This window comes from Nomascus leucogenys, chromosome 7b (assembly GCF_006542625.1).
Source record: "Nomascus leucogenys isolate Asia chromosome 7b, Asia_NLE_v1, whole genome shotgun sequence".
Taxonomy (NCBI): domain Eukaryota; kingdom Metazoa; phylum Chordata; class Mammalia; order Primates; family Hylobatidae; genus Nomascus; species Nomascus leucogenys.
In genome coordinates this window covers 49027364-49129573 of record NC_044387.1, presented here as the reverse complement: position 1 = coordinate 49129573, position 102210 = coordinate 49027364, and the positions used below count along the sequence as shown (strand labels likewise).

At 52.6% G+C, this 102210-nt stretch overlaps 4 protein-coding genes across 12 annotated transcripts; 2 read left to right on the top strand and 2 right to left on the bottom strand.

Moving 5' to 3' along the window:
• Positions 1-3133: 3133 nt before the first annotated feature.
• GUCD1 (guanylyl cyclase domain containing 1) lies at positions 3134-18886 on the bottom strand. 4 transcript variants are annotated; one of them, XM_030815929.1, is made up of 6 exons: positions 18587-18886; positions 11274-11358; positions 10281-10446; positions 9287-9378; positions 6550-6791; positions 3134-5806 (listed from the first exon to the last, which is right to left on the bottom strand). In XM_030815929.1, exons 1-6 carry the CDS (start codon positions 18774-18776, stop codon positions 5715-5717), a joined length of 867 nt encoding a protein of 288 aa, XP_030671789.1. In that variant the 5' UTR covers positions 18777-18886; the 3' UTR covers positions 3134-5714. The 4 variants fall into 4 exon arrangements, with proteins under 4 accessions (XP_030671789.1, XP_012363500.1, XP_030671788.1 ...); XM_012508046.2 differs by having other exon boundaries at positions 6550-6662; positions 18587-18844; XM_030815928.1 differs by lacking the exon at positions 18587-18886 and adding an exon at positions 17921-18276.
• Positions 18808-36301, top strand: SNRPD3 (small nuclear ribonucleoprotein D3 polypeptide). Of its 2 annotated transcripts, none has more exons than XM_012508068.2 (4): positions 18808-19023; positions 20577-20720; positions 32194-32386; positions 36035-36283. In XM_012508068.2, exons 2-4 carry the CDS (start codon positions 20595-20597, stop codon positions 36094-36096), a joined length of 381 nt encoding a protein of 126 aa, XP_012363522.1. In that variant the 5' UTR covers positions 18808-19023; positions 20577-20594; the 3' UTR covers positions 36097-36283. The 2 variants fall into 2 exon arrangements, with proteins under 2 accessions (XP_012363522.1, XP_030671802.1); XM_030815942.1 differs by lacking the exon at positions 18808-19023 and adding an exon at positions 19037-19180 and having other exon boundaries at positions 36035-36301.
• An 11009-nt stretch (positions 36302-47310) lies between these two features.
• On the top strand, positions 47311-92808 carry GGT1 (gamma-glutamyltransferase 1). 3 transcript variants are annotated; one of them, XM_030815937.1, is made up of 16 exons: positions 47311-48219; positions 71593-71662; positions 73601-73669; positions 73886-74167; positions 74711-74881; positions 77741-77871; positions 78006-78092; positions 83228-83424; positions 83817-83970; positions 86321-86470; positions 86997-87133; positions 91236-91423; positions 91656-91783; positions 91885-91997; positions 92079-92192; positions 92496-92808. In XM_030815937.1, the coding sequence occupies exons 5-16, from the start codon at positions 74718-74720 to the stop codon at positions 92640-92642; spliced, it is 1710 nt and encodes a 569-aa protein (XP_030671797.1). In that variant the 5' UTR covers positions 47311-48219; positions 71593-71662; positions 73601-73669; positions 73886-74167; positions 74711-74717; the 3' UTR covers positions 92643-92808. The 3 variants fall into 3 exon arrangements, with proteins under 3 accessions (XP_030671797.1, XP_030671796.1, XP_030671795.1); XM_030815936.1 differs by lacking the exons at positions 47311-48219; positions 71593-71662; positions 73601-73669; ... (4 more) ...; positions 83228-83424; positions 83817-83970 and having other exon boundaries at positions 91214-91423; XM_030815935.1 differs by lacking the exons at positions 47311-48219; positions 71593-71662; positions 73601-73669; ... (4 more) ...; positions 83228-83424; positions 83817-83970 and having other exon boundaries at positions 91214-91423; positions 91885-92192.
• Positions 50031-57454, bottom strand: LRRC75B (leucine rich repeat containing 75B). Of its 3 annotated transcripts, XM_030815932.1 has the most exons (5): positions 56608-57113; positions 54214-54342; positions 53074-53788; positions 52615-52730; positions 50031-50811 (listed from the first exon to the last, which is right to left on the bottom strand). In XM_030815932.1, the coding sequence occupies exons 3-5, from the start codon at positions 53161-53163 to the stop codon at positions 50286-50288; spliced, it is 732 nt and encodes a 243-aa protein (XP_030671792.1). In that variant the 5' UTR covers positions 53164-53788; positions 54214-54342; positions 56608-57113; the 3' UTR covers positions 50031-50285. The 3 variants fall into 3 exon arrangements, with proteins under 3 accessions (XP_030671792.1, XP_030671791.1, XP_030671790.1); XM_030815931.1 differs by lacking the exons at positions 53074-53788; positions 56608-57113 and adding an exon at positions 57249-57454; XM_030815930.1 differs by lacking the exon at positions 53074-53788.
• Positions 92809-102210: the final 9402 nt, after the last annotated feature.

Here is a 102210-nt window from a genome sequence, read left to right as displayed (position 1 = left end):
TGAACCTGAGAGGCAGAGGTTGCAGTGAGCCGAGATTGCACCACTGTACTCCAGCCCAGGTGACAGAGCGAGACTGCATCTCAAAAAAAAAAAAAAAAAAACCAAACAAACAAACAAAAACTTGTGAATCAGCAGTTGTATTCCAAGAAATGGAATTTTGTCAGGGATTGTCAGTCCCTGCTGCTGGTAGAGATGTGGTAACACTATGATCAGAATCTCCAACACTCGGGCTGTTGACTTGCCATCCAAGAGGACGTCATCTGTATGGTGAAAATTTTGGACATCAGAGGGCAGAAGGACTGAGTTAAACCCTGACTCACCCACGGCGGGTAAATGGCAGGGGAGCTTATCCCACTGGCATTGACTAAGAGAACCCCCTTTGGCACTTCAGGGCTGGAAGGAGAAGCACCAGTTCCTACCACAGATTCAGGTATAGATGCAACAAAACCAAGACTTCGAATTGTCCCAAAGGGCCCTACAGCACTTGGATTTTTCTCTCTGCACTGTGAAACTTGCCCAAACCCTGTCAGTTGAATTTGGAAACTCCCTTTCCCCCATGAGACCAGGTGGGATGGTGGCTTATGCACCCATATCCAAGAGACATACAAGTTTCAAGGCACTTTTGTCCCCAGTGTACCTTAGCATACTCAGGTGTTCACGGCTTTTGTTCCCCCTTGAGGACAGGGAGACCTCATCCCTATCCGTCATCGTTTCTCCTTAAAGCAGCTGAGGTTGAGGTAGAGAATAAGTGAGGGACCAGGGATTGTGGGCAAGAGACTTGTGGGCATGAGACTGGTTCTGTGCCATTAAATGAGGGCACATTTACTTCTAGGTTCAAAGAGTGTGGCAGCAATTTGTGGCTCAAACAAATGAGTTTCCAATATTTTCAGCCCACCCACAGCCCTGTATCAAGTGGCAAGGCCATCATTACTATTTATTTCAGCTTTGGGGATCCCTTGACTCCATAGCCACATTGCTTTCTGGTTGAGGCCCCAGGGATTTTGTTCTTCGCTGACTCAGACTAGACGTAAAGCCAGAGTGCCAGCATTTTCTTGCACTGATTCTCCATCCAGAGGGATTGGAAGCCAGGGGACACCTGCACTTACAGAAACCTGTAATAAGAGGGGAATCCTAAGTTTAAATAACATGAAGCCTTTTTTTAAAAAAAGTTTTTTTTTTTTTTTTTTTTTTTTTTTAATGAGAAGGTCTCACTCTGTCACCTAGGCTGGAGTGCAGTGGTTTAATCATGGCTTACTGCAGCCTTGACCTCCTGGGCTCAAGCATCTTCACAACTCAGCTTCCCGAGTAGCTGGGACCACAGGTGTGCACCACCATGCCTGGCTAATTTTTTGTATTTTTGGTGGAGATGAGCTTTCACCATGTTGCCCAGACTAGTCTCAAACTCCTGAGCTCAAGTGATCTGCTTGCCTTGGCCTTCCAAGGTTGGGATTACAGGTGTTAGTCACTGTGCCTGGCCATTTTTTGTTTGAGACAGGGTCTTGCCCTGTTGCCCAGGCTGGAGTACAGTAGCACGATCACAGCTCACAGCAGCCTTGACCTCCTGGGCTCAGGAGGTCCTGTCACCTCAGCTTCCTGAAGAGCTGGGACCACAGGCACATGCCACCATGCTCGGCTAATTTTTTGTATTTTTTGTAGAGACAGGGTTTTGCCATGCTGCCCAGGCTAGTCTCAAACTCCTGGGCTCAAATGATCCACCTACCTCAGCCTCTCAAAGTGCTAGGATTACAGGCATGAGCCACTGTGCCTGGCCCCACACAAGTCTTGGACTTCTAGCCTCAAGTGATCCTCCAGCCTTTGCCTCCCAAAGTACTGGGATTACCGGCATGAACCACTACACCTGGTCACCTGAAGCTTTTCTACTGGGCAGTACATCTTGCTCCTTCCACCATTCCTTGTAGGAGAGAGTGTCTCCTGAATCCTGGGTGACATCAAAGGATTCAAATTCTGCCTCCCCTTTATTATTATTATTTTTTTGAGACAGAGTTTCGCTCTTGTTGCCCAGGCTGGAGTGCAATGATGTGATCTCAGCTCACCACAACCTCCGCCTCCCGGGTTCAAGCAATTCTCCTGCCTCAGCCTCCTGAGTAGCTGGGATTACAGGCATGCGCCACCATGCCCGGCTAATTTTGTATTTTTAGTAGAGATAGGGTTTCTCCATGTTGGTCAGGCTGGTCGCGAACTCCCAACCTCAGGTGATCTGCCCGCCTTGGCCTCCCAAAGTGCTGGGATTACAGGCATGAGCCACCATGCCCGGCCTTCTGCCTCCCCTTTAATGATTACTTTTAGTTCTGAAAAGTACAGGAAAGCTGCTGAAACAGGTATTGTTTCAGCCTACTATCCATTCACTCACATTTATTGAATATCTACTAGGTGTCAGATACTGGGGCTATAGCAGTGGAGACAGACAAGATGATGTGTTTGAGGGAGGATGGGAAGGAACAGAAGTGCTTCTTTAAAAGTGATGACATTGGCCAGGCACAGTGGCTCATGCCTGTAATCCCAGCACTCTGGGAGACTGAGGAAGGCAGATCACTTGAGGTTGGGAGTTTGAGAGCAGCCTGGCCAACATCATGGTAAAACCTGTGTCTACTAAGAATATAAAAACTAGCCGGGCGTGGTCGTGTGTGCCTGTAATCCCAGCTACTCAGGAGACTGAGGCAGGAGAATTGCTTCAACCCAGGAGGTGAAGGTTGGAGTGAGCTGAGATCTCGCTACTGCACTCTTGGTCTGTCTACCTCAACGCCAACTCTGCATACTCTGAGCAGCCAGTTCCACCCAGCACTCACCATCCCACCCACTTTCGTCTCTCCTGCTTCAACATCTCCTTCATTCTGTTGTGTCTCCTGTAGTTGCATTTGTTGCAGTTCACTTGAGCTGAGCCCCAAGGCCCTTCTACCTCTAGTACTGCATGTCCAGGACAGGCACAAGCATCCAGGCCTGAACAGGATGGATATGGCCCTAGAAAACAGAAAACAGGATTCCAGTCCCAGCTAAACTGGGTATGGCAAGACAAGGACCTAGGTTCCCATGTGCTCATGCTGAGAACTTGGGAAGAGACAGGAATTCTGCAGATCAACACAGCTTCACAAAGGCCAGCCAGGGGCTACCACCATTTTGCAGTGAGAATGTTTATTGAGAATGGCTCATTACAAACAAAATATATATAAAATCTCTGCAATGCAAAAGATCCCTTTCATCCCCGTGGCTAGAATGAACAAAGCCCACTGTCCCACATGGCTTCAGGTGCTGTGCTGGTCCCCAGCATGTGGACAGGCTGGGCAGCTGTGGGTGTCATGTGCTGTGGGCAAAAGTCCCTGATGTCCAGGCTCTCTCTCTGGCCCCATTTTCATGACTTGTGCAAGAATGCAACACAGTGTGTCTTACATCCTGCCTCTGTGACCCTCCCTAGGCAGATGGGTCTTGAGAACGGGCAGCTTTCTCATTCATCTTTCAGGCAGGTGACCTTTAACTTGTGGCATGCCCTGAGAAGCCATCCTCTGGGACCAGAGACTGAGTGTTTCTAAACATTTTGGATGGACTGAGGTGCTGTTACCACCCTCCATGAAGGCCACTCCCTAGTGACAGCCCTAACAGCATGTGCACTGTCTGAATCACATCCCACCATCCTGAAAACTTCATTTCCTCCCACTGGTTTCCTTCATATAGCTATTCCAACCATTTTACCAGAACACCACCTGAAGATGCTCACACCCCACAGCTGCTGTGCATGGGTACTCCTGGGCCACCTGGCATTAAGGCAATGGAGATGAGACCAGTCTAGAGCCAACACCGGTCTCTGAAACCCAGAAGGGCTGCCCAGCTAACAGCACCTCCCTCTTGGCCAAAGGCTTTGTCTAGGGTTGAGAAGCAATTTGGCTGGGTGGTCTGACTGCCCTCCTAAACAGAGCCCACCTCTGCCCCCAGAGTCATCTGTGCTCCAAAGCAATGGGCAGGGGCACAGCTGCCACCATGCTATGCCTTGGGCACTGGAAGAGCAGGACCCAGGAGTGCAGGGATGGTATCACTATTGCCCCTTTGAAAATGACCCATTTCCCACTTTGGGAGGCCGAGGCAGGTGGATCACCTGAGCTCAGGAGTTCGAGACCAGCCTGGCCAACATGGCGAAACCCGGTCTCTACTAAAAATACAAAAAAATTAGCCGGGCATGGTGGCACGCACCTGTAGTCCCAGCTACTGGGGGGCTGACGCAGGAGGATCGCTTGAACCCAGGAGGCGGAGGTTGCAGTAAGCCAAGATCGTGCCACTGTACTCCAGCCTGGGCAATAGTGAGTCTCCGTTTCAAAAAAAAAAAAAAGATCCATTTCCTTTAGTTTTTTAGGTGCAGACTGGGGTTCAAGACCCAGCTCCACCACTGTCCTGGGCAGACTCCCCAGACTGGGCCAGCTGCCTTGTCAGCTGCCTCGTCTGAGAGGTGAAGGGGCAGGTACTTAAACTGCTGGCCAAGTCCCTTCCTCTGAAAAAGAACTTGAGCTGGCTAACTGCCCTGTGAGAGGTGTTAGTGGTTCCAAAGTACCTTCACTCTTGCTATCACTGTTTTACTTGAAGGTGATTATCCCTCAAAAATGAAAACAAATCTCAAAGAAACAACCCCTGACCCCAACCCCTGCCAAAAAAAGAGGAAGGAAAGAGCTCTATGCTACTTGCTGTGTTGTAAGATCCTGGGCAGGAACCCCTCTTCTCCGTCAAGATAGACGAGACCCAGTATCCTGTGCAACCTGGTGTGAAGACCAGGTTGAGTGGGCAGCTGCAGGCTGCCCCCGCCCGTTGCTTTGGAACACGGGCCTTAGCAGCCAACCTTAAAGGACTAGGGGCTCACCACACTCAGAGGGCAGACCCTGCTGTCAGGATTTAGGCTGGTGTCAGGAGGAGTCCTGGGTGCAGGGATCCCTCTGGGGCTAGGGCAGCTGTTTACTCCCAGAGCACACACTGCTGCCAGCCACAAGGCCTACCAGTGGGATCTAGGCCCAGGCCACACCCCCGAGAGCCCTCCATCTGACAGAGCTGGAGGACCTGGAGGGCTGTGGGGGGTTTAAGAGTCTCCAGCGGCCAGGGCTCTGCATGGCAGGGCAGCTGTGAGGTGTGTCTATGCTGGGTGGCAGGGGCCAGACGCCCTGTAATGAGCCACTGAAACTTGGGCCCATGGGTAGGCAGGAGGTGGTGGTGTCAACCACTGAGCACAGGGGCATATGCAGCACTTCCAGGAGAGAGGGGCCTGGAGGGGTCCTCAGCCCTGGGGTATTGGGGTCAGCTATGCTGTCTCTAGACACACACATACTGTCCTGACAAGTGGCATCTGTCAAGCAACTTCTCTCTCCAGGCTCAGTCCTGCGGTCTGTGGGGAGACCATTGCCATGGATCTGGCTCAAAGGCAACAAGCGCACTGTTGGGACTGGACTTCCTGTGGGCACAGCTGGAGTCAAGGCTTGGGGTCTTGGGGTATGCTTCCAGGAGCCAGCAGGTGCTTGGGGTGAGCAACATGACAACACATGGCACTGGCAGACAAAGCAGCTGTGCCACAGTCTCCCAGAGTTCCTGGGGCTCTGCCAGATGGGCTGAGGCTGCAGTTCCACATTCCAACCCCAGCAGCCCCAGGCCTGGGCCAGGGCATCCTGAGTGGGCCCGGCTGGGGTGGGGATGGGGTCCGAGGGCCTAGGCACACCAGGCTCCTGCTGTCAGCTGTCCAAGTAAACAAAGAGGATGTCCTCATCTGTGCCATAGCTGGTTCTGGCCTCCTCAAAGTTACTGATGCTGGTGCTGCACATTCCTGCTGGGGGTGGGGAAGGCAGAACGGGGTCAGTGAGTTGTGAGAGAGCACCTACCCCACAAACACAGTGCCCAGGGGAGCTGGGTGAGGTCTGTGTCCCATCCGTATGGCCATTCCTCTCAAGTCCTCCACCCCCAGGAAGCTCTCCTTGCCCATCCTGGTCTTCATGAGCTTTCTCTGACTCCTCCCCAATAGAACAGTTGGAGAAAGGCCCAGAGAGGGGAAGAAACGTGCTCCAGGCCACACAGACGGGGTAAGTCTATGTGATCAGGGTGTCTGTCCAGGGGCTGTCTATGTGAATCCAGCCTATGAGCGTCAGGACAGCCCTTCCCTGTGCCCGGAGGACAGTAGGCAGGCCAGGATGGGTCTAGAGCAGGGGCTGGGTCTGACCGGGCTTTTCTTTCTGAGGAATGTGCTGGCCATCCTGGGGGTTGGGGGAGGGGTGCAGCCTGGGCAGCATGAAAGGGTAAGGCAGGGACCTGGGCAGTGGCGTGGGGCCTGTGGTGTGGGAGGGAGAGGTGGTCAGAGTGTAGAGGAGGCTGGCACAGTTTGCAGCAGGTTTGCCTGCATGGCCTGAGGGGTGGCCCCAGTGACAAGAGTCCAGGAGGAGCAGGGGCTTTGGGGAAAAGGTAGGGAGGGAGGCCCTGGCCACACTAGATTGAATGGGTGGGAATCATGGGCACTGGGCATACAGAACAGTGAATGTAGACCACTCTGCCTCACCCACCCCACCCACCACTCACGGTCAGCATAGGCTGGGTTGTTGTAGAAGATGCAGCCAGTGGCCCGGTTGTAGCCACGCAGCACGATGAAGTGGCCCTGGTAGTCAGGAGTGCGGCAGAAGCAGCGGTGGCCACTGGGGGTGAAGCAGCAGTACTTGACAGGGCTGGAGCACAGGTCACAGTGCAGCACCCCCGAATTCACCAGCACAATGGCCACGTGGCCCTGAGCCAGGTGCGCCTGGATGTCCTTTATACTCACTGTGCTGTGGGCAGGAGGGGGGTCAGCTGGTGCTGCTGGGCCCCCATTCCCCATCCCTCAACTGGATCCCTGCTTGTGCCTGTTTCTCTGTTATAAAGCTTGGGGATCGACTCCTTTTCCCTTTGCCCTGAACTCCCTGCTCTGTCACTGTGGCCCAGGCTCAGCCTAGAGCCAAGCAGGAGACTGGTGCGGGGTGTGTGTGTGTGTGTGTGTCTGAATGTGCACAAAGATGAGCTGGCCCTGTCAGGCCCTTCACAGGGAGAGCGATTCAGCTCCAGGTGGGTCCAGTCAAGGGCCACTAGAGCAGCACACAGAAACCATCCTCCTACTGCACCCCAGCCTGGTTAGTGAATTCTTTTTGCCCAGCCCTGTCTCTCCTCTACCCTAAATCATGTGTGGTTTACATTGAAAACTGCCAGCCCAATCTAATCCCCCAAATCTGAGCCAAGCGTGGCTCAGACACTTTCAAAACCAAATGCTTCCCTGAAAGAGTTATTTTACTTTTTTTCTAAGGCTCCTGGTGGCAGAAGGGGCTGCCCAGGAAGGGCTGGGCCACATTGCTTCCAGGAGAGCTCCAGTTCAGCAATGACATCTGCCTGGAGCCTCCCTCACCAGCAGAAGGCGCTGCCCCATCCTGTGCCTTCCACTAGGCAGCAAATCCAAATGAAAACCTAGAGCAGGGCTGGGCACAGTGGCTCACGCCTGTAATCCCAGTGCTTTGGGAGGCCAAAGTGGAAGCATCCCTTGAGCCTAGGAATTAGAGACCAGCCTGGGCAACATAGCAGTACCCCGTCTCTACAAAAACATTTAAAAATTTACCAGGCGTGGGGCGTGGTGGTACAAGATTGTGGTTCTAGCTACTCGGGAGACTGAGGCAAGAAGATCACTTAAGCCTGGGGCTGTAGCAGTGAGCTATATTGCAATATTGCACCACAGCACTACAGCCTGTATGACAGAGTAAGACCCTGTCTCTTAAAAAAAAAAAGAAAAGAAAACACCCAGAGGGACAGAGGGCAGATGGGGCTGTGGGCAGGGGGAGCTCTAGGCCAGGGGCTCCTGCATCTTTGCTGGAGGGGCTGCTCACCCACTTGGGGCCTTCCTTAGGAGTGGCAGCATCAGTACCACGTGGCCTGGCCCAGCCTCAGCTGAGTCACGTGGCAGTTTGGATTGCTGCCTTGGCCAAAGAAACATGCCATTTTTCCATTTGGTCTTTGAAACAAAATAGCTGGCTGAGTTCCCAGAGGCAGTGCACAGGAGTGGGATTTCAGCTATAGGGAAAAAGCAGGGGCTTGGCTGGAAGGAAAAGCTACAGGCTTCAAGGGATACCAAGCATGAGTTCAGATCATGGCATGGCCAAGATGCTGGGGGTGCCTTTGGGTGTCTCTCATCCTCAGTTTCCTCCCCCGAGAAACAGAGACAGCAACAGCTTTCCCACTGAAGGAGACAGCACCTGTTGAGGGCTGCTAAATAAACATTTGCTGCCTTTCCTTCCAACATGTGCCCATGTGGTCATAGTATGAATGGAGATCCCACCCCCCCATATTCTTTCTTTCTTTTTTTTTTCTGAGACAGTGTCTTGCTCTCTTGCCCAGGCTGGAGTGCAGTGGCACGATCTCGGCTCACTGCAAGCTCTGCCTCCCGGGTTCACGCCATTCTCCTGCCTCAGCCTCCCGAGTAGCTGGGACTACAGGCGCCTGCCACCACGCCCAGCTAATTTTTTGTATTTTTAGTAGAGACGAGGTTTCACCGTGTTAGCCAGGATGGTCTCGATCTCCTGACCTTGTGATCTGCCCACCTCAGCCTCCCAAAGTGCTGGGATTACAGGCATGAGCCACCGCACCCAGCCCCCAACCCCCCATTTTCTAAATCACCTATCATGTGATTATAGTACATCAATAATGAAAATATAAATCTGCAAAGAAAGGGAAAATCTGAGAAGAGCCTGTCCAGGACCTAGAGGCAGCAGGTCTGAGCCCCACTACCATGTAGCCCAGAAAAGAATGTGACCCACATCTGGGCAAACTGCACCCAGGGTCTTCCAGAATCCAGCCCCAATGCATACAGATGAGAAGGGGAGGCCCTTGTAAGGTCACAGCAGCCATTACACACTGGGTCCTCCCTGCTCCCCATCCCTTGTCAATCACTGCACCAGCACATTCCTCTTAGGCCATCGCCCTTTCATTAGGGGTCCTGTGTTCTGTCCCATGCTGTCTTTCTGCAAGCAACCCAAGGGCTAGGTGCAATCTCTCTCACTCACCTATCCCTCCAGCACCTGCTCAGGATCCACTCCTGGTCAGAGCCTGGGTCATGTAGCCCCAGTGATCTCCATAAACCAAGGCTCAAGGGGGCAAGTCAGTGCCCACAGCCACCCGGGTAGCCAGTTCTGCCTGGCTCCAGAGTCCCAGCATTTCCTGAACACCATCCCGAGGCCTCCCAACTGCAGATCTGTGGGTGAGCAGGCGTGAGAGGAAGGGCAGGTAGGAAGGTTGGGGGGCTCACCATTTCTCCACCAGCACCTTGCAGGCCTTGGCTTGTGCAAACAGCTGATTCACCCGGGTCTCTTCTGTGTCAAAGTGCTTCCTGTAGAAGGACTGAACAGAGAAGAGGGGGCTGGAGTGGCCACCACCCAGGCTGCCTTCACTCCATTTAGATGAAGGAACTAAAGAGCATGTTACAGAGGCAGAGACAGCAGGATGGCAGAGGAGCCCCACCTGCCAGGGCAGACAGTACATGCAGCAAGCCCAATCAGAAAGCTGTCTGTCCTAAGCAGGAGCAGGGAAGCAGGAACACCCAGAGGCATGAGGATGATGCTTGAGAGAGGGGTGGGCAGCTGGGTTCAGGTCAGCTCTCTGGGGAGGATCGATCACCCTTGGGCTTGTACACTCTGCCAGGCATAAGCAGGAGCCCATAGCGAATAAGCAAGGAAGATGAGGCTGAGCCACCTGGGACAGTTCAGCTACAGCTTGGCTTAGCTAGGTGTGGTCCATGGAACACACTTTGCTGGCATGGCTATGTTGGCATTATTTTTCAAAAGGTAAAAAAAAGAAAAGATGGTATTTTGGTTTTCTTCTAGACTACCAATTATACAGCTTAAAAACTGGCTCTCCTGGTGAAAGGTAAAAAAATGTGCAAATGATGGCTGGATGAGGTCAGTGATGTTCTCAGAGGCCCTGGGCCTGCCTTGTGCTGAGGACAGTAGGAAAGAACATAGGAAGTGGCCTCTGCACATTCTGAGGGCTGTAGAAGGCAGGCAGACAGGAGCCAGGACTTAGTACTCAGATCCTCTGGGCAGGCCAGACTGCAAGGGCACCTGCTCTGACTGGCTCCCAAATCCTGCCTATAGCCTCTCTGCTGCTGCTCCCTGGTCTCTGCACACCTGGGTATCTACCTGGGTGTCTAGCCCTTGACTGCTCCCTCTTCCAACTACTGGAACCAGGTGGCCTTATACCTCTGTGTGGCCCCACATGGGAAGGCCTGGTGGCTGGTCGCTCACCTGGTTCTTGTAGCCCTTGTCGACGCCCAGGGTCTGGGTACAGAAGCGGTGCCTCACGCCAAAGTGGTGCATCAGGTAGGCCAGGTCGATGGTCCAGATGCTCCTGGTCAGCTGCAGCTCCTGCAGGGCTCTCTCAAACTCACTGTCGTCCAGCTGGCCCAGGTACCTGCAGGCAGATGCGCTGGGGAGCTCAGCTTGCTCTTGAGGGTCAACTGGTCCGAGTCACTCTCCACCCACTGGCCCAAGAGCCCCGTCACAGGCCCCATTCCCCAGAAGTCTCCCTCCTTCATCATGAGACCCTAGGTCCTGCCCACACACTGCCCAGGCTGCCTGGGGCACCGTCCTGGCTCCAGAGTTGCAGGCCTGGACTCTGCTTCTCACATCTCTCCTGTCTTGGGGTCTGTGACCTTGGGCAAGTTGTTGTCTTCTCTGGCCTCTCTTTAGCTTCATCTCTAAGATGAGGTCCCTGATCACATCAGTGGTTTTCAAAGTTTTAGGCACAGAACCCTTGTTGAATTTTATCTTGCTGGGATTTCCAGGATGTAAAACAGATGAAGATGCAGCTGCCCTGGGGTTCCAGGAAGCCAAATGAAAAACTCTTGTACAAGGTGATGGCTACAGTTCCTCTTGGATCTCACTGTCCAGGTTTCTGTGATATTCACACAGCCTCAGCTTAACGGTCAGCACCCCATTCTCCCAGGAGCCAGAGGCTGGGGGGTGGAGGGCCTCCTGTCCCAGTCACAGAACTGCCTTGTAGGACAGGCCTGGGCAGCTGGGACTTCCTGGCCACCCCAAGCCCCCAGGCATTACTATCATGGAGACCTGGAAGGCCTGGTCCACCCCTTGCTTGCTTTTGCAGATGGGACTAGGACCAGGTAGAAGCTTGGCCTCCTGCAAGCCCCAACCAAAGACAGCTACATGGACAATGGATCCCACCCAGGTCTCTCCCAAGCCAGAGCAGAAGATGTAGATGGGGAGCGGCTGCCCACTCACCGCAGCACCATCCTGGAGCAGGCCAGGCCACAGTCCCAGTGGTAGAGCTGCTGGATGATGGGCACAGGCAGCTGTACAAAGTCCCCTGTGCAGAAACAGAGGGAGGTCACAGACCCTCAGCGCAGAGCCCACCACTGCCACCCTCATGGGAGCCAGTGTCACTGCCTCCTGCCTAGACCCTGCAGGGCTGCTCAGGGACTTTCCCACAATCCTTCAGGAATCCCCTCAAATCCAGGCTCCTACAATAGCAGTGATCTCCCCAAAACACCGGCCAGAGCAGGTCAGCCCAACTGAAAATCCTCCAGTGAGCTGGGTCCCACATTCCTTGAGACAACACCTCCGGCCGGGCGCGGTGGCTCAAGCCTGTAATCCCAGCACTTTGGGAGGCTGAGGCGGGCGGATCACGAGGTCAGGAGATCGAGACCATCCTGGCTAATGCGGTGAAACCCCGTCTCTACTAAAAATACAAAAAAAAAAAATTAGCCGGGCGTGTTGGCGGGCACCTATAGTCCCAGCTACTCGGAGAGGCTGAGGCAGAAGAATGGCGTGAACCCGGGAGGCGGAGCTTGCAGCGAGCCCAGATCGCGCCACTGCACTCCAGCCTGGGGGACAGAGCAAGACTCCGTCTCAAAAAAAAAAAAAAAAAAAAAAAAAAAGACAACACCTCCATGGCTGCTGCCCTAGCACCTTCTGCACCCTTGCCTTTGCTTGTCATAATCCCTCACACCCCGGGGGTCTTTGCACACCTGGTTCCTCTGCCTGGATATACTTGGCTTCCCAGGTGCCTGAGCTAACTCCTGCCCTTGGATGTTACTTCTCCAGTGTTGCCCCTCTCAGGCCCAGTGACCCACACGTGCACTCACTGCCCACCATGCCTACTCAAAGCCCTTCTTTTGGTGGGAGCTCTGAGGAGGAGGGACAGGGTCTTTTTCTTTTTTTTCAACGGGGTCTCACTCTGTCGCCCAGGCTGGAGTGCAATGGCATGATCTCGGCTCACTGCAACCTCCACCTCCCAGGTGGCAAGTAATTCTCCTGCCTCAGCCACCCAAGTAGCCTGTAGTCCACAGGCATGCGCCACCATGCCCAGCTAATTATCGTAATGTTAGTAGAGATGGGGTTTCACCATGTTGTCCGTGGCTGGTCTCGAACTCCTGACCTCAGGTGATCCACCTCAGCCTCCCAAAGTGCTGGGATTACAGGCGTGAGCCATCCCGCCTGGTCAGCAGGGGCTGTCTTGTTTCCTGCTTTCATTCCGGGGCTGGCACATGGGAGGCACTCAGCAGATAATTTATCTGAGTTCATGAGGCCCCTGGAGGTTTGCTTGACTCCAAAGACCCCAGGACCACCAGGGTGTGAGACCACGGCCAGGAGAAGGGAACTGTCACGTAAACTATGCGGCATATGGAATATTCTTGTGAGCTCCATCCCCCACCAACCCCGGGCGACCTCGCGGTCTGTCTTTGCCAGGCTGTGAGGTGGAGCAGAAAGGGCCTGACCTAGCGTTCCAGTCCCAACTGTGCCACTGCTGGCTGGCTGTGGGCTGGGCAGCTGACTTCCTCTTGCTGGAATGAGTCTGGCCATCCCTAAACAGGGGGACTTTGGACTGATTCAGTCATTCAGTCAACAAATATTTCCCAAAAGCCTAGTTAAGTGCCTGGCGTGTGTACTGGAGATACAGCAGTGAGTGACACAAAGTCACTCTCCTGGTGGATAGCAAAAATAAGCAAACATAGCAAAATAGAGGCCTAGGCTGGGGGAAACGGTGGGGGTGTGCCTTAGAGGGGATGGGGGAACAGCATGTGCTAAGGCCCTGAGGTGGGGCAAATGGGCATGTGGCATGCAGGACCCTCCTCCGTAGCCACCTCATGAACCTGGACAAAGTTCAGAGTCTAAAGAGGAAGAGACTTATCTCTGCTGTTACTCACTCATGACACTCATTCAGCACGTGAACACTCAGCCCACACTGTTTCCCCATCTGGCAGGTCTCTCCTGGACTGTGTGACCAGCTCTGTGTAGTGCCACCCCAGGAGCCCTCCTGCTGTGCCAGCCCCAGTTCCCCTCACTTCCCTGTGTGCACCATCTAAGACGGCCACTCACTAGTCCTGGGATCTGTCCTGGCCTTTCCAACCTACCAGCCTTTGAATCCCAAGTTCCTCCCTTCCTATGTCTGACCTTCCCCAGCCTTCAAGGCCTGGCTCAGAGGCCACCATTTCCAGGGCCTTCCCTGATCACAGACTGGCTACACCCTTTCACTCATCTGTACTTCTCCAGGCTTGAGTTCACACTTTGCCTCCTAGGATGCGGCCCTTGCATTGAGCTTGTCTGTGCCCTCCTGTGTTGCTTATATGTTCCCAGGAGGCAGGGACCTATCACTGCTCCTGGTGTCTTTCTACTCCATGTGCAGCAGGGCCCATGGAAGGCACAATGGCATAAGCAAAGCAGGCCACCTGCTAGCTGAGTTGCCTGGCCTCTCTGTGCCTGCTTCTTCCTCTGTGAAATGGACTACCAGATGCCAGCCTGCAGGATGATGTGAACACTAAGGACAAGAACATCTATAAAGCCCTTTGCAGGTGCTAATAATGTGAACCTGCCCCCAGCTGGGGCCCGGTATGCTAAGCCCAGGCTGGACTCAGGCCTCATTCTCTTCCTTCCTCTTAACCCAGATGCCTCCAAAAGATACCCAGGCCGTTCACTCAAGGCGCTCACATGTTCCCCTGCTATCACTGCCAAGGATTCAGTGGCACTGACCCCTGCCTGTCCCTGCCCCAAATTCCACGCCCAGCACCTCTCCCACCTCTACATACAGCAGCTGTAGGGATTCCCATTCAGTTTCCCACTGCTCTTGGAATAAGGTTCTCACCCCTTACCGGGGCCCTGCCTAACCTGGCCCACCAGCCTCATCTTGGCCACCCTCACCTGTGGTCTAGTTAACCTGTGAACTCATCAAGGCTTCATTCTACCCCAAGGCGTCTGCATGTGAGGATCCCTCTGTCTGAAACTCTCTCCCGGCTGTTCTCAAGGTTGTGTCCCTTCTAGTCATTCAGGTTCCAGCTCAAAATCTCTTCTTAGAAGTTTTTCTGACTAAGCCTTTGAGAAACGAGGGGACTCTCCTTCACAGCATCCTGTTCGTTTCCTTCACAGTGCTTGGCAAAAGTAACAATAGCATCAAGCCACTCTCTCTCTAAACGGCAAGCTTCCTGAAGGCAGGTGCTATGGTATCCTCTCCAAAATTTATGTTGAAACTTAATGTCCATTGTGGTGGTATGAAGAGATGGGTGCGGAAGATATCCACAACCAAAAATATAAATAAATAAATAAATAAATAAGAAGTGTGGCCTTTTGGGAAGTCAGGAGGGCTCTGCCCTCATCAGTGAACTAGTGCCTTATAAAATGGCTGGAGGAAACTAGCATAGGCCATTTTTTTTGCCCTTCTGTTCTTCTGTCATGTAAAAGCATGGTGTTCATGCCCTTTCTGTTCCTTCCACCATATGAGGACACGTAGGTGGCACCATTTACAAGGAACAGGCCTTTACCAGACACAGAACCTACCAGCCAGCGCCTTGATCTTGGACCTCAGAGTCTCCAGAACTGTGAAGAATTAAATTTCTAGAGCTGGGCACAGTGGCACACACCTGTAATCCCAACTACTCACGAGGCCAAGGCAAGAGGAGCCAAGGAGTTTGAGACCAGTTTGAGCAAAATAGTGAGACCTCCATCTCCAAAAAAGAAAAAAAGAAATTTCTATTGTTTCTAAATTACCCAGTCCCAGGTATTTTGTTATAGAAGCACAAATGAACTGAGACAGCAGGAAACTTGCTGATCTTGTTCACTGTTATTCTCAGTTGCTGGTGTTGAATGTTTAGTAGTAGCTCAATAAATATTTGCTGGAAGAAATAAACTTTTTTAGGCCGGGCACAATGGCTCACACCTGTAACCCAAGCACTTTGGGAGGCCAAGGCAAGCGGATCACTTGAGGTCAGAAGTTTGAGACCAGCCTGGCCAACATGGTGAAACCCTGTCTCTACTAAAAATACAAACATTAGCCGGGCAGAGGCCAGAGCCTCTTATCCCAGCTACTCGGGAGGCTGAGGCAGGAGAATCGCTTGAACCTGGGAGGCGGAGGTTGCAGTGAACCAAGATTACGCCACTGCACTCCAGCCTGGGCGACAGAGTGAGACTCCATCTCAAAAAAAAAAGAAAAGAAAAAAATGAACTTTTTTCTTTTGAAACAGGGTTTTACTCTGTCACCCAGGCTGGAGTGCAGTGTTATGACCAGAGCTCACTGCAGCCCTGAACTCCCAGGTTCAAGGGATCCTCTGACCTTAGCCTCCCGAGTAGCTGGAACTATGGGCACACTGGCTACCACACCCAGATAATTTTTAAAATTTTTTTGTAGAGATGGGGTCCCATTATGCTGCCCAGGTTGGTCTCAAACTCCTAGGCTCAAGCAATCCTCCTGCCTTGGCCTCCCAAAGTGCTGGGATTACAGGGGTGAGCTACTGTGCCATGCCAGAGGAAATGAACTTACTAAGCCCTCACTGTTTGCTAGGCTCTGGGGACACAAAGGTAACTAAAGACCCACCCAAGCCCTGACCCCTAGGGACTCATAAAGAGCTGAGCAGTGGGAGAGCTCTATGCAGGATGTTGTGCTGTCACGGTGAATGCCTGCCTGTTCAAGAACCCCTCACAGCACCCACACACTGCCTTTTTGTTTTTCTCTACTCATACTGTTTCCTCCCCAGCTTTTGCTCTCGCACATCCCTTAGTCTAGGAGTTTCCAATGGGTTTCCCTGGGCCACACTGGAAGAATTGTCTTGGGCCACACATAAACTACACTATCACTAATGATAGCTGATGAGCTAAAAAAAAAAAAAAAAAAAAAATGCAGAAAAAAAATCTCATAATGTTTTAAGACAGTGTATGAATTTGTGTTGGGCTGCATTCAAAGCCGTCCTGGGTTACAAGCAGTGGGCTGGACAAGCTTTCCTTAGTCTGAAATGTTAATGTTGTCTCCATGCTCTAATCCCTCTCACTCTCAGGGACCCTTAATACGGAGTCCTTAAAGAGGCATCTGCTTTGCCCTATTGCACAGAATGAGAATTCTTCAGTGGTAGATGGGGATGAGGTTGCATTTGCCTCCTTCCAACCCTCAGCCCAGAGTAGGCACTTAGATATGCTTGGGGAATGGAAGGCGTTTTCCAAAAAGACTTCATACCTTGAGATGCCCAGGCCTACTTGTCACTTCACTGCTCTGCACCCCTCCTCTCCCAGGCTTCCAGACTACAGCCCTCTGTGTGAGGCTCCCTCCTTACTCTGTGGCTTGGGCTGTGACACTGACTAGCTGGGCTATCTTCTGCCAGGCTATGAATGTCCATGCCTTTCCGTGTCCAGCTGTAAAATGTGGCACAAGACAGCAGCACTCTCTCAGAGACTCAGCTGCCCCTCTTCCTCTTGCCCTGCGCTCTAGAACTCCTTGATCCTGAGGCCTGGCAGGCCCCACAGGGCCATCTCCAGTCTCGGCAAGGGCGGATCGGACCTAGAGATGCTCATGTTGGGGGTGATAAGGTTAGGCGAGGCCTTGGCATCTGTCCCCACAACAGCTTTAGCCTTCTGAACACAAAGCCACAGCCAGATGTTGCTGCCTGGAGCCAAAGGGCTGCCTGGAAGGCCCTGGCCTGACCTCAGTTAGTGGTTGTCACTAAGGAAGGCAAGCAGTGCACTAGCCTTTAATACTTAACCCATCTCAGACTCAGTCTGCTCAGCTGCAAAAGTGCAAATCACAGTGGGCACCTACTTCACTGGGTCGTTATGAGGATTAATGAGGCATTGCATGTAAACAACTGCGCGCAGCGCGCGCCTGCCTCATAGAACACACTCCCTGTGAATGTAAGCCATTCCTCCTCTGAGACTCAGGAAAGGCAAGTATCTTGTCTCAGATCACAGGGCTAGACAACTGGAGGAGGAGGGATGTAAATCCCCCACCAACTCCACACAGCAAACACAAAAGAGAACACTCCCTGGGAGTGACACCTGAAGGTCAGGGTCCCACATGCTGTTGACCTCTTCCACAGTTGGCACTTCACTTCAGAGTTTACTAGCTAGCACTCCGTTTGTCATCAACCCCGCGCCTTCAGCAGGACAGGAATCACGTCTTCCCCCTCCCCTACGTCTTGGGCAAGCAAACTAACGGCCAAGACATTGAATATCAGTCCGGGTCTCCGCCCCAAAGGGGCTCAGGCTACCGCGTGGCAGAGAGAACCAGCGGGTGAAGAACAAGAGCAAGACAAAACGCCGAGTCTGGGAGGCCAGGGCACCAGCCCTTCCATTGCTCGGTGCTCTCGGCCAGTTTCCTGCCCTTCCCAGCCTCAGTCCTCCACGGTTTCCCAAGGCATGGGAGCTCCCAAGGCGGCTCCAGCAGGACTTTTCGCTTCTGGGGAAGGTGGCGCCCCTGCTACCCGGACCCTCCCACCATGCTGACAAGGGTGGCAATCCTGCGAGTGTCAGGAAACCCCCACTGACTGGAACCAGGCGGGTGTGGGGGCGAGGCGGGAGTCGGCCCAAGGTCGCGCGGCTGGACCCTGCCCCGCGCTAGGGCGGGGTCCCCTTCGTTCCTAGGGTGAAGACTGGGCCCACAGACAGGCACTGACCGGGCTCGAGCGGCGGCCCCGCTGCCTCCGCCTCCGTCCTCATGACCCGGGCGGCGCGGGGCGCCCATGGCCCCGGCCCAGAGCGGGCTACAGCTTTCGCTTCGGCTGGGACGGGAGGGCGGTCGGTGCGCGTCAAGTTCCTTCTCCGCCACCGCCGCCGCTGCGGAGGGGAGAACGGGAGGCGGTGGCTGGGCCGCCCCAAGCCCCGCCCCAGGCCTTCCAGGTCTCGAATCCGCAGGCCCCGCCCCTCCCCTAAACCCCGCCCCAAACTTTGATCCCAGAGGTCCCCAGCCTCCTGATTTAAGTCTGCTCCGGCCATTCGCCGCCTCAGCGTCGAGTGGCCCCGCCCTCTCGCCCAATCCTCGCGCAGACGCACAGCCCACCAGGACGCGGGCCCCGGAAGCCCCGCCCCTTTCCTTGAGCCATGCCCCAAAGCCCGTGCATTTCCTGAACAGAGACTCGTCACTTCAGCAAGCCCCGCCTCTGACGGGTCCCGCTCCTTTGCCAGTCTTAGGTGTAAGCCCTGGTCTCGCCCAGTGCATTCCCGAGGCTCCAAGCAACTCTCCTCCAACTGTCTTTAGGGATGACCCTGAGCCGGCAGCCGCTCTACTCTATACCTAACTTTATCCGTACCAGATACCTAGCCTCACTCAGGGCGCCCCTTACCTGGCGGTGCCGGGATCAACAAATTAAATTGTGAGGGGAAGTCCCGGCCCTTGGCCCAACCTCCTGCTGTCCCCGGTCTGAGGGCCCAAGCCCCGGGTCTCCGCCTTGCCGTCCAGCCTGTCCTTGGTGTGGGGTGCCTGGAAGTGTGACCCCCCTCTCTGGCTCTTTGCCGGCCCCTGGGCCCAGTCATCAGCCCTCTTTTCCGGTGCCGGAACTATCGTACTGGTGCCCTAGTTTCCCAGCCGGCAGGCGGAGTGAAGAGGAAGCGGAGGCGAGACCGCGCTCAGCACTGGGGAAAGGAAGGAGGCGGGCCCTGCGCGCAGCATTTTGGGAACGAGTGGAATTCTGGGAGCTGGGCCCGCCATTCGCTTGACGCACGCCTTCCCCGTAGTATCGTTCGTAGCGCACCGAAGAGAAGGAAAAGTAGGCCAGAGCCGGTGAGGCTGGGGACGGAAGAGGGGAGGTCGAGGCGCCTGTGAGGGGCCAGGGGCTGGAGAAAGACTCGCTGCATGGAAATCTGCGGGGCTCGGGGAGGGAAGAAAGCGGGAGGCTTGGGCCACCCAAACATCAGCGTCGCCTCACTAGCTCCTGGAAGTAAGTTCATTAGCTTCCCCCTCAGCGTGCATGCTTCTCACATTCTGTATCTCGAAGTCATTTCTGGTTGACTATCTTCTTCCCCCAAATCCTATGAGGTTTTTTTTTTTTGTTTGTTTGTTTGTTTTAATTAGAGACGGGGTTTCACCATGTTGCCCTGTCTGGTCTCGAACTCCTGGGCTCAAGGGATCCACCGGCCTCGGCCTTCCAAAGTGCTGAGATTACAGGCGTGAGCCACCGCGCCCAGCCGGTCATTTTTTAAAAAGTTCTTTGCATCTCTGCCCCAGTCCCCTTTCAGGCAGTGGTCCCCTCATGCTTTCCACACTGTTGCAGCAGTTTTAACTGTTGCAGAAGTTTTAACAAGTTTCTCTGCTTCTAAACCTTACGTTCTATCCATTTTGTAAATAAATGCTGCTGTCTTTTCATTGCGTCATTCTTTACCTGTAATTCTGCAGTGGTTCCCCACTACCTTCAGCATAAAATCTAGACTCCTAAGGCTGAAAGCCAGGGATCCTCACCAAAGGAGCCTGTCCTTTCAACCTCATGTTCTCCTGTCTTAGGTGCACTTACGTTCCAACTTTGAGTCGTTGCTCATCTCAATAAAAAGTTAACTGCTTGATGCTTTTGATTAGGTTAAGTCAGGTGCTTTCCCTGATTTTCCTCCGTGACAAGCATTTCCTGCATATAGCACGTTGTCACTTTGATATTTTCTCAATATCCTTGATAATAAAATAAGTGAAGGGTTAAAGGGCTGAATTAAAAGTACAGCCTGCTCTCCTAGATGTGCATGGTCCTTTGGTCTGTATCTGCACCTTCCATAAGGTAGCCGTTAGCTACATGTGGCCGTTGAGCACTTGGAATATGGCCACTGGGATTGAGGGACTGGGTTTTTTTATTTTAATTCTATTGCGTTTTAGTTAAGTTTAATTTAAATAGCTACGTGTGGACATGAGCTACTGTATTGGACAGCTCAGGCCTGTATTATTCTCAAAACGTAATCATCTACAATTAAGGGTTGACAAATAACAGTGCAACAAATTAACATTCCATCCCCCTCCGCTGACACGCACAGTATTGGCTAATGGTCCTTTAGCTGAAGATTACAGGACATAGGGTAGCAGGGACACATGGTCGATGGGAGATGCTCTCTTTTCATTCCTAGTTTTCCTTCTGTCCACCCCACCATTCCTCCTCACCCCACATCTTGCACATATTTGCCAGATAGTTTCCTCCAAGCCAGGAGCTGAGCTTTTTTTTTCTTTTCTTTGGTAGAAAATGCAGCTTTGGCGTTTTTGCTAAGTTTTATGGAGTGCCAGGCCTTGAAGGAAGCATGATATGTGCCGCATGCCTTCTCAGACTCTGAAAGATGAACTGACTGTTGTCTCTCTCACTGTAGAACTCTCTTCCTGCCAACATGTCTATTGGTGTGCCAATTAAAGTACTGCATGAGGCTGAGGGCCACATTGTGACATGTGAGACGAACACCGGTGAAGTATATCGGGGGAAGCTCATTGAAGCAGAGGACAACATGAACTGCCAGGTATTCTGCTTTGCATGTGAGGCTGTGTGGGAGGAATGGCCCTGTGTCTTGAAGGACAGAAAAGTGTGGGTTGAGGGTCTCTGGAAATTGTTCTCATTCAGCAATGATTTCCTAAGCGCCTAATGCATACCAGTCAGGTGCTGTCATAGGCTCTGGGGATGTGGGCATGAACAAGACACATAGTCTTGAGGCAGAAAAGCCATTTGGAGATTTGGAATATTTTACTTTGTCCTTTTTGTTTTTTCCATCCCCATATTTGGGGGTCTATTTGGGAGAAGTGCTACGTCCTTCAGTAGAATCCTTCAGATTCAGGGCCATTATCCATTTGCCTCCACTTGCTTTGCGATTAACAGAATCTTCTCACATACTGTGTGTGTTTCCCTTTTCTCTTGGAGGAGGAGTCTCATTTGATTATTGCAACTACCTTGTGAGGTAAGCAGGTTTGGTGATAGTCTTGTCATCCATAAAATAGGGAGAATGAGATTAAAGGACTCATCACTCTGATGATAAATAATGCAGTAGTTTCCTGATATGGTGTCCTCATGGCACAACTTTGCCTTTTGCATAGTCATCTGAATTTTTATAGCATTGTTTTTCAGTTGTATCTTCACACTTTCTTTGTTCTTTAAACCACTGTTTAAGAACTTGGACTTGGGAGTCAGAGAGAGATGTGGGTTTGAATCCTAATTATATGACCTCAGATGTATTAACCACTCAGTTTTCTCATCTGTAAAATGGGGCTGGTATTATTTTGGGTTCTTTGATGTAGATGCCAAGACAGAATTATGCAAGGTATTTATTGGGGGAAATGACAATAAAGGATAAAAGAGCAAGGAAACAGTAGTAGGCAGGGAAACTTTCAGTCTGTGATGCTGGTCTGACTGGTGAAATGAGAGGGGAAAGGAAGGAGGATTGAGCAGGAAGAGACTTAGACTACAGCATAGTTTTGAGGAAATCTCAGCAAGGCAGCGATTGCTCGTTAGAAGAGTCTAGCATGGGGCAGAAATGGGTGGACTAACACCCCCGGTGTGTTCAGGCCATTGGCTGGCAACGTGGGGAGAGAGTAGCCTCAAGTTGAATGCCATGGTGGACTACAAAGATGGAGATTGTCGGCTGCCTGCACTCCTCGTAGCCTGTTCTCTTTTGAAGGGAGATCTGAGCAGCACACCCTTAAGACTGCCACAGGGGTAATATCCACACCCCCAGAACTTTTACAAAGATCAGATGAGCTATATGTGTGCAACAGCTACTCAGTGCCTCACATACTGTAAGTGTTCAACATATGATACCTATTGCTTTTTTCCAGATGAGAAGGTCAGAGAGGTAAAGCACCTTACACCACGGTCAGGCATCCTGACCATCCATTGGTTTGCAGCGTTCATTTATTTGTGATTTTTCTGTAGCTTTGAGCGTCTGTCATCTTCCTGCGAGGTTGACAAGCTTGGTCAGTTCCCTGAATGCAGAGAAGTAGACCTCTGGTGACTCAGGTTTATTGGATTACTGTCAATAGATCAGTTTATCTATTGAGGGTAGATAAGTTTATCATCTCTCATATATCCAGTCCTCTGGCTTAAGGCATGCTCATCCACTTTAAGGTACTTTAATTTGGTAAGGAGAATGCACGACTTGGGTTAGTGAATCTTAATGGGTTTGTTCAACTAGCTGTATGTATTTGGACAACTTGCTGGGTTTCCAGGGCCCTCGTCATCCCATCTGTAACGTGACAGTGTCTAACCAGATAACCTTGGTAGCCATTCAGAGATGCAGTCAACATGACACAAAGTGCACAGACTTTGGTGTCCAACAGACCTGGAATCAGCTTGCAGCCTGCCACCTAGGGTGACTTGGAGTGAGCTTAGCTTTGGATCTCCTTCATCCTCTGGTCCCTCCTCTAAATCAGGGATAAAAATAGCACCTTGGCCTCAGAAGGAACCATAGTGCAGAGGAAATGAGTAGATGGATGTCACATGCCTGAGCAATGGTGGGGGGCAGCCACCTGCCTCCCTGCTTGTATTTGTATGCTAGTGCTACCATAACAAAGTTTCACAGACTGGGCAGCTTAGACAACACAAATTTATTTTCTCATAGTTCTTTTTTTTTTTTTTTTTTTGAGACAGAGTCTTGCTCTGTCGCCCAGGCTGGAGTGCAGTGGCGCAATCTCGGCTCACTGCAAGCTCTGCCTCCCAGGTTCACGCCATTTTCCTGCCTCAGCCTCTCCGAGTAGCTGGGACTACAGGCGCCCGCCACCACGCCCGGCTAATTTTTTGTATTTTTAGTAGAGACGGGGTTTCACCGTGGTCTCGATCTCCTGATCTCGTGATCCGCCTGCCTCGGCCTCCCAAAGTGCTGGGATTACAAGCGTGAGCCACCGCGCCCGGCCTATTTTCTCATAGTTCTGAAGGCTGGAAGTCTGAGATCAAGGTGTTGGCAAGGCTGGTTTCTTCTGAGGGATGTGAAGGAAGGATCTGTTTCAGGCCTCTCTCCTTGTTTATAGATGGCTCTCTTCCTGTGTCTTCACTTGGTCTTTCCTCTGTAGTGTTTCTGTCCAGATCTCTTCTTATAAGGATACCATGCATGTAGGATTAGGGCCTACTCTAATGACTTCATCTTAACATAATTATGTTTATAAAGTTTTTTTTGTTTTTGTTTTTTTTTTTTTTTTTTTTTTTTTTTTTTTGAGATGGAGCCTTGCTCTGTCACCCAGGCTGGAGTGCAGTGGCACGATCTTGGCTCACTGCAACCTCTGCCTTCCAAGTTAAAGCGATTCTCCTGCCTCAGCCTCCCAAGTAGCTGGGACTACAGGCACCTGCCGCCGTGCCCAGCTAATTTTTGTATTTTTATATTTTTAGTAGAGACAGACCACCTTATTGGCCAGACTGGTCTCGAACTCCTGACCTTGTGATCTGCTCGCCTCGACCTCCCAAAGTGCTGGGATTACAGATGTGAGCCACCATGCCCAGCTTGCTTGCTTTTTTTTTTTTTTTTTTTTTTTTTTTTGAGACAGTCTCACTCTGTTGCCCAGGCTGGAGTGCAGTGGCATGATCTCAGCTCACTGCAACCTCTGCCTCCTCGGTTCAAGCAGTTCTCATGCCTCAGCCTCCTGAGTAGCTGGGACTATGCCCGGCTAGTTTTTTGTATTTTTAGTAGAGATAGGATTTCCCTGTGTTACCCAGGCTGGTCTCAAACTCCTGAGTTTGCCTCAGCCTCCCAAGTGCTAGGATTACAGGTGTGAGCCACAGTGCCTGGCCCTTTTTTTTTTTTTTTGAGACAGAATCTTGCTCTGTCGTCCAGGCTGGAGTGCAGTGGCACGATCTCAGCTCACTGCAACCTCTGTCTTCCCGGGTTTAAGCAACTCTCTTGCCTCAGACTCATGAGTAGCTGGGGTTACAGGCGTGGGCCGCCATACCCCACTAATTTTAATATTTTTTGTATTTTTTTGTATTTTTAAATAGAGATGGAGGCTCATCATGTTGCCCAGGCTGGTCTCTAACTCCTGAGCTCAGGCAGTCTGCCCACCTTGGCCTCGCAAAGTGCTAGGATTACAGGCATGAGCCACTGCACCCAGCTTTTTTTTTTTTTTTTTTTTTTTTTTTTTTTTTTTTTTTTTTTTTTGAGATTAAGCCTTGCTCTGTTGACCAGGCTGGGGTGCAGTGGTTTGATCATAGCTCATGGCAGCCTTGGACTTCTGGGCTCAAGAGATCTTTTCACCTTAGTCTTCTAAGTATCCAGGACTACCAGTGTGCCCCACCATACCTGGCTAATTTTTAAATTTTTTTGTAGAGACAGAGTCTTGATATGTTTTTCAGGCCAGTTTCAAACTCCTGGCCACAAGTGATCCTGCTGCCTCGGTCTCTCAAACTCTTGGAATTACAGGCATGAGCCACCACATCTGGCCTGTAAAGATTTTTTGTCTCTAAATATGATCACATTCTGAGGTGCTAGGTATTAGGACTTCAACAATGAATTTTTTTGAGGGATACAATTTAGCCCGTAACAGGACGTAGAGGCCTCACTGGGTCTACCAAAACCTAGGCACACTGAATAAGAGCCAGCAGACTGTGGCATAGCTAAAGCTGGTGGTGGGTGAACTCAGAACACTAAAAGTTTAGTTTGTTCAGCACATCTCAGGCTGTGAGGACTTGCCTGTCCTTCCCAGATCCAATCATTCTGCCTTTTGGGAATGAGAACATCCTCTTAGCACTTTTCCTTGCTTGTTCAATAACATTTTCTGTTATAAAAGTGGGGTGGGAAAAAATGTGGTGGCTACTCCTATAATCCCAACACTTTGAGAGGCTGAGGCAGGAGGATCACTTGAGCCCAGGAGTTCAAGACCAACCTGGGCAACATGACAAGACTTTGTCTCTAAAAAAAATAAAATAGACGGATGTGGTGGCACATGCCTGTAGTTCCAGCCATTCAGGTGGAGGCTGAGGTGGGAGGATTACTTGAGCCCAGGAAATCAAGGCTACAGTGAGCTATGATGGTGCCACTGCACTCCAGCCTGGGCGACGGAGTGAGACCTAGTCTCACACACACACAAAAGCACACTACAACGATTTGGAAAAGATAAATAGAGGATCTCACTCTGTTGCCCAGGCTAGTCTTGCACTCCTGGACTTAAGCGATCCTCCCACCTTGGCCTCCCAAAGTATTGGAATTACAGGCCTGAGCCACACCTGCCCTGTTTTGGGGTTTTAGTATTTACTTTTTATTCTATCCTCTTTCAGAAATAGGCCTGTCTCTTCCAAAAAGCAAAAAAGGTTTAAAAATTATCTGGATGTGGGGCCGGGCACTGTGGCTCACGCCTGTAATCCCAGCACTTTGGAGGCCGAGGCAGGCACATCACGAGGTCAGGAGATTGAGACCAGCCTGGCTAACACGGTGAAACCCCGTCTCTACTAAAAAAATACAAAAAAATTAGCCGGGCGTGGTGGCGGGTGCCTGTAGTCCCAGCTACTCGGGAGGCTGAGGCAGGAGAATGGCGTGAACCCAGGAGGCAGAGCTTGCAGTGAGCCAAGATGGTGCCACTGCACTCCAGCCTGGGTGACAGAGCGAGACTCCATCTCCAAAAATAAAAAATAAAAAATATGTATATATATTATCTGGATGTGATGGCTTATGCCTGTAGTCCCAGCTACTCTATAGGCTGAGGCAGAAAGGATCACTTGAGCCCACCCAGCAGTTCAGGCTGCATTAAGCTCTGGTCGCACCACTGCACTCCAGCCTGGGTGACAGAGCAAGACCCTATCTCTAAAATTAAAAAATTCTATGGCAGGGTAAAAGTAGATACATAGATCATGGTGCAGGTAAGCTGGGGTAGAATGTAAAATGAAACCAAGCAGTCAGTATCCAGAAATGTAAACCTGAATCTCTATACATTGAATAAAGGTATATTCCAGTGTAAGGTTAAGCAGGGAAGATCATCAGTTCCAAAATGCATAGTGTTCTTAAGTTAAAATAGCAATTGTGTGGATTTCCCTGGCACTCAGATATAGGAGACACTATTAGATGATATCCTCAACAACATCTCCATACAAAATACCCTGTCTTTTATGGTCCCTCAAGTAGTTTTAAGGTATCTTGTTATCTTAGCACTGTTTTTGACATTTGAAAATGCAAAATATGGCCAGGCACATTGGCTCATGCCTGTAATCCCAGCACTTTGGGAGGCTGGGCCAGGAGGATCGCTTGAGCCCAAGAGTTCGGGACCAGCCTGGGCAACATAGTGAGACCCTGTCTCATATATATATATGTGTGTGTGTGTGTGTGTGTGTGTGTGTATGTATACATGTATATATGTAGATACATATGTGTGTGTGTGTATGTATATATATATACACACACACATATATATATATATATATATATATATTTTTTTTTTTTTTTTTTTTTTTTTTTTTTTGAGACGGAGTCTCGCTCTGTCGCCCAGGCTGGAGTGCAGTGGCGCAGTCTCGGCTCACTGCAAGCTCCGCCTTCCGGGTTCACGCCATTCTCCTGCCTCAGCCTCTCCGAGTAGCTGGGACCACAGGCGCCCGCCACCACGCCTGGCTAAGTTTTTGTATTTTTCAGTAGAGACGGGGTTTCACCGTGGTCTCGATCTCCTGACCTCGTGATCCGCCCGCCTCGGCCTCCCAAAGTGCTGGGATTACAAGCGTGAGCCACCGCGCCCGGCCTTTTTTTTTTTTTTTTTAAAGGAAGAAGAGGAAATACGTATATGTGAAACTCAGGATGAGGTCCCTGAAATGGTGCTTATCGGGTCAGAGGGTGTGCATCTGAGGTTAAGCTGAGAAGGCAGGGAGCTTTTGTTCTCCTCATTCCCACAGCTGCAAGCCAAGCACTGGTGGCCAGTGCTGCAGGATAGGGCATCAGCTGCAGGATATGGCATGTCTGTCAAAATGCTGTTGGCATAAGTGAGAAAAATAACAAAACTCCAAAATATGTCCCCAGTTTTATAAAAATGGACCCAAATTATAAATGATACAAGCAAATACAGAGAGTAATGGTCAAACCGATTTCACTACATTCAAAGTGACTTAATTCTTAGAAGTTCTGGTGGGAGAATGTGGTGTAGAGCTCTGCACAAGCAGACATTGTGCTTGTGGGGCTTCGACATGACCACCCAATCACTGATGGGACTGTTTGAAATCTGTTTTGTTGGCTGTGGCATATAATAGCCATCTTTGGAAAAATGGTCTCTGTATGGAATATGGTATTGTGTCACTGTATAAAAATGAGAACCCAAAAGAAGCTCTCATGCTGGGTGCGGTGGCTCACGCTTATAATCCCAGCACTTTGGGAGGCTGAGGCGGGTGGATCCCGAGGTCAGGAGATCGAGACCACGGTGAAACCCCGTCTCTACTAAAAATACAAAAAATTAGCCGGGCGTGGTGGCGGGCGCCTGTAGTCCCAGCTATTCGGAGAGGCTGAGGCAGGAGAATGGCGTGAACCCGGGAGGCAGAGCTTGCAGTGAGCCGAGATTGCGCCACTGCACTCCAGCCTGGGCGACAGAGCGAGACTCCGTCTCAAAAAAAAAAAAAAAAAAAAAAAAAAAGAAGCTCTCACATGATTGGGTCAGAAAATTGCCCATAACTATTGCTAGGAAAGTTTTTGAAATTTCCGAATTCAATGTAATTGAATTTCTTTAGACACCTAGCCCTCTAGGTTGAAAGAAAACCAGTTTTTTAAACTTACCGTATACTTTTTTTTCCTGTATTGTTTGTGAGTGGATTGCATTCATCATGCTCCTCTACCCCATGATACTTTTGTATTTCCTAAGAACAAAGATAGGTAGATGGCCTCAGTTGATATTCCTATTATAGCAGTGGCAACCAAGTGCCTCTGCCTTTGTATATGTGTGAAATTGTCCTAAAGAACGTCCTAAAGAATGCATTTCTGGTGTATTGACAGGCCTGAAACACCCCAACACACCTTCACAGTCCTGGAGCTAGCTTTCTCCATCTTGGCCCTGGGTATCTAAGAAAGTCCCACCACTTTGTGCTGCAAAGATTCTCTCTCTCCCCCTCAGGATGTCATTTCAGTTGGGTACCTGGCTTATACCATATGTGTTTCATTGTGGCTGTTGAGGAAAGTTGATTAAACTGGGTGTTCCTGCCTGGAGTTGATTAAGATCTGGTTCACTCAAAAGTTGCTGCCTTGGGCTTGTGATACAAACACAGGTCAGGCTTATTAGCAAGCTCTAGCAGGCGTGTGTGCAGTGAGACTGTGGGGTTTTGTCCACAGCAAGCTGTTCTCAGCCAGTGCTGCAGGGAAAGCGAGAGCAGTAGTGAGCCTGGTTGTTAGGGTTAAAATAGGAGTCAGATGACACTGGTGGACTCTCCTGCTTCAGCCAGGACATAGTTCATTTATGGAAATGCCTAGATTAAGTCTTGTTGGACTTAGGCAACAGCTTCTGTCAGGAAAGGAGTGAGATGTGCCCCTGTGTGCTGGAGGGAGTGTGGCTTAGCAGTGGCACAGCTCCCAAAACACATTTTAGCTGTCAATCAGATTTAGCATATACTGCGTCTCTGTTATATATTAGGCAATAGAGACAGCATTTAGACATACTTTGCCTTGTTCACTTTTTTTTTTTTTTTTTTTGACAGGGTCTTACTCTGTTGCCCAGGCTGGAAGGCAGTGTTGTAATCATAGCTCACTGCAGCCTTGAACTCCTGGGCTCCAGCCATCCTCCCACCTTTGCCTCCCAAGTAGCTGGGACCACAGGCATGCACCACCACACCTGGCTAATTGTTAAAAATTTTTGTAGAGATAGGATCTTGTTACATTTCCCAGGCTGGTCTCAAACTCCTGACCTCAAGCAGTCCTCCCACCTTGGCCTCCCAAAGTGCTGGGATTACAGACATGAACCACTGTGCCTGGCCTGATTTGCTTTTTAACAATTTCAGGAAATGTGATCAGATGCAGTGGTTAAGAGTGTGAGTTGACAGAACTGGGTTCAAACTCCAGCCAGGCCATGTAAGCGTGGTGTGACCTTAAGCAGGAGAATAGAGGGAAAGGGCATGGGTTTCTGGGGACAGATCTGCCTCTGAATGGCTATGTCACTTCATCTCTTTACCATGTAGGATTTTGTGGGGTAACATGAGCTGCCGTGGGGAAATCACCTGGGCCAGCACTTGATGTCTAATAAGTGCTCAGTAACTGTTGGCTTTGTTGTCTTGTATTTTCGAAACTCAACTTTGTAGTTGGAACGGAGGCTCAGAGAAGCCTGGAGATATACGTGGGGTTACACTTCTGACAAATGGCAGAGCTGGATCTCACCTATAGGTCTTTAGGCCTATTTTGTGTCTTCTACAGAGTCATGAGTGTGGCACAGTCCCCAAAACACGTTTTTTGTTTGTTTGGTTTGTTTTTTGTTTTTTGAGACGCTGTCTTGCTCTGTTGCCCAGGCTGGAATACAGTGGCGTGATTTCGGCTCACTGCAACCTCTACCTCCCAGGTTCAAGTGATTCTCCTGCCTCAGCCTCCCAAGTAGGTGGGACTATAGGCACCTGCCACCACACCCGGCTAATTTTTGTATTTTTAGTAGAGACGGGGTTTCACCGTGTTTGCCAGACTGGTCTCAGGTGATCCACCCACCTCGGCCTCCCAAAGTGCTGGGATTACAGGCATGAGCCACTGCGCCCGGCCCCAAAACACATTTTAATTGTCAGTCAGATTCAGCTGAACCTGAGTTGTATCCAGTTTCTGTCTTGGGTAATCTGACCATAAACCTGGCATTCATTTGTGGCACTAGAGGTTATGGTATTCTTCAGGGGAAGAAAAGGATTGGTAAGGACTTGGGAACTGGATGAAAATTTAATAACAGGCTGGGAGTGAGGAGCCTGGAGCAGAAGGTTTATGGGAAATTGGAGCCCTGTTGCCCCTGAAGGTAGAACAGGGATAGTGGGTGGAAGCTCTAGAAACCATTCCTCTAGAAACTGCTCATATACAACAGGGGCAGCCCCAGAGCATAGTTTTGTTTTCTTTTTGACAGGATCTTGCTCTGTGGCCCAGGCTGGGGTGCAGTGGCTCCATCACAGCTCCTTGCAGCCTCGACCTCCCAGAACCAAGTGATCCTTTCACCTCAGCTTCCTGAGTAGCTGGACTACAGGCACGTGCTACCACACCCAGCTAATTTTTTTTTTTTTTTTTTGAGACGGAGTCTCGCTCTGTCACCCAGGTTGGAGTGCAGTGGCGCGATCTCGGCTCACTGCAAGCTCCGCCTCCCGGGTTCACGCCATTCTCCTGCCTCAGCCTCTCCGAGTAGCTGGGACTACAGGCGCCCGCCACCACGCCCGGCTAATTTTTTTGTATTTTTAATAGAGACGGAGTTTCACCGTGGTCTCGATCTCCTGACCTCGTGATCCACCCGCCTCGGCCTCCCAAAGTGCTGGGATTACAAGCGTGAGCCACCGCACCCGGCCCCAGCTAATTTTTATAGAGACGAGGTCTCACTGTGTTGCCCAGGCTGGTCTCAAACTCCTGGGCTCAAGTGATCCTCCCACCTTGAGCTCCCAAAGTGTTGATATTACAGACGTGAGCCACCACACCCGCCCATAGTTGTTCTTTTCTCGCTGAGTGTTCAAGCAGAGGCTGGGTGGCCAGTTAGCACTTGAGGAAAAGAATGAATAAGATGGCAACTAGCCAGACAGAAATCTGCAGAGACAGCACATCTTTCTACAATAAGGGCTGACCCATTCTAAATAAATTATAGTTCTCTCTCTTCAGAAGGTTCATACAATAAGCTGCGTTTTCTGTAAATGTGGTGCTTGTTGAGGTTGATGCTGGCAGATTGGTATCATCCTCCCATGCCAAGCTGGTCTCACCTTCAGGCTCCCCATTGGTCCATCCTGCAGTCTATCCTTGTTGACACGTTTATCTTTCCTAAGTGCTGCCTTAACCCTATTGATCTTTCTTCTGTCGACAAACTTGAGTAACTCCCTTATCTGAAGTAACGACCCTGTCCAGGGTCATTATTCGACTGTTCTGGTCCTCGCATCCTGTAGGCTACTGCCCAAGTGCCTCCTCTTTTCCTTGTGCAAGCTCTTGCCTCATAACCCTCCAGTAATTTCAGGCCCTTTTTACAGGCCCTTGTGGTACCACCTCCATTTCTCAGTCCCTAGTCACCCAAGCTAGAGGGTTCTGTCTCACCTTCTAGAGTATGCACCCTGGAGGGTCAGAACCACATCTGGTATATACTCGTGACCTTCACGGTGCCTTTGAAATCTGAGTTCCAGGCAGTGCAGGGGAAGACAGTTTGGACCAGCAGTTTGAAGTTGTTTTAGTTACGGTTTAGCACCTTCAAGAGCTCTTCACGTCTTTGCTCAGCAGGCAGTGCAGCACAGCCAGGGCTCTGAAGCTAGGCCAGCTGGTTCGAATCTGGAGTTCCCTGCATTCCAGCTGTTTGACCTTGGATAACTGCTTTGGTTTTTTTAACCTGTAAAAATGGGAGCACTCGGCTGGGCGCGGTGGCTCACACCTGTAATCCCAACACTTTGGGAGGCTGAGGCGGGCAGATCACTTGAGGTCGGGAGTTCGAGACCAGCCTGTCCAACCTGGTGAAACCCCGCCTCTACTAAAAATACAAAATTAGCTGGGCATGGTGGCGCATGCCTGTAATCCCAGCTACTCAGGAGGCTGAGGCAGAAGAATCGCTTGAACCCGGGAGGCAGAGGTCACGGTGAGCCGAGATTGTGCCATTGCAGTCTAGCCTGGGCAACAAGAGTGAAACTCCATCTCAAAAAAAAGGGGGGGGGGAGCACTCATACCCACGCTGAAGGTGTTGGGAGGACTGTTTAGGTAAAGTGCTCAGTGCAGTCCCTGGTGTACACAGTTAGTACTGACGATTGCTGTGTAATTCACCAGCTTTGTCACAATGTCAGTCTGCTTTTCTGGACTTCCCCCTCCCACCAGTCAAGGCCCTCCCCACCGCTGGTGCTGTTGACCGTTAACTGATTAGCTGGTGATTTCCTTCCAGATGTCCAACATCACAGTCACATACAGAGATGGCCGAGTGGCACAGCTGGAGCAGGTATACATCCGTGGCAGCAAAATCCGCTTTCTGATTTTGCCTGACATGCTGAAGAATGCACCCATGTTAAAGAGCATGAAAAATAAAAACCAAGGCTCAGGGGCTGGCCGAGGAAAAGCTGCTATTCTCAAGGCCCAAGGTAGGTGCTTTTCATGCACAGGTTTTAAAATATAGGTTTGTCTTGTGTCTTGTAGAAAGGGGCCCTATTACTGCCTGGGGACAGAGAGGGTTTGACCTCTGCTCTCTCCACACCCACTGCCACCCCTTCCCCTTGCAGCGTGGAGAGATCCTGTGAGGCCATTATTTTATTTTTTTTTTGAGACAGAGTCTCGCTTTGTCACCCAGGCTGGAGTGCAGTGGTGTGATCTCAGCTCACTGCAACCTCTGCCTCCCAGGTTCAAGCAATTCTCCTGCCTCAGCCTTTCAAGTAGCTGAGATTACAGTGTGCACTGCCATGCCTAGCCAATTTTTTTCTTTTTAATTTATTTTTATTTTATTTATTTATTTTTGTATTTTTAGTAGAGATGGGATTTCACCATGTTGGTCAGGCTGGTCTTGAAGTCCTGACCTCACATGAGCCACTGCACCTGGAGAGGCCCTTCTTTTCTAGAAGTTCTGTGCAAGAGGTGTGGGATCGCTTGCCGTTGTCTAGTTTGCCGAGCAGACACAGCCCGGAGCAGATGAGCTGACTCGAGTGTGAGAGAAGCATTTCCTAGCGAGACTGGGTCTTATGGATGGACACCAGCATGTACTTAGGGAGATCTGATAGTGGAGCTCCATTTTCAGAAATAAAGCCACCTTTTAGTACATTCCAAAAGTGGGACTGTCCTTTTCGCAGTCCCCTAGTCTGGCCTTGCTTCTTGGTTAGCCTAATTTGGTTTTATATTTAGGTTCATGAAAGCTCTGTCATGTTGATTAGATAACAGTAATTGCGGCCCTTGGAAACTGTCTTAGTGTTGGTAAAAAAGTTTGCAGCCAGGGAAGGCACTGGATTCTCCATTGGTATCTTTAGCTGCTATACATGTTTTATATATATGTGAGGAAAAAAGTCAAAACTGTGTTTTTCTCTGCTCTCAACACAACAATCAACGAAGAAGACTTCTGTGACCAAGCAAGCAGTCAGTTCTGCAGTAGACACCAGCTGGGTGTCCTTCAGTTCTGACATTATCTACCTGGAGATAGCCTGAAAAACCATAGGTTGAGGGCTCGGTCCCACAAGACTGCCCCTGCACCCCCCACTATTATTCATAAGCACAGGCCTCCAGAACATCTGAATGGCTTCAAGTCAGGGTTCTCACGTCTGTCTCCTTGGGTTCGATTAATTTGCTGGAGTAGCTCACACAACTCAGGAATCACGTACTTAAGTTTACTGGTTTATAACAGTATACTTTATAGGCTACAAATAAACAGCCACATGAAGAGATGCATAGGGTGAGATCTGGAAGGGTCACAAGCACAAGAGCTTCTAGCCCCATGGAGTTTCCTCCTGGCACATTTGTTCACCTTCCTGTCAGGCTCCGCATGGTCAGCTGTCCCGAAGCTCCCCTAACCCTGCCCTCTTGGGCCTTTTATGGAGACTTCATTGGATAGTCATGATTAAAGGATGGATAACCATGTGGAAATGCCATTAGACAAAATGGGTGTGATCTAACACTAATAGACGGGGTGGGGAAACCCCGCAAGGCCTGTCCAGATTCTTTTTGGCCTCTCTCTGTAGCATTTGTTCCTCCAGGGTGTAGGGCAGGACGTTTCTGTGGGGTGAGGTCTTAGGACCCGCCATCAGATTAGAGTCCTGCCTTGGGCAGGTGAAAGGAGGGCAAGAGAAGTTTCAAGAGAGAGATTCTGTCTCCTGAGTCCTGCTTCTGATGCCTAAAGTGCCCCAATGTTATAGCAAAAGACTATAACAAGGACTATAGGAGTTATGAGCCGGGAACCATAGATGAAAGCTCAAGTTTAAAGATGTAATAGTGTGAGGGGCCAGGCGCAGTGGCTCATGCCTATAATCCCAGCACTTTGGGAGGCCGAGGTGGGCAGATCACGAGGTCAGGAGTTCGAGACCAGCCTGGCCAACACAGTGAAACCCCGTCTCTACTAAAAATACAAAAATTAGCTGGGCATGGTGGCAGGTCCCTGTAGTCCCAGCTACTTGGGAGGCTGAGGCAGGAGAATTGCTCAAACCCAGGAGGTGGAGGTTGCAGTGAGGCGAGATTATGCCAGTGCACTCCAGCCTAGGCAACAGAGCTAGACTCCATCTCAAAAAAAAGAATATTTTATTTGTTATTCAAAGCCTGTCTTCTCCTAGAACCCCTGGGTTACAGAGGAGAATGGCAGTCTTATCATGCTATTTATATGGAGAGTGTTTTCTTTTTTTTTTTTTTTTTTGAGACAGAGTCTCGCTCTGTCGCCCAGGCTGGAGTGCAGTGGCGCAATCTCGGCTCACTGCAAGCTCCGCCTCCGGGGTTCACGCCATTCTCCTGCCTCAGCCTCTCCGAGTAGCTGGGACTACAGGCGCCCGCCACCATGCCCGGCTAATTTTTTGTATTTTTAGTAGAGACCGGGGTTTCACTGTGGTCTCGATCTCCTGACCTCGTGATCCGCCCACCTCGGCCTCCCAAAGTGCTGGGATTACAAGTGTGAGCCACCACGCCCGGCCTGAGAGTGTTTTCTTTTTACTACTATGAAATAATTCTTTTTTTTTTTTTTTTTTTTTTTGGAGACTGAGTCTCCATCGCCCAGGCTGCAGCACGGTGGCTTGATCTCAGCTCACTGCAACCTCCTCCGACTCCCAGGTTCAAGTGATTCTCTTGCCTCAGCCTCCCGAGTAACTGGGAATGCAGGCGTATACCAACACATGCAGCTAATTTTTGTGTGTTCAGTATAGAAGGGGTTTTACCATGTTGGCCAATCTGGTCTCAAACTTATGACCTCAAGTGATCTGCCTGCCTTGGACTCGCAAAGTCCTGGGGTTACAGACATAAGCCACTGCACCCAGCCCGAAATAATTATTTTCTCAGAAAAAAATACAAAAGATAATATAACCCTTCTCCCAGATCTAACACATGTTAACACTTAACTATATTTGTTTCAGAATTGAAAAAATGAATTCAATGCATCTATAATGTTTTTCAGCTCACCCAAGGCCAGCCCCAGGGATTTGTCTTTTCTGTAGCTCTCAGACCACCTTCTTTGCCCTCAGCATGCTACCTCCCAGCCTCCTGTAGAGAGCAGTGTGGGACTGGAAGGCAAGAGTGTGCTGCTAGCTCCTGCTCTGATGCCAGGCCCCAGCCCCTGCCCCTCCATCTCCATCTCCCCTGTGAAATGCAATAGCTGTCAGCCAGACGTGTTGGCTCATGCCTGTAATCCTGACACTTTGGTAGGCCGAGGTGGGTGGATCACCTGAGGTCAGGAGTTCGAGACCAGCCTGGCCAACATGGTGAAACCCTGTCTCTACTAAAAATACAGGAAATTAGCCGGGCGTTATGGTTCACGCCTGTAGTCCCAGCTACTCAAGTGGGAGGCTGAGACATGAGAATCACCTGATCCCAGGAGGTGGAGATTGCAGTGAGCCGAGATCATGCCACTGCACTCCAGCCTGGGCGACAGAGTGGGACTCCGTCTCAAAAAAAAAAAAGGCGGGGGGGTGGAAATGCAATGGCCAGGGTGGTGTTGGACCAGGTGACCCTTCAGAACCCTTCTAACTGGTGTCCTAGGGCCCTGGCTACTCTGTGCTATGAGCATTCACTGACCACACTGACCTGGCGTCATATTTTCTCTTCTTCCCTTTCAGTGGCCGCAAGAGGAAGAGGACGTGGAATGGGACGTGGAAACATCTTTCAAAAGCGAAGATAATTTTCTAAGTTGAACAACTTTGTCCTTTTTTCTTTCAGGTTATCTGAGTTCATTGGGGTGGGTGCTTGTGTATAAGTCCTAGGTATCTTTTGACATCTTTCTCTTTAGATCAGGGGAAATGTTTAAGCTAAATAAATCTGGGGGGTTTTTTGTTCTGTTTTGTTTTGTTTTGTTTTCCTTTGAGAAAGTAAGGACTTTGTGTTCATTTGAAGTTAGCTTTGGCTAAATTTTGACACCCTGGGGGGTGTTCTGGGAGAATGCCAGTACTTTGAAATAGCACAGCTATTGATGAGAGTCTAAGCTGCTGTTCCTGGCCAGTTGCAGGTTAAGCCCCAGAAAAGTTCACCTTGGAGAAGCTCCGAGAACACACAGATTGTGTCTCATTCATCTTCAGACACAGGCACATAGTGTGGCACTTTGTTCAGTTAACATTTGTGGAACTGTCATCAGCTCAGCTTTAACAACACAGGTGACCCTGTCCCTTGATAAAGTCATAGGTAATTCAAGGGCCGGGCACGGCAGCTCATGCATGTTATCCCAGCACTTTGGGAGGCCATGGTGGGCGGATCACGAGGTCAGGAGTTCGAGACTAGCCTGGCCAATATGGAAACCCCGTGTGTACTAAAAATTAAAAAATTAGCCAGGTGTTGTGGCACGTACCTGTAGTCCCAGCTACTCGGGAGGCTGAGGCAGAAGAATCGCTTGAACCCAGGAGGTGGACATTGCAGTGAGCAGAGATCGTGCCACTGTACTCCAGCTTGGGCGACAGAGTGAGACCGCACCTCAAGAAAAAAAAAAAGTAATTCAGGGGATCCTAGTGGCCAGCTTCCTTGGCTTGTGTACTGGCTACAACAAGCAGTTTTGTGGTGATTTGGGGAAACAGATTCTTAAGAGTTTATCAGAGCATCTCAGCATTGATTGGCACATCCATAGTTGTTAGTGTAGAGAGGGTGACCAGCAGCTCAGCACAGTGGCTTGCTTCCAGCACTCTGGGAGGCTGAGGTAGAGGATCGTTTGAGAGGAGTTCAAAACCAGCCCATGAGACATAGTGAGACCCTGTCTCTACAAAAAATTTTAAAAATTAACTCGGCATGGTGGTGCACACCTGTAGTCCTCGCTACTAGGGAGGCTGAGGTGGGAGGATCAGTTTAGCCTGGGAGTATGAGGCTGCAGTGAGCTATGACCTTGCCACTGTACTCCAGCCTGGGCAAAAGAGCAAGACTTTGTCTTTAAAGAAAAATAAGTAGTAGTAAAGAGTATAAGATACACAGGGTGAATAATTGTGACAAAAACACAGAAATTGGAAAAGCAGCCTGAAAAAATCAAATAACCAAAAAGAGGTCTTGCCAGGGATTCAGTGTGGTATGAGCTACAGCATAAGCCATCAAGAGGAAAACTGATCAATTATTAGCTCTTAGAATATTGCTCATTGAACAGATTGTTCAAGTAATGAAAGAGGAGGGAAAAAAAATCCAGCACATTAGTTAACCTGGCATCAATTAATGAGTTTCTAATAAGCTTTGTCTTATGATACTACCTGGAGGTTACAGAGCTGGTATTCTGAGGAAGAAGCATCAGTGAGTTGGTCAGATACGATAGACGTTTAAAATAGGGCTTCAGGCCAAACATGGTGCCCCACGCCTATAATGCCAGCGAGGTCGAGGCAGGAGGATCACTTGAACCTAGGAGTTTGAGACTAGCCTGGGCTGTTAAGCTTTGTTAAGCAAGACTGCATCTCTACAAAAAATTGAAAAGTAGCCGGGCACAGCTGATGCCTGCAGTCCCAGCTACCCTGGAGGTTGAGGCAGGAAGACCACCTGAGACCAGGAGATTAAGGCTGCAGTGAGCTATAATTGCACCACTGCACTCCAGCCTGGATGACAGTGAGACCCTGTCTCTTAAAAAAAAAAAAAAAAAAAAAAAATGAAAGCAGTGGTTTTCAACATCAACTAAGGATCTTATTAGAAATGAAGACTGCAAGCCCCACGCCTGGAGTGGGGCCCAGGAATCTGCATTTTAAACGATTCCCTTGTCCCCAGATAAGTAATTCTTAAGTATTCTATCTTAAGTAGACTTGAAGCCGTATTTTGACCCTGTACTAGTATGTTATTTTAGTATAACCATTACTGAATTCATCATACTTTTACAGTAAATAGTACTTTGAATAATAACACATTACACTTAATAGTAGTGAACTGCATCCTCAATATCAGAAGCAACTTTTGATGTAGTTCACCCTGGACCCGTACAGGGACACCAGCCTTGCAGATTCTCCACACAATGGAAACTGGCTGTAACCCTACCTAGATCTGAAAAGTGAAGGGGGATCAACCTAAAATATGTAGCTTTGTAAACAGCATTATATCCTGCATCTTAGGGGGAAAAATCAGTTGACGCAGATTGAAAACAAGTTGTTCCGTAAGGTTTATTATGAAAAACAGTAGCCCTCCTACCCTGCCTTTACCCCACTTTCCTTGCCTCACAATAGTCCTTCCAACTCTTGGTTGATTTGTTTATATTTACCTCCATGTCTCAATATGAACATGTTTTCATGATTATTCCTTGATGGTTTTTTGTTTGCTTGTTTTAAGAAGGTCTCACTCTCCCCCAGGCACGAGTACAATGGCACAGTCATGGCTTACTGCAGCCTCAACCTTCTCGGGCTCAGGTGATTCTCCCACCTCAGCCTCCTGAGTAGCTAGAAATACTGGTGCACACCACCATGCCTAGCTAATTTTTGTATTTTTTGTAGATACAGGGTTTTGCCATGTTGCCCAAGCTGGTCTTGAACTCCTGGGCTCAAGTGATCTGCCCGCCTCGGCCTGCTGGGATTATAGGTGTGAGCCACTGCACCCGGCCAGCATTATCTTTTGAATCCTCTCTTCCTCCTGCCCACCATGAATATACTTCCTCTCACCCATCTCCCGGATATTGTAATTCTGGTTAGATCATATTCAGTGTTAAATTATTAAGATGTGATTAAACTTTTTAAAAATATGACAGTGTCATAGTGATCACAGCTGAGTCATATAATGGACTAGATTACTGTGGAACTTTTCCCTGAAAGTAATCCTCTTGCATTTTTATTTGCTTAGTTTTCTATTTGTCACTAATTCAACCCCAATCATATCTAAAGATCATGACACATCATTTATCAGTTATTATTCTTGACCCACCCCAATCTGGACTGGTTTCTCCCTGTGCTTGGTGTGTTGCTGTCACCCTGGGCACTCCCCACACTGCTCCTCTGTTGGATCTCTGTTTTCTGTGTAACCTCTTCTTTTATCACCTTATTTTGGGGGAGTACCTCCATGTCTAAAAATGTGCTCACAGTTGATTTGATTGGGTATGAAATTCTATGTTGGAATTAGTACCGGACGCAGTGGCTCACACCTGTAATCCCAGCACTTTGGGAGGCCGAGACCGGGGGATCACGGTCAGGAGCTCGAGACCACGGTGAAACCCTGTCTCTACTAAAAATACAAAAAAACTAGCCAGGCGTGGTGGCAGGCATCTGTGATCCCAGCTACTCAGGAGGCTGAGGCAGGAGAATGGCATGAACCCAGGAGGCAGAGCTTGCAGTGAGCAAGATTGCACCACTGCACTCCAGCCTTCCAGCCTGGGTGACAGAGTGAGACTCCATCTCAAAAAAAAAAAAAGGAATTAGTATCCTTCAGAATTTTGAAGGTATGGCTACTTTGTCATCTAGCATTGCTGTAGAGAAGTGTGAAGTGATTTTGAGTCCAGATCCTTTTTTTTTTTTTTTTTTCCTGAGATGAGTCTCACTCTGTCGCCCAGGCTGGAGTGCAGTGGCGTGATCTCGGCTCACTGCAAGCTCCGCCTCCCAGGTTCACGCCATTTTCCTGCCTCAGCCTCCCGAGTAGCTGGGACTACAGGCGAACACCACCACGCCCAGCTAATTGTTTTGCATTTTTTAGTAGAGACGGGGTTTCACTGTGTTAACCAGGATGGTCTCGATCTCCTGACCTCATGATCCGCCCTCCTCGGCCTCCCAAAGTGCTGGGATTACAGGCGTGAGCCACCGCGCCCGGCCGGAGTCCAGATCCTTTTTTATGACTTGTTTTTTTTTTTCCCTTCTGTCATCAGTGTTCCAAAATTTCTCAATGACGTATAAATACCTGCCTTGGTGAAGGTCTGTTTCCATGCCAGGCCCCTTTCCAAGTGGACTCTTGTCCTTAATTTCTGGGAAACTTTCTTGAATTCATTCTCAGTGATTTTCTTCCTTAGGTTGTCTGTGGTTTTTCTTTTTCCTTTTTTTTTTTTTAAAGACTGAGTTTCACTCTTGTTGCCCAGGCTGGAGTGCAATGGTGCCATCTCAGCTCACTGCAACCTTTGCCTCCAGTGTTCAAGCAATTCTCCTGCCTCAGCGATTCTCCTGCCTCAGCCTCCCAAGTAACTGGGATTACAGGCACCTGCCCCAACACCCGGCTAATTTTTTGTATTTTTAGTAGAGGCGGGTTTTCACCATGTTGGTCAGGCTGGTCTCAAACTCGTGACCTCAGGTGATCCACCTGTCTTCGCCTCCCAAAGTGCTGGGATTACAGGCGTGAGCCACCATGCCTGGCTGTTGTGGTTTTTCTTTCTGGAATTTCTGTTACTCAGATGGTGGACCCAGAATTACCTCTCCTCCCTGTGTGCCCCAACCCCAATTTTCTTTTCTTTTGATCATAATTTATGGAGGATTACTCCAAGTTGATTCTCTGATTGTTCCTTTATATATGTAGATATATAGAGACAGTACCTTGTTCCTTGTTGCAACATCTTTGAGGATATTAATATGCTCTGTAGAAGCTTTCATCTCCCTGCATATGTCTTTCCGCTTTCTGTTCTTTCATCTTTCATGTTACAGACGTTCTTTAGCTGCCTGGCAATCGTTGGTAATCTTGCTTATATTTAAGAGTGGAGTATTAAAAAGAATATGTGTTTGTAAGGTGATCTCATTGAGCTTCTTTGGGGAAATCCCCAGTGTCCATACTTCTAGAACTTCGCTCTGGGCTGGACAGGTTCTCTTGGAGAAACTTTTGGTCTCACATCAGGAGGGTTTACTCTGAGCTGCTGGATTAAGAGCTCTGTTGGGGAAGAGGGTGAGAGTTTCAGCATTCTAGTATGTCCCCTTTCAGTTCCTTCATCCAGGTCTCTGGGAGGGCTCCTAGTCCAGAAACCTAACCCCCTCTGGAGAATAAGCTTCCAACTTTTTTGCCAAGATTGGGGAAGTCAGGTCATGTGGAAATATGAATGTTTAAGCATGTTTTTGCTTTTTTTCTTTGAAAATATATTACTTTAAAATGAAGAATAAGGCTGGGGGTGGTGGCTCATGCCTGTAATCCCAGCACTTTGGGAGGCTGAGGTGGGCAGATCACCTGAAGTCAGGCAATCAAGACCAGCCTGGCCAACATGACAAAACCCTGTCTGTACTAAAAATACAAAAATTAGCTGGGTGTGGTGGCACATGCCTGTAATCTCAGTTACTGGGGAGGCTGAGGCAGGAGAATCGCATGAACCCAGGAGGTGGGGGTTGCATTGAGCTGAGATTGCATCACTGCACTCCAGCCTGGGCAACAGAGCAGGACTCTGTCTCAAAAAGAAAAAAAAAAAAGAATAACTCAGATTTAAAGAAGATATAGACTAAAGGATGATGTCATAAAGGTCATTAGACCAGTATTTAACATGAATTCTGAGCAGGACACGGTGGCTCACGCCTGTAATCCCAGCACTTTGGGAGGCCGAGGCGGGTGGATCAGGAGGTCAGGAGTTCAAGACCAGCCTGGCCAAGATGGTGAAACCCCATCTCTACTAAAAATACAAAAATTAGCCAGGTGTTGGGGCGGGTGCCTGTAATCCCAGCTACTCAGGAGGCTGAGGCAGAGAATTGCTTTAACCTAGGAGGCGGAGCTTGCAGTGAGCCGAGATTGTGCCACTGCACTCCAGCGTGGGTGACAGAGCAAGACTCCATCTCAAAAAGAAAAAGAAAAACCAAAAACATGAATTCTGGTTCTGAGTGCCACCGTGACCACCTCTGCCAGCCTCTGGTTGGTTATCTGTACAAGGGTGGATGTGGACTCACTTGATTCACTGATACTATCCCAGCTTCTACACCGGTAGAACCATAACCTTAAAAAACAATCAAAATAAAGCATACAGGAGCTTTTCTGCCACTAGCCAAGACGAAAGTAATTGACTTATCATTGTGTCTGAAAAAACACACACAAAATAATATGAAACAATGGTTTTCAAGACATCAGACATTGAAGGAGAATAATCCCTGAGAAACGAGAAATAAATAAGGGGAGTTGTACAATTGCTCCAGCTCACTGCCTTACAAGAGTCTCCAAGCTGTGGCACGGGGAAGGGGACTGAAGCTGACCTACCAGCCTGCCCACATTGAGAAATGAGAGCTGAGAGTTCAGAGAAGCCACCAAGGCAGCTAGAACTATAGGACAATGCCAGAGAAGAAAGCCACACGGAGAACCCAAGAGATCTGCAGCGGGTCGCTTTTGAATATTCAGAATACTGATGAGCACACCGATGTGAGGAAGTTAACAGGCTGGGGAAGACCCATAAAGAATTGGAACAGTGCTTGGCATCATGCTAGGCTGAGACTAAACATTTTCCTACCAGTCAGACAAAAAATTCACAGGATATGGAGTACAGTGTTGTTTTAAGATGTACCATATCTGATTTTGTTTTAATCAGGTATGGTAAGACCCAGAGACAGTTGCCTTGAAAGAATGTATTACTTACAGTTCTCAAAGAATGGGGCAAACCACGTTACGTGGGCCATATGTGGAAACACCAGCCTGAGTCAGGAGGCAGAAGGAGCAATGGCAGAGCAAGACCCAGAGCCTTCATTGTAGTTTTCTCATGAAGGAATGAGTGAGGCAGAGTAGGCAAGTTTGAGCAAGTTTAGGATTGGATAGTCTGAATAATTTTCAGCTGGGTTATAAGTGGTCTCTGTAAAGTACCTTGCCCTGAGGTGATTGAGGGTAAAGGAAATACTGGCTTAGTGTATGAGAATTAGATAAAGGAGGCAGTTGTGGGTATGGACTTTGGATTGTTTGGTTTGTACATGAAAGACACGTTGCTAGCAAGTTGTTTACTATCTCTAGGAATTAGCTAACCCTGGGAGGAGCATCCTCCAGGATTAGCAAGGCCCAAGATACCAAAGTATCATAAAACAGAAAACAAAAGGCATGATTAATACAAATATCCAGGAAGGTCTTGCCTGGTAAATGAGCAATAATTAGCCCAAGACTGAGCACTGGACCGGAATAACAAGTCATAAAAACAACACATTAAAACATGAAACTTTTTCCGGACCAATTAAATATATCCAAGAATAAGACTCAAAAAGATTTATAGAAATATAAAAATGTCCAGTACCCCACACAGTAGAATTCACTATGTCTGGCTCCAGTCAGAGATTGCTAGGCATGCAAAGATATAGGAAAGCACAGCACATAATGAGATAAAGAGATCCAAAACTACACAGATGTTACAATTAGCAAAGAAGGGCCAGGCGCAGTGGCTCAAGCCTGTAATCTCAGCACTTTGGGAGGCTGAGGCGGGCAGATCACGAGGTCAGGAGATCGAGACCATCCTGGCTAACACGGTGAAACCCCCATCTCTACTAAAAATACAAAAAATTAGCCGGCTGTGTTGGTGGACGCCTGTAGTCCCAGCTACTTGGGAGGCTGAGGCAGGAGAATGGCGTGAACCCAGGAGGCGGAGCTTGCAGTGAGCCGAGATCGTGCCACTGCACCCCAGCCTGGGGGACAGAGCAAGACTCCGTCTCAAAAAAAAAAAAAAAAAGAATTAGCAAAGAAGGACATTAAAAGTTATAACTATATATTTTAAAAGCTGAGCAGATTTTAAAAGAAGAATCCCTGATTTCAAGAATTATTATAGAGCTATACTCATCAAAACAGCATGGTATTTCATCAAGTTAAGCAAATAGATCAAAGGAACAGAGAGTCTGAACACAAATCCACACATGTATACTAAATGAGTTTTTTCAAAGCCACAAATGTAACGCACTGGAGAAAGGACAGCATTTTCAACAAATGGTGCCAGAACAATTGGATATCCGTATGGAAAAATCCCGCCAAACTTGGGTCTATACCTCATGCCATACAAAAAAATTAATTCCAAATGGATCATCAACTTAAAACTATAAAACTTCTAGAAGAAATGTAACCCTAAACCTTGGGTTAAGCAAAAATTTAGATATAATACCAAAAGTACTATCCATGAAAGACCAAACTAATATACCACCAGAATAAAAAATGGCTTTCCAATGACACTGTTAAAAGACTAACCACGAAATTTTGGCAAAGCTAAGTCTAATAAAAAACGTGTATCCAGAATATATAAAGAATTTGCGGCCAGGCACTGTGGCTCACGCCTGTAATCCCAGCACTTTGGGAGGCCGAGGCGGCCAGATCACCTGAGGTCAGGAGCTCGAGACCAGCAACATGGAGAAACCCTGTTTCTAGTAAAAATACAAAATTAGCCCGGCATGGTGGCACATGCCTGTAACTCCAGCTACTCAGGAAGGCTGAGGCAGGAGAATCGCTTGAACCCAGGAGGCGGAGGGTGCGGTGAGCCAAGATCGTGCCATTGCACTCCAGCCTGGGCAACAAGAGCGAAACTCTGTCTCAAAAAATAAAGAATTTGCAAAGCTCAATAATAAGACATGGGGAAAAAATTTGAACAGACTTGAGAAGATACAGATGGCAAACATGCACATTAAAAGATGTTCAGCATCATTAGTCATTAGGGAAATGCCCAAGTTAAAGCCAGAGAGATACTGCTACACACCTAGAAGAATGGCTAATGTTTAAAAAACTCACCATGCTATGTGCTGTTGAGTATGTAAAGCAACAAGAACTGCCAAACACTGCTGATGGGGATGTAAAACTGCACCACCACTTTGGAAAACAGTTTGATAGTTTCTTAAGACATTAAAAATACATCTACCTTATGATCCCTGCATTCCACTCCTAGGTATCTACCCAAGAGAAAAGGAAATATATGTCCATGCAAAAACTTATACATGAATTTTCATAGCAGCTTTATTTGTAATAGCCAAAAACTGGAAACAACTCAAACATCCATCAACAGATGAATGGATAAATTGTGGCACACCATCCAGTGCAATACTCGGCAATAAAAAGGAACAACTGGTCCACGTGAGTGAGTCTCTAAATAATTGTGCTAAGTGAAAAGCCATATAGAAGGGAGCACATGCGGCTGGGTGTGGTGGCTCACACCTGTAATCCCAGCACTTTGGGAGGCTGAGGCAGGCAGATCACTTGAGGTCAGGAGTTCAAGACCAACCTGGCCAACATGGTGAAACCCTGTCTCTACTAAAAATACAAAAATTAGCTGGGCCTGGTGGCCTGCTCCTGTAGTCCCAGATACCCAGGAGGCTGAGGCAGAACTGCTTGAATCTGGGAGGGGGAGGTTGCAGTGAGCTGAGACTGCACTCCAGTATGGGTGACAAAGTGAGACTTCACCTCAAAAAAAAAAAAAAAAAGGATATATGATTCCATATATCCCAAAATCTAGCAAATGCAAACTGTAAAAAACAGAAAGCAAATCAATGGTTGCTTTTGGATGGCAGTGGGCAATGAGAGGCAGGAGGGAGGGATTACCAAGGGGCATGACAAAACTTTTGGGGTGACAGGTACATTTACTATCTTGATTGTGATAGTGGCTTCATAGATGTATACATGTGCAAAATGTATCATATTGCACATTTTAATCTTGTGTAATGCTCGGAATGTCTACTTTTTGTGTTTCAATTATACCTCAATGAAGGGTTATTTTAAAGAAATATTTTTAAAAAACAAGCCGAGCGCAATGGCTCATGCCTGTAATCCCAGCACTTTGGGAAGGCAAGGCGGCAGATCACAAGGTCAGGAGTTCAAGACCAGCCTGGCTAATATGGTGAAACCCTGTCTCTACTAAAAATACAAAAATTAGCCAGGCATGGTGGCAGGCTCCTGTAGTCCCAGCTACTTGGGAGCCTGAGGCAGGAGAATCCCTTGAACCTGGTGGGGCAGAGGTTGCAGTGAGCCAAGATCATGCCACTGCACTCCAGCCTGGGTGAGAGTGAGACTCTGTCTCAAAAAAAAAAAAAAAAACAACCTTGTGCATAGTTGGAAAAGAAAATACTAGTTTTCATAGGTGATTGGCAACTAGCTCTAAGTGGAACAAGTGCATTTTCCTTTCCTTCCAGGTCCCAGAGAAAAACCTCCATGCTGGGTTGATAGCAGCAGCTAGGATCAGTTGTCCAAGACTCTGGATTCTCGAGATGAAGACCGTCAGCAGAGGCTGACCTCTCCTGCGGGCTCATGTCCTAAAGCACCTTATTTGGGCTCAAATATCTTCCCTTTTAGGACAGAAAAGAAGTTCCCGAGTCTTGGTCACATTGGGCCTGTGGAGTACAGTATCTTTTCTACGTATTTCCTTTTGATGTTCTCAGCATCCCTGCAAGGCAGGCTAAGGCATGAGGAGCCTCAGGCCCAGGGAGCTGAAGGAAGATTCCAAGAGCTGGGTGTGGATGCTGCACCCCTGAGCCTGGGCCGCCTGGGTTTTGCTCAGCCTGGGAAGTACTTCCAAACCCACTCTTCGCTAGTCTCTTACAATCTTGCGGGAGGGCAAAGCCCAGGTCATCATGGCTGCTTCCACCATGTAGCTGCAGATCAGGAAACTGAGGTCCAGGGAGGTCCTGACTGGCTTTGCTCCAGGGACAATGAAGCTTGAAGTCTTCCCCACAGGAGGACCATGATGGTTCTCTTGCTTCAAATGGCCTCTTTGGAAGGGGCTTGCTCATTTAGGTGAATCCTGGGGCCAAGCAGCCCCAGTGACAGTCCCTGGGATGGCGGTAGGAGAGGGAGCAGCATGCAGGCGTTAACATCACAGACTGGCACCAGGCCACCCGGGCTTACACTCTGGCTCCTCCAGTTCCTGGCTCTTTGAACTTGGACAAGTAATCCCCTTTCTTTATTTTTTCTTTTTTTGAGACAGTCTCACTCCGTCACCCAGCCTGGAGTGCAATGGCGCAATCTCGGCTCACTGCAACCTCCACCCACCAGGTTCAAGCAATTCTCCTGCCTCAGCCTCCCAAGCAGCTAGGATTACAGGCACCCACCAACACCCTGACTAATTTTTTTTTTTTTTTTTAGTAGAGATTGGGTTTTGCCATGTTGGCTAGCCTAGTCTTGAACTCCTGACCTCCACCCACCTCGGCCTCCCAAAGTGTTGGGATTACAGGCATGAGCCATGCCGCCTGGCCAACAAGTCCCCTTTCTTAACCTCTTTCTGCCTCAGTCGACTCACCTGGAAAACAGAGCACCTACCTCCTTCAAATGAGAAGAGAATTAAAGGAGTATAAGGCCATCAGAACAGTACCTGGCACAAGGGAGGCTATGGAAGTGCTTGTTGAATAAAAAAAAAATGGCTTCATCTCTGGCCTAGTCCCAAAGGTTTGGGTTCTTGCCATTGCCACCCAGAGAGCCCTGGGTGGAGGCCCTGCTGACATTGAAGAGTGCTTGCCCTCCTCCCCTCAATGCGGTAGACACTTTCCAAAACTACGTCATCCTCACTCCAGTGGGACAATGGAAGTCTTGGTGTACCTCATTCCCAAGATGAGGGAACAGGCTCTGAGAGGACCACATCTCCAGCAAGTGACACGCTGGGACCAAGGCCAGTCCTGTCTGCCTCCTAGACTAGGCGTGAGTGAGGACCGGCCTGAGTACGGCCCACCTGCTTCCTCCCCCGTTTAGAGCTTGGGCTGGAGCTGTCCTGGCCAGTGCTGTCTGCCTCACCAGGCTGCATGAGCCACAAGCTGCCACTTCCTGGAGCTTGGTGGCCCTGCCCTCGACGGCCTTTCTGGTGGTCGTGAAGGCTCCATGAAAGTTGTTAACACCTGCATGGCAGTGAGGCCAACCTTCCCCACTTGATCTGTTTCAGCTCTGGCTGCGCTACTGCATCGTGTGCTTCTGTCCAAGAGGCAGAGAGACCGAAACTATCTGCTGCCGCCTGGATTCTCCCAGAGCTTGCCTGGAACACCAGCTCAGGTCCTCACGCGCCATCCTGGTAGGAATCTCTCAGTGATGGTGGAGGGTTTGAGGGCTGGCTTAGGGCCAGTGGTGGGCAGGGAGTCAGCAGGGCACAAAGGACTGGAGAGCTTAGCATTTCTCCAACAGGAGTTTCAGGGGGAGCTCAGAGGCCTGCTTATGTGACAGGTTTATCAGCTTGCCTGGCCCAGGGCCGGCTCTCATACAGTTTTGATTTAAATAATAGATTGCTCACAGAATAAGTGCATGTTGGTTTAAGCTTTCATTTTCTCATAATCCTTCTCTCCGCTGGCCCCTCCTACCATCTACCCCATTTTGCCTCACTCTGGGGAGCCTGAACACCCTGTTCCAGAGTAGGGGCATAGGGAAACACTTCTATGGCTTCTGAGCTGCTGGGCAGGGCCAGTCCCTACAACAAGGAGAGCTGGGAGGGAGCTGGACCCCAGGATGGAGTGCTGAGAACTGAAAGTCTTATTTAACAGGGGAGGGAGCAGAGATCCTGAAAAGGGAAAGGCCTGGCCAGGTCCCAGGGCAAGTCAGGAGCAGATCGGGGCTGAACTGTGAGATCTCCAATCTCTCCAAAGCCTTTGGGTAAGAAGTCCGCCTAAAGCAGTGAGATCAGTGGGGTCTAAGGAAAATCCTTTTCCTCACTGCCTCCATCCCAGTCCTGGGACCCAGCACCATCCTGTCCTCACCCTCCTTGGCCATCTCCTTCTGCCCTGAGAAGCTGTTATGCATCCAGCCAGACGGAATGTGCTGGAATCCATGCAACACAGGGGATGGATGCGCTGCTTACAGTCCCCTGTGGGCCATGGCTGTGAGAGAAAGTCAGAGCTGGTGGCTGGGGTGTGTAGTCCAGGAGGACCCCTGCCTCCTTCTTAGCCTTGGAGCCCCCCTCTGCTGCTGAGTCTCTCCTCATCTAGCAGAGGCCCACTGCCCCCAGACCTTACCTCCTGGCTCAGCACATGACTTCCCCACTCTGGGCCTCAGTATCCCCCCGGACATCTATAAATTCCTTTCCCGCCTGCCCTGCCTGTCTTCTGGTTGGGCTGAACTGTAACTCCTCACACAGGGCTGAGGGTGACTGTGGCATTAGGCTTCTGGTTGGGAGCCCACCCTGATGGTGCTTGGGGAGGAAGGGTGACAGTTCCCCCGCCAGGGGCAGCCCTAGGACTACTCTGCCCCCAAGGCCCCCTGCTGCTGACGATGCGCACCTCCGCCCCCGGCTGCTCTCCCAAACGGGGACCGCCAGGGCCTGGAGGGAACACACAAGCACTTTTGTCTCTGGCTTGCTGTGTCTCCTAACCCCACAGAGCTGCCCCTCGCCAAATACAGGAGGCCTGGGGCTGGGTACTAGGGGTGGCAAGCAGCACTGTACCCTGTGGGAGGCAGGCACCAAGTCCTCTCACTTAGTCGGCTGTGGCCCCTGCCTCTGGTCTGTGCAGCCTTGTCCCCTGCCCAGAGGGCCCTGGTGGCGAGGCTGGCAGCCTGGGCTCAGACGTGAGCTTGCTGTGGGGCTCCGCGTAGAGCTTTGCTCCTCCTGGGGCTCCCAACCCGCTCCTTCGCAGCTCCCCTTCTCAAGGAGCCCAAGCCCTGCCCACATGTGAGGGCCTGCTCCCTGGAGGCCTCCTCTAACTCCCCAGCCCACAGGGATGGACCCAGGATCCCCACATCTTAGACTCCATGGGGGGCTTGCCCAAAGAGCACCTGGGGGAAAGTCAGTGTGACCTTTGTCCCTCCCTTTTGGATAGACACAGCCACCCTTTCTCCCCACCCCAGCAGCAGGGCTGTTGCTCAGTGACCCTGAGGTCGGTGATGCAGAAAAGCAGAGGCAGGTGTCACTTTTTACTGCGGGGTCCACACTGTGGGTGCTGGGGCCCCTCCCAATGAGGGAAGGCTGAGCCTCTAGCCAGGGCTGGCCACCTGGCCACCTATGAGTCCATTCTCCTTCTGTCCCCTTAATCTCAGGCTGAGCATTTGCACTGGCTCTCTGGGGGCCTGTGAGTCCTCCTCAACCTTCATCGCCCACTATCATGTGCTTGAGAGCATCACAAGTCAGTAGCAATGAGCCAGGTGGGTGGTGGGTCACCTGGCGCAGCAGGCCCGGGGCTCAGGTCCCAGCCCAGCAGCTGTGGAGTCCCAGGTGGAGGCAGGGGTGGTGGCCCCGACTGCACCGCCCTCAGGCTCAAGGTCCAGGCCCTCGTAGATGGTGGGGAGTGAGGTGCGCTGGCTCAGCCACCGGCGCAGGCTGACCAGCAGGGGCTGGGGCAGGGAAGCCACATCCACGTTGTTGCCCAGGTCCACCCAGGCCAATGCAGGGAACTTGGTGGTGTCCTTGATGGCATCAGTGAGCTTGCGGGCAGTGGCCCGTGTCAGTCGGTTGCCGTTGAGCAGGAGCTGGGTGAGGCGGGGCAGCGCCCACAGGCTGGGCAGCAGCAGGTGCAGCAGCTCATCACTCAGGCCTGTGAAGCTCATGTCCAGCACCACCAGCACAGCACCATGGCTGCTCAGGCAGCGTGTGATGTGTTGCATGTCCCGTGTCAACAGCGGGATGCCTGAGAGGTCCACAGTCTCCCCTGCCAGCAGAGTCTTCTGGAGGCTGCTCTTGAGGCTACAGGAGGGTGGCAGGTGGGGATGGACTAGGCAACCAGGCAGTCCCCCCACTGACCACAGACAGTGACCTGTTGGGAACAGCCCAGGCCTACAGTCCGGCAAAGCCAGATTCAAACTGTCTCTCGTGTTTTTTTGAGACAAAGATTCGCTCTTGTTGCCCAGGCTGGAGTGCAGTGGCACAATCTCAGCTCGCCGCAACCTCTGCCTCCTGGATTCAAGCGATTCTCCTGCTTCAGCTTCCCAAGTAGCTGGGATTATAGACATGTGCCACCACACCTGGCTGATTTTGTATTTTTAGTAGAGACGGGGTTTCTTCATGTTTGTCAGGCTGGTCTCGAACTCCTGACCTCAGGTGACCTGACCGCCTCAGCCTCCCAAAGTGGTGGGATTACAGGTGTAAGCCACCACGCCTGGCCCAAACTGTCACTTTCTAAGTGGGTGGCCATGGGCAATGCTCAGAGCCTCAGTTTCCCCTTTGGTGAAAATGGGATGTAGTTGTTTTGAGGATTAAATACACACACAGTAAGGCTCTATCTTCATGAACTATTATTTGAAATCTCACTGTGTGCCCAGCATCCCACACCTGTTTTATTGACATCTCACTTATTTTTCAGATAGGTGAAGTAACTCTTCCATGGCCACACACCACTAAGCGGGGAACCAGGTCCCCAAACTGAGATGCTCTGACTCTTGAGCCCACATGTTTTTTTCCCTGTGCCCCTTCTGAGTTCGATTTTTTTAGGGTAGGGAGCAATTCTCCTACAAAGGGACAGCTATTAGGCTGTACAGGACACCGGGGATAGAGAGGGACAGGCCCAGGGTAGTGAGAGGGGAGGTCCTGGGTGTGCAGGCTGGGGACATGCCCTGGGGGAGGGCTCCCTGTGTTTTCTCGTTAGAAGGGAAGTTCAGAGACTGAGAAGGACCCCCCCCCCCCCCACCAACCCTCTAGGTCTCTCCCCGGTTATCTAAACAGAGCTCACTAGGCAGACAGGCGTTTTGGGGGACTGACAGCAGTAAGCACACCCTCAGGACCCCCACCAGCCATGGCAGGGAACAACCTTGTGGGGTCCAAGCTCAGCGTGGCCTGTTAGGCCCAAGGTGGGACGGGGTGGAGGGCAGACAGGGGAGGCCTGCTAGGGTAAGCGCCCGGCAGCAGTTCAGGCCCCTGGGCCTGGGTGCCTGTGGCCAGCTCTGGACTGCGCCTATGTGTGAGGCTCCATGGATGCAGTCACTCCAGGATGGAGTGTCTGAGAGGGACCCATGGCAGAGGGAGCTACTGGGCAGCCGCGGAAGCCTCAGCTTTAGGCAGCCTGGCAGTGGCAAAGAATTCCCAATAGGGTACAAGAAAATCAGGGTAGAGTGTGGCCTTAGGCAAGCCACTTCTCCGAACCTCAGTTTCCTTCCCTCTAAAATGAGAATCACGATCCAGAATCTGCCTCCCCTGCAACCTGTTGGGAAGTCTCAGCTTAAGATGCCTGCTGAGGTCACCTTGGCTGTTGGGTGGAGGGGTGGGGTGTCCAGGCCGTGTAATAGGCCAGGGATTGAGGGACATGTGAATGGCAGGAGGCAGGACCGTCCTGTGGGAAATGGCAAACGGGTCACTCAGAGGGTGCAGCTTGGGTTGGGGAGCATCTGCTACCATGGGCCAGGCTGACTTCCAGGGTAGGGCCTTCATGCGGACCAGGTGAGGGCCTCACCACGTGGGATTTCAGCACCAGCCTCTTGATGAGAGTACAGGTGTCAACCTGAGAAGGGACCTTGGAGCAGCAGTGGGGAGGGTCACTGGCTGGGCTACACTTAACAGCTCTGGGTCTTCCTCTGGCGCAGGCTGGACCCTTGCTGCTGCTTTGAGTGAGGGGTGAGGTGGTAGATGAGCTGTCGGCAGATCTTGTCCGAGGACTTCCAGAGCTCATAGTCCTGTGGGACGGCAGTGTCACTATGGTGAATCTGAGCCCCTCCTGCCCACCTCAGGGCTTTGGGGAGAGAGGCCCGGGCAGCCAAGTGTGTGTGTGAGCACAGCCGTGCACCATGCATCACCGAGTTGCCCACCAGGGCCTCCCACCCCCCAACCCGGCTGTGGCCTGGCACAGAGCCAGGGGAGGCTGCCCTCTGGGAGCTGGACAGGCTGGTCCAGTCCCACAGTGCCCGGCGGGAGGAAGCACAGACAATGGGCCCTTGTTCCCTGTCCTCAGGCCCAGGGCCAGCATCTCGGGCTATCAGCCGGCTGCCTGCCCACCCTCAGCACCCTTCGGGGACTTGCCACAGGGGAAGGAGGCCAGACCAGGCCCCTCGAGGGAGCCCTGCTCCACTGACGCCAATTCCAGGGAGTAGGAACAAGCCAGGTCAGCATGTTGTTCTTCCTCTCACTCTCCAAGCGAGACTGCACCTGCGGGGTCTGGGTCTGGGCTGACAGGGCTGGGGGATGTAATGTTTTACAGCACCACCACCTGGCTCTCTCTTAGTCCTAACTGGGCTCCTGCAGAGGCCCAGCTCAGGGTGGAATCCAGGGTGCACGGCCCACAAAGCTGGCACTGAGCATGCTCCACTGCATCCTTTATCCAGTCCCTCTGTGAACAGCCCCAGGAGCAGGCAGCACACACAGCAGCTGCAAGCCCTGGCCGTTCCTGTGATGGCTGTGGGCTAGGCGCAGAGTCCTAGGGGCCGACTGTGCACAGACCTGGGCATTCAGAGCTGGCAGGGCCCAGAGCGGATACCCTTGTTTTGGTGGGGGACTCACTGTGACTAGGAGTCTGGGTCCGGTGGCCGGTCACAGCCACACATCCTGGGGCTGTGTCGATGCTCATGGCAGGACATCTGCAGATGCCATCAGAGTGGGGTTCTGGGCAGCTGTGGGGTGGAGGCTGCAGGTGGCAAACTCCACCCCAGCAATGAGGAGGGCCTTGCTTATGACCCCAGCTGTTGTGGGGGAAAGCAGTGAGCACCGGTCCCTAAGGGTGTCTGTACAGGATGGAGACCTGTGGACAGACGGGGGCTGTAGCCGAGAGCAGCTCTCTTCTGGCCCAGGAACTCAGAGGCTGGGAGTTTGTTTCCGTTGGTGGATTTCTCAGAACAGTCTGTGACCCGCAGGGTCTCCGTATGACTTCTGCCCAGCTAGAGTCTCCCTGGCCTGGGTCCCCAGGCCTGGTGCACAGTGCTGCCACACAGAAAATGGGTCTGCCCAGGACTCTGAGGGTCCTGCAAAGCACAGCTCATGCTTGCTCTAGCTGGTGGCCAGCCTAATATACTGATGCTGGCAGCAGGTCTCAGACAGGGACAGTGACTTGCCTAAGGCCACGCAGCAAGCCACAGAAGGACCTAGCCTCCCAGTCCCCAGCCCTGGGCTCTGCTGGCCCCTGTCCACCACAGTGCCCAGCCCAGGGCCCGTGCCTGCCAGCCTCACCTTCTTGGGGCATTGCAGGTCCCGGGCCAGGTTCACAAGCAGGTCATGGGAGATGGGGTCGACCAGGTTGAGGAAGGCCACATCTCTGTAGAGGATGTCAGGAAGGAGGGTCCTCTCAAGGCCCAGGTCCTGTGAGTGGTGAAGAGAGAGCTGAGTGAGCCCGTTGGGTCTCCCATCTCCAGGCCCCACCCCAGCCAGCCAGATGCTGCTTATGCCCGTTCCTGTCTCTCCATCTCCTCCCTAAGGCTGGCTAGATTCTCCCCACAGGCGGCCATGGGCCAACTGTCCGGTGGCGGGTGGCCCCTTTCTTTTTTTGCTTATTTATTTTTTGAGACAGGGTCTCGCTCTGTCACCCAGGCTAGAGTGCAGTGGCGTGATCTCGGTTCAGTGTAACATCTGCCTCCTCAAGGAATCCTCCCACTTCAGCCTCCTGAGGAGCTGGGGCTATAGACAGGCACCACTATGCTCAGCTAATTAAAAAAAAAATGTTTTGTAGAGATGGGGTCTATTTTGCCCAGGCTGGTCTCAAACTCCTGGGCTCAAGCGATCCTCCCGAAGTGCTGGGATTACAGGTGTGAGCCACTCGGCCTTGGTAGACCCTTTGGATAAGTAGAGGGGAGGGACATGGGAGCACTCAGGGAAGTGGTAAGTGAATCCCAGAACCCTTAGACCAGTTCCCTCGAGGTAAAGTGTTGTGCTGTGACACTGCCTTCTCTGGGGTTAGGGCTTGTCAGTGGGATTCTTTGGGGTCTTTCCTCTTATGGTGGGGGGTTTGCTGTTCTTATGACCCCTCAAATTCCTCTGTCCCCCAGTGTTCCCTTCAGACCCTTTGCCTTCCCACCTATCCCTTGGTTTTCCTGAGCTGCGGCCAGCATCTGTTTGCAGACAGGTCTGGATCCTTCCCTTGGGGGCAGACCTCTCTCTCAGATGTCTCAAAGGCATGCTACCCTGAAGCTGACCTCACCACCTATGCCCCAGCTCAGTATAGGGCACCTCCATGCCCATCTTCCCAGGCACTGGGGCCAGAAGCTCTGGAACCCCCCAGCACTCTTCCGTCCTTCCCTCTCCCCCAGCTCACCTAGTCATCCCTTCTCTCTCCCCACCACTCCTGCCAAGATTCAGGCCTCCAGCCTCCTCTCCTACCCATCCCTCACCCCACCGCCTGCACAGACCTGCCCTCGCCTTCCTGCCTCACTCCTCCACTTTCTCCTCCTGTCTACTCCCACAGGACTGCTGTGGGGCTGAACACTCTTTCAGAGGGTCTCTTTTTTTTGAGACGGAGTTTTGCTCTTGTTGCCCGGGCTGGGGTGCAATGGTGCGATGTCGGCTCACCACAACGTCTGCCTCCCGGGTTCAAGCAATTCTCCTGCCCCAGCCTCCTGAGTAGCTGGGATTGCAGGCATGCGCCACCACGCCCAGCTAATTTTGTATTTTTAGTAGGCAAGGGGTTTCTCCATGTTGGTCAGGCTGGTCTCCAACTCCCGACTTCAAGTGATCTGCCTGCCTCGGCCTCCCAAAGTGCTGGGATTATAGGTGTGAGCCACTGCATCTGGCCCAGAGGGTCTCTTTAGAGGACATATTGAGAGCTGATGGGGCAGCCACAGCCAGGAGTGGCCTCTAGACCCCATGTGGGCCTTCTCCAATCCATAAGTGATGTGCTCTGTACGTGGGTCCCAAGCACAGGAAGTTGGGCCAGGCAGGGGAGTCCGTGGGTCACAGCTGCAGGGTCCCTGCAGGTTATGGAGCAGGATAGGCCCCTGGCTGGACCTCAAATCCCAACCTCTGAGACAGGAAGAGGTGGTTTCTGAGGATCCTTCTTTCCCTCCAGTTTCCCAGCTAAAATGCCCAACTGGTGTCTTGGGCTCCAGACAGCATCCCAGACTGAGATCTGTGCCTCTGGTTGTCTGGCTGATTCAGTGCTGCTCTGCTGTTTGCCACAGATGCCAGCTAGGGAAGATCCAGGAGGAAGGCTGGCTGATGAGCCTGGCAGACCCACACAGGGCCCCAGACCGCAACCTGCCAGCCAGCCTTCCATGGGTCTAGACAGCTCCTCTTAAGGGTACAGCTCCATTTTTCCAGCCTGCTGAACCCAGAGTTGGAGGAGGTGGAGAAGGGAAGAGAGGAAGAAGGGCTCTGGCCCTGGCTTGCCCCACATTTTCTCTGTGGGCCCTGGGATGACCACTTCGCTCCATGCCTCAGTTTCCCCATTTCTAACCTACCTTCTGCAGGCCAAACACCTGCATGGCTGACTTCCTGCTCACAGGATGGGGCAGGTAGTGGTGGTAGCTGCTGTAGGGGGTGGGGACGGGGTGGTGAGGGAAGTGGCATGCCCAGGTGATTGGGGATACCAGCATCCTGGGACAACCCAGGGGTTGGGATCTGGGTTTAGTGTACCTGGTGTGTGTAGGAGCAGAGCCACCACTGGACCGAGTGTTGTGATGCACAGATGATGGGGGTGTGTACTCTAAAGGCATGAGCTGCCTGTTGGAGAACTGGTGATGCATGTGGTGGCTCTCTGTGGGCTGCCATGGTGACTTGGGGTGAGGCTGCATCCATAGACCAGCCCTGGGTCCTCTCTCCAGGGTCCACTGCCTCCCCGATCCTGGAGGAGGAGGAAGCTACCCTCTTCCATTGTCTCTCAATACAAGATGATTTGACCTCACTTGCCACTCCTCCCGGGCCCCTCCCATCTTGCCAGGGCCTGAATTTGGGCTCTTAGCTCCAGGCTACCGGGCCACCCTCAACACACACAACCCCTCTCAAACCCCAGAGACCTGGACACACTCAGCGGCCCCCTCCTCCACACACGGTCCGCCGACCTCACCCAGCCCTCACTCCAGGCGGTCGCCCTCTCGCCCACGCAAGACCCCGCGCGCTGCAGCCTGTCGCGCCCTCGGAACCCGCCCGCGCGCGCCAGACACCAGCTCCGCCTCGCCTCCCGGCCGATACAGGCCCACAACCCATAGCCCCGCGCCTCCCAGACCCCCAGACCCTCCCTGGCCGCCAGCCCCCGGGCGGACGGCTCCTTCTCTCGCCTGGCGCAGGAGGCGCAGCAGCTGCCGGGCGCGCTCCAGCCGCCGCTCGCGGAGCGTGGACTGGATCTCGCGGAGCCACCGCACCCGGCGCTCGTAGGGCGCGGGCCCGGCCCGCCGGCCCAGCCGCGCCCCCATGGCCGCGGCGCGACGGTCGCCGAACCCACAGGAGGCCGGGCTGCCTGCGCCCCGCTCCTGGGACCACCCCTAGTCGCCCCGCCCCCAACCACCGCGGCCCCGCCCCGTCCGGGTCCGAAGGCTGAGCGCCCGCCCCACCCCGCGCCGGAGCGAGGCCAGTGGATTCCTCGGTTTGGCCTGATCTCACTGGAGGAGGCCCTGCCTGCGTCAGTCTTAGCGCTAGAACCCGAGGGCCTGAAGCCGCCAGGGAAGACGCGGAGCTCGGCCGAGACGAGGTGGCTTTTGGCACCTCTTTACTCTCTGGCCCCAGTGCTGACTGGGGAATAGTCGCTTTGACGGTGCAAAAGCATTCTAGGCGGGGTGGGGGTTCTGCTGCGTGTGCCAGTATTAGGTGTTGCCCCCATTGCTTTTAGAAATCTGCCCTGCATGGTGAATCTCCGTCTCTACTAAAATACAAAAATTAGGCCGGGCACGGTGGCTCACGCCTGTAATCCGAGCACTTTGGGGGGCCGAGGCAGGCGGAATCTGAGGTCAGGAGTTCGAGACCAGCCTGGCTAACATGGTGAAACCACATTTTTACTGAAAATACAAAAAATTGGCCGGGCGCGGTGGCTCACGCTTGTAATCCCAGCACTTTGGGAGGCCGAGGCGGGCGGATCACGAGGTCAGGAGATCGAGACCACGGTGAAACCCCGTCTCTACTAAAAATACAAAAAAATTAGCCGGGCGTGGTGGCGGGCGCCTGTAGTCCCAGCTACTCGGAGAGGCTGAGGCAGGAGAATGGCGTGAACCCGGGAGGCGGAGCTTGCAGTGAGCGGACATGGCGCCACCGCACTCTACCCTGGGTGACAGAGCAAAACTCTGTCTCAAAAAAAGAAAAAATCTCTGCAGCTGGCAGTTGTGGTGTAGGACCTGCTCACGCTACATGGACACTCCTGCACTGGCAAATATTTACTGCCTCCTGCTTCTTGGTTTGGGTCAGGCCCCCACCTCTGACCCTAGCCTGGGAAATAAACCGGATGAAGAGTCAGGTTAACCGTTAAGCCCAGCTCTGGGCAAGCTGGCAGCAGGCAGGCTGTATCTGCCGCTGGCTTCAGTCTGCCTCCCTGACAAGGTGTGGGGGTGGCGGCAGGCAGAGTGAGATGGGGACCCTGGCTCCTCTGAGGACCAGGGTGAGGTACGGACCCACCCAGCTCAAGGAGTATCCCACTTCCCAAGGCTCCCTCAGCAGAAGCCCAGGTCTCTGCTGGAGGCCTGCTGGGCCCCTGCAGCCCCAATCCCGGCTCTGGGACCCTCACATCTCCTGCGTGGGGGACGTTTGAGGCACTGATCTGCAGTCCCCACTTCTCCAAGCAAGGAGCACGTGTCTAGCCTGTGAGGACGGGTACCTGTTGTGCAGGAAGGGCTGAGCACTGTCCGAGGGCATATAGTGAGGGACGACAGCCAAGCTCCCGTGTGTGTGTGTGTGTGTGTGTGTGTGTGTGTGTGTGTGTGTGTGCTAATTACCCTATGAAGATTCAAGGTTCCTTCCTTTGGGTTAAGCATTGCCTGCCCAAAGATGGCAGTGGGGAGAGGGCAGGGTGCTAGGCTCTGTCATCCTGTGGGGCTGGGCCCCGAGACAAGGCAGAGGACAGCAGGATGTCTTAGCCCCTTGACCATCCACGGACCCCAAACCCCTGCTGGAGCAGTGCTTGCACCGCCTTCTCCCCTGGCACCTGCCAGCTGGACCCAACAGCCTCTCCTCTCGCTCCAGTGCAGCCAGTATTGTCCTGGGGCCACCTTGGCACCACAGGTTTCCTCCCTGGCAAACCTGCATGACGGCCTTGCCTGCCCTCCCCCAGGGCCAAGGCGCTGTTGCTGAACTGAAGTGGCAACCAACCCGGTCAGAGCTTTAAGCTGCAGCCCCGGTGCCCCAGGGACCTCTCAGACCCCCTGCCCAGAGCAGGCAGCCCGGTAAGCCCTCCTCCTCTTCCCCTGCAGCCTCAGGGCTGGAGCCAGAGCTGGGAGGGCTCCCAGATCCTGACCATATCCTCCCAGAGGCTGAGCCAGGCCTGGGCACTGTCCCCTCAAATGTGAGAATACTGGGCAGGGGGAGGGGAGGAAGGAGGGAGTGGAGGGCTGAGCCTAGAGTCATGAAAGGGGCAACCTAGGCAGCGGTATGGGGGAGTGCCCAGAGCTTAGAGTCCTGTGGAAGGCAGAGAACTGCCCCAGCCCCCACCTCTCATCCCCCACCCTCTGTGTCCCTGGCCGAGAGGTTCCTGGAGGACATTTTTCCAGCAAAAGAGGGAGGGTGGCGTCTGGGCCTAGATCCTTGGATAGGCTTTTCTCTGCCTGCTTGCGGGGCGCCTAGGGTGAGTGGGCTTTTGGAGACAGTTTCTGGCCTAACCTGACTTGGACAGCAGCCCCCAGAGGCAGAGCTATCCCCTCAGGCATGGGGGCATGATTCCACCTCGCCAGCCCGCATGTGTTCTTCACGGAAGGCTGCTGGCCCCTCTCCCTGGGGTTACCCTGAGCAGCAGAGCTGTGTTTGTTGAGACTCCATGGGGTGGAGGGATTGCGATGTTGTCCTCTCAGTTCCCAGGGCTGATGTGGGAGCTCAAGGGCTTGCCCTGGATTCTTTCGGGTAGCCCTGCCATCCCTAGGGAGTCAGTGAGGTGGGAGGTTGGGGACTGGAGAATCAGGTAGGGAGGACACAGCTAGACCTCAGGCCCTGATGGGAATGTACTAGGCTCCAAGTGGGACCTGCCAGGAGATAAGAACTGATGACAGTCACACCTTTGGAGTCTCAAGCCCTCTGCCACCCATGCAGTGGCCTAGTTCAAATGACAGGAACACAAGGTATGGCTGGCCCAATGGGCAGGTAGAGGGCTGCAGCCAGGGCTGGAACTGGCCTTGCACTGCCTCTGGGCCCTTGTCTACCCACCCAGTGGTATTGTTCAAGCCCAGGAGGGAAAAAGGCCAGCTCAGGGTTAATGTTACCTCAGCAAGTAGCTGGGTGGCACTGAGCCTCCTGGTAGCCACTGCAAAAAAGGATACAGAATGGTTGGAGGGCATTCACTAGGAGGAAGGAAGCAGATGGATACTCTATGGAGACAGGAGGTCCCCTGTGCTTGCTCTATAGTGACGAGTTGTCAACCTTCTGCAGGGCCAGGAATTGTCATGAGGCTGCAGTAGGCAGCAGAGCTTGGCACGGTGGGGTGAGATCACAGGTATATGCTCAGGGCCTGGATTCAAATCCCCTGGGCTGCCACCTGTTGGATGTGTAACCATAGACAGAGTAAGGACCTGCCATAGCAAATTACTCAAAGCCACTTCTGTGGCTTAAAGCAACAGAATAGTTCTGGAGGCTAGAAGTCTGAAATCCAAGTATAGGCTGAGCCACACTCCCTCTGAGGACTCCAGGGGAAGATCCTTCCTTGCCCCTTCAGCTTCTGGTGGCTCCTGGCAATCCTTGGCCTTCCTTGGCTGCAGCTGCATCAGTCCAGTCTCTGAAACCATCTATCCTGTGTGTCTGTGTGGCCTTCACATGGCCTTCCTTATTTATGCAGTGGGGTCTCACAAGACCAGGCTGGTCTTGCACTCCTGGGTCCAAGCAGTCCTCCTGCCTCAGCCTCCCAAGTAGCTGGGATTATGGGTGAGTGCTGCCATGCCCGGCTCACATGGCCTCCTTGTAAGAACTCTAGTGCCTGGGTGCGGTGGCTCACGCCTGTAATCCCAGCACTTTTGGAGGCCAAGGCGGATGGACCATGAGGTCAGGAGATTGAGGCCATCCTGTCCAACATGGTGAAACCCTGTCTCTACTAAAATACAAAAATAAATAAATAAATTAGCCGGGTGTGGTGACACGTGCCTGTAGTCCCAGCTACTTGGGAGGCTGAGGCGGGGGAATCGCTTGAACCCGGGAGGCAGAAGTTGCAATGAGCTGAGATTGCGTGACTTCACTCTAGCCTGGTGACAGAGCGAGACTCTGTCTCAAAAAAAAAAAAAAAAAAAAAAAGATCTGAAGCTACTGGATTTAGGGCTCATTCATTCTTCTTTTAATTTTTAATTTTTTTTTTTTTTTTTGAGATAGAGTCTCACTCTCTTGCCCAGGCTGGAGTGCAATGGCACGATCTTGGCTCACTGCAACCTTCCAGGTTCAAGCGATTCTCCTGCCTCAGCCTTCCAAGTAGCTGGGATTACAAGTGCCCGCCACCACGCCCAGCTAATTTTTGTATTTTTATTAGAGACAGCGTTTCACCGTATTTGTCAGGCTGGTCTTGAACTCCTGACCTCAGGTGATCCACCCCTGTCAGCCTCCCAAAGTGTTGGGATTACAGGCGTGAGCCACCGTGCCCGACAGGGCTCATTCATTCTAATCCCGTATCATCTCATCTTAACTAATTACTTATGTGGAGACTCTATTTCCAAATAAGGTCATGTGAGGAAAAAAACCTCAAACTGTGTTTTTTGGCCTGGCGTGGTGGCTCACACCTATAATTCCAGGACTTTGGGAGGCTAAGGTGGGCAGATCACTTGAGGCTAGGAGTTTGAGACCAGCCTGGCCAACATAGCAAAACCCCATCTTTACTAAAAATTACAAAAAAATACAAAAATTAGCGGGGTGTGGTGGCATGTACCAGTAGTCCCAGCTACTCAGGAGGCTGAGGCAGGAGAATCGCTTGAACCTAGGAGTCGGAGGTTTCAGTGAGCCGAGATAGCACCACCGCATTCCAGCCTGAGTGACAGAGTGAGACTCCATCTCAAAACACACACACACACACACACACACAACTGTGTTTCGCCTCTGTTCTCACAAGACAACAATCATCACAGAAGACTTCTGTAACCACATGTGTGGATTCTCCCACACACCCAGCAAGAATCAATTCTGCAGCAGACGCCAGCTGGTGTCTTCCAGTTCAACTCAATTCTGATGCTGTCTACCTGGAGATGGCCTCAGAAACCACAGGTTGAGGGCTTGGTTCCACAAGACCACCCCCAATCCCACCAGTCACAAGTCTGGGCATTGGGAACATCTGACTAACCAGCTTCTAGCTGGGGTTCCAAGGCCCCCTCTTTGGGTTCAATTAATTTGCTAGAGCAGCTCACACAACTCAGGGAGACCTGTTTATCGATTTATTTCAAAGGATGTTTTATTTTATTTTCTCCTCAGACATACTTTATCATCCCTTAAAGTCAGTAACTCAAAAGAAACTTTAAAAGCCATAAATAGGCCAGACACGGTGGCTCAGGCCTGTAATCCCAGCACTTTGGGAGGTCAAGGCAGGTGGATCACTTGAGTTCAGGAGTTGGAGACCAGCCTGGCCAACATGGTGAAACCCTGTCTCTACTAAAAGTACAAAATTAGCTGGGTGTGGTGGCAGGAGCCTGTAATCCCAGCTACTCGGGAGGCTGAGGCAGGAGAATCATTGGTTGAACCTGAGAGGCGCAAGTTGCAGTGAGCCGAGATCTCACCTCTGCACTCCAGCATGGGCAACAGAGCGAGGGTGAGACTCTGTCTCAAAAAAAAAAAAAAAAAAAGATAAAATAAAGTCTACAAATAAACAGTCAAATGAAGAGATACATAGGGTGAGGACTGGAAGACTCCCAAGTACGGAAGTTTCTGTCCTGATGGAGTTGGACACACGGATGAGTTGGTTTTTTTGTTGTTGTTGCCCAGGCTGGAGTACAGTGGCACTATCTCAGCTCACTGCAGCCTCTGCCTCCCGTGCTCAAGTGATCCTCCCCCCTCAGCCTCCCAAGTAGCTGGGACCCCAGGCATGTGCCACCATGCCCAGCTAATTTTTTTATTTTTATAGAGACGGGGTCTCTCTATGTTGCCCAGGCTGGTCGTGAATTCCTGGGCTCAAGCCATCCACTCACCTCGCCCTCCCAAAGTGCTGGGATTATGGGCATGAGCCACTGCGCCTGGCCATGGATGAGTTCTTGTTCCCCTTCCTGTCAGACTCCACATGAAACTCCCCAAACCCTGTCCTCTTGGGCCTTTTTAAAAAAAATTAATTAAAAAATTAAAGACAGGGCCTCACTATGTTGCCCAGGCTGGTCTTGAACTCCTAGTCTCAAGTGATCCACCCACCTTGTCCTCCCATGGTGCTGGGATTACAAGATTAGAGATGCCAGCTGTCAGGTGGCTAGGTAGATTCAGTGTAAAGTCCTAGAAGATGCATTTTAGTAAAAACAGCTAGCCACCTGACAGCTGGCATCCATCCATTCAGTGAAGATTGTTGGGCACTGTGGATACTGTGGAGGAGGCATCAGTTGCAGCCAGCCTGCAGAGTGAGGTGCAGTGCCGGAGGGCTTCAGGAGGAGGTGGCATTGTGATTGGTGTCTGAGGAGTGCCTCAGGCCATGACAATGGAGCTAGTGCAAAGTCCCAAAGACCTGGAAGGAGCAAGAGGAAAGGACAGTTCATATCCAGGCAACCCCCTCCAAAAAAAAAAGAGGAAAGGACAGGCACCAGCAAGGTAGGACAACGGGGGCCTCTGGAGTGTTTTCTTCCCAGTTGGGAAGGAGTGTGCTCAGATTTGCATGCCAAGCGCCTGAGCTGCAGTAGGGAAACAGCAGAGGGGCTGGGACCTGTGATTGGGAGTCTCCAGGTGAGAGGGTTGGCCTGTGGGGACTGGAGGTCAGGTGAGGCTGGGAGTGAGGTGTAGAGGTGGGAGCAGCTGGACATGACCAGTGAGGATGCAGGGGTGGCCGCCCCGGGCTAGACTCTGGCTGCTCTGGTGGCAGTTGCTTAGGTCAGGCTTGGGCACGTCTGCCTGGCACGTCTGAAACATTAGCCAGCAGGGCGCAGACTCATCAGTGAGAGCATTCCTGAGCCCAGCATCCAAGAAGCGAGGGAGGTTGGGAAGGTGCTGCTATGAGGCAGGGGGAGGTCCCCAAAAGTCCAGGTGAGAGCATGGCGTGTGTGGAAAGTGCTGCACAGTTTTGGCATCAGCGAAGTCACAGGGGGCTGTGGGTGAACAGGTGGGCTTGGGCGTGTCACCAGGGAGGCCTGAGACAGGAGCGGGTTGGCTTTCCTGGAGATCAAGCTGTGGCATGGTGTCGGGACTGGGGCATGGACAGTCTTCCTCCACCCCCAGCCACTCCTTGGAGCTTTCAGACACTGCAGATAATTACCAGGTGATGTGATAAATACTACCTGTGGAGGGTGCCTTGGGCAGGGAGGACAGGGCGGCCAGGAGGGGGGCCCTTTGGGCCCCTGCTCTGAGCTGCTCATCAGGAAAGGGGAGAAGCTACTACAGGCCCAGTGTCAGAGCCTAGCTAGACCCTGTGAGGACTCGAACATAGCAGGTGCTTCCTACAGTCTGTGCATGGTCATCTCAGGGAATCCAACCAGCAACTGTTCTAGTTATCCCTGCTCTTCAGGTAGGAGACTGAGGCCAGGAAGGGAAAGGCTGCTGTGATACCCACACTATCTGTGGCTGGGGTTGAATTTGAACCCAGGGACTCTAGGGCCCATGCCGCTGCCATTATCCCTCTGAGTTTGGGAGTTGGACTTGGTCCATCAAGTGCCAGGCCAGCCCTGCTGCTGGGTGCTCCCAGGCATTCACAAGCTGACAATTCTGAAGGGCCTACGCACTTGGCAATGCTGCAGACTGTGTCCTCACATCAAAGGTGGGTGCTGGAATAACAAGTGCTGCAAATGGCACTGGGGGTGTTGGCCAGGCTCTGGGGGCACAGGCACTCTGCCCATGCCCACAGTTGGCCTGTGCTGACCTCCCTCCATCACAGCTGAGTGGCACCAGCCCTTTCATTGAGCTGAAGTCTTCCTCCCATTCCTTCAGTGTGGTCTTTGTGGCTCAGAGAATCTGTGGCCAGGTACAGGATATGGGGTGGCCCCTGCTTCTCTGCTCTGTGACCTTAGACAGTGGGCAGGATCTGAGGCCAGGCCCACCTGCAGCAGATGTTACAAAGAGGCAAATTGGGGCTTAATGTTGGGAAGAACTTGCCAGCCAACCACAGTCCCACTATCTTTGGAGGTAGTGAGCCCCCCATTGGGGAAGGTATGTAAGCCAACCTTTCTGGGATGCTAGAAGATCAGAGACCAAACACTTGAGATTCTGTGATCCTAATATTGACTCAAATGCTATGATGCTTGGATTTGAAGTCAGTTTCATTTAGCCGGTTTACCAAGTGTCTCCTTGGTGCAGGACACCAGGGGACACAAAATGTCCTGGATAATATTGGGTTTCTGGCTCCCAGGAGTCCCTGAGATGTTGTTCCAGCGGTTCTGGAGTATGGGCCAGGCACGGCTTGCATCCGGACCCATCCGCATTGCTCACTCATTGTGAGCCTCATGACTGCAGTTCGGGATGTCACGCCCCCATGCGCCCCCCGACCCCACCCCGCCATGGCCCTCACCATGGCCCACTAGGGCACGAGGCTTTCCGGGTGATTCCTGGTACTCAGTGTGGTCAGCTTCCTGGACCTGTCAGTGGGGTGGGGCTGCAATGAGACACCAGTTGCAGGAAGTGGTTTGCACAGCCTTCCTGATGTCATGGGTCACTGTCATGCCGAGTGGCTTTGGGCAGGTCCCTTCCCCTCTCAGGCTGCAGGTTCCTATGCCAGGAGCTCCCTTCTTGCCCCACCAGGCCTTGTTTTCCTAGATACAGAGGTGGGGCAGATCCCAGCCCACAGAAACAGACAGGGCTTTGGAGGCCACAGTGGGCCCATTTCTCAGAGGGGCAGTGTGGCTGGATGCTGAGCCAGGCACTGGATTGGCCCCTTGAGCCTCCTGTCTGGCCAAGGCCCCCGAGGCACTGTGGGCTGCTGGTGCCAGTACACAGGAGTGATAAGGAGATGAAAGTCACTGGGATGGTGGGGCGGCACCCGCCCCAGGCTGTGTTGGCAGCTGCCCCTGGCTGGAGGCCAGCTTGGCCCTGGAACGCTCCTCAAGGAACAAGGACACAAGAGAGCCAGCTCAGCCAGCCTCCACCTAGCGCCCCAATCAGTACTCCCTTCTTCCCATGACCCCTGCCCTCTGCCCAGCTCCTGTAACTGGCCAAGGAGCTAATGGACACCCACCAGGGTCTTAATGAGTGAGCCAGGGTTAATGGGTTACTGGGCCCGGTGACACATTCACCAGCCTCCCAGGGCTCTCAACGTCCAGACTGGCCTGGCCTTGAAGGTCTTAGCTCGGCCAGCTCCTTTTCCAGCCTTGACACCTCGGGGCTCAGGAAGGGCCTAGGGTGGTCAAGAGGTCCCCTGCAGCCCTCACTTCCTGGAAAAGGCTCCATTTCCTGGCCTTCAGGCTCAGGTGGTTCCTTCTGCCTGGTAGGTCCTACCCAAATCCAATCCCAGCTCGGGCTGGATTCCCAAGGCCCCTATTCTGGCGTCTGCCCCTTCCCTAGGGCTCTTCCCCCTGGGGTGACCATACTATCTCATGCCCAGCCAGGTCAGGGCTCCTTGAGAGAAGAATCTGAAGGGGCCAGGATTTGATGGGAGAATGAATGAAAGAATGAAAGAAGGAATGTAAGCATGAGCCTTGCCAAGAGTGACAATTCTGGCAGGCTGCAGACCATGTGTGGACCTCAATCTGAGGGCTTAGAGGCTTGGGCCTGCTAGCCCTGTGGGGGCACCCACACCATCTTATCTCGCTGAATAGCGCAGAGCAGGTGAGGGCATGATGGACAGATGGGCCTCATTCCCCTGCTTCCGTTGCCTGGGGTCCTCTGTCAGCCTGTCTGCTCAGACCCCTGAAATTGGGGGTTGAGGAAGGACCCTCCTGGATCATGTGACTCCCTTCAGTCCAGGTGACCAGGGTCCTTGGAGTAACAGCTCCTAGAGCCCTGCCTATAGCCCTGAAAGTTGGGGAGAGGGCCTGTTAGGAGAGGCATCCCCTGCCCTGGGGTTGTAGAGGTGATCTAGGCTCCTCAGACCTTGTGGGGCCTCAGATGCTTACATCTCCAGCTCCTCCTGGCGTGGGCATCTGGCTGCACCCCAGCTCCGTGGCCCCATCTCCCAGGGAACCTTTGGTCTAATCTGCCTCCTGCTGAAACCCAGCCTCATTCAGCCCCACCGAGGCTTTCAGAGTTCAGGTCTCTCATTCAGGGTTTGAGACCCCACCAGGCTCAGAGATACCTGCAGCCTGCAGCTGTCCCAGATCACACAGCCCCAGGGATGGGACCAGGAGCCAGCCCATATCCCACCTGCAGCAGTTCCTGTGCCTTTAAAGCCTCCCCTCCTCCCTGCCCCGCCCCCAGGCCACTGGGGGAGGGAAGGAGGAGCTGGGTCACAGCAGGGAATCTTAGCTTGGTTTTGGTGTGCTGCTGGACGACCAGACTGGGAGTCGGGTGAGCCCAGAAGTGAGAGCAGTTGGCTGTGCCCCAGTGCTGTGTGACCCAGAGGCGCCACTCACCCTCTCTGAGCTGGTGGACATCATAGGTGGGGAAGCTCAGGTCAGGGCACTCCCATGAGTGTCTGGAGGCCTGAGTCCCATTCTCAGCTCTGCCATATGCTTGCTGCGCTCAAGAGGAGTTCCTCTTCCTCTCCAAGCCTCGGTTTATGCACCTGTGCAGTGGCAGTGAGTTGCACTTCGGGGTGAAGGGGCAAGACTCGTGTGGGCGCATCCTGCAAAAGGATCCCACAGGTGGGCAGAGCCCTGGGTTCTTTATCTGACTGGGTCTGGGCTGGGGGCCTCTGTTTCTTGGCTGATGAGTGGGTTTCAGTGAGGTGTGCAGGTGGGTGAAGGAGGGCTGGGGGGAGTCACCTGACTTGTGTGAAGAAGCTCTTGAGAGAACCATGGCTTCTTGGAATTAATAGGGAAGAGTGCAGCATGAAGAAACAGGCCCGGGAGGATCTGGCAGCCCTGAGTGGGGGTGGGGGGTCAGCTCTGGAGTAGAGCCAGAGCAGTGAAGGGGTTGGGGGACCCTGTGTCCTTGGGCCACGCTTGCCTCGCTCCTGGGTTCTGTTTGTGGCTGTTGATTGGGGTGGGGCAGGGCCGGTTGTGCAAGGGGTCATTGCCCAACTCCAGGGGGCGCCTGCCACCTCTCAGGTCTCTATATAGGGATATATATAGTTCTTTTGACAGGTTTCCAGCAGGTAGTGGTTATTAAATCTTACTGAAGGGGTGTTTTTTCTGATTCTCAATTCTGTGCCACAAGGGTGGAAACCATGAGAGATGGATTCCAACTCCACGTCTGGGTAGTAAACATCCAGTCCAGGGGTGTAGACAGTCCTGGGGAAGCCGCCAGAGATCTGTGCGTTCTCATATCCAGGGATAGTGACTCCATGCTGGGGGCTGGCAGGGTCAGGGGTGGGTGGGTCCGGGGCTCACCCGCAGGTCTGCAGACCTCCTGGGGCCAGCTGACCTTGGTAAATCCCTTTTGTCTAAGCTTCAGTTTCCTGCCTGTGAATGGGGTTGGGGCTGTGCTCCGGTTCCACCCTTGTGGCTCTGGGGTTGTGGTGACAAAGCCATCAAGCTGGGTTGAAGGATTAACCAGGAAACTTCAGACTGGCTGCCATGTCTATGTCTTCCTCATACTCCTCTCTCTGCTGCATCCTGGGAAGCTGCTCTGCTCAGCCTAGATTAGGCTCAGTTGTGTGTGCCCGCGTGCTTGCACGTGTGTTGGAAGTGGGTGGTACTGACACCAGGGTCGGTGTCGCTGGGTGAGTGAGGCTTGCACATTTCTCGGGACAGGGAACTCACTACCTTATGTGGCCAGGACAAGAGCTGTGGGGTCTGGAGAAGACTTCTAGGCCAGCCCCTGCAGTCTTTCCTCAGGTGACATGGCTTCCCCAGACCCGCTTCCCCAGACCCACTTCTCCCTAGGTGCCCTCTCTGCATTCAGGGGGTAGAGGGCTGACTGGGACAGAATGTGACACACTCAGCATGCGAGGAAAAGCCTCCTTCATTCTGTAGGCCCTACCTCTATTAACATGGCCTTTGATAAAGTGCCTCCCCTCCTGTCTGCCCTCTCTGGAATCCTCAGCTGCTGCCAGGCTTCAGCTGTGCCCCATCGAAGGCAGCTCTGTCTGCCTACTTTCCCCAGCCCAGGGTTTTCCTTTTGGGGTCAGATACAGAGGTGGGGTGTATCTGCAGGGATCTGGGCGATCCTTTGCCCACTCAGACATTCTTCCTGCCCACCTGCTGCTGTGAATCCTGTATGTCATATATATAATATATTATTATATATTATATATTATAATGTAATATATCATAATATATAATATATAATAATACTATAATATTATAATTATAATAATAGTATATATTATATAATATATATTATAGTATATATTATATAATATATATTATAGTATATAATACTATAATATTATATATTATAGTATTATATACTATATACTATATATTATATAGTATATTATATATTATATATTATAGTATATTATATATAATATATTTATATATATTTATATATAATTATACATTAAGTTCTAGGGTACATGTGCACAACGTATGTATATGTATACATACGTATATATTCCATATATTCCATATGTATACATGTGCCATGTTGGTGTGCTGCACCCATTAACTTGTCATTTACATTAGGTATATCTCCTAATGCTGTCCCTCCCCCCTCCCCTCACCCCACGACAGGCCCCAGTGTGTGATGTTCCCCTTCCTGTGTCCAAGTGTTCTCATTGTTCAATTCCAACCTATGAGTGAGAACATGCATGTCACATATGCTCTCAGGCAGAGAGGAAACTGCTGAGCAGGGCAGGGGACAGAGCCCTGTGGCTCTCCACTTTAGACCCCTCCCAGCTGACTGCCGTGGAATGCAGCCACTTAGCAGAGCCAAATCCCCTGATGTTCCTGTTGGCTGTCTAGCCTTCAGGGACAGGTCATGGGGCCTTGGTTCCTGCCCTGTCATCTTCCCAGTCACCCTGATCTTCAGGGGGAGGAATAGCCTGGGAAAGGGCTTGGTCATAGCACCTCCACCCTAGGGCTATTGAGGATCTCACAGTTGTGTGTCTGGTGGGTTCTGTCCAGAGCCCATTTGAGAGCAGTGGGTGACAGGACAGGCCTATGTGACCCAGGCAGGCAGCAATATTGGGTCAGCCTTCATGTCCCCTTCTGTCAGCTGGGCAGCCTCGAAGGATGATTGTGGGGTAGGTGTTATGGGCACGGAATAGACCTCAGGTGGAGGCTGCAGGGGCTCTCCGGCACTGTAGGCACAGGAGGCCCAGGAGCAGGGGAGGGAGCCATGACTCAGGGAGACTCTGGCCCATATCCTTGGCAGATGAGGGCCACAGGGGAATGGGCAGCAGTGTCCAAAGTCCCCTGGGCTGGGCCCGCAGCTGTTCCTGGCTCAGACTTCTTGGTGGGCTGGTCAGAAACATGCAGTAACTTGGGGCAGTTACCAAGTGTCCAAGCCTGCACTGCTGGGCTGTGTGAGCTTGGGCCAGCTCAGGCCCTCTCTGGGTCCTGCCTTTCTGGGCTGTTCAGGTGGTTCCTTGGGCCTGGGGTGCTAATGTTTCTGGATGGGCAGCAGAACTGGTCTGTACTCAGGGCCCCAGGCCATGTTCCCAGAACACACCTTTAGCATTGACAGCAGCGTGTGGTGAGGCCTCTTAGGCTGGGTTCTGGTCTACTGCCAGGGGCACCACTATTCCACCCCCTCCAGAGCCATCTCTGGGACACTGGGTGTGAGTTCAGATGTTCTGAACAGGGACAGGGAGAGCCAGAGGGACCCAGCTTGGCGCTCAATGGAGGGGCTTGTGAACAGACAGTGCCCTTTGGAGGGAACTGAGTCTGAAAGGAAGGAAACCCTTTCCCTGGCTCACAGCACCTGCCACCCAGGGCCCTCCCAGGGCTGCGTGAACTTTAGTCACGTGGTGACAGGCCGAGTCACCGTGCCAAGTCACTATGCGCCTCTTTGCTGCTGTGATGTCAGCTTCCCTGTCCTCCCAGCCAGGCTGGACCTCTGTGAGAGGCCTGCCTGTCCTACACCCTGTGCAGATGCCTCCGACTGTCTGCCAGGGCTGCTGGGCACCCCCTGGCTGTTCTCTTGGACTAGGTAAACTCATGGGTCCTCCGGCAGCTCCTGCTCCTTCCCTGCCTCTGCTCCTCCTCGGAAGTGGCCACCCCTAGATCCCAGTCCCAATTCGGAGGCCCCCTGAGGAGTGCTGCAGGGGGCCGCAGGCGTGGCTCTGAGCCACTCTGGAGAGTGGGGGGGCCCAGCCAGTTCTGTGGCCGGGACTTTCCCAGGCAGACAAGTCTGTCTCTTCCTCCCCAGCGGGTGCAGCCCAGAACTGTCTTCTGAGGAAGAGGTGCTCTCCTGGGACCCCACTGTCCCCAGGCCTCAGGTAAGCCCATCAGGGTCACAAGGAAGGGGGTCTAGGTTTGAGGCCAACCATGGCAGCTGACCTACTTTCTAGCCTCAGTTTCCCCTAGTGTATGCAGCTCTCACACTGTTTGGGTGAGAGCCAGGCCTCTGGGCTTGGACATTCTTTCAGTGAGTTTTGAGGGTGGAGGGATGGGAAATGGAAGCCCAGGACCTCAGCAGGGTGTCTTCCTCCGAGCCAGGGACATCCGCCTGTGGGAGGCTGGGCCCACCCTCCCTTGCTGACCTGCCTGGGAGGAAGGGACAGGGCCCAGCACTGCCTACTCCCCTCCCTGTTCTTCCCAGCAGTCTGAGCCTGGCTGGGTGCCCCCTGCTCCTCCAGGAGCCTACTTGGGCCTTTGGGTAGACAGATTAACAGACAGGGGAGGCTGGGTCATGGTTAGACCACCCCAGGACCCTGACCGGGGGCTTAGCTCATGACCCTGAGCCTGGGAGAGGTGAGGCCATGCCCTCCAGGGCACTCAGCATGACCCGGCCCAGTGGACGGGACTGGGTAGCTTCCTTGGTGCAGGGGGCTGTTATGCTAGGATGGGGTCACCGACCAGGCCAGGCCCCTGCCCCATGACTTGTGGTGGAAATGTCGTTTTGTTTTGGTTTTTTGCTTTTTTTTTGAGATGGAGTTTCACTCTTGTTGCCCAGGCTGGAGTGCAGTGGTGCAATCTTGCCTCACTGCAACCTCCACCTCCCGGGTTCAAGCAATTCTCCTGCCTCAGCTCCTGAGTAGCTGGGATTACAGTCACCTGCCACCATGCCTGGCTAATTTTTTGTATTTTTAGTGGAGATGGGGGTTTCACCATGGTGGCCAGGCTGGTCTCGAACTCTTCACCTCAGGTGATCCACCTGCCTCTGCCTCCCAAAGTCCCGGGATTATAGGCGTGAGCCACTGCACCCGGCCATGTGATGGGAATGTTCTGTGTCCATAATAGATGCTGCACATTGCTGGCCCAGCTCCTGAGGCCCCTTGGACCTCCAGGAATCGGTGTCTTTATCAGGAACCCTTAACCCTGACCCAGACTCCTGGCTGGGACCCAGGGTGTTGGAGTGGCAAGAGCCTTGTCAGGCCTGGTGAAGGGTGTGAGCTGTCCCACGGGGCAGGGAGGAGGCAGGGCCTGTTCTATAGTTGGACAGACAGAGCCCTCTAGCTGCTTTCTGGAAGACTGAAGGGCAGGCGATGTTGGAGGGAGGGAGTGCAGGTAGGGGCTGTGAGGGAGTTCAGGTCAGAAACAGGTGGTGCCTGGATTCAGGCTGTGGTGGTCACGGTGGGGATCAGGGGCTGCTTTGGATTCTGCTGGGGATGTGGGGTGGTGCGCTGCTGCATGACTACTGCCAGGTCTCTCTGCTCTTGGTGTCTGCGTCCAGGGCTGGGAGGGGGTCAAATGTATCACACTATCAGCCCCAGGCCCACCAAGCCTGGGGAGGTGGCCACCCTTCCATGATGGCATTTGGATGTTCCCTGTGTGTGGGGAGGGCACAGGGACTCCATTCCTAGACCACCTCTGGGAGAGTGTATCTGCCTCTGAGGTCAGACCCTCTGCACTGGGACAGGGTGGAGTGGAGGGAAACCCAGCTTGGGGCTCATTGGAGGGGCTTGCTGGCAGACACTGCCCTTTGTGGGAAACTGACTGTGGGAGAGGGGAACCCCAACCTCTGTCACCACATCCCTCTTCCCTGTTGTCATACCTGTCACCTGCTGCCATAGCCATGAGACTTCCCAAGGGTCACTGCTGCCCCTCACTGCACAGCCTGGAAGGGAGTCCAAAGGGGACATACAGTGAGCAAGAGACCTGTGCCACTCAGGCCTCCTGGGGGTGTCCCCAGTGCAGCCATGATGATAATCACAGCTACCATTCACAAGCCCTTCCCACAGTCTAACCTACTCTATTCACAACACTCCCAGCAGCAAGGCAAGTGAGGTGCTGCTGTCATCCAGGCTGGACAGTTCAGTGATTTGCCTGAGGCTCCACAGCAGGTGAGTGGCAAGTCCAGCCTCAGAGCAGGGCAGGCTGGCGGTGCTCCCTGAGCCCCCTTTGCCATGCTTACCACATGCACATCCTGGGCTTGTGCAGGAATGCCCTGTCCCCTACCTGCCCTGCTCTGTGCAAAATCCTCTTTGAGCTGTGCCTGGGAGACATGCTGAGAGAATTCATGGAAACAAATGTGTTACTGACAGGCTCTTTGCCTCCAGAGTTCAACTGGAGACAGAGAAACCAGCTAGAGGCAGAGGGAGGTAACACAGAGTCCCCCAGAAAGGTCTGGGCTGCACGTGCTTCAGGTAACCTCCCTTGACCTTCAGGAGAACGGGAAGGCTGCCTGATCAGACAATCTCTGAAGAAGATTCTGTGGCTACAGGCTTCTGCAGAGTGTGAAGGAGACCCCGGTTATTTCCTCAGCTGTTTTCACCAAATCCTCCCGTCTTTCGTGGCCAACACCCCAGGCAAGGCTTGGGGCCCCCGTCTGCTGCTGGACGGTAAGTCCTGGCCCTGTGGCAGTGAATCTGTGGGATGCTCTGATTGTGGGCACTATGGAAGCTAAACCCCATGCTCCAGGTGGGGTGGAGGGTCTTCAGAGGACTCCTGGACAGTGCCAAGCTCTAGGCTGAGGTAGGGGACACATGAGAAACCAGGCCAGGCCCGTCCCTACTGGAGCTTCTCCCTAAGCAGTGGAGGCTCAGCCACTGTGAGGAGGTAGGCAAGGCCCTGCAGAAAGAGGGGTGTGGAAATCTGGGGGCTCCCAGGAAGGGCCGCTGCTGGAGATGGGGTTCTTACCAGGATGGGCTCTGAAGATAAGCAGGGAGGATTTGGGAGGGCAGAGATGAGGCCCAGAGCTTCTGGCAGAGGGCACGGCCTGTGCAAAGGTCTGGGGGCCAGACAGCCTGCATGTATTCTGGGAAGAGGGGAAGAGACACAGGGCTTGTGTTTCTGAGGCCTGACTTTAGACTGTGCCCTGTTGGGGAGGGGCCAGGGAGTGTCTGAGGCTGGGCCTGACCCTGCTCCTTACCCTGTGGGTGCAGCAGAGCCATGAAGAAGAAGTTAGTGGTGCTGGGCCTGCTGGCCGTGGTCCTGGTGCTGGTCATTGTCGGCCTCTGTCTCTGGCTGCCCTCGGCCTCCGAGGAACCTGACAACCATGTGTACACCAGGGCTGCCGTGGCTGCGGATGCCAAGCAGTGCTCGGAGATTGGGAGGTGAGTGGGGCAGGGCATGGGACATGGGGCCTGAAAACTGGGCAAGTGGACCTGAGCAATACCTTCACCCCTCTGAGACTCAGTTTCCCCACATGTAAGCTTCACTTGGACTCTCTCAGTAGCCTCTGGGTAGGGGACGGTGACCCCGAGAGCAGGGTGTGGGTCTCCTAGAGCCAAACAAGGCCCCTTTTCTCAGTTCTAAGAGTCTCTGTCTCTTTGGATAAACTCCACTGTTTTGTTGTTTGGTTGTTATTTTTACTTATTTCTTCCTATCTATCTATCTATCATCTATCTATTATCTATCTATTTAGAGATGGAGTCTTGCTCTGTTGCCAGGCTGGAGTGCAGTGGTGCAATCTCAGTTAACTGCAACCTCCACCTCCCAAGTTCAAGCGATTCTCATGCCTAAGCCTCCCAAGTAGCTTGGATTACAGGCATGCGCCACCATGCCCAGCTAATTTGTGTGTGTGTGTGTGTGTGTGTGTGTGTGTGTGTGTGTGTGTGTGTTTCCAAGACAGAGTATTGCTCTGTCACCCAGGCTGGAGGGCAGTGGTGCAATCTTCGCTTACTGCAACCTCCACCTCCCAGGTTTAAGTGATTCTCCTGCCTCAGCCTCCACAGTAGGTGAGACTACAGGCATGTGCCACCATGCCTGGCTAATTTTTGTATTTTTAGTAGAGACAGGGTTTTGCTATGTTGGCCAGGCTGGTCTTGAACTCCTGACCTCGTGATCCTCCCACCTCTGCCTCTCAAAGTGCTGGGATTACAGGTGTGAGCCACTGCGCCTGGCCTAATTATGGTGTTTTTAGTAGAGACGGGGTTTCACCATGTTGGTCAGGCTGGTCTCAAACTCCTGACCTCAGGTAATCCACCTACCTGGGCCTCCCAAATTGTTGGGATTACAGGTGTGAGTCACCACACCTGGCTTATTTCTTTGTTTAAGGTGGAGTCTTACTCTGTCACCCAGGCTGGAGTGTAGGGGAGCGATCATAGCCCCCTGCAGCCTCGAACTCTTGGGTTTAAGTGATCCTCCCGCCTCAGCGTCCTAAAGTACTGGGATTACAGGTGTGAGCCATGGTGCCTGGCCTCTACTGTTTTATTCTATTTTAGACTCTTATCTCATGTTATATACAAAGATCAGTTCCCTCCTGAATACTTAAACAGAACAAATGTTATGTTTTTGATCTTTTGAGACAGGGTCTTGTTCTGTCATCCATGCTGGAGTGCAGTGACATGATCATAGCTCACTGCACCCTTGAACTCTTGAGCTTAAGCGATCCTCCCACCTCAGCCTCCTGAGTAGCTAGGACTACAGGCGTGCATCACACCTGACTAATTAAAAAAGACTGTTTTGTAGAGATGGTCTCACTCTATTGCCCAGGCTGGTCTTGAACTCCTGGCCTCAAGTGATTCTCCACCTTGGCCTCCCAAAGTGCTGAGATTACAGGTGTAAGCCACTATCTCTAGCTGGGGGAAAAAATGTTATTAATAAAATATAGCAATTTCCCTTTTTGTCCCAATTATAAAAGTCATGTACATTTGTTTGCTTGATAAAGAGGAAACTGTCTGGGCAAGGTGGTTCACACCCGTAATCCCAGCACTTTGGGAGGTTGAGGCGGGCAGACCACCCGAGGTCAGGAGTTTGAGACCAGCCTGGCCAACATGGTGAACTCTGTCTCTACCAAAAATAGAAAAAGTTAGCCGGGCATGGTGGTGTGCGCCTGTAATCCCAGCTACTCAGGAGGCTGAGGCAGGAGAATCACTTGAACCCAGGAGGCGGAGGTTGCAGTGAGCTAAGATCACACCACTGCACTCCAGCCTGGGCAACTGAGTGAAACTCCGTCTCAGGAAAAAAAAAAAAAGAAAAGAAAAGAAAAAAGAAAAAGAGGAAACTGTAATCCCAGCACTTTGGGAGGTTGAGGTGATAGGATTGCTTTAGACCATGAGTTCGAGACCAGCCTGGGCAACATAGAAAGACCCTATCTCTACAAAAAAGACAAAAAATTGCCAGGTGTGGTGGTTCTTACCTGTAGTCCCAGCTACTCAGGAGACTGAAGTGGGAGGATTGCTTGAGCCCAGGAGGTCAAAGCTGCACTGAGCCAAGACTGTGCCACTGCACTTCATCCTGGGTGACAAAGTGAGACCCTGTCTCATAAAACAAAGGCCGGGCACAGTGGCTCATGCCTGTAATACCAGCACTTTGGGAGGCCAAGGTGGGTGGATTACTTGAGCACAGGAGTTCTCAACCAGCCTGGGCAACATGATGAAACCCCATCTCTACAAAACACACAAACAAAATTGGCCAGGCATGGTGGCATGTGCCCATAGTCCCAGCTACTTGGGAGGCTGAGGTGGGAGGGTCAATTGAACCCAGGAGATTGAGGCTGCAGTGATCTAAGATCACACCACTGCACTCCAGCCTGAGCAACAAAGAGAGACTTTGTCTCAAAAAAAAAAAAAAAAAAAAGAGGCCAAGGCGGGTGGATCATGAGGTCAAGAGATAGAGACCATCCTGGCCAACATGGTGAAACCCCATCTCTACTAAAAATACAAAAATTAGCTGGGCGTGGTGGCATGCACCTGTAGTCCCAGCTACTCGGGAGGCTGAGGCAGGAGAATGGCTTGAACCCGGGAGGCGGAGGTTGCAGTGAGCTGAGATTGTGCCACTGCACTCCAGCCTGGCAATAGAGCAAGACTCCATCTCAAAAAAAAAAAAAAAGAAAGAAACTAAATACAAAAACCCCAAAACTCGAATGGACTTCTCTTCCATCCTCCTTTGGGCAGGTGGGCAGCAGGGTGTGTATGCAGGGCCAGGATGGAAGCCTGCAGGTTCTCATGCCTTTATGTGCCACATGGCAGGGACGCACTGCGGGACGGTGGCTCTGCGGTGGACGCAGCCATTGCAGCCCTGTTGTGTGTGGGGCTCATGAATGCTCACAGCATGGGCATCGGGGGTGGCCTCTTCCTCACCATCTACAACAGCACCACGCGTGAGTGCCTCGGGAGACGAGAGGGAGAGGGGCAGGGGGTGTGGGTTGGGCCGAGGCACAGCTGGGTGGTCCCTGGGCTCACGCAGCGTAAAGGGTTTGGGTGGGTCTGCCTGCCTACCTGCTTCTCCTTCTAGGAAAAGCTGAGGTCATCAACGCCCGCGAGGTGGCCCCCAGGCTGGCCTTTGCCAGCATGTTCAACAGCTCGGAGCAGTCCCAGAAGGGTAAGCCATGCTGCAAACTTGGGGCGTGGGTGCAGAGCCAGCTGGGCCACTGGGAAGGGGCCTTGCCCTCAGGAGCCTGGCCCTGTCAGGGTCCAGGGGCAGTTCTAGCACCCCCCATCCCTTCCTGGCCCCATAGCACCCTCCCACAATGAGTGGTCAGGACCATCATCACCAGGGTAAAGGGCTGGGAGCTTCTGTTATTTCTGCTAAGGCCTCCGGGGCCACTTTGTGCAGCACATGCAGAGAATAATTATTATGCTAGCAGCCCTCATGGACCAGGGCTCACTGGGGCCCACGCTCTGCTCTGTGTTTTTCACCCATGAGTCCCTCACACCCCTCCCTGCTCCTTTGGGGTAGGGGCTGCTGTGTGGATTCCCATTTTACAGGGGGGGGGGATGCTGAGGCCCAGAGAGGTCATGCAAATCAGCTGACGTCACACAGCTGGGAGGTGGTGAAGCTAAAATTGAACCCAGGCTGTCTATACCCTGCCTTTTCAACAGGCATCCCATTTTCTCATTTGTTCATTTGTGGGAATGGCGCTCTAGAGTGTGAGGTGGAGTTTCTCTTTTTTAATCTGGTCTTAAGTGGAGAGGAGGCCCCCAAATTCCCCTGGTACCTGAGGGGAAGCCACTGTCCATCCAGGAAGCCACTGTCCGTCCTCAAAGGAGGCACAATAGATTGTGAGATAAAAGTTGGAGGATGGGAGGGTCTCAACAGCTCACTCCTGTAATTCTAGCACTTTAGGAGGCGAAGTCAGGAGGACCACATGAGCCCAGGAGTTTGAGACCTGCCTGGGCAACATAGCAAGACTCCGTCTTTACAAAAAATGGAAAAAAAAATTAGCTAGGTGTGGTGGTGTGTGCCTATGGTCCCAGCTACTCGGGAGGCTGAGGTGGGAGGATCACTTGAGCCCAGGAGGTTGAGGCTACAGTGAGCCATGATTGTACCACTGCACTCTAGCTTGGGCAACAAAGCAAGACCCTGTCAAAAAAAAAAAAAAAAAAAAAGCCTGGGCCTTTTTTTCCCAGGCTCACGCCTGTAATCCCAACACTTTGGGAGGCTGAGGCAGGTGGATCACCTAGGTCAGGAGTTCAAGACCAGCCTAGCCAACATAGTGAAACCCTTTCTCTACTAAAAGTACAATAATTAGCTAGGCGTGGTGGCACAGGCCTGTAATCCCAGCTATTCAGGAGGCTAAGGCAGGAGAATCGCTTGAACCCAAGAGGTGGAGATTGCAGTGAGCCGAGATCATGCCACTGCACTCCAGCCTGGGCAACAAGAACGAAGCTCCATCTCAAAAAAAAAAAAAAGTTGGAGGATGGAGGGGCAGGACACACTCGCCCTAGCAAGTCTTAGACCTCAGGTAGGGGTCCTGGGTGGTGCCCTTTAGAATCTTCTGCAACATACTCAATCTTTGATTTTTTTTTTCTTTTTCTTTTTCTTTGTTTTTGAGATGGAGTCTCACTCTGTCGCCCAGGCTGGAGTGTAGTGGCATGATCTCGGCTCACTGCAAGCTCCACCTCCCGAGTTCATGCCATTCTCCTGCCTCAGCCTCCCGAGTAGCTGGGACTACAGGTGCCCGCCACCACGCCCAGCTAATTTTTTGTATTTTTTAGTAGAGACGGGTTTTCACTATGTTGCCCAGGCTGGTCTCGAACTCCTGACCTCATGATCCACCTGCCTCAGCCTCCCAAAATGCTGGAATTACAGGCATGAGCCCCCATGGCCGGTGAATCTTTGATTTTTTTTTTTAATACTCATTGAGAAACTCAGCATCTGTAGACATGAAGTTGCTCAGGGTAAGAGAATGCGGGAATCATAGGCTTGGCACTTTGTGGACGCTAGGAATCATTTCTTTAACTAGAATGTATTGAGCATCTCTTAAAGAATCAGGTGTTGTTCCTGAAGCTGGGGTGAAAAACAAAGATGGCAGATGAAATCTGTGACATTCCAGGTGGGAGGAGAAACTAGGCAGGTGCAGGTGTGCTATGGGCTGTGGAAAAACAGACCTGGAGGGCCTCAAAATCTGGGACTCTATGGAGGGTGACCTAGTCAGGGAAGGGGACATCTGAGCAAAGAGCCAGAGGCAGAGATGGAGTCGGGGAGCTATCTCCTGGTCTGCTATCCAGGTGTGATGGCAGGGACAGAGCCCCGTGGGAAGCTGGGGAGGCTGCAGCAAGTGACCCGAGGGGAACGGCCCAGGTTGTGCGGGATCTCTTAGGTTATGGTGAAGCCTCTGCTTCTTGTCTGAGGGAAGTGGGGGCTCATGGAGTATGTGAGTGGAAGGGGATGGATCTGGCCTATAGACCCCTTGGGTTGCTGTGTAAGGGGCAGGGAGCATGTGGGGACCTGTCTGGAGGTCACTGCAATAATTCGTGGAGAGGGTGCTGGGAAGTGGCTGACGCTGGACAGACACACTTGAAAGTGGAGCCTGCAGATTTGAGGATGGGTTGGGTGTGATGCTTGTGTAGGGCATCCCCGAGGACCCCTGATATTTTGTCTACCTGGAAGGATGGGGTGACCCTAACAGAGACATGCAGGGCTCTCAGGAAGCAGGTCTGAGCAGACACTCAGGAGCTCGGTTTTGGGCATGTTGAAGTTTGAGATGCTTTCTTCAAGCAGGCAGGTAGATACTTGGGTCTGGCGATCAGAGGAGCAGTCCAGGCTACCAGGTAAATTTGGGAGTTGTCAGTGCATAAATGGAGGCTGAAGCTCAGATGTCAGGCTGACCACCAGGAGAGAGAGCAAGGACAGAGGGGAGAGTAGGAGCTAGGATGGCAGGCTGGGGAGACTCGGGTGGAGCCAGGTGCTGGGATGCAGGGTGGCTCTCAGGGAGAGTGATGAGCCCAGTAAAGCTGAGAAGGGGCACTGGGTCTGGCAGTGTGGGGGTTGCCGGAGAGCTTGGCAGGTGTGGTGGCATGAGAGCCTGACTGGCCTGAGGTCAGGAGAAGATTTTTTTTCTGATATTGATACATGATATTTTCTATATTTATGGGTACGTGTGAGTGCTTGTTACATGCATAGAGTGTGTAATGATCAAGGCAGGGTATTTGGGGTCTCCATCACCTTGAATATTTTTCATTTCTGAGTGTTAGCACCATAGTCCTCTCTTTGTTACTTTGAAATATACAAAATACTGTTGCTAAGCATCGTCACCCTGGTCTGCTATCAAACATTAGAACTTCTCCTGTCTTGGCTGGGCATGGTGGCTCACGCCTGTCATCCCAGCACCTTGGAAGGCCGAGGTGGGTGGATCACCCGAGGTCAGGAGTTTGAAACCAGCCTGGCCAATATGGCACAACCCCATCTCTACTAAAAATACAAAACTTAGCCTGGTGTGCTGGCATGTGCCTGTAATCCCAGCCACTCGGGAGGCTGAGGCAGGAGAATCGCTTGAACCTGGGAGGCAGAGGTTGTAGTGAACTGAGATCATGCCAGTGCACTCCAGTCTGGGAGACAGAGCAAGACTCCATCTCAAAAACAAAAAAGCAAAACAAACAAACAAACACTTCTGTCTAACTGCAAGGTGGAAGGAATCATGTGCTGGGTGTCAGACCTTCCGGGATGTATGTGCAGCTTCTAGGAATTGAAACCACCGGCTCTTGGAAACTTGTGCCAGGCTTCAGGGTGGAAGAGGCAGTTCTAGAGCCGCCGCCGCCAAGCCTGGGAGTAGCCAAATGGCCCCATCATCTCTGGCAAGAGCAAGAAAGTACCTGGGGGCAGAGGCCATAGTTGTACCTTTCTGGGCAAAGGGTCAGTGTCTGTAGTGTCCATATGGGCAGTGAGGCTCAGCGGGGAAGCAGGCCCAGGGGTCTGTCAGAACTGGAAGGCAAAACCCCTTTAGGCTAGGTGCACCTATACCCAGCATGTTGGGAGGCTGAGGTGGGAGGATTGCTGAGGCCAGAGTTTGAGACCAGTCTTGGCAACATAGTGAGACCCCTGTCTCCACAAAAAACAAAAATAAAAAATTAGGCTGAGAGTGGTGGCTCACGCCTGTAATCCCAGAACTTTGAGAGGCTGAGGAGGATGTTAGGAGTTCAAGACCAGCCTGACCAACCTGGTGAAACCCCGTCTCTACTAAAAATACAAAAATTAGCAAGGCATGGTGGTGCATGCCTGTAATCCCAGCTACCTGGGAGGCTGAGGCAGGAGAATTGCTTGAACTCGGGAGGTGGAGGTTGGAGTGAGCCAAGATTGTGCCAGCCTGGGCAACAAGAGTGAAACTCCATCTCAAAAAATAAAAGCCATGTGTGGTGGGGTATGTCTGTAGTCTCAGCTACTTCAGAGGCTGAGGTGGGAGGATCGCTTGAGTCTGAGAAGCCAAGGCTGCAGTGAGCCGTGATTGCACCACTGCATCCAGCTGGGACAACAGAGTGAGACCCTGTCTCAAAACAGACAACAAACAAAAACCCGTATAGTTGGATGGAGAAACTGAGGCTGGGAGAGGGGACAGGATGGAGGTTAAGGCTCAGTCTTGCCTCTCTGGGGCAGTAGAAAAGAGGAAGGGAGCCCTTTCTTGGGGCTGGCTGTGTCTTGAGGGTGGCCTGTGCTTGACCTGGGTCAGGGCGGGACCTGCTCTTGCTTTGGCACATTCTGGTGGAGCCCATGAGTCTTACAGGATAAGGCTTTGTGGTCAGCGAGATGGGAGGGGGTCTGGCCTGGCACAGGATTTTAGACATGCAGGCACCTGCACAGACAGACACTTCATCCTGGGACAGCAAAACCCAGCCACATGCTACTGCTTCCCCTCCTGTGCCCTCCTCAGACATCCCTGGTCCATGTACACTCCTACCTGCTGAGCCTCTCCTAAAAAAAAAAATTAAACATCCCCTCCTAAAATTAAAAATTAAATAAATAAATAAAATAAAAATCCCCTTCTGCTGGGTGTGGTGGTTCACACCTGTAATTTCAGCTACTCAGGAGGCTGAGGTGGGAGGATTGCTTGAGTCCAGGAGTTCGAGATCAGGCTGGGCAAGATGGCAGAACCCCATCTCAAAAAAGAAAATAAAAATCTTTCCTCCTAAGCCTCATTGCCCCATCTGTAAAATGAGTCAGGGAATGTGCCTGGGATGCCGCCTGTGAGAGATTCCAATGTCCCCCACTCAGGGTCACCAACTGTGGCTCTCTCTCCCCAGGGGGGCTGTCAGTGGCGGTGCCCGGGGAGATCCGAGGCTATGAGCTGGCACACCAGCGGCATGGGCGGCTGCCCTGGGCTCGCCTCTTCCAGCCCAGCATCCAGCTGGCCCGCCAGGGCTTCCCCGTGGGCAAGGGCTTGGCAGCAGCCCTGGAAAACAAGCGGATCGTCATTGAGCAGCAGCCTGTCTTGTGGTATGTCTGTGGGTGCAGCCCCCTGACACAGGCAGTGCAGGCACATCCCAAGGACCTTGCAGGCCGTAGCAGCAGTGGAGCGGCCCTCTGCCTTCAGGACCCTGCGCTGATAATGGGATGAGGAGATACAGACCCTTCCCACCACATGTGGGGACACATTCTGAGTGTGGGGTCCCAGTGGCCACTGTGGCTGGCCGTGTGTCCCGAGTGGCAAGGGACACTAGGAGGCTCCCGGAAGGGACACTAGGAGGATGAGCGCTGAGTGACGGGGCCACCCACCTGTGACAGGTGCTGCCCCTGTTCTGCTCTGTTCTCCTATGTGGATGGGTGTGGGGGGTGGTCTAGCTGAGTCCACCCCACCTGCTGCTTCACGTGAGCCCCCTCTGCCCCAGCGAGGTGTTCTGCCGGGATGGAAAGGTGCTTCGGGAGGGGGAGAGACTGACCCTGCCGCGGCTGGCTGACACCTACGAGACGCTGGCCATCGAGGGTGCCCAGGCCTTCTACAACGGCAGCCTCACGGCCCAGATTGTGAAGGACATCCAGGCGGCCGGTGAGTGGGTAACCTCAGGGGCCTGGGTGAGAAACCCTGCAGTAGAAACCCTGAGCTGTGGCCCAGAGCTCTGGGGTCCTCCTGTCCTGCCTGAGCCTGCAGGAAGTTCCTGGTGGAGGCGGGTCAGTGACTGGCCATGTGGGTCCACAGCTCCTGCTTATGTCAAAACTGAGAGAGGCCCTGCAGTCCAGGAGAGCAAGTCCCTGGTGGGGTAAACGCAGGTGCAGGCAAGAGCCAGGGCTAAGGAAGCACTAGAATACAGCCTGAAGATCCAGGAGGACTTCTTGGAGGAGGTGGCAGCTGGGCTGCAGATAACTTTGTTAGGCAGAGAGAGGAAGGGATTCCTAGCAGAGGAACAGCTGGGCTAAGGCCCAGGTAGAGAGGGCTTTGATTCACCAAGAGGGTTACAAGGGATGAGGGTCGCCTTGAGAGAGGCATGGGGAAGGGGTTTTGTGAGGCAGGGGCCTGGAGCTTGGCTGTGGCTTTCTTCAGGTAATATTGGTCGCTGTTTCATGGAGGAGGATGATTAGCCTGTTGACCTTTACCACTGAGGCTGGAAATTGGCATGCCAATACCCTGTCTGTCTGGAGCTGACTCTAGGAGAATTAAGAGCCTCCCTCCCTCCCTCTATCCATTCATCATGAGGAGAAGAGGCCAAGCGGCAGGGACACCGGCAGGAATTCTCTACTTAGAAAAGGCCCTCTGAGGGCTGGGCGTGGTGGCTCATGCCTGTAATCCCAGCACTTTGGGAGGCCGAGGCGGGCGGATCACGAGGTCAGGAGATCAAGACCATCCTGGCTAACACGGTGAAATCCCGTCTCTACTAAAAATACAAAAAAAAAAAAAAAAATAGCCGGGCGTAGTGGCGGGCACCTGTAGTCCCGGCTACTTGGGAGGCTGAGGCAGGAGAATGGCATGAACCTGGGAGGCGGAGCTTGCAGTGAGCCGAGATTGCGCCACTGCACTCCAGCCTGGGGGACAGAGCCAGACTCCGTCTCAAAAAAAAAAAAAAAAAAGGCCGTCTGAACCAGGCACGGTGGCTCACGTCTGTAATCCCAGCACTTTGGGAGGCCGAGGCGGGTGGATCACCTGAGGTCAGGAGTTCAAGACCAGCCTGGCCAACATGGTGAAACCCTGTCTCTACTAAAGATACAAAATTAGGCATGGTGGGTTGTGCCTATAATCCCAGCTACTTGGGAGGCTGTGGCAGGAGAATCGCTAGAACCTGGGAGACTGAGGGTGCAGTGAGCCGAGATTGCACCACTGCACTCCACAGGGCGAGACTCCATCTCAAAAAAAAAAAAAAAAAAAGGCCATCTGAGGCCAAGCTTGGTGTCTCATGCCTGTAATCCCAACACTTTGGGAGGCTGAGGTAGAAGTTGAGGCCAGGGGGTCCAAGACAAGCCTGGGCAACATAGTGAGTCTACAAAAAAAAATATTGAGAATCTACATAAATATAGTGGGGGTGGGGAACAAGAAAACATTAAAAATTCAAAGCATAGTGAAAAGAAATATAGCAAAACACAGCCGGGCGTGGTGGCTCACTCCTCTAATCCCAGCACTTTGGGAGGCCAAGGCAGGCGGATCACGAGGTCAGGAGATCGAGACCATCCTAGCTAACACAGTGAAACCTGTCTCTACTAAAAATATAAAAAAATTATCCAGGTGTGGTGGCGGGTGCCTGTAGTCCCAGCTACTCGGGAGGCTGAGGCAGCAGAATGGCATGAACCTGGTAGGCGGAGCTTGCAGTGAGCCGAGATTGCGCCACTGCACTCCAGCCAGGGCGATAGAGCGAGACTCCGTCTCAAAAAAAAAAAAAAGAAATATCGCAAAACCCAACAAAAAAATTAAAATTTGCTGGGTGTGGTGGCGCCTTTAGTCTCAGCTACTGGGGAGGATCTGCTGGAGGATCACTTGAGCCCAGGAGTTCAAGGCTGTAATTAAGCCACTGCACTCCAGCCTGGTTGACAGAGCAAGATCCTATCTCTAAAGAAAAAAAAAGGAAAACACTCTCTGGCCACAGATGAGAGAGGGCAGACAGGAAGCCGGTAAGCCAAGCAGGCAGAGGGCAGGTGGCCCCAGCCCGGCTGTGAGGTGGTGAGCAGTGTCAGGGAGACAGGAGTTCAGGAGCGGGTGAGAGTTCCCAAGGAGGCGAGGTTGCCTGTGGCCCCCTCCCAGGGCACAGTCCCACCCCTCCAGTAGTGCACTCTATCCTCCCTGGTAGGTACAGGCTTTTCCCCACCACCATGGTGCAGCCATGCCTGCCCCTAACACCACTGGTGCAGCTCCATCCTCCACGCGATGGTGCAGCCCCATCCCAGTGCCCATTCGAGCTGCTGTCCCATTGCAGGGGGCATTGTGACAGCTGAGGATCTGAACAACTACCGTGCTGAGCTGGTCGAGCACCCGCTGAACATCAGCCTGGGAGACGCGGTGCTGTACATGCCCAGTGCGCCGCTCAGCGGGCCCGTGCTGGCCCTCATCCTCAACATCCTCAAAGGTGAGTGGTCGCACCACAGCCCTGCGGTGGGGCCTATGACACTGCCTCTCTCTCCCCATGCCCCACCCCTGCTGCATCTCTGCTCGCCCCCCATGCCATGTCTTTCCATCACTGAGCTCCGGAGGAAGTGTCCCTGTGTCAGAGCTCACCATGTCCTGAAGGAGGCAGTGCAGAGCGACAGGGCTGAAGTGGGCAATGCTGAAGGGTTGGAGGAGGAACAGGAGTCATCAGGAGGGAGAGAGGTGCAGGAGCTCAGGGCTGCAGGGCCTGGTCCAGAGGGCACCCCTGGTCCAGTGGGTGGCCCTGCCACTTGGTCATTGCATGGCCAGAGCTGATGCGTGATGTGAGGTCCAGGCTCGGGAACCCTCACCTTACTTCACTCTCACCACAGCCTTCTGAAGCAGCTGCTGCTATTGGTTATTAAACACATCTTGAAGTGGCCAAAGTGGCTCAGGCAGGTGTTAACCCTCTGAGCCCCTCAGAGCCTCTGGGGCTCAGCAACGTGTACCTGGCTCTGATCAACCAGGGTACAACTTCTCCCGGGCAAGCATGGAGACCCCTGAGCAGAAGGGCCTGACGTACCACCGCATCGTAGAGGCTTTCCGGTTTGCCTACGCCAAGAGGACCCTGCTTGGGGACCCCAAGTTTGTGGATGTGACTGAGGTAAGGGGCAGGGGCTGGCCCACTGTGGGTGTGGGGCCTGCTGTAGAGGCATCAGGTGGGCTCCCCAGGGCGGCTACAGCCTCACATATGCTTTATGAATCCATTCCTGCCACAAACTTTGATTGCGGGCCTACTGTGTGCTCGGATGGACTGGTGGGTGACCCCCAGTCTTGGCTTCTGCCCCACAGAACTGACAGTGTGGGGAATTAGTGGCCACCCTCCTACCTCAGGTCCTTTGTACATGCTGTGGTTCTCGAGTGCTCAGTGCTGAGATGAGGAACGCATGGGGGCATTGCAGCCCTCGGGCATGGTGAGACGGACGGGTGAAAGGGAGAGGGCCAGGTGAACAGAGACCTCGGCCACCCACTCCCTGTCACTCCAAACTAACGCTTCCCAGATGCCACCCTCAGCCTTGCACCGCCTGACCCATTCATCCAGTAGTTGCCTCAGCTCCATGCTGGGTCCCTATGAGACCCTGTCATATCCCTTCCCGCTGGGGATCCTCACATCCCTCCTTACCTACTCGGGTCCTTGGCATTCCTGGGCAGATCTGCAGACCCCCCCACACTGACCAGTGACCTCCCAGGAGGGACGTCAGCTGCCCGGGTGGTGTCTTCTCTTTCCCCGTGAGCATTCTGCACCTCTGACTCCCGCTGCAGTCAGTGACCTGGTGTCTTGTCTGTCTGAGGGGACAGGGCCACTACAGCATGTCCCTCTGCCCTCCCTTTTGGCTAAGGCCAGCTCCTTCATCCACTCGCTGGCTCAGGGTGCTGTTCCTACAATGCTCCTTTCTGCCTCTGACCATTTACTTCTTTATCAGGGATTATTCCCCAAAGAAAGGCAGCTGTTGTTGCTCTAGAAACTTCCATCTGCTGCCTCCTTCTGTCCTTTGCTCCTCTTACAGCAAACATGGCTGGGCTATGTCCTCTCTCCCATCAGAGTATCCCCTCCTCTGCTCTATCCCCATGCCACCAGATCGCCATGTCCATCCTCAGTTTCCCCATCAGGCCCCACTCAGCAGCATCTCATACAAGTCACCACACTCCTCAAGTTTTCATTTTGCAGCCGGGTGCGGTGGCTCATGCCTGTAATCCCAGCACTTTGGGAGGCCGAGGCGGGCAGATCACGAGGTCAGGAGATTGAGACCATACTGGCTAACGGTGAAACCCCGTCTCTACTAAAAATACAAAAAAATTAGCTGGGCGTCGCGGCATGCGCCTGTAGTCCCAGCTGCTGGGGAGGCTGAGGCAGGAGAATGGCGTGAACCCGGGAGGCGGAGCGTGCAGTGAGCCGAGATCGCCCCACTGCAGTCCAGCCTGGGTGACAGAGCAAGACTCCATCTCAAAAAAAATTTTCATTTTGCAAATTTTCACACCTACAAAAATGTAAAAATACCCCGAAACTGCCCAAGCGTCAATGTTACCTTTCCCTGGAGTCTGTAGTGTGGACGTTTCTGCCGGATTTCCTAACTGTCTCCATCTCCACCCACGTCTATTGGGATTCATGTTTTTCTGAGGGATTCCACAGTAGGTTACTGATGTCACACCTCAGGGTGTGTCTCAAAAGTGAGACTTGAACATAGCACAGCAGGATGTTGGGGTGACACAACCTGCTGTCCCTTCTCTTTACCTATAGTAGGCTCCCTTGGCTGTTTTGTTTTTGTTTGGATAGAGTCTCTGTCATCCAGGTTGGAGTGCAATGGTGTGATCTTGGCTCACTGCAGCCTCAACCTCCAGGGCTCAAGCAGTCCTCCCACTTCAGCCCCCTGAGCAGCTGGGACCAGAGGCACGTGCCACCAAACCTGGATAATTTTTGTATTTTTTTTACAGACAGGGTCTTGCCATGACTAGTCTTGCCCAGACTGGTCTCAAACTCCTGGGATCAAACTATCCTCCCACCTCAGCCTCCCAAAGCACTGGGATTACAGGTGTGTTTTTTTGTTTTTGTTTTGTTTTGTTTTTTTCAGACGGAGTCTCGCTCTGTCGCCCAGGCTGGAGTGCAGTGGCGCGATCTCGGCTCCCTGCAAGCTCCACCTCCTGGGTTCACGCCATTCTCCTGCCTCAGCCTCCCAAGTAGCTGGGACTACAGGGGCCCACCACTGAGCCCAGCTAATTTTTTGTATTTTTAGTAGAGACGGGGTTTCACTGTGATCTCGATCTCCTGACCTTGTGATCCGCCCGCCTTGGCCTCCCAAAGTGCTGGGATTACAGGCGTGAGCCATTGCGCTCGGCCTGTTTTGTTGATTTTTAAAGCCCGGGGCAGTACTCTTGGAAAATGTCCTACGTCCTGGATTGCCTTTCTGTTTCCTTGAGGGCAGATTCAGACAGAACACCTTTCCCTGGGATTGGTCAACTAATCCGTGGGGTGTTGCTGAAACTCTCTCTCTCTTTTTTTTTTTTTTTTGAGACGGAGTCTCACTCTGTCCCCCAGGCTGTCCCCCAGGCTGCAGTGCAGTGGCGCGATCTCGGCTCACTGCAAGCTCCGCCTCCCAGGTTCAGGCCATTCTCCTGCCTCAGCCCCCCAAGTAGCTGGGACTACAGGCACCCACCACCGCGCCCGGCAAATTTTTTGTATTTTTAGTAGAGACGGGGTTTCACCGTGTTAGCCAGGATGGTCTCGATCACGTGATCCGCCCGCCTCGGCCTCCCAAATTGTTGGGATTACAGGCGTGAGCCACCGCGCCCAGCGTTGAAACTCTCTTGAGGCATTTTCTTCGGCCTTCGGGTCCATCCTCTCTGTCTCCTCCTTAACCTCCTCATCTCCTCCTCGCCACTGCCTTGGGGACCTTGGCCAGGCTCATGGCATCCAGCAGCCACTCAATGTCAATACCTCCATGTTTATCTCTTAGCCCGCCCTTGCCTGTGAACCCATGCTTTTTTTTTTTTTTTAAATAAGTGCACCCATGCTCTTCAGATCTGATGAAGTATCCAAAATCAAGCTCCTGACCATCCCCAAACCTGCCCCTTCTGCAGGGTTTACTTCCCTAGTCAGCGCCATCCTTGATTCTTCTCTTTCTGCCACCCAGGCCATCATCTCTCGCCTGGTTGAGACCCACAGCCTCCCCTTTGGGCTTTATCCTTATCCCCGTCATAGCTGCCAGAGGGACCCTGTGAAAACACTCCCCAGCCTGCTCATTCCTCTGCTCTAAGCCTGCATGGCACAGAGCAAAAACCAGTTGTTATGGGACCTAGGAGGTCCTATGGGATGGGCCCCAGCCTGCATCTTCATCCTCTTCTCCCCCCCTACCCCATTCACTCTCTGCCTATCGCTCACCAGTGTATACCACCTGCCTCAGGGCCTTTGCACTGACCATTTAGGCCGCATTCCAGGCTCTTTTCACACGTTGCCTCTTCCGAGAAGCCCTCCCTGACCACTCTGACCATACCTCATGCCTCTTGATTCCCCTTACCTGGCTTGTGGTTTCAGCATTTTCCCTGTGTGTGTTTGTTTTTCTTGGCATGAGGGCAGGACCTAAGTGTCTGTTCCCTGTTGATTCCCCAGTGCCAGGCATGCAGTGCAAACTCTAGAAACATATATATATATATTTTTTGAGACGGAGTCTTGCTCTATCACCCAGGCTACAGTGCGGTGGCACGATCTCGGCTCACTGCAAGCTCCACCTCCCAAGTTCATGCCATTCTCCTGCCTCAGCCTCCCGAGGGACTACAGGCGCACACCACCATGCCTGGCTAATTTTTTGTATTTTTAGTAGAGACAGGGTTTCACCGTGTTAGCCAGGATGGTCTTGATCTCTTGACCTTGTGACTCCACCTCCCAACGTGCTGGGATTACAGGCTTGAGCCACTGCGCCCAGCCTTCTAGAAATATTTTTTGCATGAAGGAGTGAGTGATTGAATGCGGCAAGGGTCTGGAGGCTGAGGACCAGGCAGACAGACATTCAGAGTTGCTGGAACGCGACAGAGACAGGGAGTCAGACTGGTCATGCAAGGTCCTGGGCCTGCCCTTGGGCCCTGGGGAGCCACGGAAGGCTGTGGGTGCTGGAGGATTGTGGTCAGAGCCACAGTCAGGGGCCTTCTGAGACCTGTGCCCCCTCCCCACCCTCCCTCCCCACCTCCTCAGGCCAGCTCTGGGGTCTCGGCAGGTGGTCCGCAACATGACCTCCGAGTTCTTCGCTGCCCAGCTCCGGGCCCAGATCTCTGATGACACCACTCACCCGATCTCCTACTACAAGCCCGAGTTCTACACGCCGGATGACGGGGGCACTGCTCACCTGTCTGTTGTCGCAGAGGACGGCAGTGCTGTGTCCGCCACCAGCACCATCAACCTCTAGTAGGGGCTGCTGGGCCGCCTGGGTAGGGCAGGGCCAGGGGCGGGTGGCCCAGGGAATGCCTGCTTATCCAGTAAGGTGGCTCCATCACCTCTTTTCCTGGTGGGAAACTGAGGCCCGACCTTGGTAGCTTGTCCTGGGCCTCTCAAGGAGTATGTTTGAGCTTCAGTGGGTGGATAGGTACCAGGCTGGGCCAGGCGAGGTTGGGCACTGTCTGACCTGGCTGGGCGGTAGCTTTGGCTCCAAGGTCCGCTCCCCTGTCAGCGGGATCCTGTTCAATAATGAAATGGACGACTTCAGCTCTCCCAGCATCACCAACGAGTTTGGGGTGCCCCCCTCACCTGCCAATTTCATCCAGCCAGGTATTGGGTGGAGGTCCGGGGGTGGGGGACTGGGGTAGAGAGGGGCAGGTGTCCTGGGCAGGCAGCTGACGGGCATCCCTGTCTTCTCCCATCGGCTGCAGGGAAGCAGCCGCTCTCGTCCATGTGCCCGGCGATCATGGTGGGCCAGGACGGCCAGGTCCGGATGGTGGTGGGAGCTGCTGGGGGCACACAGATCACCACGGCCACTGCACTGGTATGTGTCACGCCTTTTCTCCCTGGCCCTGCCCACCCTGCACAGCCCCCAGGCCATGCTGATCACACTCCCATGCCCCAGGCCATCATCTACAACCTCTGGTTCGGCTATGACGTGAAGCAGGCCGTGGAGGAGCCCCGGCTGCACAACCAGCTTCTGCCCAACGTCACGACAGTGGAGAGAAATATTGACCAGGTGGGCTGGGGGTTGGAGAAACTGAGTTATGGTGTGGGGCCCAGGGCATCCTGGGCTGGAGGCCTGGATCATCACGGAGTGGACAATGGTTGGTGTCCACTCTCTAGCGCCTGGGCCATCTGGAGCCCCTGTGCCGTGAGGGCCAAACCCCCTGCTCCAGTGAGACCCAGCAGGCCCCAACCTGCTCTTCCTGATGACCTGGCCCGAAATGGCACCACCTAGGCTGAGGTCTGTGACCACACAGGCGTGGTTCAGATGGCATCTGGAGCCCTGCTCAGGCTTCCCCTCTCCTCCCACCCCCAGGCAGTGACTGCAGCCCTGGAGACTCGGCACCATCACACCCAGATCGCGTCCACCTTCATCGCTGTGGTGCAAGCCATCGTCCGCACGGCTGGTGGCTGGGCAGCTGCCTCGGACTCCAGGAAAGGCGGGGAGCCTGCCGGCTACTGAGTGCTGCAGGAGGACAAGGCTGACAAGCAATCCAGGGTCAAGATACTCACCAGGACCAGGAAGAGGACTTTGGGGGACGGGCTTTCCCTGTGAGCAGCAGAGCAGCACAATAAATGAGGGCACTGTGCCAGGCTCCAGGCGGCCTCCCTGGCCTGGCTCCCCACTCTCTGGGCCTCAGTGTATTGTGTGTGAAATGGAGCCATCTGGCTGGGGAGGAATGGAGAGGTGGGATTCGGAGATCTTCATAATGCGGGCACTGGAACTAGCCTCAGCATCTTTAGCATAGGGAAAGCCAGGCACGTGGCTGGGGGCCAGGGGAAGGTTCACACCAAGCCCTGTCCCTTCCCAACCTGATCCCTCGGAATTTGGGGCCAGGCCCTCCCTTACTGGGGCTGGGCAGTGACACTACCTAGGACCAGCCACCAGGGGGTGCTGCGACCCTGGCAGTTTCTTAGGCAGAGGGTGGCCAGCTGATGCTGGGAACCCGGGTGCCTTCTCAGATCCTTAGGCGTCCAGCTGATCCTGCCAATGACACGGGAAGTGAAGCTGAGGTCCGAGGAATGGGGACTGGGCAACAGGCTGGAGGAAAACATCTTGGTCAGAGCCACGCCCCTGGGGGGTTTCCAAATGCAAGCCCAGAGTGAAACACAAGCTTGTGATCCTCTCCAGAGGGAGGCCTGGTTCTCAGGGAACAGCAAACGGGAAGATGTCCCCAGATCCCAGGGATCAGGGGTTAGACCAGCCGGGGATGCAGCCCAGAGGGAGTGGGTCCGGAAGGAAACAGCTAGACACAGCAGCCTTCACCATCGGCAGCCCCTCCAGGCCTCCCTCGGGGCCTGCTCCCTCCTCTGTGCACAGTTCCAACACCTGGGGCAGGGTTCTGGGAAGGGCTGGTGGGGGGCGGTGATCACAGCCCAGCACCTGGATATCACCAGGGGCACTGGGGCCAGGGCCCAGGTGAGGCCAGGTCGGGGCTATCCTTCAGGAGCCCCGAAAACCTGGTGATTCCAAACGGCCCATAGACAAACAGGGTTTTATGCCTGCAGAGTCAAGTACCACCGGGTCTGAGCCCTGGAGGGCTGTGTCTCTGGGGCTCTGCAGGGGTGAGATGGAGGTGGGCTCAACTGGTGTACAAGTCACTCCTCAATCCTTATTTATTTAATTTTTTTTTTAAAAATTTAAACCAATTGAGATGGGGTCTCACTATGTTGACCAGGCTGGTCTTAACTCCTGACTTCAAGCAGTCCCCCCATCTCAGTCTCCCAAAGTGCTAGGATTACAGGGGTGAGCCACTGCACCCATCCTCAATCCTTATTTTGGCCTGAGAGGAAAGGCTGTGGCCCCACTTGCAGGGGAGAAGACCGAGGTCGGAAGGGCAGGCCTTGCTCTGGGTGGCACAGCAGCAAGAGAAGGGGGACCTGGCCACGGGGCTTCCTCGACCCGACACGCTGGTGGGGTACACCCTGGTTCTCCAGGTCCCATGGGGCTCAGCCCAGGACTACCTTGGGGGGTGGAGGACTTAAATCCTCTCCTCCATTCTCATCACCCCTTCTCCCATCATTTCCTGAGGAAGGACATTCAGGGACCTGAAGGGGTGGCCTGCCCCTCCACACTTGTGGGTGTTTCTCGTCAGGTGGGACAAGAGACTGAGAAAAGAAAGAGACAGAGACAAAATATAGAGAAAGAAAAGTAGGCCCAGGGGACCTGCACTCAGCATACAGAGGACCCAGGCTGGCACCAGTCTCTGAGTTCCCTCAGTATTTATCGATCATTATCTCTACCATCTTGGAGAGGGGGATGTGGCAGCACAATAGGGTAATAGTGGGGAGAGGGTCAGCAGGAAAACATGTGAACAAATGTCTCTGTGTCATAAACAAGGTTAAGAAGAAGGTGCTGTGCTTTGATATGCACATACATAAACATCTCAATGCATTAAAGAGCAGTATTGCCAGCATCATGTCTCACCTCCAGCCCTAAGGCGGTTTTCTCCTATCTCAGTAGATGGAATATACAATCGGGTTTTACACGGAGACATTCCATTGCCCAGGGACGAGCAGGAGACAAATGCCTTCCTCTTATCTCAACTGCAAAGAGGCCTTCGTTTTTTACTAATCCTCCTCAGCACAGACCCTTTATGGGTGTCGGGCTGGGGGACGGTCAGGTCTTTCCCTTCCCAGGAGGCCATATTTCAGGCTATCACATGGGGAGAAACCTTGGACAATACCTGGTTTTCCTAGGCAGAGGTCCCTGCGGCCTTCTGCAGTGTTTTGTGTCCTTGCATACTTGAGATTAGGGAGTGGTGATGACTTTTAACAAGCATTCTGCCTTCAAGCATTTGTTTAACAAAGCACATCCTGCGTAGCTCTTAATCCATGAAACCTTGAGTTGACACAGCACATGTTTCTGTGAGCACAGGGTTAGGGCTAGGGTTACAGATTAACAGCATCTCAAGGCAAAAGAATTTTTCTTAGTACAGAACAAAATGGAGTCTCTCATGTCTACTTTCTACATAGATAGAGTAACAGTCTGATCTCTCTTTCTTTTCCCCACAGGGACCTTCCTGGCTGTGCCTCGGGTCAGGACCAGAATGACACACATTCCTTTCCCTGGGCCTTTGCTGGGGGGTGGGGGGGTCCCTGCACCCTGGCCTCTGCCTGACCAGGATGGTGGGGAGAGGAGCGGGACGTCCCCCACGCTGCTGTCTCCACTGTTCCAGCTGCCCAGATCTCTGGGCTTCCAGGACTGCAGCGGGTGGGTGGCTGGGCTGGCCTGAGCCCAGGAATGCACTTCAGCTCCTGATTGAGCAATGTCACTGAGGCTTGGGAGTCAGGTGGGGGTGGGAGGAGGCGTCCACCCCCACCCCCCTGCCCACCATGAGAGGCAGTCGTGGGAACAGCCTGCCTCTAAACAACCACTCCAGTCCAGGCTGACCAGGAGCTCTGGCTGGACACAGGAGCCTGGCAGGCTGTGTGGCCTGTAAGGACACAGTCTGTCTCTGTGCCTCAGTTTCTCTGCTGCCTAGATGGGGGGGCCTGGACTCCAGGTGTAGACATCTGGAGCAGGCAGTGTTCAGCTGGGGAGGAAGCGTGGAGGACTGTGGGGGCCACATGGGAAGGATTCCAGCTCACATCACCTGCACCACTGCTGAGCCTAGTCAACAGAGCCCCTCAGTGGGTCCTCACTCTCCTGGCTACCTCCCATTTAGGCACCCTGAGGCCTGGGGAGAACAGAGCCAGGCCAGTGTCCCCAGAGAGGCTGCGCTGCCAGCACAGTAATAGTGGATTTGGATTCAGGGAAGCAGACCTGCAGCCAGGGTGGGAAAGAGCTGCAGGCGGGGTGGGCGCCCACATGGCACAGCCCCCCTCCCTGGAGGTCCATGCTGCATTTCCAGGACAGCAAGTCGCAGGGATGGATGGTGCCAGGTACCAAGGGCTAGAGGCATGGTCTGTCTGCATTCCCCACATGGGCATCTTGTAGTCACCAGCATTTGATGCTATCAAGTCCCCCTGTCCTCTCTGTGCAGACTGGGAAGCCCTTGGTCACCCTGGGAGGGTTGGGAGACCCAGGCCAGGCTGCAGAAGCATAAGGACTTGAACCCGGGTCCTGAGTGGCACCACCTTGGGTCCTCCCCGCCATCTGTGTTCAGCTCCACCTTGATGCTGACTAGGCTGGGCCATGCAGAGAGGGTTAGGGGATAGAGGTGGGAGCTGGGGAGCGGGACTCCACTCTGGGAGCGGGGCAGCCTTGCCGGATCCAGGGGAGAGAGTTGAGCGGTCCCAGCTCTGCTTTCCCAGAGCTGCCGGGAACCCGGGTAATGGTGTGGAGGTTCTTGGGAGCCCTGCCCCTACCTGGCAACCGCAGTGCAGCAGGCACCAAATTCTGCACATTGGGACAGTGTGACCCTGGGTTCTGGCGGGCGGTAGGTGGGGCTTTGGGACCTACCGGCAGTGAGGGAGTTAACACAGCAGCTGACTCCTCTAGGCAAGGAAAACTCCCCTCAGAGGCTTTGCTGCCTGGCCTCCTGCCAGGAACAAGCAGGAGCTGAAAACTAGAAGTTGAGGCATGAGTTTGGACACTCTGTGGTGTGCATCTGGGGAGGGCAGCAGCACGCCACAGCTGCCAGCCGCCAGCCGTCTGTCCATTCACCCATCTGTCTATCTGGCAGCCTGCTGTTCAGACCTGTCTGTCTGTCCGCCCATCTATAAGCCCATCTCTGTCCCATTGTCTATCTGACTATCTTTCTCTTACTGTCCTCTCCGTCCAGCTATCTGGCCTGTCTGTCGATTCATCTTCATGTCTGTCTGTGGCCCCACCTGTTTGTCCATCTGTCCAATTACTTGTGAGTCTATCTATGCTTCTTCTTGTCCACTCATCTGCCCACCCATCTGTCCCTCTGTCTGCCCACCGGCCTCCCCTCTCCTCCTGGGCTGCAGAGCCATGGCCCGGGACTGCGGAGCCACGGTTGGCCTGGTCCTGCTGGGGCTGGGGCTAGCGCTGGCTGTCATTGTGCTGGCTGTGGTCCTCTCTCGACACCAGGCCCCCTGTGGCTCCCAGGCCTTTGCCCACGCTGCTGTTGCCACCGACTCCAAGGTCTGCTCAAATATTGTACGGTGAGTGAGATGTGGGAGGAAGCCGGGTGGCCCTTGGCAGCCAGCCCCTCCTGGAGAAGGCGTTGTGTGTGAGAGAGAGTGTGTGTGAGCGTGTGTGTGTGTGTGTGTGATTATGTGTGAGTGTGAGTGTGTGCATATATGTGTGAGTATGAGTGTGTGGGGTGTGTGTGTGAATGTGTGTGATTGTGTTTGAGTGTGTGTATGTGTGAGTGTGAGTGTGTGGGGGTGTGTGGGTGTGTGTGAATGTGTGTGATTGTGTTTGGGTGTGTGTATGTGTGTGGGGGGGTGTGAGAGTATATGTGAGTGTGAGTGTGTGGGGGAGTGTGGGTGGGTGTGAATGTGTGTGATTGTGTTTCGGTGTGTGAGGGTGTGTGTGAATGTGTGAGTGTGAGTGTGTGGGTGTGTGTAAATGTGTGTGATTGTGTGTGAGTGTATGTGTGGGTGTTTGTGGGTGAGTGTGTGAGTATGGGGGGTGTGGGTGTGTGTGAATGTGTGTGATTGTGTGTGGGTATGTGTATGGGTGGGTGTGTGAGTGTGTGTGTGCGCGTGTGTGTGTGCACGTGCACTGGCCCAGGAAGCAGGAGCCGTGTGTGTGTGGTGTGGGCTTCAGCACCTGCAGGGCTTGGGCGCAAGGAGGCAGCCTCAGGGCCCTTGCACAGAACAGGTGGCAGGGTGTGCCCGTGGGGCAGATGGGGACTTGGGGACAATGGTGGTGTGTGAATCCATACCTGGCTCCAGGATTCAGGAGGCCCATTTGCATATCCCAGGTGGGAACCTGTCTGGCCCAACCTGACCCTGCTGGCCGGTGCAGGCCCCTTCAGTGAGGCCAATTCTCCAAGGCTAGGGTCTTCTCCCAGGGTCATAGGTGAAGGGGTTTGGAGGCTCCCTGCGTGGGTACTGGCCTGCTGGGGTACACGATGCTGCCATAGCCAGTCTGCCCCAACACCCAGCCCGGGGCCACGTCTCGGGTCTCTCAGTCCTGGGGAGCCCCGTGCCCCACCCCTCACATCCTCTCTCCGAGTCAGGGCCTGGATCTTGTGAGCTGAGTGACTGATACTTGGTGTCCTGGATGAGGGTGTGATGGAGAGGGGCCACAGTGGGTGTTTCCTGACCCTCTTCCAGGAAGGTGTTGCTGCCGCTGCAGAGAGGACACACACAGGATGCCCCTTCCTGCCCCCTGCCTCCCATTGGGCCCACGAAATCCAGGGCAAGCCTCCCCTCCCTGCCAGCCACCTGGTCTGCTTCCCATAAATTCTGTCCTTCAGGCTGTTGGGAGGATCCCAGTGCTTTGTAAACTAAAGCAAGGGAGGAGTGGCCATTCTCTCTCTTTGTTCATTCATTCACCTTTTCATTCATTCCTTCCTCCCTCCATTCCCCCATCTGTCCATCCTTCCCTGCCCTGATTGCTCATGCCACCCCCCAGCCCCTCCTGACCTGGTCCTTTGGTTTCTCTTCAGGGCTTCCTGTCTCCTCCCACAGGGCTGAGAATGGCAGCTCAGGGACAAGTGGGCGCTGGGGACTGCTTAGTCTCCCCAGTGGCTCCCAGGGGATTCGAGGGATTGATGCCAGCTGCCACCCCAGGCTGTGCCGCTCCTATGCTCGGGAGGACATACAGAGATGCGGCACCCACTTAAACTCGAAGTTGCAAAGATGCAAATGAGACTGGAGTCTCAGGCACCAGAGACCACCCGTGGGCACGTGGCTTTTGGGAGTGGGGACCTGCTGCCACAGATCTCTGAGGAGACTGGACCTGCTGGGTCTCCCCGAGGGACTGTCTGGGGGTCTCCATAGCATGCCCTGCTGTGTGCGTGACAGTCAGTGGTTGGCTAGGGGGTCTCTACTCTAAAGCTCCCTCTGCTGACACTCCCTCAAACTGTCCCTTGGTGAAGAGAGAGGATGTGGTTTGCCCCAGTGCTTTGTCAGACAACTCTCTCCACTTCCTGTTTTAAGAAGCTGGGAGTGGAAGAGAGCCTGGGGCTGGCCCCAGCTGCTGCTGCGGAACAGGGGTCACTGGACGCTGGGACCCTGGCCGGGCTGGCTGGGGGGCCTCAGGAAGAAGCTTGCTGCAGCATCATCCTGGCCAAGATTCCTCCTTGCAGAGGACGCTGGCCACGCTGCCACAGGGTCTGCTGGGGCCACCAGAAGCCCATGCTCCTGCCTCCATCTCTCCCCTCTGTGCTCCCCTCTCACCAGGAGGCCCTCCCAGAGTCCAGTCTCCTGCTTTTTTTTTTTTTTTTTTGAGACAATGCCTCGCTCTGTCACCAGGCTGGAGTGCAGTGGCACGATCTCGGCTCACTGCAACCTCTGCCTCCTCGGTTCAAATGATTCTCCTGCCTCAGCCTCCTGAGTAGCTGGGACTACAGGTGCCAGCCACCACACCCAGCTAATTTTTGTATTTTTAGTAGAGACGGGGTTTCACCATGTTGGCCAGGGTGGTCTCTATCTCTTGACCTCGTGATTTGCCCGCCTCAGCCTCCCAAAGTGCTGGGATTACAGGAGTGAGTCATGGCGCCCGGCCCCATCTCCTACTCTTTCTGTCAGCACCAGGTTTTATTCTTGGGATTCTGCTACAGCCGGAGCCCCTGGGTGCGAGTTCCTAAGGTTTCTGTGAGTGTGGACCCAGCACCGTGCCTAGTAGACACACAAAAGGAGCATGGTGACAGTGAGTCTGTCATCTGCAGCATAAGGACTGTTTTGATCCTTGTAAAAAAGGTGATTTTTGGCTGGATGTGGTGGCTCACACCTGTAATCCCAGCACTTTGGGAGGCCAAGGCGGGTGGATCATTGGAGGTCAGGAGTTGGAGACCAGCCTGGGCAACATGGTGAAACCCCGTCTCTACTAAAAATACAAAAATTAGCCAGGCATGGTAGCGGGTGCCTGTAATCCCAGCTACTCGGGAGGCTGAGGCAGGAGAATTGCTTGAACCCGGGAGGCAAAGGCTGCAGTAAGCCAAGATTGTACCACTGCACTCCAGCCTCGGTGACATAGCAGGACTTGGTCTCAAAAAAAGACAGAAAAGTTCATATTTTTGTTCTAATGGTTATCTTAATATCGTCATCCTATAATTATGTTTTGTATAATTATAATAGCTATATAAGATACACTACCCCTAGTACGTTGTTTTTTGGATATTCTATTCGCCCCTGATGGTTAATTTATGTGTCAACTTGGCTAAGCTATGGTGCCCCGTTGTTTGGTCAAATACTTGTCAATATCTTGCTGGGAGGTTATTTCATAGATGTGATGAACATTGACAGTCAGTTGACTTTAAGTAAAACAGATTACCCACCATAATATGGGTGGGCCACCTCCAATCAGTTGAAGGCCTTAAGAACAAAAACTGAGGTTTCCCAGAGAAGCAGGAATTCCGCTTCAAGACTGTAACACACAAACCCTGCCTGAGTTTCTGGCCTGCAGACTGCTCTACAGATGTTAGGTTCCAGACTTTGAGATCAACTCTTACCTGAATTTATAGCCTGCTGGCTTGCCCTACAGATTTTAAACTTGCTAGTCCCCACAATCATGTGAGCCAATTCCTAAATAAATCTCTCTCTGTGTATAACCTATTGGTTTAGTTTCTCTAAAAAGCTTTCACATCCAGTTTCCTGGATGTTAAGTAATACTGAAACTAGCTAGTAACTTCTTTTTTTTTTTTTTTTTTTTTTTTTTTTTTTTTTTTGAGACAGAGTTTTGCTCTTGTTGCCCAGGCTGGAGTACAATGGCACGATCTCGGCTCACCACAACCTCCACTTCCTGGGTCCAAGCAATTCTCCTCCCTCAGCCTCCTGAGTAGCTGGGATTACAGGCATGTGCCACCATGCTTGGCTAATTTTTGTATTTTTAGTAGAGACAGGGCTTCTCCATGTTGGTCAGGCTGGTCTTGAACTCCCAACCTCAGGTGATCCGCTGCCTTGGCCTCACAAAGTGCTGGAATTACAGGCATGAGCCACCGTGCCCGGCTCCTAGTAACTTCTTCTTTTCCGTGATGTGTCTCTTACCTCCAATAATAGATCTATTACCTCTAATAATAGATCATAGGAAAAGTTCTGTTTTACAGAACTGTCACCGCACTAAGCCTTGAATTCCATGGGCCCTACGTATTAAATAAATGCCTATAGCACCCACCAACCATTGAGACAATCACAGATGCTTCCACAAATTCCTAAAATGACCCTCAGGCTCATAAAAAAACAAATCAGAATTCACCAGAAGATCCTGGGTCCCTACCTGGTCAAGACGGAGGAATCACTGGCTGACACTCCTGCCTAGAGCCCCTCTAGAGCCCCCGGGCAGAGATTACAGAGCAGAGGAGCTAAGGAGCACAGTTCACAGCACTTCCAGTGTCTTGGAGAAGGGGAAGTGGTGGAAATTACCACCATCTCTTCTCCAACTTTGCTCAAGGGTGTCACATCAGCACACATCACTGAGACCTCTAATCCAGGAAAGCCAAGGTTTGGGAGAATAAAAAGTAGCTCTCCTCATAAAAACACTGTGGATCCTGCCTCTGTGTTCTAAGAATAATCTGAAACAACAATAGTCCATGAAGTATGCCTCATGTATTTGTCAAACAGTGTTTCTTAAAAACACCAAAACAGATGTACTACTCCCAAAATAACAGGGAAAGGCATTGAAGGCCTTGAGCCTCTCCCAGGCAGGTACCTCTTACAGTTCACTGAATCCTCACACGATCCCAGGTGGGTATGTCTAGATGGAGGAACTAAGGATCAGAGATTGCAAGTAATTCTCTCCAGCTCAATTCATTCTTGAGGAACAACGGTCTGAATTCAAACCCCACTTCACTTCTGCCACTCCATGTGGCCTCCACATAACACAAGTTAGGAATGCCAGATTTTGATCTCAATGAATATTTCACAACATATCAACAAACTGTAACAACACTAAAACTACACAGCTCAACCTGCCCCTTCTAGATTTGTCTACTTGTCCAATGTTGTCC

What these genes read in the sequence shown, in the direction of transcription:
- GUCD1 (XM_030815928.1), bottom strand. Translation starts at nt 18,239, where the DNA reads ATGGCCGGAGCAGACTTAAATCAGGAGGCTGGGGACCTCTGGGATCAA. An exon ending in ACAAGGGCTACAAGAACCAG is followed by an intron (nt 9,379 to 10,280) that starts GTGAGCGACCAG and finishes TTCTCTGTTCAG; the next exon opens with TCCTTCTACAGGAAGCACTT. An exon ending in AAGGTGCTGGTGGAGAAATG is followed by an intron (nt 6,792 to 9,286) that starts GTGAGCCCCCCA and finishes TCCTGCCCACAG; the next exon opens with CACAGTGAGTATAAAGGACA.
- SNRPD3 (XM_030815942.1), top strand. Translation starts at nt 20,595, where the DNA reads ATGTCTATTGGTGTGCCAATTAAAGTACTGCATGAGGCTGAGGGCCAC. An exon ending in AGGACAACATGAACTGCCAG is followed by an intron (nt 20,721 to 32,193) that starts GTATTCTGCTTT and finishes ATTTCCTTCCAG; the next exon opens with ATGTCCAACATCACAGTCAC. An exon ending in TGCTATTCTCAAGGCCCAAG is followed by an intron (nt 32,387 to 36,034) that starts GTAGGTGCTTTT and finishes CTTCCCTTTCAG; the next exon opens with TGGCCGCAAGAGGAAGAGGA.
- LRRC75B (XM_030815930.1), bottom strand. Translation starts at nt 56,769, where the DNA reads ATGGATGCAGCCTCACCCCAAGTCACCATGGCAGCCCACAGAGAGCCA. An exon ending in TCTGCTCCTACACACACCAG is followed by an intron (nt 54,343 to 56,607) that starts GTACACTAAACC and finishes CACCACTCACAG; the next exon opens with GACCTGGGCCTTGAGAGGAC. An exon ending in CAGAGGAAGACCCAGAGCTG is followed by an intron (nt 50,812 to 52,614) that starts TTAAGTGTAGCC and finishes ACCCTCCTGTAG; the next exon opens with CCTCAAGAGCAGCCTCCAGA.
- GGT1 (XM_030815937.1), top strand. Translation starts at nt 74,718, where the DNA reads ATGAAGAAGAAGTTAGTGGTGCTGGGCCTGCTGGCCGTGGTCCTGGTG. An exon ending in AGTTTGTGGATGTGACTGAG is followed by an intron (nt 87,134 to 91,235) that starts GTAAGGGGCAGG and finishes GGGTCTCGGCAG; the next exon opens with GTGGTCCGCAACATGACCTC. An exon ending in TGGAGAGAAATATTGACCAG is followed by an intron (nt 92,193 to 92,495) that starts GTGGGCTGGGGG and finishes TCCCACCCCCAG; the next exon opens with GCAGTGACTGCAGCCCTGGA.